Genomic DNA, 144179 nt, shown 5'->3' with positions numbered 1-144179 from the left:
GTCGTCCTTCGGACTGGCCCTGTTCAAATCTCTGAAGTCTACACAGACCCGAATTCTACCGTCCTTCTTTGGCACCGGAACTATGTTGGCCAACCAAGTTGGATATTCAGATACCAGCAGGAACCCTGCGTCAATTTGCTTGGTGACCTCTTCCTTAATTTTGAGGGCCCAGTCCGGGCGAATCCTTCTGAGTTTCTGTTTGACAGGGCGGGCCTCGGGATCAAGAGGGATCCGGTGCTGTACAATCTCAGGATCGATTCCAGGCATGTCTTCATAGGACCACGCGAAAACATCTTTGAAATCTTTTAATAAAGCGACTAAGCGCTCGCGTTCCTCTGAAGACAACGTGGACCCGATCTGGACCAGCCGCGGGTCCTTTTCAGTACCAACATTCACAGTAGTGATTTCATCCATTAAAGGTTTAACAAATCTTTCCTGCTCTTGATCAATTAATCGTTGCAAAACTGGGGGAATTTCTTCCTCGCTGTTTTCATCAAAATTTTGAAAATCCTGATTTAAGCAATAAATCGAAGGCACAGAAAAATACTCAGAAACCACATCCACATCATTCTCATTAAATACTTCCAAGCCGTCAGATTCCTCTGTTACAACAGACTCAAAAGAAAATGAAAAAGATGACCTAGACAGGACTGTGGCATCCGGGTTATCACCCCCAGGAATACCGGACTCAGACTCAGTCGAGCTGGAATCTGATTCTGACGCACAAGATTCGGTAGAATCAGATTCCGGCTCACTACCTGACCCGGAACTGCTAGATAAAAAGCCTTCTTCATATTGCCAGATGAGAGAAGGTGCGATAGATGCATCCAAGATCGGCGCTGGAAAGCCCACAGCTATTTCATCTCCAATCACAGAAACCGAAGAGTTATCCCCCAAGCACTCTTGGCCGATCGGAGGATCTGATAGTAGACTCGCCAGTGCTACCCCCATTTCAAGCTCTGTGCTCTCAGGATCCACTGCTTCACATTGCTCAACCTCAGTTGGTGGGTCTGTCTGCGCTTCGGCAACGTCATCCCCAGATAATTGTAAGTCGAAGAAGATTTCAAATCCAGGCACGCGCGTCCCCTCCGCGTTTAGCCATGGCTCCGGGAAGCCGCAGAATGGAAAATCTTCCCCCTCCCGGACGAAACGTCCGTTTAGGGTACCCCAGATGGGCCTGTGCATTAAATCAAATGGCTTCCCGGCCTTCTTTGCTCTGGCCCTTCCAGCCATTTCTTTTCCTTTCCTCACCCAATCTTCCTTGGTGGGCAGATAACCCAGTCCAAAAGCGTGAGGGTTGTGTGGCACTTCGGCCAACACTGAGACGCCTTTCCGGCCGCTTCTCCCTAATCCCATCCCAGGGGTATGCTTTAGCTTGTTCATGAGGTATATGGATTGTGCACTAACATACATGCCCTCATTCGCAGCCATGACATTCTGCACCACTTGAGCCTCGGCCAAAGTGAACCCCGACAAAAACACATCCTCCGTGCCGTGCTCAATCTCCAAGACAGGTGTAGACACCTCCGGCGGCGGATGGATTGATGAATTTCCGAAAACTATCGCTACCCCTTTCCCGTGGGGGTACTTTAGCATCTGATGTAGAGTGGAAGAGACTGCTTTGACCTGGTGCAACCACGATCGCCCCAAAAGTAGGTTAAAGGTTGCGGGAACGTCCAAGATATGAAATTCAATGCTGTGTTGTCCTGGACCAACCTTGGTTTGAATTTTAACAGTCCCCATCACCTCTCTGCTGGTATTATCGTATGCTCTGATCACTTGGGTGGTTGGGACGAAATCCACGGGCTTCAACCCGATCGCATATGCCGTTCTGGTTGGGCAGACATTAATTGCAGACCCGGTATCAACAAGTACCACCGGTATCCACTTATCTCTACATTCCACAGAAATATAGAGAGGTTTGTTATGGTTTGTGCCCTCAGGCGGTAGCTCCTTGTCCGAAAAGGTTAATGCCGGGGAACCTCCTCCCGGAAAAACCAACCCAACCAGCTGTTCAGGCGTGGTGTCTATGGAGAGTTTGGACTTGTCCATAGCAGATAGAACAGCTTCTCTGTGTACTCGTGATGCCATTAGCAGTCCCCAGATGGAGATGTCTGCTTGTATTTTCTTTAACTGTTTCAGCACAGCTTCATCTTCAATCTGCTTCTCCTTCTGTCTCTCCACTTCTCTATCCTTCCCGGATGCCTCGGGTTGGTCCAGGTGTGGGGGCTTGAAGTACCGCCCACTTCTTGTCATATGATCCACTTCATCAAGGTACCAAGTATCATCCGGCTGGTTATTCCCCCAGTCTTCATCCGTGTGGGCAAGACACAAGTCGTCATCTTCCCACCACATTCCACTGGCAGCCAACAGACACCTGTCTGGCTCCGGTCCACTCACACTCTCAGTGCTCTCTGTCCATATACTCGCAGCATTGTCTGTCCTCGTGCACACGGCACTTACAGTTCCCTCAGGGCCTTTCGCCTTGCTGGCTCTCTCAGTAGCCTCAAACTTTTCTTGTTCCAGCTGTGTCAGTACACCTGTTTGTTCAACAGTTCCTACATCCATAATGCCCATACCACGAGCGGAATTCTTTACACCGGCGCTCTCCGGCGGTACAACTTGATTTTCGGCCGTTCCGACCACAACTGATATTTCTGCCCCTGCCGGGCTCTGTTCTGATTGGGCTTCCCCCACTGCATCCGGTTGATCTTCGAGCCATCCAGTGGCCTCCTCTAATCCTTCGTAATCATACCAATTAATCGACGCATCCCCCAGTTCCTGGTCCTCGAGAAATTGCAAGTTAGCAAAGTCCTCCTCTACGGCTGTCAACTCATCTGCCCATAGCCCAGATCCATCCCCCCGGATCATGCATAGTTCTCCTGTCTCTGGCAATTCTACACTTAGCCCAATTCGGCTCGTTGATAGGATGTACTTGCTTGGATCATAGGTTCCCTCAGCGAAATTCTGCCCAGTCCCAGATTCAGCAATCTCAGTCTCTCCCAAAATCTGCCCTGCTCCGTCTTCGACGGTCACCACCATCGGTTCTGGTTGGGTTTTGGAGATGTCCACCATGCACAAGAAATCAGTGCAATCGGGGAGGAACACCTCCGGCTTGGGTAGGTGGGTGGGGGTAATATAGATGCTAGGATCGTAAGATGCGACCCCAGTCTGGATAAAGTTAATTCTTTTGGGAGGAGGAGCTTGGTTATGTGGTGGGAGAGGGTTGGTTGTGACATTGGGTTGATCTGGAGGTGCGATTACCTGTTTGTCACTAAGATCTTGGATCTCATGACGCAATCTGTAACAACGGTCGGTGTCATGACCGTGTTGTTGGTGGTACGCACAGTACTTTGACGGGTCATATGAGGGGGGGAGTGGATTCGGCAATGGCTTTGGTTCTAGGGGTTTTAAATGATTTTTTCTGATCAGTATTCCCAGAACTTTGGTCAGAGGCATATATAGTGGGGTAAAGGTTCTTTGGCCTCGTGGTTGGAATCGGCTGTTGGCTTGTGTGTTGCTTCCGGACGCGCCGGAAAAGGGTGTGGCGGTCATGGGCCTTGGAGGGGGAGGGGGAGTGGTGGTGACCATACCAACTTCCGAGGCTCTCGTATTTGCAGCGCCACTCGGGCCCGCATTGTTGTTACGGTTAAACGTCCTCCTCGGTTGTTCTCTATCATGGTCAAACAGACCTTGTTTCATTGCGTCTTCGATTTGCACCCCCATATCATGTAAATCTGCGAAAGTAGGAAAGGGGACTACAATCATTCTCAACATCAGTTTTGGGTGGAGATTGCGCACAATCATCCAGATTTGATCTTTGTCCGTGGGCCTTAAAGTCATTGTTGACGCCTTTGCCCTCCATCGGATCACAAAGTCCGAGAAAGATTCCTTGGGCTCTTGCCTCGTCGTTTCAAGATCACGGGTTGTGATCTCGATCTGAGTGTTGTATGAATACTGCGTGACAAAGGCCTCAGCCATTTCATCCCAATTCTTCTTCACTTCATCTTGTAATCTTGCATACCAATGGGAGGCCACACCCGACAGGGTTCGGCCGAATAGTGAGAGCTTCTGTGGTCGCGTAAGGCCCATTGGCCGCAAGACATCCGCAAACAGTCGGATATGGACCATGGGGTCGCCGGTCCCGTCAAAACGGTTGATTTGTGGCATTTTGAACCTATCGGGGAGTGTTACGGCCTCCTCGGTATATCCATCTCCGATATCCGGCATAGCCTTGACCCCTTGGGATTACTTGAAGTGCTTCTCCAATTTGCTCAATTTCAGAGCTATATGATCAACCTCGACCTCGAATGGAGAGTCCGGGTGATTGGATGTATGGACCTTGGACAGTTGTGGTGGAAGCGGGGGCGGAGCCGGCCCCGTTGGAAGACTCGTGTCCTCTTGTAAAATTTGGACAGTTGGTACAGTATTCTGGGTATTCGGAGGAATATTCTGAACAACAGGTGCCTGCTCAGGTATTGGGGCTCCTGCCGGAGGAGGGATTTGTTGTGAAGCAGACGCTGTATTCTGTTGTTGCAGTCTGGCAATCAGCTCAGCCTGCTGGGCCATGACTGTGGCCTGCTGTTTGGAGAATTCCGCTTGACGGGCGGCATCATCGTGCATTTGCTTCATACTCTCCTGCATCTGGCGCATCAAAGCCTCCATCCCTGATGTATTCGGTTGATCCATCTGTCTAACCGGTATGTCTATTTCTACAGCAGTAATTGAGACCTCAGTCCTGTAGTCCTCTGATAAAGTAACCCACTGTTCTGACAACCTCTGTTCTGACGTACTGCGCCTTTTTGGCTTCCTTCTGGTAACAGGGGGTAGAGAACGGAACACTGGCTGTCCGTCGATTAGATCCTCAGATCGGTGGAGTCGACTACCTCGTGTCCAAGGTGCTTGGGGAATGCCTGTTGGGTTGGAAGCAATCGTGCTAAACTGACCTAGCAAAAGATAAATAAAGCGAAAAGGAAATAAATAAACAGATAAACGGACAGCATAACAGCTTAAAATAAAATGCAAGACACACAGTCGGGCATAATCAACACACAGTCAATAAGCTGAATACATACTGTCCTCAAACACTGATTATTATCCCTGTATGACTGTTCCCTGAAACAGAATCCGATATCCGCAGATAACTAATCCTCAAATACTGGCTGATGCCCGCAGGCTTGATACCCGTAATACCAAACTGATGCCCGCAGGCCTGATGTCGACAATACTAAACTGATGCCCGCAGGCCTGATACTGACAATTCTGAACTGAAGCCCGCAGGCTTGATGCCCAAACTCATATACTGATACATGCATTCCTGTAGAGACGCACTCTAAAGCACATAATAGATAAGTGAGAGCCAAAACACCCCTATGCTGGGGTAGGGTTTCCCTGTCCTATTGTGTCAAGAGCTAGGGTTTCACTACGCACGCAGCGGTTTCAAACAACCTATAAACGGGTAAGCAACCTGCCCTAATTTGGAATGGCCACTATGGATCCGAATATGCACTAGGTCGAATGGTCAAAGAGGGTGCCCCGGTAAAACCGGGGTTTGTGTTCCCATACTGGCAGAGCCCACAACCGGTCAGCCTTATGGTCATGCCTTGACAAGACAAGCCTCCGGCAAACCGTTCAGGAATAGCAGATGGCAAACACGGTGTCCTAGGCGCACCAATGCAAATGCAATGCAAAGAAACACACAAGTGTAGTCAAAAACAGATATCATGAGTTCGAGTCAAGTTCTCTAAATCCCCAGCAGAGTCGCCAGAAACTGTAACAAGCCCGCGGGGGACCTCGCTACAGCTCGGACTCGTCTTTTCGTCAGTCACGTTTCTAAGTCTGAACCAAAGAGTCCAAATCCGGCAAATCGTTTTGAGAAAAACAGATTTTTTTGAAAGAAGTGCCAAACATGGACTGCTTTGCCAGATACAGAGTCGCCACCTAAATATTTTATTTTGGGAAATTTAGGAAACCCTGACTCGGTGCCAAAAGGCCACGTGTCCGTCATCACCAAAGTTGCCTCGGCTCGGGAACTTGGGTACGATTGGGGAAGGTCACTTCGTGAGCACCCCCGCTCGCCCGGTCATAGACCGGCCTCTACTAACCATGATATCAATTTTTGAAGACATTGTGAGTTCTTATTCCGGTTTATTAGCCTAGGTTACTATGTGATGCGCACAGCATACAAGTATAGACTGGATCGCTTGAATTGGAACAAAACATTTTGTGTTTTTGAAAGAGGTTTTTGCTACCCACAGGTAGGCTTGAAACATTTGATGATTTACTCCAATTCAGATAATCCAACCTTCACCCACAGGCATTTAAGCAGTTATATCGTATAAGTACATAGCCTCATGGCAAGCATGCTATTCATGGCAATACTCACACGCATGCAAGGATGCTAAAGCATAAAGCTCACCGGGTACTCCAAGCCAAAAATAGAAACTTATTAGAAATCATGCATGAATCCTAAGTATACAGAAATGCCTAATGCAACACATGCAAAATGCAACTATAGCAGGCTCGGCTATTCTAAGATGATATATGAAATGTTACAACTACCATATATTCAACTTGGAATTGAAAGTACGATGCAGTTAGTATGATGCGTCGAGCCCAGTGCATGCAATACAGATGAATGATGCAAACATGCTGTCATACTGTATGCTGATTTAAACATGCCCTAATCTAACCATTGTAAGCGGATAAATAAAAGGGAGAAAGATGTGGGGTTGGAAGACATACATCACACTCACCCACACTTATTACAGTTGTGCCCTCACTCGGAGGGTCCAAATAAATATACAGTCCAAATATTACAGTCCCCAAATAAAAGAATATTACAGTCCAAAAATATTACAAAATTCTAATTAATTAAAGAATTAACTAAGAAAACAAGTAAAACTGGCATGCAAGCCAGGGACTGCCTTGCTTCTGATGGATGATGCATGTCCGGGTCGTCTTGCGCGGAAATCCACCGGAATGCCCCAATTAGCCTCTGTTTACACCTGTCTTGAAATGCGTGCCAAGCCCCAAAAGGTTGCTGATTCTTCGTTTTGCTACAACAGAGAGCAGGAAAGGGGCATAGCAATGTATTTGCACAGATATATGCATGTCTCGATCCTCGTGCCACCAATCACGCATACCGAGGCATGATGGCCGAGGAGTCGAAATGCACAATTCAATATAGGATGAATGCACATGAAACTACAGCTAAAACCTAACTCCATCATGGATAATCCGGAGTGTCGGCGACTGGGGAATTGAGACACATTCCGTCACTCGGAGTACGAAATGTACCTCGTTTCCCGTGCCCGGGCTAACTCCTATTCCGGACATGATGCAATATGCATGATATGCGTGAAATGCAACTAAGATACAATCCTAACATGTACAATGCTATGGAAATGAAATGCCTCGAAATGCGTGCACATGGGCACGCAAATCGAGAAAATGCACGAATGCAATGAAAATGATATGCCTCGAAATGCATGCACACAGGCACGCAAACCGAGAAAATGACAGAATGCTATGAAAATGAAATGCCTCGAAGTGCGTGCACACGAGCACGCAAATCGAGAAAATGATATGTGTCTCGAAATGCGTGCACGCGGGCACGCAAACTGAGGCGATGATATGTGTCTCGAAATACGTGCACGCGGGCACGCAAACCGAGGCGATGATATGTGTCTCGAAATGCGTGCACGAGGCGATGATATGTGTCTCGAAATACGTGCACGCGGGCACGCAAACTGAGGCGATGATATGTGTCTCGAAATGCGTGCACGCGGGCACGCAAACCGAGGCGATGATATGTTGTTATCAAAATGAGGTGCCTCGAAATGCGTGCACACGGGCACGCAAATCGAGGCAATGGTAAAATGTGATGAAATGACATGGAAATGACAAATGGGCTTATAATAACATGAGAGAGCCTCAGCCGCACTCACATGAGATGCCGATGGCAGAAAATGAAGTGCCTCGAAATGCGTGCACACGGGCACACAAACCGAGGCGATGCTAAAATGTGATGAAATATGGAAAAAATGATATGCAAGCATACTAATGGAATTTCAGCACTAAAATATGGGGGAAAACAGTCCCGAAATGAAGCGAAATGACATGAAATGCATGGAAATGTCCCGAAATGCAACATTAGGCACCCGAAATGGCCTATAGCTATGCTAAACATGCACAATATGGACATGCAATGCAAAGACAGAAGCTAGACAGTCCCAAAAGATGCACTTTCACAGTTATAAACATGGCCAAACAGCAAGTATAGGTAAGGGAAAAATAGCATGCAAGGATAGGGGCCAAAAGAGGGGTAATGAAGCAAGTGGTATAAGAAAAACTCAAACTGAAAAATTTCCTTCTACAACACTGAAGATGAACCAAAAATATGAACATTTACAGTATATGGAAGACCTCAAATCAGTATACAAATATGCCAAAAATGTGATGTAAGACAAGGCTCAAAAGGTGCTATAACATGAAGTATATAAAATAATCACCAAACAGGAAAAAAGTGTGAATGAAACATGAAGTATAGGCCAAAATAAGGCCACTTTTAGTTCGGACCAAGGGCCAAAAACAGAATCAAAGGGGGCTGCCAATTTATGCAAAAATGGGGCCAAATAGTGGATATAACTACAAGTGACACATGGAAGCACCAAACAATGTTGAGCCCTTCTCCAATGTTGAAGAGGGGCTCAAAATAAGCCTTATATCAGTTTATAAAATGCTCAAAAACAGATTGCTCATGGGCCAAAAATAGCATGCAAAATCATGACATACAAGATGATCAATGAAGCAAGTATATTATGGAGGGCTCAAACAGGGTTGAGCCCTTAATGAGAAGTGAAGATGAGCTCAAAAGATGGCCCTTTTCAGTTAGGGCCGGAGCTTGAAACCAAAAAGAAGTGGGGCTTAGAAATAGATCAAGAAAAAGGGTCAAAAGGGTAAAAGTGTTACTTACCCTTGAAGAATCAAACTTTTGTTGCTTCTTGGATGGATTTGCAGCTTCTTTAGCCTTCAAGAATCCTTCCTTGTTGCTGGAAATGGGATGGTGGTGGTAGAGCTTGGTGGTGTAGAAGGAATGATGGTTAGGGACTTAGGGTTTTTTCAAGAGTTGAGAAGGAAGAAGATGGAGTTGGCTATGGAAGCTTGAAGGAGAGTTTTTCTAACCCTTGTAAGTGAGGCCACCAGTTGGTTAAAAGGGTTCAAAAGGGGGTGTAAAGGTGGGGGAGAAGGAGAGCAAAACTCCCCCACAAAATATCCCCCGGATACAGAAAATATCTGGGGGACATTGCCCCACAGCTGTAAAGTGCACAATGCGAGGAACACGGCCGCCCTCTTACTTTTGCTGGAGGTGGCCGGCCGGCCACACCCCCTAGCCGGCCGGCTAGGGGTCAAAAGGGTCAATGTGATTTTCTGGCCGGGCAGCTACTGGGGAGGTACTCCTATGTGTGTACAACACAACCAAGTGGTTAAAATTCCAAGAAAGTGGGTCCAAGGGGTTCAACATTGGCTCGGAAAGAGGGGGTCAAAAGGGTCAAGTTGAATTACTGGCCAGCCACCAACTTTTAGTGGCCTCCCAAGTGTGTAGATCACAGATATGTGGTTGAAAATTGGCAACACTAGCTCTAAGGTATTCAACATTAGCCCGGAAGTTGGAAAAACGGGCGTCGGGAGGCTCCGGAGGAGAGATAACTGGCTGCTGCAACAATTGCTAGCCTCCCACCCTTCAGTGGCCTTCCCTGTGATAAAACAGAGGTACCTGCCAAAAATGAACGAAAACCGTTGCAAAACGAATGTTCGGGAGCCAAAACACGCAGTTCGGGATCCCGAAAATGGGCTGTTAAACACCGAAAGTGGCGTTTCGGCCACGAAGTGGGTTTCTCAGCCCCCAGTGTCCCTCAAAAGGGATGAAATAAGATGTATGCCAAAAATCAGAGCAATAGGAGATGATTAAGCGGTCCCGAACCGAGGCACACAGCCTGACGGCTCCGAAAACCGGGAACCGGACTCCGAAATGGGCAAAATGGCCTACGGCCACCAAATGTAGCCTACGGACATTGAGAGATGGTCTACGGGACCTCTCCCTCCCCTCAGGAAAAGAAACAGAGAAAACCGAGTCTGGTTCGCAAACCGAGACAAGGTACAGAAGAGGGTTCGGAAGTCCGGAGGCGGGGCTCGCAGCCGCGACTCTGAGGCCTCTGAACAAGCACATTATGCAACATCACCGAGTGCTCCATCGGTGACGTCTGAGTCTTAAGGTCGGTCAAAAATGGGGTGTCTACAACTACGCCCGAGACTATTGAGGCCATAGAGCAGTATGCCTGGGAATTTTTGATGTTCCTTCTTGGGACCACACTGTTCTCCGACAGGGGGAACACGGTCGGGCTTTATCTTCTCAGTGCACTAGTAGACCTATCACAGGTCCGGCACTTCGACTGGGGCGGCCCTGGCTTCGCTACCCTTTACTGCTACATGAGCACGACCTCCCGCGGGCGGGGGACCATAGTAGGTGGCTACTGGAGAGCCTGGGAGGTACATCCTGCCCTCTTGATTTACATTTCTTCTTTTCATTATCTGTACACTGCTGTAGACGCGCCCGTGGGCCCCACACTACAGTTCGAACTCCATTTTAGTCATGGTTCTTAATCTGAACCAAAGAGTTCAAATCCGGCAAATCGTTTTGAGAAAACAGATTTTTAGAAAAGAAGTGCCAAACATGCACTGCTTTGCCAGATACAGAGTCGCCACCTAAATATTTTATTTTGAGGGAATTTAAGAAACCCTGACTCGTTTGCCTAAGGCCATGTGTCCGTCATCACCAAAGTTGCCTCGGCTCGGGAACTTGGGTACGATTGGGGAAGGTCAGCTATGAGCACCCCCTCTCGCCCGATCCGAAGATCGGCCTCTACTAACCATGATATCTAGTTTTGAAAATATTATGCGTTCTTATTCTGGTTATTAGCCTAGATTTACTACATGATGCGCACAACACACTAGTATAGACCGGATCGCCTGAATTGGAACGAAACATGTCATGTTTGTGTATTTGAAAATGGTTTGATGGTGCTACCCGCAAGTAGGCTTAGGACATGAATTTTGCCATCCTCAAGTGGGCTTAAAACTTGCATTCAATGCATTGTTCCAATTTAAGTAACCCAACCTTCACCCATAGGCATTTAGGTAGTTATTACACGTAAGCATATAGCCTCATGGTAAGCATGCTATCATGGCAACACTCACACTCATGCAAGGATGCTAAAACATAAATGCTTAGCGAGTACTCCAGGCCAAAACAGAAACTAGTTAGTAATCATATGCATGATCCTAGTTCATGTTTAAAATGGCTAATGCAACGCATGCAAAGATACAATCTAGACAGGCTCGGCTATCCTAAACATGGCATGTGAAATGCAACCGATAACACGTATTCAATTTGGGATTGAAATACAATGCAATTAGCATGATGCGCCGAGCCCGGTGCATGCAAGACAAATGTATGAATGCACTCATGCATAACATAAGGCATGCTAATTTAAATATGTCCTAATACTAACCATCGAAAGCTAGTAAATAAAAGGGAAGAAAGAAGTGGGGGTTGGAAAACATACACACACTCACACACACTTATTACACAATTGTCCTAGCTCGGAGGGTCCGAATAAATATTACAAAACAAATAAATAATGAACTCTTCTAACTAATTAAATATTACATATCTTCTATTTAATTAACAATTTAAATGCAGAAGAGGATGGCCGCAGCCCCGTCTCGGAATGCTAGGATGATGCATGCTCAACTCGCCCTGCCCGGAAACCCGTGCCATGCCACTATTGCCTCTGTTTACACTGCCTTGCTCCTCTGAAAATTTTGAAAGTCCCCAGACCCATTTTGAATCACCCTCTGAGTGCTCTGGGGTGTCACCGGCCACAATTCAAGTTCACCGGACATGGGGATGGACTTATCGGCCAAAAGTTACACCACCGGCTGGACATTGATGGTCGGTCGGCACTATATGTGGCTGACCGGCCATTTCTTCCTGCAGAAAACCTATTTTTGACAGCAGCAGAGGGCAGACAGTGCATGGCAAGGAAATTCAAAGCAATGTATGCATGGCCACTCTCCCAATCATGCTATGGACTCATGGGAGTGTGACCCTAGGTACTCGGGCCACCAATCACGCATTCCGATGCATGATGGCCTAAGGCACCAAGTTTGCAACTTAATGTAAATGCATGCATAAAAGAGATGAATGCCTTATGCCCTATCATGTTGGGGTCAAGCGCATTGGCGACCGAGGGTTGAGGCGTGTTTCGTCACTTTGAGTACGAACACACCTCACCCCTCATGCTTGGTTTGACACCCCAAACCAAACCATGCAATGCATGTATACAAACATGGCTCAAAAATGCAACGTGGCTCAAATATGCAACATGAGGCTAAGTTACAAGGCATGCCAAATGCAAGGTAACCTATCACGCAAGAATGTAAAGTGCCAAGTATGCAATGCTACAATGCGATACAACCTAACATATGATGCAAGCATGGTATAATGTAAGCACGTAATTAGAGGCAATATGTCAAACATGCAACTATACACAAGGAGGGACTTAAACTGAAATGGGAGGCCTCAGCCACACCCCAAAACAATGGCCAAAAGATGATGCAAAAGGGGACAAATTATGCATGCAAGTATGCACACACCAAGGCCCATCACCCAAGCATGGAGGGCGACTCTCAAGAACACTCAAAGGTGATATAGATGGACATTAAAAACTCATGTTAAACTCTGAAAAGCATGCCAAGAATGATGCCAAAACTTGCTAGGGAGTAGATGCAAAAATAGATGGGATTCAAGGCCACAAAAGAGAGCATTGCTCAACACCTACCCCAAGCATTCATGGCGTGAACTAAGCAACGAAAAAAAAGAGTTTCTATGCATCAAAATACACCCCAAAACCCACTAATATGGTAGCCTCAAATGCCTAAACATGGTATCATACACAATGACTCATTTCTAGGCATAAAAGAACAATCCTTCAAGGCATGAAAGGGATGATGAATGCAAGCATACAAGCATGGATTAGGGACTGAAATAGCATGAGAAGTGATTCCAAATCGCTGAAATAACCCGACTAAAGCATGCTCATGACTCACACCCTCAAGGCTCACAAGCCAAAATACAAAGGGGCTACCCTAAACACGGCAAATATGACCAAAACAGTTCCCAACAGACCTCAAGCATGGTAAGACATGACTAAGAACTTCACAAAGTTAGGCCAAAACATGAGAGCATGGTAGACTAAATACATGATGCACTTCTAGGCAAAAGAGAGGAATACAAAGCAAGTATATTAAGCATGGAAGGGGTCACTAATCCGACCAAAAACAGAGGCATAATATGACCCAATAACACCCAAAAACCTCTGAAATGAAGCCAAGAACAACTAATCATACATGCTACCCTTATGGGCCAAAAATGCAAACAAAAGAGAGACCAAGGGAGAGGGGTGTCCCTCCCCTATGCAAGACTTCAAAACCCCTTCTTCACCACTGAAAATCCACTAGATTTCAGTGGTGAGAAGGCCAATACACAAAAGTCCCCAAAGCTTATCAAAGAGAGCACAAAAAGGGCCAAACAAGGCCTAAGAGGGGGAGGTCGACCCCCAACACTGAAATGACCTTAATGAAAGATCTTAAGCATGAAAATACAAGACTTTTTTCAGTTATACACAAAGGTTAAATCAGTATGCAAGATAGGTTAAAGACTACTGCAGGATTGGGGAATATAAAGTAAATAGTGTTACCCTTGAAGAACACTTCAAGAACAACAAGCTCAGCCCTCTTCTTCTGATCAAAACCGACCCACAGCTCCAAGAACAAACCCTCAAGACCTCCAAAGTCGAAGTATGGTGTAATAGTAGGTGACTTAGTACAAACTAAGAACTAAATACACTTTTAGGCCCTCAAACACACACAAATGAAGAGAGAGTGGGAGATACAGAGAGAGAAGATATATATATCAGAATATTGTAGACGCGCCCGCGCAGGGGGCCCTCGCTACAGTTCGGACTCGATTTGTGTCACGGTTCTTAATCTGAACCAAAGAGTCCAAATCCGGCAAATCGTTTTGAGAAACAGATTTTTGAAAAGAAGTGCCAAACATGGACTGCTTTGCCAGATACAGAGTCGCCGCCTAAATATTTTAAAATGGGAGAATTTAGGAAACCCTGACTCGGTGCCAAAGGCCACGTGTCCGTCATCACCAAAGTTGCCTCGGCTCGGGAACTTGGGTACGATCGGGGAAGGTCAGCTATGAGCACCCCCTCTCGCCCGATCCGAAGATCGGCCTCTACTAACCATGATATCCGTTTTTGAAAACGTTATGTGTTCTTATTCCATTTATTAGCCTAGCATTACTATGTTATGCGCATAGCACACAAGTATAGACTAGATTGCCTAATTTGCAAATAAGCATTGCATATCCGTTTGTCTTGAAAAACACTTTGGAATTTGCTACTCGTAAGTAGGCTAAAATACGGATTTCAACGAGTTTTTCCAACTCGAACAATCCAACCTTCACCCACAGGCATCCAAACAGTTTATCACATAAGCATCTAGCCACATAGTAAGCATGCCGTCATGATAGCATTCACACGCATGCGATATGCTAAAGCATGAAAATACTTACATCGTACTCCGTGCCAAAACAATAAACTAGTTAGTCAACATGCATGGTTCTAGTTCATGTCAAATTGACTAGTGCAACACATGCAGGATGCAATTAGAGTAGGCTCGGCTAACCTAAGCATGGCATGTGAAATGCAATCAATTGATGCACGTATTCAATTTGGAATTGAAGTACAAATGCAGTTAGCATGATGTATCGAGCCCGGTGCATGCGAGACAAATGCATGGATGCTCGCATGCATAGCATAAGGTATGCTGATTTAAACATGACCTATTACTAACCATCAAAGCAGGTAAGTAAAAGGGAGAAAGAAGTGGGGGTTGGAATACATGCACACACTCACCCACACTTATTACAAATTCGCCCTCGCTCGGAGGGACCAAAAGAATAATACAATTCGAAAAATGAATTAACTATCCTAGCTAATTAATTATTACAAATTACCTAATTAGTTAACAAACTAACTAAGCTAGGAAAAACAGTAAACCGCCTCGGGAAAAGAGCTCAATGCAATGCATGCTCGATCTTGCTCGGGAATTCACTGCCATGCGCAATCTGCCTCTGTTTTCCCTGCTCTGCTCCTCTGAAGACTATCAAAGTCTCAAAATTGCTTCTCTGGACATTGGGAGACACCACCGGCTGAGTAGAATGGTCACCGGCAGTGTTCTGGTGGTCATCGGCCAAGAATGCATCCATCGGTCATCGACGGATTGCTGGTCGGTACTCTATGCAGTCGATCGGCCGAAAATGCCTGCAGAACCTGTTTGACAGCAGCAGAGAACAGGACTTTGCATGGCAATGCAATTCAAGCTATTTATGCACCAATCATATTCCTTATCATGTGAGTGAGTCAAAGGGACATGCTCCTTGGTTCTCGGACCATCAATCGCGCATTTCCATACGTGATGGGCCAAGGGACCAAGTGTGCACATTTTGATGTCAAATGCAATGCAAACCAATAAACCAAAGCCTAATTCCTATCACTAGATCAAGGAACAAGACATGCATGCTAGATGCAATGCAACCTAGGCATGCAAGCTAAGGATGCAACATGGGAATGCAGGATGTACAGGCAAGCATGCAAACAAACATGCAAGGTAAGCATGCAAGCAAGCAAAGGATGGACTGACGCATGATTTAGGCAGCTCTAATTAGGCCCAAAACAGTGGCCATGAGTGCTATGAAATGAGGACTAAACACACATACACACATGCACATGTTAAAGGGCTAACACTCAAGCACAAAAGGGCAACTCTCAAGCACACTTGAAAGAGGCATAACATGGACTAATGGCATGCAAGGTAAGCATTGAAAATCATGCAAGAACATGGTGTCAAACCAAGCAAACAAGATAGGCCAAACATGCAACAAATGGCCCAAGCATTCAAGGCAAGCTAATGAAGTATTGAACTACACTTAGCAAGACCAAACATGGCATGAATTTAATTACCAAAAACAGAGTTTTAGCACATAAAACAAAGCCTAAAAGACCACTTAGATGGCATCTAAATGGCTTGAATTCAAAAGTATGCACAAATGCACTTTCAAGGAGCATACCACACAAGCTCATAAGTCATTAAAGAGGCATCCAAGGCAAGCATACAAGCATGCTAAGGGGACTGAAATGATGCTATAAATGGTGCCAAATTATTAAAACAAAGCAAGTAATGCATTCTACACACTCGCATGCTTAAGGCCAACAAGCCGGAATGCAAAGGGGCTATGCCAAACACATCATGGCCGACCGAAATGACTAAGGACAGACCTTTAGCATGGCAAAATAAGCACAAAAGCTTCACAAAGCTCGACCTAAAACATGCTTGAACAATGGTTTACAACCTAAGGCATGTTAAGGCCTAAACATGGCATTACAAGGTAGGTATGCTAAGCATGCATGGTGTACCAAAACCAACTAAAAACAGAGGCACATTATAACATAATAAGCACAAAAATCAGCTAAGGCATGGTCAACATGAAGCTTAGCTAGGTGCTCCCTCAAGAGGCCAAAAATGGTCCTTTTCAAGGACAACAAGGAGAGGGGGTGGCCCTCTCCTCCCTAGGACCTCAAGGCACCATCCTCACCTCTGAAATCCCTCAAGATTTTAGTGGTGAGGAGGCCCGAACACCAAGGTCCCGGAGCTCACTCAAAATAGCACAAAATGGGGCCTCTCAAGGCCTAAGAGGGGTCAAACACCTCCAAACCACAAAACACTCTAAACAAACTATTTAGAGGGCCCAAAAACAGAACTTTTTTATATTATACACTAAGCTCAAAAACAGTTCTAAGATAGGCAAAAATAGTAAGCAAAAATGGGGAATAAAGGAGTAAGATTGTTACCCTTGAAGACCCTCTTCACAAATGAAGCTCCAGCAGCTTCTTTGAGCTCAAAACAGCCCCCAAGCTTCAAGAACAAGCCTCTGGCCCATCAAGAATCAAGCAAAGGTGTAACACTATGTGTTTGTGTGCAATAGTAAGACACAAACACACTTATACACACACAAGAGAGAGATATAGAGATAGGATATGTATGAAACCCTAACCCTAGAACTCAAACCCTAATATGGCTGTCTAAAATGTCTAACCCTTTTTTTTCTAATCCCAAAGCCAAGAGAGGAGGGCTCCTCTTATAGAAAAGCCAATCTTGTAAAGCTTACAAGGTAAGCTAACAAGAAGGCCATCCCTCCATACACGTGTATGGAGGGGAACAAAATGCCATACAGCTGTTTTAAAATATCTGCAAAAGCAGATGAATAGTAGTCGGCTGCTCAAAAATGCCATTTTGACAAAATGGACTGCCAACTGGCAACAAAGAATGCCGACCGGCAATATACATTGCCGATGGCAACAAAACACCAACCGGTGGCCTCTGGCCATGGCCGATGATGTGTAGGGATGCCTCACAAGGCATTCCCTGCCCCTCCAAGGCAAAACACAAGTGTTTGGTGCAAAACCAGACACTAAACAGTTGAGTTCGGAGATCCTGAGGCAAAGCGCGTAGCCGAGACCTCCGGGAACTCCAAACGAACACAAACATAGATGATCACCGGGTGTTCAAACGGTGACGTCCAAGTCTTGAGGACGGTCAAAAATGGGGTGTCTACAAATATATATGTTTTAGGTCTGATTTTACTGAATCTCTCAAATGGAGAAGAGAGGTCTCCTTATATAGACAAGGCAAAGGCTTGAAGCTTCTTAGAGAAGCTAAATGAAAGGGTCAAAAGGACCAAGCTTCTAAGAGAAGCTATCCCAAAGGTCCAAGCTTCTTGAGGAAGCTAAAACAAAGGGCCAAGCTTCCTCAAGAAGCTTGAGCAAAGGGTGCAATCTTCTAGAAGAAGTTTGGATCAAAAAAAGGGGGCAAAGGGGGCAAAGGGGCCAAAATAGCCACACATGTGTGTGGGGGGAGGGTCTGTGCATCCCAGCTGGCACAGCTGGCATTCACCATGCCTGCAAGAGGCAACAATGTGATACCGGCCAGAAAAGGAGGCCATCAGCCAACTAAATGGTCAGTCAACCACACAAAGTGCCGACCGGCCATCACCAATGGCCGGTGGCAAGAAGACACGGCCGGTGGCCTCAAGCCATGGCCGGTGAGGAGTGGGGATGGCCAACAAGCCATTCCCTACCCTCCAGACAAAAAAACAAGTGTTTGTTGCAAAACCAAACACAACACAGTCGAGTCGAGAGGTCCTAAGGCAAGGCGCGTAGCCGAGACCTTCGGGAACTCAAGACGAACACAGACGTGGATGATCACCGAGTGTTCAAACGGTGGCGTCCAAGTCTTGAGGACGGTCAAAAATAGGGTGTCTACAACTGCACACTGCACACATTACACACATTACATTCTGTACTCTGCATTCTGCACTCAGCATTCTGCATTTTCTGTATATCCTGTATTCTCATTACCACTGTCTTACCTTTCACAGATGTGGGTTTACGCCTACTTTCCGACACTTGCTCCCGAGCCAGAGGTGGACGCACCTCTAGATATACCATACTTGCGCAGATTCGAGGGCCGGTGCCAGCCTAGGCCTCGGGAGACTCTACCATACCTCAGGCAGTATTTTGACACTGTGCAGGCGACCGAGGTAATCCAGAACTCTCAGTTCTTGATGCTTTCAGCTTCAGTTCATCTTGCATATTTATGACATCTAATCAATTCATGCACTTGCTATCCACAGATCACTTGGCAGCCTTGGATGGCGATGCTTGGGTATTCTCGGTTCGAGTTCGCTGGGGCATAGGGCATCTCCCGGTATAGGATTTTGTTTGGGGGACCAGTCGGTAGAGCTTGGTTTCTCGGGGAGCGCTTCATGCGCCAGATGATGGGTAATCCCGCTCAGGAGATCCCTTCGCCGCCTCCACTAGACATGCGGTCCACAGAGAGTCTCACTCCCCAGGAGGTTGACGACCTTATGCTGGGTGTCGATGTAGTTCTTTTCCTGGAGGAGGGGGAGTACGCGACGTACCTCCATACATACTTGATGCCTCCACTGACAGGTGTCCGTACCCCTACGAGGAGAGCTGTTGATATGCCGTCGTCGAGCTGTGCCCGAGTTGCAGACATTCCTTCGACTAGCAGGGCCAGCACTTTGGGAGGTAGGAGTAGGGAGATACGCGCCATTAGGCAGTGTGTTGGATGGCTAGACCTTCCGACCAAGTTGACAGACTGGCGGTATGGGATGCCTTACCAGATTCCACTGGAGCCTCCATTGCCCGATCATCGATATGTCAGTGACCCTGACTCACCACCGATATGCTCCACAGTTTCATTTATCATTTAGATATTTAGACATTCATTCATTCACTGATGACATGAACTTGCATTTGCAGCCTCCCAGAGGATATACTGAGGAGTTGCTCGAGATGGTGGCTTCACTCGAGAGTATGGTCTTGCGAAGGGAGATGCTACTGTATGCCTCCGGCATTTCGGTACTTTTCAGTTTCCTTGCATTTATCATACTTCTAATGACATATGGAAACTGAGCATTTCACTTTATTGATTCACTGCATGTATAGAGCACATCTGACACATCATATTCACATACTATATCTGCATGCACACACTCTATGTACCATTCTTGCATCTGATATCTGATATACATACTCTGGCTGATGTATTCAAAACTGCCTTTTAAGGTCGCAACTCTGCAGGCTGGGCCATCCAGGCCTTCTCAAGCAGCTGGGAGAGGGATCTCGACTTGCGACCGAGGGAGACGTAGAGCACCTGCCAGATGCGATGACGAGTCCCGCGAGGAGGAGGAGTCAGCGCACCCTCAGTCAGAGACATCTGCAGGGAGAGAAGACAACTCTGGTTTCGGTTCTGAGGACGGAGGAGATGCCGAGGAGGATTCCAAGGATGGCGGCTCCGATTCAGATGGTGGTACCGGTAGCGGTGGTGTAGAGGCTGCTCAGCCGAAGAGGGTGAAGAGAGCCTCTCGATCTTGAGCCCAATAGCACCGATGCAGATGTTTTTGCTTTTGTTTTCTTTTTACTGGTAGCTGTAACACATTGTATAGCGTTAGGCAGTTTTAGTTTCCTTAAAACTTGTACCCTGTTGTAAAAAGAAAACATGATGGAATGAAAGCAGCTTTTTGTTCAAAAAGTGTTGTATTTGTATTCTAAGCATCGCATCGCATCATTTTGCACAAAAATGAGATTAATGAACAATGAACATTCATGTATTGCCAAGTCAGGTAGTGAACCAACGTAACAAACTAAACAACTTAACTCAATAAGCAACAACAAGACCTTAACAAGTTTACAACTCGATAAGCAATGAGCAACAACTCGATAAGCAAAGAACAACAACTCGATAAACAAAGAGCAACAGCTCGATAACCAAAGAGTAACAACTCAATAAGCAAAACTTAACAACTCGATAAGGAAATGAATATTGGATAAACAAAGCGATAGAACGCATCCGAAACAGAGGTAAACTCAGACCTTCAGTACTCTCAGCACATAGGAAGGCCAGGGCCTCTCTTTTGGAGACAAGAAACAGCTGCAGGCCACCTTTTTGCTCATGGCCGACCAGTAAAAGAGCCTGCCGACCACTTTTTTGGTCTGCAGACCAGAAAATGTAGCAGGCCGACCGAAAAAAGTGGCTGGCCGATCAGAAAAAGGGGTCGGCCGACCAGTTGTGCTGGGGACCTCCAGATTCTTGCCACATGTCCTCTAAACAGTGCATTATCCTCCATAAAGGTTCTAGCTTTGTGGTTCCCTCATTTTAACTCAGTTTTGCACCAAAATTGAGGCGTTTCTTGTCCAAAATCTCACAAGTTGGATTGCTAACTTGGATGGCTTGGAAAAGCTGAATTTTCAGGGCTTTGGCATAAATGCACTATTCACGCTGAGCCGCACCCCGCTACATTTTCTGTTCCTCTATGCTACGACAAGGTGTTGGAATCCAGTAGCTCACGTTTTTAGCTTTGGCGGACAAGAGATGTGTCCCACTTTCGAAGACTTCCAAGCTTTGATGGAATCTCAACGTGATGAAGAAATCTTGCCCCTGTTCCGCTTCGGCCACGTCCAAGCCTTAGGACGGATGTGCGGGCTCACTTTGCATGACACTCGGTCATTGATTCATGACGGAGAGCTGGACATTCCGAGCTTGATTTGCCGATTTTCTAATGCCGGTGACCGCAGCGATCATGACTGGCAAGGTTTTTGGCGACATGCGCTTTGTTTGTGCATGTTATCTCATTTCTTGCTTGCCCCAGGCTCCGATGGGTTTAGCACCCGTTTGATTGAGGTTGCCCAAGGCTTAAAAGAGGGCGAGAGCTGCATCGCCATGACACTAGCTGAGACATTGATGGGTTTGGACGCTTTCCATCGCCGAGAGACGACTAGATTCGCAGGGAGTCCATTACTGCTGCAGGTAGTGTTTCCTACCCCAGCTCACATATATTTCTCACATCACTCGGCCCTCAGACTCGATTTTTTCTCTCAAAACCCTTTTCTTACTTTTCTCTCCACGTATACCTCTCTATTTTTTAATCTCTCATTTTTCATCCCTCCCCATATATGGTTGATGGATAAGTTGAAGGTTGTGGACTCATGCCCAGCATATTCAGCTCGCGGCTATTTCTTCAAGCGACATCTAGTCGATGCCCCTGATGAGGGATGGTGGTGCGAGTGGATGCGCAGTTTGTCTACTCTCGATATTGCCTGGTGCTGCCCTTGGCTCAATTTACTGGCAATGAGCTACAACATGACTCGCCCGCCCAGGATTCAGTTGATCAGCCAGACACACTGCGTCCTTTACTTTCCATTTCGAATCTGACGCCAGTTCAGACATGATCAGACTTGCCTGGAGGAAGGGATAGAGTACCATGCTGCATTTTCAGTCCGAGGCGCACAGCTAGCTCGGTATGCCACAGCATGGAGAACGGGAGAGCTTCTGGCCCCCGCTCCCACTTTAGTTGCACCCTCTCTAATGAGTGCACAACTTGGCTTGATGAAGAGGCGCAGGTTGGGCCTACTTTGGCATCAGAGGCTTCCACAAGCTCTGGGAGGGTGCGCAGGAACACCTGACTATGCCCCGAGTTTATTTGCTTTAATCTGTACTTTCAAGTTTTCTTTATGAATGTGATAAAAAGCAACTTCAATTTGTATTCAAGAGTAGGAGAACTCTGTACTGAAATCAATGTAATTGAAGGTTGTGGGTACTGAAAATTTTCCGTTTGGTCCCAAAAATGTCTAAGTTGTAAAAAGATTAATTTGAGCAAAATCAACTTTTATTAAAACTTTTCAAAATCATTTTCGATATGGATCACAATTGGACACGCCCGAGATCTATCACTGAGATGTACAACCCTGGATCCCAGCAACTGGAAAGTTGCCCCTAGTCTGAATAGCACTGCACTGGAGATCACAACCGAGCTCTTGAATGTAGAATAGACAAAGATGACCAACATGATCACATGGACAAAGTTGATTTGGAAGTGTTTGTGGCTGGACTTTAGAATGAAGTTGCCTACGTATCCTGAAGATGGGAATCAAGCCTTACGTAGTTCGGTTCAGGTTCACTCGTGTATTAACACTCTCCTTTTGCGCTCTAACTTTTGCCAAGGCCACCCTTTCTGGGTTTTCAACCTTGCGATCTCATTTTTTATTATTTCAAATTTTTCTTGCTCTAACTTTTGCCTAGGTCGCCTTTTCAGGTTTTCGGCCTAGCGAGCCACTCAGGGATAATATTTTTTTAACATGTCCATGTTGATTAGCTGGGAGAACTCTAGGCCATCTAGGTCCATTAGAACGACAGCTCCACCGAACTAGATAGACTTGATGATGTAAAGGCCAGTCCAATTGGGTCTGAACTTGCCCCTAGGGTCGTGGATGGGAGCTCGGTTGTCTTTGAGCACAAGATCTCCCTCTTTCAAATTCCTGGACTTAACCTTCTTGTTGAAAGCCCTGGAAATTCTTCGTTGATAACCCTGGACATGATACAGTACTTTCAGCCTTCTTTCATCAAAGAGCATGAGTTCTACGAACCTGCTTTCCTGCCAATCTGCCTCAGTTATCTGACACTCAGCCAGTCCCGTAATGACGGAACCTCAACTTTGATAGGCAGAACAGCCTCCATCCCATAAACTAAGGAATACGGAGTTGCCGCAGTAGAAGTTCGAATTGAAGTCCGGTAGCCCCAAAGAGCAAATGGCAACTTATCTGGCCAGTCCCTGTAGTTTTCCACCATCTTCTGTAGAATGTGCTTGATGTTCTTGTTGCCGGCCTCAACCACTCCGTTGGTTTGCGGCCAATATATAGATGACTTATGAAAAGCAACGTTGTACTTCTCTAACAAGTCGATCACCTCCTTCTTGAAATGGGAACCATTATTCGAAATAATCTCATTTGGGACCCCGTAGCGATAGATGATGATGTTTCTAATGAACTTAGCAACATGCGATGCCTTCAACACCGCGTAAGATTGGGCCTCAACCCACTTCGTGAAGTAGTCTATCGCTACCAGAATGTACTCATGCCCGTTGGACCCCTTCGGAGTGACAACCCCAATTGCATCAATCCCCCAAACTGAAAACGGCCATGGCGAAGTCATGTTGTACAGCTTCGACGGTGGAATGTTCATACGATTTGCATGGATCTGACATTTGTGGCATCGCTGGACAAAGCTAATACAATCCTCCTCCATGGTGGACCAGTAATAACCCTGTCTAAGGATCTTCCGGGCTAGCATCACCCCATTCATGTGCACTCTGCACTCTCCTCTATGGATGGCCTCCATCAGGCGCTTGGATTCTTCAGCATCAACACACAATTTATGCATCCTGAGATGACCCCTCCTATACAGTTTACCCCTGCAGACGATGAACTGAGCAGCCATTCTTCGAATTGCCCTCTTATCTTTGGCATTTGCCTCTGGTGGATGTGCCTCTTTTTTCAAGAAGTCCCAGACATCGTAATACTAGGGATTCTCATCTTGTACCTCATCTATGGCAGCAATCAACTCATAGGCCGGCATGAATTTCTATTCAATTATGATCGGACGCATCCGGACCCTCTATCATAGAAGATAGAGTTGCTAATGAATCAACGAACCTGTTGTTCTCTCTTAACAGATGGGCGAAATTCAGTTTCTCAAACCAAGGAATTAGCACGTCCAAGGTCTGGTGATAAATTCTCATCTTTTCTTCTTTTACTTTCCAATCTTCTTTAGCTTGAGATATAACAAGGTTCGAGTCCCCGATGACATCCAACCATTTTGCCCCTAGTTCCAGGGCAGCTTCTAGTCCAGCAATGCATGCCTCATACTCTGCCTCATTGTTCGACACTTTGAACCGAAGTTTGAATGCCAGAGGTATAAGGGAATTGTCAGGTGCTATCAGCAACACCGCTATCCCATACTCGTATTGGTTTGACACTCCGTCAAAGTACATCGTTCAAGTCTCTTTTTCGACATACAGAATGGCCTCGTCTGGGAACAGATACTCAACTGCTTCATCCTCTTCAACTGGGTGATTGGCTAGGAACTCCACTATCCTTCTCCCTTTCACTGACTTGCGCGTCATGTACTTCAGATCAAATTCAAAAAAGTAGAAGCAACCAACGGGCTAGCCTACCCGTAAGTGCTGGTTTCTCGAAGAAATATTTGATGGGATCTAATCTCGAAACCAGTATTACAGAGTGAGCTAACAGGTAGTGCCTCAGCTTCCTGGTAGCCCATACCAAGGCTAGACAAGCCTTCTCCAGCGGAGTGTAGCGGGTCTCGTAATCCAGCATTTTCTTGCTCAGGTAGTAGATAGCCTTCTCCACTTTGTCTTCAGACTCCTGTGCAAGCATGCAGCCCATCGTAGTTTCAGTCATTGAAAGGTATAGAATCAACGATTTTCCCGGCTCAAGCGGTGACAACACAGGTGGGTTCTGTAAATATTGTTTAATCTGCTCGAAAGCAACTTGGCATCGGTTGTCCCGTTGGAACTTCTTTCCTTTCTTCAGCAGACCAAACAGTGGTTCACAAGTCAAGGTTAATTTTGCAATAAACCGTCTTATGAATTGCACTTTACTCAGAAAGCCTCGCACCTCCTTTTCAGTCCTCGGTGGTGGCATTTCTAAGATGGTCTTGATTTTAGAAGGATCGACCTCGATACCCCTTTGTGTGATCAAGAACCCCAGCATTTTTCCTGCTGTAACACCAAATGTACATTTCTGAGCATTCATCCGCAACCGATACTCTCTAATCCTTTGGAAAAATTTCTGCAAGGCGGTGTAGTGACCCTCTCTTTCTTTGGACTTGACAATCATGTCGTCCATGTACACCTCAACCTCTTTATGGATCATGTCATGCAAAATTGAGGTCGCAGCCCGTTGATACGTAGCCCCAGCATTCTTCAGCCCAAACCGCATCACCCTATAACAATGGGTTCCCCACGGGGTGGTGAAAGCAGTCTTCTCCCGGTCTTCGGGTGCCATCAAAATCTGATTGTAGCCTGAAAACCTATCCATGAATGAGAGCAGCGCATGCCCAGCAGTGAAGTCCACTAATTCGTCGATATGCGGCAGAGGAAAGTCATCCTTCGGACTGGCTTTGTTCAAATCCCTGAAGTCCACATATACTCGAATTCTGCCGTCATTCTTCGACACCGGAACTATATTAGCCAACCAAGTTGGATATTCAGATACCAGCAGGAACCCTGCATCAATTTGCATGGTGACCTCTTCTTTGATCTTCAGAGCCCAGTCCGAGCGAATCCGTCGGAACTTCTGCTTAACAAGTTGGGCCTCTGGGTCAAGAGGGATATGGTGCTGTACAATCTTAGAATCGATTCCAGGCATGTCTACATAGGACCACGCGAAAACGTCTTTGAAATCTTTTAATAAAGCGACTAAGCACTCGCGCTCCTCCGAAGACAACGTAGACCTGATCTGGACCAGCCGCGGGTTCTTCTCAGTACCAACATTAATTGTGGTGATTTCATCAACCAAGGGTTTAACAAACCTCTCCTGCTCTTGATTAAGCAAATATTGCAAAATCGGAGGAATTTCTTCCTCGTCATTTTCATCAAAATTTTGAAAATCCTGATTAATGCAATAAATTAAAGGCACAGAAAAGTACTCAAAAGCCACAGCCGTACCATTCTCATTAATAACAACCAGTCCGTCTAATTCCTCTATTATAACAGACTCAAAGGAAAAAGAAAAAGACGACCTGGACAAGACAGTGGCATCCGGGTTGTCACCCCCAAGAATACCAAACTCAGACTCAGATGAGCTAGAACCTGATTCTGACTCCACAGACTCAGTGGAATCAGATTCCGGCTCACTACTTGACCCGGTGCTGCTTGATAAAAAGCCCTCCTCGTATTGCCAGACGAGAGAGGGTGCGATGGATGCATCCAGAATGTTTGTTGATGGGCTCGCAGCTGCTTCATTCCCGATCATGGAGGCTGAGAAGTTATCCCCCAAGCACTCCTGTACGATCTGGGGATCTGAGAGTAAACAAGCTAATGTGTAGACACCCCATTTTTGAGCGTCCTCAAGACTTGGACGTCACCACTTGGAACATTCGGTGATTATCCATGGTTGTGTTCGTTTGGAGTTCCCGGAAGTCTCGGCTCGCGCGCCCTGCCTCAGGATCTCCGAACTTGACCATTTGGTGTCTGGTTTCACACCGAACACTTATGTTTTGCCTTGGAGGGGCAGGGAAGGCCTTGTAAGGCATCCCCACACACCACCGGCAGTGGCTAGAGGCCACCGGCTGGTCTTTTTCTGCCACCGGCACTATTTGTTGCCGGTCGGCACATTTTATTGCCGGTCGGCATAGTTTGTTGCCGGTCGGCACTCTTTTTTGTCGAAATGACATTTTTGGGCAGCCGACCACTGTTCATCTACTTTATGGAGATATTTTGTGCCAGCTGTGATAGCTGGCACCAACTCTGCCTCCCTCCATACACGTGTATGGAGGGATCTCCCTCTAAGCAAGCTTGTTGTATAAGCTTTGCAAGAGGGAGTCTTATAAGAGGAAGGCTCTCCTCTTGGCTCTAGGTTAGAAACTTAGAAGCAAAAACCAGAGCTTAGAGATATAGATACATTCTATCTCTATATCTCCCTCTCTCTCCTCCTTTGTGTGTGTTTCCTTGGCCTAAAGGTGGATTTTACCTTACTTTTGCACCATTACACACACTATTACACCTTACTCCGAGATTGAGAGACTTGGGGGGTTGATTCTTGAGTTTTTGGACTGATTTTGATCAAAAGAAGAGGGCTAGACCATTTGTTCTTCAAGGGTTCTTCAAGGGTTCTTCAAGGGTGAGCATCTTGCTTTATATTCCCCAAACTTGAAATAGTCTTTTACCTATCTTGCTTGTTGATTTTGCTTTTGTGTATAACATAAAAAAGGCTTATATTTTCATGCTTTAGAACTTTCATTAAGGTTGTTTTGTGTTTTGAGTGCAAACTCACCCTATTAGGCCTTGTTTGGCCCCTTTTGTAGCCTTTTTGGTAGGGTTTTGTTTACTTCAGTGTTTTGATCTCTTTACCACTGAAAACCAGTGTATTTTTAGTAGTAAAGAAGGTGGTTTGAAGTCTTGCATAGGGGAGGGACACCCCTCTCCCTTCATTGTCTTGTTTCCTTACATTTTGGCCTAAAAGGGTAGCATGTATGCTTGATCATCTTGAGCCTTATTTCAGACGATTTTTGGATGTTTTAGGTCATATGTAACCTCTGTTTTTGGCCAGATTTGTGCCTCCTTGTATGCTTGTAGTACTTGCTTTGCATTGCTCCATTTAGCTTAGAAATACATCTCATGATTAGGCCATGATTCTTGCATGTGTTGGCTTAGTTCCATGAAGATTTTGGCATTGTTTTACCATGTTTAAGGTCTGTTGGACATCCATTTCAGTCATGCTTGTCTTGTTTGATGTCATCTCTTTGTGTTTTGGCTTGTAGGCTTTGAGCATTTTGACCTCTAGCATGTGTAGTTTGACCATCCTTATGATTTGGCATCATTTAGGATCCTATTTCAGCCCAAGAATCATGTTTGCATGCTTGCATTTATGATCTCTTTTGTGCCTTGAGGGTGTGCCCTTTTATGCCTACATTTGAGCCTTGGTGCATACACTCCTTTGGAGTCATTTTAGCTGCCATGTTAGGAGGGTTTGGGGTCCTATTTTGTCTGCAAAAACTCTGTTTTTACTTGTCTAAACCATGCCATGATTTGGTCTTGTTGTTGGAAATGAAGTGACCCTTTTGGTGCCTTAGCCTTGGGTCTATTGGCTTGCATGTTGACATGAGAGCTTGCCCATCATTTTGAGCACTTTTTGGTGCTGTTTTGAGATGAATTAAGGCCTGCACCTTTATCACTTTAAGGCCCTCTTGCATGCTTGTCTCATGTTTGCTACATAATTGTTTCATAAATGTGTAGTCCCATGCTAACTTTATGGTAAATTGGTCTATGTTTGCATCACATTTGCACCTTGCATGCTTAGCATTGCATATTTGTCATGATAGTTCCATAACATTTGCCATGACTTGAATATTTGGCACCATGTTGCATTTGAATCATGTTTACATAACATGCATTGCATTGCTTGGTTTGGGGTGTCAAACCAAGTGTGAGAATCAAAGAACATTCATACTACAAGTGATGTAATGTGCTTTGATTCTCGGTCACCGAGGCCTTTGACTCCGACTTGATAAGGCTTTGGTTCTCATTTTGTTTGTTGCATGCATCCTTACATCAAGTGGCAAATTTGATCCCTTGGGCTATCATGCACCATTGATGGTTCGAGGATCGAAGGTCATACTTCCTTGAGTTCAAAGCACGATAGGATGTATGACCATGCTCACATGTGCCTGAAAACCCCATGCCATGCACTATCTGTTCTCTGTTTGCTGTCAAAACTGTCTTCTGCAGGAAGTTTCTGCCGACCGGCAGAATTTAGTGCCGACCGGCAATCACTGAAGTGCCGATGAGTCCAAGAACAGCCGGTGGAAATTGTAGAGTGCCGGTTGGAATTCTGCCTGGCCGGTGGTGCTCTGCAACATGCAAGGAACCTGTTCTGGAGTTTTGGCGATTTTCAGAGAGACAGGGCAGTACAAACAGAGGTGACAGGGGTACGGTACGGGTTTTTCGGGCGAGCCGAGTTCTGAGCATGCATCATTTGCGCATCCCGAGGCAGAGGCTGCGGCCACCCTCTTCTTTCTTTTGCATCCTTTCTTTTTAATTAATTAGAAATTCTGTAACAATTTTATTTGCTTATTATTTGGGACTGTAATATTTATTTGTACCCTCCGAGTGAGGGCAATTATGTAATAAGTGTGCGTGGGTGTGTGTATGTCTTCCAACCTCACGTCTTTCTTCCCTTTTATTTACCTGCTTATGATGGTAGATTAGGGCATGTTTAATTTAGCATACCTTATGCTATGCATGCGTGCATTCATGCATTTGTACTGCATGCATTAGGCTCGGTACATCACGCTAACTGCATTTGTACTTCAATTTACAAATCGAATATGTGATAATTGATCGCATTACATATGCCATGCTTAGGTTAACCGAGCCTATCTAAATTGCATCCTGTATGTGTTGCATTAGGCAATTTAACATGAACTAGGACACGCACATTTTGCTAACTAGTTTACTGTTTTGGCACGGAGTACGATGTAAGTATTTATGCTTTAGCATCTCGCATGTGTGTGAATGTTAACATGACAGTATGCTTGCCATGCGGCTAAATGCTTATGTGTTAAACTGTTTGAATGCTTGTGGGTGGAGGTTGGATTGTTTGAGTTGGAAAAACTCATTGAAATCCGTGTTTTAGCCTACTTGCGAGTAGCAAAATCTAAAGTATTTCCAAAGCAAACGGATATGCAATGTTTATTCCCAAATTAGGCAATCTAGTCTATACTTGTTTGCTGTGCGCACAACATAGTAATTCTAGGCTAATAACCGGAGTAAGAACACATAAACATTTTCAAAACAGAATATCACGGTTAGTAGAGGCCGGTCTTTGGACCGGGCGAGAGGGGGTGCTCATAGCTGACCTTCCCCGATCGTACCCAAGTTCCCGAGCCGAGGCAACTTTGGTGATGACGGACACGTGGCCTTTGGCACCGAGTCAGGGTTTCCTAAATTTCCCCATTTTAAAAATATTTAGGTGGCGACTCTATATCTGGCAAAGCAGTCCATGTTTGGCACTACTCTTTCAAAATCTATTTCTCAAAACGATTTGTCGGATTTGGACTCTTTGGTTCAGATTTAGAACCGATACACTAATTGAGTCCGACCTGTAGTGAGGCCCCTTCGCGGACTTGTTACACAATGCTACCCCTATTTCAATCTCTGTGCTCTCGGAATCCTCCTCCTTGCACTGCTTAGCCTCAGCTGGTGGGTCTGTCTGTCTTCGGCAATGTCATCCCTAGACAATTGTAAGTCAAAGAAAATCTCAAGTCCCAGCAAGCGCCGTCTCTCTGCATTTAGCCATGGCTCTGGGAAGCCGCAGAACGGGAAGTCTTCCCCCTCCCGGACAAAGCGTCTGTTCAGGGTGCCCTGGATAGGTTGGTGCATCAACTCATAATGCTTCCTGGCCTGCTTGGCTCTGGCTCTTCCAGCCATCTCTTTTCCTTTCCTCGCCCAATCCTCTTTGGTAGGAAGATAACCTAGGCCAAAGGTATATGGGTTATACGGCACTTCGGCCGATGCTTCAATGCCTTTCCGGCCACTTCGCCCTAATCCGATCTAGGGGATGTGCTGGAGCTTGTTCATAAGGTAGACTGACTGTGCGCTGACGTATAGCCCCTCGTCAACAGCTAGGATATTCTGTACAACCCGGGCCTCGGCTAGGGTAAATCCTGACAAAAACACATCCTCCGCACCATGCTCAATCTCCAGAACTGGTGTAGAAACCTCTGGCAGCGGATGGATTGAAGAATTCCCAAAAATGATAGCCACCCCCTTCCCCTGGGGGTATTTCAGCATTTGGTGCAAGGTGGAAGAGACTGCCTTCACCTGGTGCAGCCACGGCCACCCTAGGAGTAGATTGAAGGTTGCGGGAACGTCCAAGACGTGAAAATCAATATCCTGTTGTCCTGGTGTAGACGCGCCCGCGGAGGGGCCTTCGCTACTACAGTTCGGACTCGCGATTTTTGTTTGTCGCGGTTCTTAATCTGAACCAAAGAGTCCAAATCTGGCAAATCGTTTTGAGAAACAGATTTTTGAAAAAGTAGTGCCAAACATGGACTGCTTTGCCAGATACAAAGTCGCCACCTAAATAATTTTAAAATGGGGAAATTTAGGAAACCCTGACTCAGTGCCGAAGGCCACATGTCCGTCATCACCGGAGTTGTCTCGGCTCGGGAGCTTGGGTACGATCGGGGAAGGTCAGCTATGAGCACCCCCTTTCGCCCGGTCCGAAGACCGGCCTCTACTAACCATGATATCCGATTTTGAAAACGTTATGTGTTCTTATTCCATTTATTAGCCTAGAATTACTATGTTATGCGCGCAGCAAACAAGTATAGACTAGATTGCCTAATTTGGAAATAAGCATTGCATATCCGTTTGTTTTGAAAAATGTTTTGGATTTGCTACTCGTAAGTAGGCTAAAATGCGGATTTCAACGAGTTTTTCCAACTCAAACAATCCAACCTTCACCCACAGACATTTCAAACAGTTTAACACATAAGCACTTAGCCGCATGGCAAGCATACTGTCATGTTAACATTCACACACATGCGAGATGCTAAAGCATAAATACTTACATCGTACTCCGTGCCAAAACAGTAAACTAGTTAGCAAACATGCGTGTCCTAGTTCATGTTAAATTGCATAATGCAACACATACAGGATGCAATTTAGTTAGGCTCGGCTAACCCTAAACATGGCATATGAAATGCGATCAACTATCACATATTCAATTTTTGAAATGAAGTACAAATGCGGTTAGCGTGATGTACTGAGCCTAATGTATGTAATACAAATGTATGGATGCACGCATGCATAGCATAAGGTATGCTAATTTTAAAGATGCCCTAATCTACCATCATAAGTAGGTAAATAAAAGGGAAGAAAGAAGTAGGGATTGGAAGACATACACACCACCCACACACACTTATTACAGATTTGCTCTCACTCGGAGGGACCAAATAAATATTACAAATTAATTAACTACGCAAGCTAATTAAATATTACAAATTGCCTAATCAACTAAGCAAATTTAATTAAACTAAGAAAGCAGTAAATCGCCTCGGGAAATGCGCCGCCATGCGTGAGCTACCTCTGTTTTTCTTCCTTCACTCCTCTGGAGGTTGCCAAAACCTCAGGACTGCTTCCTTGGGAAATGGAGATCACCATCGGCTGAATGGAATTGCCATCGGCAGTGTGGTATTGTCACCGGCACAAAACAAAGCTATCGGCTGGTGATTTAATGCCGGTCGGCAACATATACTGCCGGTCGGCAAAGAAAGTCTGCAGAACCTGCAACTCACAGCAACAGAGGGCAAGACAAAGCATGGCAGCATAATTCAAGGCATAGATGCACCAACCATGTCCCTTATCATGATAATGACTCAATGGGGCATGTGCCTCGATTCTCGAACCACCAATCACGCATTTCCATGCATGATGGCCCAAGGAACCAAGTATGCAACTTTGATTTCAAATGCATGCAAACCAAATCAAACCAAACAAGGCCCAATTCCTATCACTAAGTCAAGGAACAAAGCATGCATGCAAAATGCAATGCAACCAAGGCATGCAAGCTAAGGATGCAACATGGCATGGCGATACACTTATGCAAGCATGCAAGCAAACATGAGGCAATGCTAGCCAATGAAAAGGTGGTCTTAAACATGATTTGGGCAGCTCTAATAGGGCCCAAAACAGTAGCCAAAATGCTATAATATGGGGGGACCAAATACATACACACATGCACATAATTGAGGGCCAACACTTAAGAAAAAATTGAACAACCCTCAAACACATTTGAAAGGGGGTAATCATGGACACATAGCATGCAACATAAGCATTAAAAATCATGTCATAAAATGATGCCAAATCATGTTAAACAAGACAAGCAAATGCATGCAAGCATGGTCCAAGTACTTGAGGCAAGTCATGAAGCTTTGAAGCACGTTTATCACAACAAACATGGCATGCATTAAGCAACTAAAAACAGGTTTTTAGCATGTTAAAACAAGGCTAAAGGACTACTTAGATGGCATCTAAGTGGCTCAAATTTAGAGGCATGCACAAGTGCCAAAACAAGGAGCATTGCTACACAAGCTTATGAGGCATTAAAGATGCATTCAAGGCAAACACATAGGCATGAAAATGGGACTGAAATAACATATAAGGTGACCCCAAATCTCCACATCAATGCAAAGATGTCATGCTATACATTCATATGCTCAAGGCCAACAAGCCCAAATACAAAGGAGCTATACCAAGCATGCCAAAATCAACCCAAACACTTATGGATAGACCTAAAACATGTCAAGATAAGCACAAAATCTTCACAAATGTAAGCCTAAAACATGCTAGAAACAAAGGCACACAACCTAAGACATGTTAAGGCATAACAAGGCATTACATGGCAACTATGCTAAGCATGCATGGAGTACCAAAACCAAGTAAAAACAGAGGCATAACATGACATATTAAGCATAAAAAGCAGCCAAGTCATGGTCAATACACCCTCTAACATGGTGCTCCCTCAAGAGGCCAAAACATGCCCTTTTTAAGGACAATAAGGAGAGGGGGTGGCCCTCTCCTTCTTGGGACTTCAAGGCATCACCTTCACCACTGAAATCCCTCAAGATTTCAGTGGTGAAGAGACCCCAACACCAAAATCCCGGAGTTCACACAAAAGGGCACAAAGTGAGGCCTTTCAAGGCCTAAGGGTATTCAAACTTACCCAAACCACAAAACACTCTTAACAAACAACCAAGAGGGCTTAAAAACAGAACTTTTTTGTATTATACACTAAGCTCAAAAACGAATTTAAGATAGATAGAAATACAATGCAAAAAAGGGGTAAAAAGGGGTAAGATTCTTACCCTTGAAGACTTCTTCAACAAAGATGCTCCAATGGCCCTCCTTGGCTTGAAATCAGCTTCAAAACCTCAAAATCAGTCCCTTAGAACCTCAGTTCCAAGAGGAAGGTGAAACACTAGGTGCTTGTGTGCAATAGTGTGGACTAAAACACACACAAGAGCACAAAAGAGAGGGAAAGAGAGATAGGATGTGTATCTAACCCTAACCCTAGAACTCAAACCCTAACAATGGCTGTCTAAACTCTCAAAATATCTCGAGTGTCCAACCTCTTAAGCCAAGAGACCAACCCCTCCCTTTATGGAACTTCTTGTCTTGTAAAGCTTACAAGACAAGCTTCATAAGAGGGAGATCCCTCCATACACGTGTATGGAGGGGAGCAAAAAGCAAGACAGCTGTCTTAAAATATCTGCAAAAGCAGATGCACAGTAGTCGGCCGGCCAAAAATGCCATTTTGGCAAAAAAGAGTGCCGACCGGCACTAAAAAGTGCCGACCAGCAAAAAACTATGCCGACCGGCAAACAACAGTGCCGGTGGAGGCAAAAACCAGCCGGTGGCCTCTAGCCACTGCCGGTGGTGGGTGGGAATGGTCTACAAGACCTACCCTGCCTCTCCAAGGCAAAACACAAGTGTTCGGTGTGAAACCAGACACTAAACGGTGGAGTTCGGAGATCCTGAGGCAAGGCACGCGAGCCGAGGCCTCCGGGAACTCCAAACGAACACAAACGTGGATAATCACCGAGTGTTCAAACGGTGACGTCCAAGTCTTAAGGACGGTTAAAAATGGGGTGTCTACACCTGGGCCAACCTGAGTTCGAATCTGTACAGTCCCCATCACCTCTTTGCTGGTATTATCGTAGGCCTGTATCACCTGGGCAGTAGACACAAAATTCGCGGGCTTCAACCCGATTGTATATGTTGTTCTTGACGGACACACATTGATAGCAGATCCTGTGTCAACAAGGACTACCGGTATCCATTTCTCTCTACACTCGACAGAGATGTAGGGTGCTTTGTTATGATCTGAGCCCTCAGGCGGCAGTTCCTTGTCAATGAAGGTCAATGTCGGGGAAGCTCCTCCCGGAAAAACCAGTCCTACCAACTGTTCGAGCATGGTATCAATTGAAAGTTTCACCTTGTCCATGGCAGAAAGGACAGCTTCCCTGTGAACTCTTGAGGCCATAAGCAGTCCCCAGATAGAGATGTCTGCTTGGATTTTCTTAAGCTGTTTCAGTATAACTTGCTCCTCGAGCAGTTTTTCCTTCTGTCTCTCTGGTTCTTTGTCCTTTCCGGACGCCTCTGGTTGATCTAAATGTGGGGGCTTGAAATACCGCCCACTTCTAGTCATGTGGTCAACCTTCTCAATATACCAAGTATCATCCGGTTGGTTTTGCCCCCAATCCTCATCAGTGTGGGCAAGACGTAAGTCATCGTCTTCCCACCACATACCGTCGGCCACCGGCAGGCAGCTATCCGGTTCTATTGCAACTGTTTCTGTGCGCACAGCACGTTCTGTCCCCTCAGGGGCTTTGGCGTTTCTAGCCCTCTCCAGATCTTCGATCTTTTCCTGCTCGAACTGCTTCGGTGCAGTCTGCTGTTCAGTACCTTCTGTATTCAAACTGCCCGGATCCTGAGCAAAATTCTCAATACCGGTGCTCTCTGGTGATTTCTCCTGATCCCTGACCATTCCGGCCACTGCTGATGTTTTGGCTTCTGATTGCCCCTGTTCTGGCTGAAGTTCTTCAACAACATCCGGCTTGTCGTCAAGCCACCTAGTATTCTCTCCTGGCCCATCCAAGTCGAACCAGTTGACAGTCACGTCCCCTAAGTCCTGCTCTTCAAAAAACTACAGATTTACGATGTCTTCTTCCAACTCTGCCAGGTCATCTAACCCCTGACTTGGTCCATCCTCCCGAATTACACTGATTTCTACCCCAACCGACAACTCCACCCTTGGCTTAACCTGTTCTGTTGATATGATATAACCACCCGGGTTATATGCAAAACTCGCAGACCTCTCAGGTTCTGAATCATCATTCCCATCTGCCCCCAAAGTCATCCCGATTCTATCTTCGATAGTCACCACCACCGGTTCAGGTTGGGTTTGGGAGGTGCTCAACATGCACAAGTCCGTGCTGTCTGGGATGAACACCTCCGGCTTGGGTAGGTGGGAGGGCGTGATATATATGCAAGGGTCGTATGACACAAACCCAGTTTGGATTAGGTTGATGCGTTTAGGTGGTACAGCTTGGTTATGTGGTGGGAGAGGGTTGGTTGTGACATTTGGTTTTTCTGGAGGTACGATCACCCTATTGTCAACGAGATCCTGGATCTCGTGACGCAGTCTAAAGCACTGGTCGGTGTCGTGACCATGCTGTTGGTGAAAGGCACAGTATTTGGCTGGGTAATGGGAGTAAGAAGTTTATCTAGTAATGGTCGCGGCTCTAGGGGCTTCAAGTGCCCTTTCCTGATCAAAACCATGATTAGTAAACGCCGATCTTTGATCGGTCGAGTGGGGGTGCTCAATTCATGACCTTCCCCTCTCGTACCTAATTTCCCGACTCGAGATAATCTTGGTGATGACGGACACGTGGCCTTTGGCACGAGTCATAGGTTTCCTAAATTTCTCCAAAAAAATATTTGGGTGGCGACTCTCTATCTGGCAAAGCAGTCTATTTTTGGCAATTTGATTCAAAATCGATTTTCCAAAAGATTTGTCGGATTGGGACTCTTTGGTGTTTATTAATTTCACATTACACTTGTGAGCTCAGATTCAAAACCGCAGGAGTTCGATACTGTAGGGCTTATTCGTTTTCTGAAAGGGGGTGCGAAAAAGTCGAGCTACACCCAAATAAAGAAAATGAGTTATATTGCTTAGATTCGGCCAGATGTTATGTTGAGTCTATTGTGTCAAGGGTTGTCTTACATCAATTCATGATGTTTCGATGAGCCTTGAAGCGTTCCTACCTCTATCTTTGAGCTTACTCCATGATCGGAGGAACGGGTGCTTATTGATTCATTGCATTCATTAATTTTTGTCCAAAATCATGCCCTAACTCATCAAGCAATCAATTTGCTCATTGATGGTTTTGGAAATGACTTTGTTCTTCTCTTGAGGCTTACCATGAGAGAGAAAAGTAGACGGGACAAGTAGAGTTCAGAATAACTCTGTATGCACTATTTTCACTTCAGAGCACAAAAACAAGGTTTTGCATAAAATTAAGGCACGGCCGGCCCTATTTGGGCCCAGCCGGGCTTCATTGGGGGCCGGTCGGCCATCAATGTTTGGTAACGCAGTGTGTTTTGTAGAAGCAAAGGGCAGTGACTGAAGGTGAAACAGGACAGATTCCAAGGAAGGCAGACAGAGTTACTTCTGAAACTGCTACGAGCATGCCATCCTTGTGCTTCCATTGTAAATTGTAAATTAATGATTTCAATATTGCTGTAATTGTCATTATTGTAATTAATATTGTTGTAGCAATGATTCGTTAGATAGTTAGCTTATTTTGTTGTAATAAATTAGCTAGTTAGTTAATTATAGCTTAGCTAGTTAGTTAGTTATTTATTCATTCACTTGGCTTTGCAATAATTAGTTTAAAGCCTGACATTCGGACACTCATTCGGACCCTCTTGTGCGAGGGCCAACATGTAATAAGTTGTATGTCTTCCAACCCCACATCTTTCTCCCTTTTACTTATTTGCTTACAATGGTTTGTATAGAACATCATTTTTCAATTTAGCATCTTTATGCTTTGCATATATTGTCTTGCATGCATCTAAGGTTCGGCTCATCATACTAACCAAATGTTTACATTCATTGCTTGAATATGTGATTCATCACATGTTTTGAATCGGATCATATACCATCCTCATAGCCACGCCTATAAAATTGCATAAATGTGTGCATTTCATTAGTCACATTGCATTGTTTAGGAACATGCATATTTTCTAATCATTTTTCTTTATTTGTCTTGCCTTGGAGTACTAGGTGAGCGTTTATTGATTTGGCATCTTGCATTGCGTGTGATTATTGTCATGTCAAGCATATTTCCATGAGGCTAATTGCTTAAATGATATACCTATTTGAATGCCAGTGGATGAAGGTCAATTGCTAAAATTGGGATAAGTTGATTAATGTACATACAAACTCACCTTTTCAAGTGACGAGTATCAAAAACAATTTTCAAACAAACATGAAATCAAAGTGTTCCAATCTTTTGAAAATTAGTCTATACTTATGCGCGTCACATAGTAATGTTACTCCAAGAAAACCAAAACAAGAGCAAATAATGTAAATAAAAAACACATCATGATTAGTAAAGGCCGATCTTTGATCGGGCGAGTGGGGTGCTCAATTCATGTCCTTCCCCTCTCATACCTAAGTGTAGACACCCCATTTTTTATGGCCCTTACAGCTTGGATGTCATTGCATGCACACCCAATGATGAATTTATATGCTTGGCAACTCCTCGGAGTCCTCAGCGGAATGCCACAGCTTTGAGCCTTTCAAACCCTGCACCCTTGTTGCTTCATTCTTGGACCAAGCCTTGGTTCTTCAAGCCTGCAACCCTTGGTGGCCCGCCAGCCACCTTTTTGGGCTGTCGGCCATCACTTTTTGGTTGTCAGCCACTAATGTGGCTTGTCGGCCACCAGTGATGACCGGCCGACCACCAGTTTCTTTTGTAGATATTTTGTGACAGTTGTGCCAACTGTTTGCACAAATGCATGTATCTTCACCCACGTGTAGGGCTGGATATTCTTTACGAGAATTCATGTTTTCTATATATAGGAGGCCTCCCTCTCATGTTTGAAGGTTAGAAAAATTTTAGAGCAAAATTTTTCCTCTCTCTACAGTTCTCTCTCTCTCTAGCAAATTCTTACACTTTTGCTTACAAATCTTCAACCTTTGCCCATACACTCTTAACCAAACCTCTTCGTCTTTGAGCTGAGGTGTTCTTAAGCCTTGTTGGAGCTCTATAGGGTGTGTTTGCTTGATTTTATTACTTGGAATTGGTTTTTCTCTTCAAATGTATAAGGCTTTGCCTATGTGCTTGCTTTGTCTACTCTTTTTCTTGCCATTGTAAAACTGTTTTTGGACTATAAAACTTCTGTATCTTTGGGCTGAAACTTAGGTCCTAAGGCCATTAAAGGTGGAGGGGTGATTCACCCTTCTTTGTACCTTGTTTTGGAGGCCTTTGCCCTTGTGTTTACCACCATTTCACTATCTGTTTTTGAGCTTTTAAACACTAATTTTTAAAGCTTCTTCAGTAGCCAAAATCATGTTTTGAAGTCCAAATTTGGAGGGGTTAGCCTCCCCTCCTTGTGTCTTGCTTACTAGCCTAGCTTGTGCTATGTTTTAGCATATTAATCTAGTTTTTTTTTTGTCTTAATTCTAGCATGTTTTAGGACTGTTTTAGCACTATTTTTTATTGATAGTTGCATTTGAGCTTTGTTTTGCATGCTTATAGTGTAATAGTCCTCATGAGTTTGGTGTTCTAGGCCATAGACACCTTCTCCTTCAAGTTGATTGCATTTATTTATGACTTTCCATACTTGTGATCACTCTCAATCATCTCTACAACCTCCTTCCTTTCTTGGCTTTTGTTTTGTTTTGAAAGTGGTTCAAACAACTTGTTTGTTTAAAGTATGAGATTGAGATGTCATGCTTAATGGTTTAATCCCTTTAGGATTCATTACCAACGATATGATGTCTCTTTCATGCCTAAAAGAAATTTTGGTTTGAGCTTTCTTTTCATTTAGAGGACTTAAACTCAACATTGAACTCAATGAACTAAAGAATGGTTGGTAATTTAAAATGAAGTAATTAAAACTTGGGACTAAAATGGTGCAAGATAATAGAAGTGCTGTGTTCAATCGGATGTGTAGACCACCCGGAACTCTGCTCCACGCGCGAGGGCACGAATCGTTGTTCTTATCTACTACAATTCAAAGTTGCCACCTAAATATTTTATTTTGGAGAAATTTAGGAAACCCTGACTCGTGCCTAAGGCCACGTGTCCGTCATCACTAAAGTTGTCTCGGCTCGGGAACTTGGGTACAAGAGGGGAAGGTCATGCAATGAGCACCTCCGCTCGCCCGATTAAAGATCGGCCTTTACTTACATGATATGTTGTTTTTGAAAACACATGCGTTCTTATTCTAGTTTATTAGCTAATCTTACTACGCGATGCGCACAACATACAAGTATAGACTAGATCGCCTAAATTGGAACAAAACATCTCAAGCTTGTTTGTTTGAAAATGGTTTGAAGTTGCTACTTGCAAGTAGGCTAAGACGTGGATTTGCCACCCTCGAGTGGGCTTAGAAAACATGATTTGCCACTCTCAAGTGGGCTTAAAACTCATATTTCGATGAATTGTTCCAATTCAAGCAATCCAACCTTCATCCACAGGCATTCATGCAGTTAAACACATAAGCAGTACCCTCATGGCAAGCATGCTATCATGGCAACACTTACACATCTGCAAGGATGCTAAAGCATAAAAACTAACAGTGTACTCTGAGCGAAAAAAGAAGCTAGTCAGTAATCAATGCATGATCCTAGCTATGTCAACAATGCCTAATGCAACACATGCAATAATGTAACTAAATAGGCTCGGCTATCTAAGATGCCATCTGAATGCAACTTGATAACATGTATTCAAATTTGGAATTGAAATACAATGCAGTTTGTATGATGCGCCGAGGCCGATGCATGCAAAACAAATGAATGATGCAAACATGCGAAGCATAAGTATGCTAATTGAAACATGCCCTAAAACTAACCATCAAAAGCTGGTAAATAAAAGGGAGAAAGACATGGGGTTGGAAGACATTCACACACGCACGCACACTTATTACAACAGTTGTGCCCTCTCGACGGAGGGTCCGAATAATAAGCTAGCTAGCTAATCTAAGCTAATTAAACTAATTATTACAAACAAAACTAATTAACTAATCCTAGTTAGCTAATCAGTTATTACAATACAAATTGCATAGTCAAGCGCATTAACTAATTAAGTACAAAACCAAAGAAATAGCTAGCTAAGTAAAGAAGCTAAGTAAGGCAGTAAAAGAAGAGGTCCTCAGGGCGAGAAGTGCATGCATGCTCGGTCGCCACGTTCAAAAATCCATCGCGATGCCCCAACTTGCCTCTGTTTTCATTTGTTCTCAGGACACTGCACAAAGCTCCAGGTAGCTTCTACTCCAACATGGAGACCTCCAAGAGCATGGCCGACCACTTATTGGCGTTGCCAACCACCTGCCGACCACTTACCTTTGCTGCAATCTAGAAAAAGTGGTCGGCCAGCCACTTTTACTAGTCTGCCGACCAGAAAATGTTGCACTTCTCCAGTTTGCTGCAACAGAGAACAAGAAGGGGCACGACAATGTATTTGCAAGGTATGTATGCATAACCACCCTCCCTATCATTTCTTAGGCTCAAGGGAGTGTAGTTCTTGACTATCGGGCCACTAACCGAGCATCGCAATGCACGATGGCCGAGAAGCCAAGATTGCACAATTCAATGTAAATGAATGCACAAATAACACATAAGGGCCTTAACCTCTATCATGCATGATCAAGAGGGTCGGCATCCGAGAAATGAGGCACGTTTCATCACTTCAAGTATGAAACGTCCCTCGTTTCTCATGTTTGGATTAACACTCTATCCAAACACAATGCAATGCGTGCACAAGATTCCAAACACAATGCAAACAGTAAGCATGCATACACAATGCAATGCAACAATAATAAGCATGCATACACAATGCAATGCAACAACAATAAGCAGCATACAAAATGCAATGCAACAAGATGCTCAATGGACTTACACCGAATATGGACAGACCTCAATCATGCCCAAAACAGTGGCTAAAATGCTGAAATGATGGCATGAAATGCAAGATGATGCATGCTTATGCCTTGGTTCACCAATTAAGCATAAGAACACAACTCTCAAACATGAGCAAGGAGTGACAAATATGGAAGTGTGACAACACTACAAGCTCTGAAATCATGTAAAATGATGCCAAATCACCCAAACAACACGAGTATGGCATGCAAGAGTCCTTAAGCATGAAAGCAAGTGAAGGGGACTACACAAGAGGCATGCAACACATGGCATAAATGAAGGAACCAATCATGGACAGAGCTCAAATAGGTCAAGACAAGGACCAAAACATGCTGAGATGGGAGCTCAAAGGTCTAGGCATGCATGCATACAAGCTAGGCCACAAACAAGGTAATAATGCACAACCCTTAACGGAACTCAAAGAGTGAAAGAAGTGGGAGCATGGCAATACAATATTCTCTGAAATAACATGGTAAATGATGCCAGATCACGTACATGTCACAAATGAAACATGCTAGGAGGCTCAAAGCTTGAAACTAGCATAGGCACTTGCACTATAGCTATGCAATACATGAAGCATATTACCAATGCAACCCAAAATAGTCCTAGAGCATGCCAAAATGATGCTAAAACATGTATGGATTAGAGCTAACACATGCTAGCATGAAGGTCATGAAGCATGGAATACGCAAGGCTAATAAGGAGGATTACACTACACCTACCGAAACCAAGCATGAGATGACTTTACCAATAAAAATCAGAGTTATGGCATGTCAAATTAACACCAAAAATGGGCTAACACCAAGTCAACACATGCTAGAATAACAAGCTCATTCATTAGGCATGCAAGGCTAGTAAAGAGGACTTACACTACAAGTGTAAGAAGCAAATGAGGGATGCTCTAACCAACCAAAAACAAAGTTGTATCGTGGAAAAACAACACCAAAAACACACTGAAATGGTGGCCCAAAAGGCTAGGCAAGATGGCATGCACAATGGCTCATACTTAAGGCATAAAGCACCAACCCTCCAAAGCATTGAAAGAGTGAAAGATGTGAGTGTATGGAAATGAAACATGCTCTGAAATCACATAACAAATGAGGCCAAATCATGCAAATAGCCAGAGCAATGCATGCTAGTGGCTTGGAAACTCAAAGCTAGTGAGCTAGAATGCACTATGGCTATACAAAGCATGGCATGCATGACCAAAACAATATAAATCAGAGCTTAAGCATGGTAAAACATGAACAGAAGCTTCTTGGAGTTGAGCCAAAACATGCTAGAATGATGGTCCAAAAGCATGATGCATGTTAGGTTAGCATGTAAGATTACACTACATGTGTAGAATGCATGCAAGTGGTGACTCAACCAAGTTAAAATAGAGGTATTCCATGTCAAAATAACACCAAAAACAAGTTATGAACAAGCCAACACATGCTAGAAAACCATGCTCAAACATGAGGCTAATAAGGCAAGCATTCAAGATACAAGGAGAGGGGATGACCCCCTCCTATTTGGGACCTCAAAACACACTTTCCACCACTTAAATTCCTCTAAGTTTCAGTGGTGAGAAGGTCAAAAAGAGGTGGTCCCAATAGCTTAAAAGGATAGCCCAAAAACAAGGCCAAACAAGGCACAAGAGAGGGTAGACCACCCCCAACACCAACAAGGCCTTAAACAAACATTTAGAAAACTTGAAATTAGAACTTTTTGTAGTTAAGAGTTAGGCCTAAATCTACATGCAAATAGGGCCAAAAGCTTAAACTAAAACCAAGGTTTAAGGGGTTAGAAACTCACCCTTGTAGAACAACTTCAAAGCTACAACTCCTGCAACCTTTTTTGATCAAAATCAATCCAAAAACTCCAAAAACAACTTCAAGGTGCCTCAGCTCCAAGAGTATGGTGTTTCACTATGTGTTTGTGATTAAAAGTGTGAAGAATAGGCACTTTCAAGCACAAAAAAGAGGAGAAGGAGCAAGATAGAGATAGATGTGTATGTATATCTCTCAAGCAAGTTTTTCTGAACCTGGAGAAGGGAGAGAGGGCCTTCCTTTTATAAAAAATCAAGCCTCAAGCTTGTTGAACAAGCTTGAAGCTAGATGCAATCCCTCCATACACGTGTATGGAGGATGGTTTCTATGCTCACTAGCTGTCACAGTTGGCAAAAAAATATCTTTAAGAAACTGCAGGAAAGCAGCCAACCAGTGAAAGTTGTCTCCCAGAAAGAAAAGTGGTCAATCAGGGGGAGGGGTGGTCTGCACACAAAAAGCAAGGTGGTGGCATAGCTGCCGACCACTTTTGGTGGTCCACAGGCCAGTAAGACCAGTTGGCCGACCAAAAAACTGGCTAGCGAGGAGGAAAAGTGGTTTTCAAGGGAAGAAACTAGTCTACCACCCTTATTCCACCCTCCAAGCAAGGCAACAAGGTTTGTGCCAAAAACAAACCAAAAAGGATGAAAGACGAGAGTCCACAAGTCAAGGCGCACAGCCGAAAATCTCGAAAACTATACTACGGGCACCAAAAGTGGTCTACGACCGCAAAAAGTGGTCTCCAAGACCTTTGTGTCCCTCTAGACCAAGGTAACATGGCATGGTTCGAGAACCAGGACAAAAGGAGAACGTTAAGTGGTCCCGAGACAAGGCACACGGCTGAAAACTCCGAAAATCGGAAACTAGCCTACAGGAGGGAAAACTAGTCTACGACCACAAAAAGTGGTCTCCAAGATCTCAGTGTCCCTCTAGGGAAGGTCAACAAGGCATGGTCCATAAACCAAGCTAAGACACAAAGAGTTCAGGGGCCCGGAGGCAAGGCACTCAGCCGAAAACTCCGAAAACTCGAAACGAGCACAAACATACGCAGTCATCGAGCGCTCAATCGATGACGTCTGAGTCTTAAGGTCGGTCAAAAATGGGGTGTCTACAGGACATTAATTGAACACATGAAAACTTGAGGCATTTCATACTCATTAGTGATGAAATGATTCAAGTTTCCAAGGTCACCACTTCTCTTGATCAATTCATGAAAGGGAAGAGGTTAAAGTCTTATTTTGTTGCATTTATTGAAATTGCACACTTTGGTTCATAAGCCATCATGTAATGAAATTGCTTGAGTTGGTGGTTTGTGAACCAAGTTCATTACTCCTTTGATTTTCTCATGAAAAAGAGGGGTGAGTTGTTCAAACAAACCCTTGAAAATACCCTGCACATGCTCTGTTTGTCCTCTATTGCAGCAAGGTGAACTGGACAGCAGTGGCCAGCAGGCCACTTTCCATGGCTGACAGGTGGCTGGCAGGCCACCTTTGATGGCCGGTCAGCTATCACTGGTGGCCGGCAACCCTCATCACTGGCCGGCCGACCACTGATGCAAAATTTAGCAGTGTGTTTGTGAGGCAAAGTAGAGTTATTCTGGAAATAGGCAACAGTGTATGTCCTCCCTGTGCAATAGAGGCTCTCCGGAAGCAAAACAGTAGCCTTTTCGGATGGAAACCGAGCATGTGCATGAGCATCCCTCGCTTCCCGAGGTGAAGTAGTAAGCCTAGTGCTCAATTTTTTAGCTTACTTACTTCTTTTAATTGCACCTGTGTCCTAATTATTTAATTAGTTAAAGTAGTTAGCTAGTTGTGATGTAATCATTAATTCACTAGAATGGTTAGTTTAGGGACATCACGTTTTGTTTAGCATACTCCATGTTTGCATTCACTTGTATTGCATGCACTAAGGCTCGGTTCATCATTCTAACTGCATTCTTAGTTTTAATACTTCTTTCAATACATGCCTAGACCGCATGCTACCAAATTGCTTCATATGCCATATTAATAGCCGAGCCTATTAGTTGCATATCGCATGTGTTGCATTAGTCATATTACATAAGTTAGGATCATGTGTTTTTCTAACTCATTTCTTTTTTGGCTTGGAGTACTAGGTGAGCCTTTGCTCGCTTTAGCATAATCGCATGCATGTGATTGCTGCCATGTCAAAGCATGCTTACTATGAGGCTAATTGCTTAATGCTATAAACTACTTGAATGCCTGTGGATGAAGGCTTGTTGCTTGAATTGGAAGAATTTGAGCAATGTTAATATGCGATCACTTTTTCAAGTGGTATATATTTCGAAATGATTTTCAAAACAAACATGAATCAAAATGTTCCAATTCTTACGAGTTAGTCTATACTTGTGTGTATGCGCATCACATAGTAATGCTAGCCTAATAAATTGGAACAAGAGCATATAACATACATAAGATTCATATCATGATTAGTAGAGACCGATCTTTGATTGGGTGAGCGGGGGTGCTCAAATTCATTCATGACTTTCCTCTCTCGTACTTAAGTTCCCAAGCCGATACAATGTTGGTGATGATAGACATGTGGCCTTTGGCACGAGTAATGGGTTTCTTAAATTTCTCCAAAAATAAAATATTTAAGTGGCGACTTTGTATCTAGCAAAGCAATCCTTTTTTGGCATTTTTTTGATTCAAAATCAATTTTTCAAAAGATTTGCCAGATTGGGACTCTTTGATGTTTATCTATTTCACATTGTACTTGTGAGATCAGATTTAGAACCATGGCTTATTTCGATTTCCGGAAGGGGGTGCAAAAAAGTCAAACTACACTAAGTTCTCGAGTCGAGACACTTTTGGTGATGACAGACTAATGGCCTTTGGCACGTGTCACACCCCAAACCCGCCCCTAAAAGTTTGGGCATGACCTAATTGGAAACAGACATTAAATCTGATATACACACATATGGAGCCTGAACGAAAGCATTAAATATCATAAAATAAAAAGAAACTACATCCATTGAACGACCACTATCATGCCAGGATCACAAACAGTGCATCAGATGATAAATATTTACATACACATATACAACCCCGCCCCTTGTTTGGGGCATATAACAAAAACATTGGAAACTTCAACATATAATAGGTAGACAAAGAATAAGCCAAAACTTGGCAACTTCACAAAAACAGGTAGACTTCACCCAAAAGCTTGGACACACAGAGGTTGTCAAAGGAAGATGAGCATCGAGGGTTATGACTGACCTCCAGATTTACTACCTACAGAATCAGACAAAATACAGAGTGAGACAATCTCAGTGAATAATAGTACTTAGATAACCCAATGTTCAACTAGAACTACAATGCAAAGCAATGTATATATAATATAAAAGACAGGTAGTTAATCTGATTCTGTACTAATATTCAGAACGGCCTCGTTGGTTCACAACATCACAGATTAGCCCTTGGCCTGGTGGATTCACACATTTACACATTGGTCCTTAAACAGAACGGCATTAAGCCCTTATCAGAATGGCATTACGCCCTATAATACACAGAACGGCCATCGGCCCAGAAATGACAGAACAGCCTATCGGCCCTGAAATAACAGAACGGCTTATTGGCCCAGAAATAACAGAACGGCCTATCGGCCCTAAAATAACAGAACGGCCTTGTAACACGTCCGCGAGGGACCCCGCTACAGTTCGGACTCGATTTGTGTCACGGTTCTTAATCTGAACCAAAGAGTCCAAATCCGGCAAATCGTTTTGAAAAACAGATTTTTGAAAAGAAGTGCCAAACATGGACTGCTTTGCCAGATGCAGAGTCGCCACCTAAATATTTTTTATGGGGGAATTTAGGAAACCCTGACTCGGTGCCAAAGGCCACGTGTCCGTCATCACCAAAGTTGCCTCGGCTCGAGAGCTAAGGTACGATTGCGGAAGGTCAGCTATGAGCACCCCCTCTCGCTCGATCCGATAATCGGCCTCTACTAACCGTGATATCCGTTTTTGAAAACGTTATGTGTTCTTATCCCGATTATTAGCCTAGAATTACTATGTTATGCACACAGCACAAAAGTATAGACTAGATTGCCTAATTTGGGAATGAGCATTGCATATCCGTTTGTTTTGGAAAAATATTTTGGAATTTGCTACTCGCAAGTAGGCTAAAACACGGATTTCAATGAGCTATTCCAACTCAGACAATCCAACCTTCACCCACAGGCATTCAAGCAGTTATATCACATAAGCAGCTAGCCTCATGGTAATCATGCTATCATGGCTACACTCACACGCATGCAAGGATGCTAAAGCATAAATACTTACATCGTACTCCGTGCCAAAACAAAGAACTCGTTAGCAATCAATGCATGATCCAAGTCCATGTTTAAATGTCTAATGCAACGCATACGGAATGTCACTAGAGTAGGCTCGGCTATTCTATGAATGACATGTGAAAATGCACAAGTAGCATGTATTCAAGTTAGATTTGAAATGCTAATGCAGTTAGCATGATGCGCCGAGCCCGGTGCATGCAATACTGATGAATGATGCACGCATGCATAGCACAAGGTATGCTAAATTAAACATGACCTATTACTAACCATCAAAGCAGGTAAGTAAAAGGGAGAAACAAGTAGGGGTTGGAATACATGCACACACTCACCCACACTTATTACAAATTCACCCTCGCTCGGAGGGACTAAAAGAATAATACAATTCGAATAATGAATTAACTATTCTAGCTAATTAATTATTACAGACCAACTAAATTAATTAAACAAATTAATTAATTTAAAAAAGTAGGAAAAAGGGCCTTGGGAGGAGGGCTCAATGCACGCCTTGCTCGGAAGTCCACTGCCATGCGTAGGCTGCCTCTGTTTTCCCTGCTCTGCCCCTCTGAAGATTGTCAAAGTCTCAGAATTGCTTCCCTGGACGTTGGGAGACACCACTGGCTGAGGAGAATGGCCACCGGTAGTAAGATGTGATCATCGTCCATTGATGAAGCTATCGGCCACGGATGGATTGCCGGTCGGCACTCTATGCAGTCAATCGGCAAAAAGTTCCTGCAGAATCTGTTTGACAGCAGCAGAGGACAGAGCTTTGCATGGCAATGTAATCCAAGCAATGTATGCACCAACCATATCCCTTATCATGTTTATGACTCAAAGGAGGATGGTGCTTGACCCTCGGACCACCAATCGCGCATTTCAATGCATGATGGCCCAAGAAACCAAGTTGTGCATTTTGATTTCAAATGACATGCAAACCAATTAAACACATAAAGCCCAACCTCTATCATACTCAATTCAAGAGGCAAAGCATGCATGCTCTATGCAATGCAACCTAGGCATGGAGGCTAAGTATGCAACATGAACATGAGGACAAGTATGCAGGTTAGCAAACATGCAAAGTGTAATCTTAACCATGCACACATGCAAGGCGTGTAACATGTTAGGAAACTTAGCAAGAAATGCATGCCAAATGCAACACCATTTAAACATGCAACAAAATGTCATGAGCCAAGTACCTAAGCATACAAACATGCATGCAAACATGGTTGAATACCTAAGCATATAGAAGCAACTTTCAAGCACACTTAAAAGGGGCAAACATTGGCACATAGCATACATGATAAGCTTTGAAAGACATGTAGAAGATGATGCCAAATCAACCTACCAATGCGAGCAAAGCATGCATCCAAGCCCAAGGACTTAACCTATGATCATATGACACACGACGCAAATGATCAAAGTGAATCAAAACAGTCCCAAATCATGCCAAATTAAGGTCAAAGACACACCTAGATGGCATCTAAATGGCCTATACATGGAAGCATACAAAAGGGGCCAAACATGGAACATAAGATGCCAACCTCTTAAAGCATTAAAGGGGCATCAAATGCAAGCATACAAGCATGCTATAAGGACTGAAATGACATGGAAAATGGTCCCAAACCACTAAATCAAAGCAAGTAATGCATTCTATACACTCACACCCTTAAGGCCAACAAGCCAAAATGCAAAGGGGCTATACAATGCATGCCAAAGTCGACCCAAACAACCAAGGACAGACCTTAATCATGGCAAAATAAACATGAAAGCTTCACAAAACCCAAGCCTAAAACATGCTAGAATAATGGTTTACAACCTAAGGCATGTTAAGGCAACAAAATGGCATTACAAGGCATGTATGCTAAGCAAGCATGGTGTACCAAAACCAACTAAAAACAGAGGCATATTATGATATAATAAGCACAAAAATCAGCTAAGGCATGGTCAACATGAACCTAAACATGATGCTCTCTCAAGAGGCCAAAAATGGTCCTTTTCAAGGACAACAAGGAGAGGGGGTGGCCCTGTCCTTCTTGGGACCTCAAGGCACCATCCTCACCTTTGAAATCCCTCAAGATTTCAGTGGTGAGGAGGCCCAAACATCAACGTCTCGGAGCTTACCCAAAATGGCACAAAATGGAGCCTTACAAGGCTTAAGAGGGGTCAAACAACCCCAAATCACAAAACACTCTAAACAAACTATTTAGAGGGCCTAAAAACAGAACTTTTTTATGTTATATACTAAACACAAACAAAGTTGTAAAGTAGGAAAAAATACAATGCACGAAAGGGGTAAAAAAGGAGCAAGCTTCTTACCCTTGAAGACCCTCTTCAACAATGGAGCTCCAGCAGCTTCTTTAGGTTGAAACCAGCTTCAAAACCTCCAAAACAACCCTCAAGAGGCCTTAGTTCCAAGGAAAGGTGTGGTAGTGTGTGTTTGTGTACAATACTATGAACAAACACACCTAGAACACTCAAGAGAGAGAGGTATAGAGATAGAATATATATATAAGCCCTAACCTAAAACCAGAGCTCTCTAACTATTTTTTCTAACCCTAATGCCAAGAGAGGAGCCCTCTTCTTATAGCCAACTCCCTCTTGTAAGGCTTCCAAAACAAGCCATCCAAGAGGGAAATCCCTCCATACACGTGTATGGAGGGGAACAGAGTGGGTGCCAGCTATCACAGCTGGCACAAAATATCTACTAAAAGTAGATGAACAGTGATCGGCCATTCAAAATTGCCGTTTTGGCAAAATAAATGGCCGACCGGCAACAAAGAGTGCCGACCGGAAATATACATTGCCGATGACATAAAATCACTGGCCGGTGGCCTCAAGCCATGGCCGGTGATGTGTGGGGATGCCTCACAAGGCATTCCATGCCCCTCCAAGGCAAAACACAAGTGTTTGGTGCAAAACCAGACACAACACGGTCAAGTCGAGAGATCCTAAGGCAAGGCGCGCAACCGAGACCTCCGGGAACTCAAGACGAACACAAACAAGGGTCATCACCAAGTGTTCCAATGGTGACGTCCAAGTCTTGAGGACGGTCAAAAATGGGGTGTCTACAGGCCTATTGGCCCAGAAATAACAGAACGGCCTATCGGCCGAGAAATAACAGAACGGCCTATCGGCCCAGAATAACAAAACAGCCTATCGGCCCAGAACGAATATGTATGGACTCAAGAGGTGGCTCGTATAGATTCTAGAGGTGGCTCCCACCAAAGTGTAGCACTTAGTTCCGTAGAGCACTTTGTTCCATACTAGAAATCATTAGGTCATAAAGACCGAACAATGTATGTTATGTCATAACGTATCATAACCGAAACGAATAAACAAAAATAGAATAACCTTAGTTCCTTAAGAATTCCATTATGGAATAGTGCACATAAACTTCTCATGACTTAGTTATCGATTAACACAGTTATCTTGTGTATAGCAGAATAAGACTCATACTATTACAGAGAGCATATAATAACGTTAAACATTTGCATTCATATCGTAGGTTCTGAATGACCGTGGGTCCATATGTAACACAACAGAACTATTTCAGACTCATACGGATGCACATAGCTTATCCAATTATTTTGATCCCTCAGAAATATCCATACTCCGATGATTTATAACTGATCGGCCTCAGGCCCATTAGTAACAAAATGGTATGCTTTCACAGTTACACTAAAATCATTATTCCAGAATAAACATAATTATTAATAAGTACAACGTATTTCACAGCTTGGCCCTCGGCCTAATAGGTTCACAAATTCACACATTGGCCCTCGGCCCAATAGATTCATAACTTCTCGAATTGGCCCTCGGCCTAACAGAGTTACAGATTCACAAATTCACACATCGGCCCTCGGCCTCATAAATTCACAAATCGGCCCTCGGCCTCATAAATTCACAAGTCGGCCCTTGGCCTCATAAATTCACAGTTCACAAGACTTTCGATGTTTCCATAGGTTCATAGTTCACAAGACTTTCGATGTTTCCATAGGTTCATAGTTCACAAGACTTTCGATGTTTCCATAGGTTCATAGTTTACATTGTTTCCCGAATAGCACATATATTAACATAGTTTCTTGCGATGAACATAACGTTCGTAACAATCATTAGTAATAATAATAAAGGTACTTCGTTACTACTATTACTCACAGTGTTGTTGCGGAGCGATGGTTCCTCCCGTAGTGTGTCCTACACACATAGATAACACACATTAGTTCATTTTTCCCGATTAAACCATTTCTTGAGTCATTACACTTCAATTGCATTTACAACCATCTTAAGATCATCAGAAAAATATTCTAAAAATACCAGAGAGGCAAGCACGCAAAACTGAGCGATAAAGTTTTTGGACCTGGGCCGCACGTGCGGCCGGACCCTCCGCACGAGCGGACATGCACCGCACGTGCGGTCCTCCCCCTCCGCTCGAGCGGCCGTAGACAGTATGCATTCCAATTTTTTTCTTCTTTGTCCACACGTGCGGCCATGGCCTCCGCACATGCGGTGGTGACCCCTGTTTTGGGCAGCTCGACTTCTACTCAAAATTTAGCTACACCACTTCAATTTACATGCAAACCAAGATGAAATTCATGCAATATATTGACCCTACTTCACTATAACATGAATTATCATTTAAACACCACAAAATAAACATGATTAGAAGCTTACTCAAGTCACAAACCTTCTCAATTCCATCTTATAATTCAAGTTCCTCATGTTTCTTAAAACATCCTACATTACATAAATATACTTTCATGGGTTTGACATGGAAAACAAAGATTGAGATATAAATCTTACACAACACTTGAGTTAGCTCCCAAAACAACCAATTAATGAGCATAACTTGGTAATCACACCAAAAATTACACACAACTCTCCATTACAACCCTAGTAATATACATATGAAATTAACAAACCCTTCTTCACAATTAAAAGGAGAATTCTCATGTACAATAAATTTAACATACCTTGAGCTTTAAAAATTTCAAAGATCCTCCTAATTTAATCCCAATTCCCTTCCTTGTTGAACCTTGCCTTTGTTCCTTTTTCTCTTCTTTCGTTTTTCCTCTCTAGGAGATATGTCAAGTTCTTGATCAAGCTTCAAAGTACTTAGACTTTTCTATATTCTTATATAAAGGCATATAGGACAAAATTCCATCGTTTAATCATTCCGAAAGTGAAATTTCGTAAACATGCTTAATATTACCTAAAAATTATGCTGATCACAGATATATAATCAATTTCAAATAATTAAGCCGTTAAGGCTTCCAATTTTTAATTCAAACGTGTTAATAGTTTTCTTGTGAAACAGATAGGCATCCATAAACATGAATTTCACTTACTTAACCGTAATTTTTCATGGGATTTTACAGTAACATTTTAAAAGCACAAAACAAGGACTGAAAATATATCAGAAAACATGTACGAGGGTCGGGTTATTACAGCACGAGTCTCGGGTTTCCTAAATTTTTCAAAAATATTTAGGTGGCGACTCTGTAATCTGGCAAAGCAGTCCATTTTTGGCATTCAGTTCAAATATCAATTTTTCAAAAGAATTGCCAGGTTTGGACTCTTTTTGTGTTTTCACTATTTCACATTACACTTGTGAAATCAGATTCAGAACCACGGAAGTCCGAACTGTAGAGCTAGTCGTACCCGAAAGGAGCACAAAAAGAAGCTACAACACTCCTATGAGAAAATCCATACTTTAAAGCATTTAAAGCCAGGCATCAAAGTAAGTTGGTTTCTTCAAAGCTGTTATTCACATATTACACAGATATAATAAGGCATAAAGCCATATTCAACGTGTAATCGATCATATAATTGGAATATAAAACCAGATCATGACCAAGGATATGTGAAGAGCTCAGTTTTATTGATATGCAATATTTACATTAGGAACACCTACTTGGTTACATTCTCAATTTCATAAAAGTAAGGAATGGACAAAGTTACAAGATCATGGAACTTTGTCCAAAAAAATTCAATAAATACATATTCTTTTCCTAACCTATCTTCTATCCTATCTAAATTTGGTTTGTCTAACTGATGAGCCCTTAGTTGGAAGAAGAGATGTTGAGCCTTCAATTCAAATTCTGTTTGTTTAAGAGCCTTGTCTATTTCATCCATTTCTCCTTTCCCATGTGCTTCATCCATAGTGGCATACTCTCCAAACTCTAAGTGTTGATTCTTGAAGTTCTCATATTCTTCAAGAAGATTCTCTGCCTCATACTAAATTTGAATACGAGCAGTAGAGGTTTCGTCCAGTAACCCACTGGTAATGGAAGCATTTGTGTGCCAGTTGAGTAGAAGAGGAAGTTGATCCAAGAAAGAAAAAAGCTCTGCTTGGGCTATATGGTTAAGGATGTGGCTTCGAGAGATCATATCACAAGAACACAATAAGTTCTTGTGAAGAATATCATCTCAATGGACCTCAAAGGATAGATGGGAGAAAGCAGCAAGCAAAGTCTAGGCTCTATACTGTTGGTAAGAAGTAAAAAGAACTAGGGCTTAGCAGGGAGCAAAATGTTGGCTCTCGAAGAGGGTGAGTTTCAATTCTTCAAACCAATTAGGATTGGAAGGCAGGGAAGGAGCAATTCGGTCCTCTCCAAATGAAGGTGGGAACTCAAGCTTGTTCACACAATCTAGCCAGTCAGAGGAGCAAAGTTTTTCTTTTTTGGCTAAGAATAAGGGACTGATTCCCAAGGACTCAACAGGGTGTGGAGTATTTCCCACTATTCTGGACGGCAAGGTGGACATATACCATGCCGAAAGCAAGTTGTCCTCAAGGCTGCGAAGATGGTGGAGGAGGATGTATGGATATACCATGGAGCTGTGCATGGCAGGATGGATTGCAATGGGGTCATCAAATTCAGGGAATCGATGATGGATTCGCTCCCTTATTTGAGGTTGAGTGGGTGTATGCCAAGTTCCCCAGCCAGTGCTGTTAGAAGTGTTGTTAGAGGAAAAGAAGGCAGCTTCATTCCATGCAAAAAGTTTGGAGGTAGAGGAGGGGCTTCTAAGATCCATTTTTGCAAATTCTTGGTCCAAAGGTTTGTAGTTGGCAGATTTTTGGTCTAAAGATTGATAGTTTGCAAAAGCATCCATAACTTGAATAAATGGATGCGGATAAGCGTGGTTAATAAATGCATGAAGGTTCTTTCGAGGACGAACACCATTGTCTAATACCTCTTCGTATGTACGATCGATGAAAAAAAGGTTTGTTTGGCCATGGGAACTATATTAGCCCTTTCGAATACCCAGATAGTGGAAAACGTTCAAGCACAGGAAAGAATTTAATGCAGATCAAGTGCTTCATTTATGGAAGACGGTTGCATTTCTAAGAAGATGCAAAGTCCATGCACGTCCTAGGACGTGGACAAAATGCATTGAGTCCACTAATATCACTAAGTATTGGGTGTATTAGTGCGGGGGGTAATGTTGGCTATATATTTTGTAAAAGCTAATCGCAGTTTGACACGTGATACATGAGGGGCAATTCGAGGAGTTAATACAAGTCTCCAGTCAAAGACAGACACGTAGCAGGTCATATTGGTTATAATGGATCTACGCAGCACTGGAATAGCTAGAAGGCGAAAGATGACCTGGCACAACGATTACTCACGAATTCAAATTCAAATCCAAGAGGGACGCCTAACTACAAGAATCACGTAGTGGGACTCACTGTGAGAGAGCATGATCAATAATCATGGAAGGACATTTCGACGGTTGGAAGCTCACTTCGACGGTTACCCTTGAAGAGTATAAATAGCATGGAAGGTCCCAAATTGAAGGACCTAGACTCAGATCCAGAAACCAGTCATTTACTTCATATTTTCTTTCCAGTTTTATATTTCCAGTTCTTTACATTTTCAGCATTTCAATTCCTGTACTGCACTTCAATTCTGTAAATCTTTTCAAGACTGGGTCATTTCATTGTAAGTTCCAAATTACTTAATGAAATTTAGTTTCTAAATTGTTCTATACTTGTTATTTCCTATAAATTTCTCCTAAAACAAGCCACCAATAAAAGTCCCCTTCATTGAGGCTGAAAGAATTTCAACACAATTGTCTAATAATTAGTTGACAACAAAAATTCTGTAATAACTGATTGATCCTTACTGGCACGCTTAAATCTACACGATTAACCCTCGAAAGTCAAAAAAGTCAACAGTTCCATAGAATTTCATAAGCATGAAAATCCTTTGTGGGATCAAACCAGAGATCAATCCTTTGCTCTCTACTCCCCAAATCAACAAAAAAACACATTTGTTTGTAATGTATAAGGCAGTGTTTGGCTGCCCAAAAATTCAAAGTCAAGTTCGTCATGATTCACAAAAGGCTGATTATCTGGTTGCGATCCACCGCAAATCAACACCTTAATTATATGAAAGTTCAATTTTGCTAGTGAAATTAAAATGAGAAGAACAAGAAAGAATGAGGAATAAATAGAAGGAAAAAACAAAACAGAATAAATGAATATTTTACACACTTGAGTTTGAAATGTTACACATAAATATATTTTTAAAAAACTGCATCCATAGTCTCTCTTTTTTTGTTTCTAATGTCAATTTTGTTCTTCTTGTTCTAATTGTATCAACTACCCTTGAAAACTAGACTGAAATAAAAAAAAAACAAAATAATTCATTCATTTTTTAAATATATCTTTTAGATCTTTATTTTTGTCCAATTTCTTATTTAATGTTATATCTTCTTTGTTCTTTGTGTTTTTTATTTTTAGTGAATATTTTTAAAATTTTAAGCAATTTTTTTAATTTTTAGATGCACTTTACCTAGATGTATCTAAAAAGTAAAATATTTGTAAAAAAAATATTTTAAAAAATTAATAAATATACAAAAATACAAAAATATACTGAATTTTCATTTTTTGTTATTGTATTTTTGGTATTTAGTGAATTTTGTAAAGGTTTTTTTTTTCACAAACATTATACTTTCTAAGTGTATTTCTGTTAGATGAATCTAAAAATTTTATTAAAAAAAAAAACAAAAAAAAAGCTTAAAATATTAAAAAAATTTAATGAAAACAAAAAAATAAGGAAAATAAAATACTCCAATTTCTTGAAAAGTGAATCCAGAAATTTGAAACAAAACAAGATGTAGGCATCATAAGTATAATTTGCTTATATAGTTTTTATCAGATTTTTTTATTGGACACCAAAACAATAGGATGTCATTATCTTTGAGTAACATGATTAAAAGAATGATGAGAAATCCATTTATGTAAATATTAGAGTAATCTAAGACCATAGATCTAAATATCGGCCGGTACGGTACGTAGCGGCCGATTCGTACCGGAAAATCGAAGCATCGATTCGGATAAGGACCGATATAGCGGTGAGAATAAAATTCGCAGCCGTAACGTTCGTGTCTCCGTACGTGGCGGCCTGAATCCGATACACATGGCGATACAGTCCGATACACATTGGTTGTCGCTGGTATGAATGAAAATCAGCATAGAAAACCTGCAAGATCTAAGTTTCTTTGGGTCATGGAGTTCACTTCGATCTTCAAGCTTCTTCAAAGAAGGTTTGTCCGTGAGTTGCAAGTTATAATTTGTGCTTATGCTCTATTTTTGGTGAGTTGTTGTGCTATGCTTTGTTTTAAGTGAACCTGCTGCTGCTATGCTCTGTTTTAGTTGTTGTGCTAAATGTTTAGTGTTTTTTTTCCTTCTATTTATTTGTTTATACACCTGCACTACACCAATGTTTATATATATATATATATATATATTTCTGTTGAGCAGAGCAAGGGGAAAAAAACAAGAAAAATAAATATTCAAATCAAATCTGTCAAAAGCTTGGATTAGTAGAAAGGTTTGTTATTGGTTTTTTTTTTTTTTTTTGGTGCTATGTTTTTGTACTATGTTATATATATATATATATATATATATATATTTGTGTCTTGCTTTGGTGTAAATGTTTAAGATTTAGATTTTTTTTTTTTAAAGAGGTTTGATCTAATGAGATTTTTATTTTTATTTTAAATGTATTATTGTTACTAACTAAATTAGAATTACAATATTTGTCAATTGAAAACTGTTATTGTAGATAAGTGAGGTTATAATTGTAACTAAAATAAATATATATCATTTAGTTGAAAATGAGTCAAAAGTGCTCCTACATATCAAAGTTTTGATCAAAATGTGACAAATTAAGGCTAAAAGAGTCCCAAAAAAATGCATAAAATTGAGTTTTAGAGGGATTGCTAATGATTTTTAAAATTTCACGACCGCGACACATGATTCCTGATACGTACCGGCCGATACTACTGATACCGATACTCCGCGATCAATACCATTACATTACCCGATACTGCGATTTAGAACTATGTCTAAGACTCAATATCTGTTCATGTTTAGTTGTTAAGAAATGTGAGTTTGTGCAGCATTTTCAAAAAAGAAAAAAGAAAAAATATTCCAGCCAACAAATTGAATAAGTACGTAAAAAGTTGTAATGACTCCAAGCGATGTTTCATTAGGTAACTTTATTCGTATTCCAAATAATCCTGATCTGTAATCCAACTTTGATATAAAACCCGCTCTTGCATTATTGCTAAGATACATACCCAGTTGCCACAATCACAGTTAGAGGAAGAAGCCAAAGCTGCAGTCTCAACTAGAGAAGAAGTCAGCATTAGTATCCCATCTGTCACAGCCATGTTGTCACAGCCTGTTTCACTAAATGTTCTCCAGATAATATCTGTAACAGATATAGATACAGTGGTAATATTTGTTAGGTAGTTAGAACTGTTTGTTAACTGAGTTAGTTAGAGTATTTTGCACTATATAATATCTTGAGCTGTGTACATGTGAATCATTGAATCAAATAGAAGGGTTATTGTAAACGTCCCCGAACGCCCCGGGAGGGTGAGGTCCCGTTCCATTCGTTTTGCGGGTCTACTACAGTTCGGACTCAAATTGTCACGGTTCTTAATCTGAACTAAAGAGTCCAAATCTGCCAAATCGTTTTGAGAAAATAGATTTTTAGAAAAAGAAGTGCCAAACATGGACTGCTTTGCTAGATACAGAGTCGCCACCTAAATATTTTATTTTGGGGAATTTAGGAAACCCTGACTCGGTGCCAAAGGCCACGTGTCCGTCATCACCAAAGTTGCCTCGGCTCGGGAACTTGGGTACGATTGGGGAAGGTCAGCTATGAGCACCCCCTCTCGCCCGATCAAAGATCGGCCTCTACTAACCGTGACATCTTGTTTTTGAAAGCATTATGTGTTCTTATTCTAGTTATTAGCCTAGAATTACTATGTTATGCGCACAGCAAGCAAGTATAGACCAAATCGCCTAAATTGGAACAAAACATTTCATGTTTGTTTTGAAAATGGTTTGCTACTCGCAAGTAGGCTAAAATGCAAATTTTGCCACCTTCGAGCAGGCTTTTAGAAAAACACGATTTTTCCACTATCTGGTGGGCTTAAAATTCACAGTTTTAATGCGTTATCCCAATTTAAGCAATTTGACATCCATCCACAGGCATTCAAGCAGTTATATCACATAAGCAGCTAGCCTCATGGTAATCATGCTGTTATGGAAACACTCACACGCATGCGGTATGCTAAAGCATAAATGCTTACCGAGTACTCCGAGCCAAAACAAAGAACTAGTTAATAATCATATGCATGATCCTAGTTCATGTTAAGATGGCTAATGCAACACATGCAAGATGCAACTAAGATAGGCTCGGCTAATCCACAATGACATGTGAAATGCTACAACTAACACATATTCAATTTGGAATTGAAATACAAATGTAGTTAGAATGATGTGCCGAGCCCGGTGCATGCAAGACAAATGTGTGAATGCACGCATGCATAGCATAAGGTATGCTAATTTAAATATGCCCTAGTCTACCATCGTAAGCGGGTAAATAAAAGGGAAGAAAGACGTGGGGTTGGAAGACATACACACACTCACGCACACTTATTACACAATTGCCCTCACTCGACGAGTCCCAAATAAATATTCCAGTCCGAATAAATAATACTAAATTAATTATTACAAAATTTCTAATCTAATTAACAAGTTAAATGCAAAGAGAGGATGGCCGCAGCCTCTGCCTCAAGATACGCGAATGATGCATGCTCGGTCCATTTTGCTCGGAAACCCGTACCATGCCACTGCTGCCTCTGTTAATGCTGCCCTGCTCCTCTGAAAATTGCCAAAGTCTCAAGGTATCTTCAATGAGCACTGCATAACACCACCGGCTAAGTGAAATGACCACCGACCATGGGAAACTTCCATCGGCTTCTTTCAAGTCTATCGGCTACCAATCCACGGCCGGTCGGCATTCGAAAGTACCGGTCGGCAAAAACTTCCTGCAGAAGCTGGTTTTTCACAGCAGCAGAGGACAAGTAGTGCATGGCATAGAATTTCAAGCACATGTAAGCATGGTCATGTTCCCTATCATGTATTGAACTCAGGGGAGCATGGTCGTTGATCCTTGGGCCATCAATTGCGCATGATGGCCTAAGGGACCAAACTTGCCATTCAATGTGAAATGCATGCAACACACAAATGAGGACCAAGACCCTATCATGTCAAAGTCAAGGGCCTCGGTGACCGAGGGTCGAGGTGTGTTTCATCACTTGTAGTATGAACACCTCTCACCCTCACACTAGGTTTGACACCCCAAACCAAGCAATGCAATGCATGTTGTGCATACATGGCTCAAAAATGCAACAAGAAGCTAAGATGCAAAACATGTCAAATGTGATTCAATGCAAACTATCATGCAAACAACATGGTAATGCCACTAGCATGCAACACTACAAGCAATACTACAATGCACACTAGATAGGCAAGTATGTAAAGAGGTGGGCATGCAACAATGCACAAACCATAAGGATACCACAACATGCAATGTCATGAGCATACTACAAGATGCAAATATATGATCCATGGACTTACACTAAGATGGAGGACCCTCAGCCACACCCCAAAACTGTGGCCAAAAGTGATAGAATGATGGGAAAATACTCGTGCAAACTTGCATACCAAAGAGCATAAGGCTAAGGCATAAAAGAAGCCTTCTACCACGACTATCATAACCACACATGGTATGAATGAAACAACCAAAAAAAAACAGAGTTTTAGTGCATTAAAACACGCCCCAAAACCCTCATGAATGGCAACCCAAATGACTTAAACATACAAGCATGCACAATGCCCATTTCAAGGCACAAAACTACAACACCTCAAGGTATAAAAGGATGATAAATGTTGTCATACAAACATGATATAGGGACTGAAATAGCATGAGAGGTGACTCCAAATCATTTAAACAACCTAACCAAAGCATGCTAATGACTCATTTGCTCAAGGCCAAAGTTCTAGAATGCAAAGGAGCTATGCAAAACACGACGAACATGACAAAAACAGTGGCCAATAGACCTAAAGCATGACAAATAAAGACCAAAAGCTTCAATAAGCTAAGCCAAATCATGAAGATATACTAGGCTAAACACATGGCACATTTCTAGGCAAGATAAGGAATTACAAAGCAAGTACAAGATGCATGCTAAGGGCTACAAATCCGACCAAAGACAGAGATATAACATGACTAATAGGCACCCAAAAACCTCTGAGATGGGACCAAAAACAACCAAGCATGCATGTTTCCCTTTTAAGCCAAAACAAAGGTAAAAGAAGGACAAAGGGGAGAGGGGTGTCCCTTCCCTACACAAGACTTCAAAATCACTCCATCACCACTGAAAATCCACTGGATTTCAGTGGTGAGAAGACCAACACAACAAAGTAAACAAAACTTAAAGAAAAGGGCACCAAAATAGGCCAAAAGAGGCCTAAAGGGAGGAGTTCGACCCCCAATGCCAAAACACCCTTAATGAAAGATGTTAAGGACAAAAATACAAGACTTTTTTATGTTATACACAAAGCCTAAATCAGCATGCAAGATAGGTAGAAAACTAGTGCAAGATTGGGGAAACTAAAGCAAATGTCTCACCCTTGAAGAAACCTTGAAGAACAGATGATCCAGCCACTCTCTACTGATCAAAATCAGTCCAAAACCTCAACAAACAACCCTCAATGCCTCTCAATCTCGGAGCAAGGTGTAATGGTGTGTGTGTTAGTGCAAAAGTAAGGTCAAAATGCACTTTTAGGCTTCCAAACACACCCTAAGGATGAGAGAGAGAGAGAGATATAGAGAGAGAGGATGATATATCAGATATATAGATATAGAAACTCTAGTTTTTGATTCAAAAGCTCTCCAAAAAAAAAACAAAGGGAGAGGATGAGTGCTTATATAGGCAAAGGCCAAGGTTCTAGGCTTCTCCAAGAAGCTAGATGAAAGGGGCAAAGGGTGCAAAGGAGTCTTGGCTTCTTGGAGAAGCTAATACAGCTGGCCAAGCTTCCCCAAGAAGCTTGGCCAAAGGGTTCAAGCTTCTAGAAGGAAAGGGGGTTCAAAGGTTCACACCAGCCAAAAACTGCACGGGGAGGAGTGATGGTGCATTCCAGCTGGCACAGCTGGCATGCACCATGCCTCAAGGGTGCAAAGGAGTCACACCGGCCAGCAAAAGAGGTCGTCGGCAGAATAAAGTGCCAGCCGGCCAAATATAGTGCCGACCGGCCATTGATTTTAAGAAACCATGGTCGGTGGCACCCATAAACAGCCGGTGATGCTAGGGGAAGGCCGGTGGAATGTGGGGATAGCCAACAAGCCATTCCCCGCCCTTCAAGGCAAAAACACAAGTGTTTGGTGCCAAAACCAAACACGGAACAGTCGAGTCAAGAGATCCTGAGGCAAGGCGCGCAGCCAAGACTTTCGGGAACTCAAGACGAAACACAAACAAAGAGGATCACCAAGTGTTCCAATGGTGACGTCCAAGTCTTGAGGACGGTCAAAAATGGGGTGTCTACAGTTATATATTTTCATCATGGTATCAGAGTTTTAAGCTTTTACGAGCATCCTTCAAGATCCATTCATGGCAGATCATGTTTCTTTACCTTCAAGCCTTCAATCTCTTCTGTCCAATTTTGGTTCTCTCATTACTGTTAAACTTGATTCCAATAACTTTTTGATCTGGAGAAATCAACTCCATAATATTCTTCGAGCTACTGGTCTTCTTGGATATATAGCCGGTGCAATACCTTGTCCTCCATCCGAAATTACTGATGCGTCTGGAAAATCTGTTTCCAATCCTGCTGTGGAGAAGTGGTTTTGAAAATACTCTTTTGATCCATTGGGGCGCTCGAGATCCTCAACTAGTCAACCTGAAAATGAATAAACACTTTGATCGGGGGTGCCGGAATTAGCACGCCGACAGGCAAGTCAGTCTTTACTCTCTAGATTACTTGTATTTTAAGTTAGCGTATTGATTCTCACATACCTCTTTCTGGTTGATGTTCTTCTATTTATATCTTTTCTTTCTTGGGCCACGGGACTGGGCCCACTTTCTATTCATCGTATATCCATTTACTCGGCTCCTTTTGTTGCAAACCCCTTTTCACCTGACCCCTTACTCAACTGGCTATTTGGCCGAATAGGGCAGGATTTAAATTTGCAAGACAAGGCCGAATGTGATGTATATATTTTGACTCTCTAGGTTCAATTATTCGGCCTCTTTATGACTCCCAATATTCGGCCCCCACAATTGCCCCCCAAGCACTCCACTAACGATAGTTAGCTGGAGTGTTTGGTTTCAAACTCGAAAAGTCAAAGTCAAAATTCGGCGACTAACCTCATTCCAACGCGGATGTTAGAGCACACGCCTCCCGGTTATCATTTCAACTTCCTGCCTCTTCGTACACTTCCATTTATTGTGATTTAAAATCTTGTCGTCTTTTCGAACACACATTTTTGGATGCTTAAGAGTTTTTGCACTACCTTCCGACTCACCTCTGTAACTTCCATTCATCCTTCATTGTCCTCTCCGTCTTTTGTAGGTTCTCTTCCTCTCTGCTTTGAATCCATTTTCCTGGTTTGCCTTTAGTTTAGTACACCCCTATAGGCTGACCGAAATGGCAAAACATCTGAAAGACCTCCTCTTCGCGGATCGAATCTCTGGCTTTCGACGCCATTTTTCTATCCTTGATGGCGTCTGTCTGTCGCTTGTGACAGATGGCACCCTCGATGGAGAGGGATGATAAAAGCACAATCGTCTTCCCTCTCTTATCAATTGCAAAGGGCGGAATCCCTTTCCTGCTTCATCCATTTCTTAGGGCTGTCCTTCGCCATTGGGGTCTAATCGCCTCCCAACCCAATGTCAACTTTTTTAGAATCGTAATGGGGATTATAGAGCTAAACCGTCTCCTTAGGATTAACCTTGGCATACCTGCTATTCGGCATTGTTACGCCTTGGCAAAGTCTTCTGGTTGGCATGGACGCTATTTCCTTAGGGCTAAGGATACCGACCATCAACTAGTGACTATGCTTTCCAGCTCTGGCAAGCGAGTCAATGATGTTATGGTCGTTGTCCGAGGTAACTAGGAATTCGGCTAAGGCGAGGACCGCTTAGATCCTATCCCTAGACGGAGGGGCGAACCAGGTGGCCATGTAGCCCTTTCCACTTATTTTTGTTGTATATACAAGAATTTATCTTTTTGGTCTCATGGTTTGGTTTGTGCAGGAAACGATTTGAAGAAAGTCTCGACTTCGACCGACGACGCCGTTCTTACGAAGATCAAAGTTGCGCTGAAATACTTCAGCCGTCCAAGCCTTCAGAAACAAGGGAGGGCGGCCCACATTCTTCTTCGATACGAGCCAACGTACATGACGTTCTCGGCAACAGAAAACATCCTGATTCCGAGGGTGAAGAGTTTCTTACGGCTCTTATTTTAACCAACTTCAGAAACTTGCGCCAAATTGGTTTCGACGGATCCGACTCGGAGCGTGCGAAAGTCACAGAGGTCTCTGAAGAATCAAGCCAGTCGAAGGCCGAAGTAGATGAGGCTTTAAGGGTAGCCTTTGAGGAAGTCTGCCTCAATTCAGCCAACCCTCCATCCACCTCGGGCCGAGGGGACGTTTACGACGACGTTTTTATTGGCTTAGAAGACCTTCCCGGCGTGTACCCTGTAGACATGACCGGGTTGTCACTCACACAACTCACCAAAAAGAAAAATACTGAACGAATGGCCGCGGGGCGGAGAGCAGAGGCCATTCGATCCGAAGTGCCACCCGTCGCCGATGTTGAGCCCCCTGTAGACACCCCATTTTTGACCGTCTTCAAGACTCAGACGTCACCGTTTGAACACTCGGTGATCATCCATGTTCGTGTTCGTTTTGAGATCCCGAAGGACTCGGCTGCACGCCTTGCCTTAGAACCTCTCGACTTGACTGTTTTGTGCTTGGTTGTGGACCAAGAACTTGTTTGTTTTTGCACCTGAGGGTAGGAGGTGGCTTGTTAGCCATCCCCTAAAACCCATCGGCCGTGGCATGAAGCCACCGGCCTTGCTTTTTCTGTTACCGACCAAATATTTGGTTGGTTGACACTTCTGTTAGGTGTATCGGCTCTTTGAGTGATCGGCCGGCCATTTATTTGGCCGATAGTCTCTCTCTCTGGCCGATACCTCCTTTTTGCCTTTTTCAAGCATTGTGCATGCCAGCTGTGCCAGCTGGAGTGCACGGACCTGTCCTCCATACACGTGTATGGAGGAATTTGCACCCTTTGCACCGTTTTGGTCTAGCTTCTTGAGGAAGCTTGGACCTTTGTCTTAGCTTCCTCAAGAAGCTTGGACCCCTGTCTCAGCTTCCTCAGGAAGCCTTGGCCCCTTTGCCTTAGCTTCTTTAAGAAGCCTTGACCCTTTTTGTTTAGCTTCTCTTGGAAGCTTAGGCCTTTGCCTTGTCTATTTAAGAGGGCCCTCCCTCTCCTTTGAAGAATTTGAGCAAAATCAGACTTATAAATCTGATATATAATATATATCACTCTCTCTATATATATATCTCCCTCTCTCTCTCTACATTTGTGTGTGTTAGAGGGCCTAAAAGTGTGTTTTGGTCTTAATTTTGCACTAAGACACCTAGTGTTACACCTTGCCTTGGTTATTGAGGTGTTGAGAGGTTGTTCTTGGAGCTTTTGAGTTGGTTTTGATCAAAAAAGAGGGCTGGAGTTTTGGTTCTTCAAGTGTTCTTCAAGGGTGAGCACTATTGCTTTATATTCCCCATTCTTGCACTAGCTTTTAACCCACTTTGCATGCTATTTTGAGCTTTGTGTATAACATATAAAAGTTCTGTTTTTTTTTTTTTGTGTTTAAGATACTTCATTAAGGTCACTTTGGTGTTGGGGGTCGTCCACCCCCTCTTAGGCCTTGCTTGGCCCTTTTTGTGCTTTCTTTGTTGAGCTTCGGGAACCTTCGTGTATTGGCCTTCTCACCATTGAAATCCAGAGGATTTTCAGTGGTGAAGAAGAGGTTTTGAGGTCTTGCATAGGGGAGGGACACCCCTCTCCCTTTGTCTCTCTTTTGCTTATGTTTTTGGCTCATAAGAGTAGCATGCATGCTTAGTTGTTTTTAGCATCATTTCAGTAGGTATTTGGTGATATTTGGTCATATTATACCTCTGTTTTTAGTTGGTTTTATGGCCCATTTCATGCATTATATGCTTGCCGTGTAATCTCATGTTTTGGCCTAACATGTATCATGTTGTGAGATGACATTTTAGCATGATTTTGGTTTGACTCCATGAAGCTTTTAGTCCTATTTCATCATGTTTAAGGTCTGTCTTGGGTCTTTAGAGTCATGTTTGCCATGTTTTGTATAGCCCCTTTGCATTCTAGCTTGTAGGCCTTGAGTGTGTGAGCCATAAGCATGCTATGGTTGGGTTGTTTCAGTGATTTTGAGTCATTTCCCATGCTATTTCAGTCCATAATCCATGCTTGTAGGCTTACATTCATCATCCCTTTCATGCTTTGAAGAGTCATCCTTTTGTGCCTTGAAATGGGTCATGGTGCATGCCTTTTGTTTAAGTCATTTGGGATGCCATTCATGTGGATTTTGGGGTGTATTTTGACGCACTAAAACTCTGTTTTTGGTTGCATAATCCATGCCATGTGTGGTCATGATAGTTGTAATGGAATGCTCCCTTTTATGCCCGAGTTTTAGGCCCATTGGTGTGCGCATTTGCATGAGCATTTGTCCATCATTTTTAGTATGTTTGGCCACTGTTTTGGGGCATGGCTGAGGCCTCCCATTTCAGTTTAAGTCCATCCTTGTATATAAATTGCATGATTGACATGTTGCATTACATTGGTTGCATGCTTACATTGTATCATGTTTGCATGTTTGCATGTCTAGTTGAATTACATAGTCTCGTTGTATGCTTGACATGTTCATATTGCATTAGTTTGGCTTGCATGGTTAGGTAGTGTCATGGTGCATTAGCTTAGCATGCTCATATTGCATTGCATTAGTTGCATTACTTCGCATTGCATATAGCATACATACATAACATTGTGTTTGGTTTGGGGTGTCAAACCAAACACGAGGAGTGAGGTGTGTTCGTACTCAAAGTGACGAAACACATCACAATCCTCGATCGCCGATGCCCTTGATCTCAACATGATAGGGCGTGAGGCATTCATTTGTTTTGTTGCATGCATTTACATTGATTTGCAAGCTTGGTGCCTTTGGCCATCATGGATCGAAATGCGTGACTGGTGGCCCGAGTACCAAGGGCCACACTCCCTTGAGTCCATAACATGATGGGGAGTGTGGCCATGTAGACATTGCTTTGAAATTTCCTTGCCATGCACTGTCTGTCCACTGCTGCAGCAAAAACAGGATTTTGCAAGCATACATGGTCAGCCGACCATCTCTATTGCCAACCGACCAAACATTTGAGGCCGAGAGCCATATCAATGGTCAATGACCAATTCCCTATAGCCGGTGGTGTTCCCCCTTGGCCGGTGACATCTCACAACCTTCAGGGAGCGATGCTGAAGCATCCTTGGGATTTGTGCAAGTCTCAGAGATGCAGAGCAGTGTAAACAGAGGCAGCTTGTGCATGGCGACGGATTTCCGAGCGAACCCGAGCAACATGCATTGGACCCTCTTCCCGAGGCTGTTTTATTGCTTTCTTAGCTTAGTTAATTTGCTTAACTAGTTAAGTAGTCTGCAATATTCAATTAGCTAGAATAGTTGATTATTTATTCGGGTTTGTATTATTTATTCGGTCTCTCCGATAGAGAGCGTAATTGTGTAATAAGTGTGGGTGCGTGTGTGCATGTCTTCTAACCCCCACTTCTTTCTCTCTTTTATTTACCTGCTTTTGATGGTTAGTACTAGGGCACGTTTCATTTAGCATACCTTATGCTATGCATGTGTGCATCATTCATTGGTATTGCATGCACCGGGCTCGACGCATCATACTAACTGCATAAGTATTTCAAACCTAAACTTGAATACATGCTATTAGTTGCATTTCACATGCCATCCCTAGATTAGCCGAGCCTATTCTAGTTGCATTTTGTATGTGATCCATTAGTCATTTAATATGGACTTGGATCATACATTTGATTGCTAACAAGTTCCTTGTTTTGGCTTGGAGTACGATGTAAGTATTTATGCTTTAGCATCTCGCATGAGTGTGAATGATGACATGACAGCATGCTTACCATGTGGCTATGTGCTTATGTGATATATCTGCCGGAATGCCTGTGGGTGAAGGTTGGATTGTTTGAGTTGGAACAACTCCTTCAAATCTGTGTTTTAGCCTACTTGCGAGTAGCAAATTTCAAACCGATTTCCAAACAAACGGATATGCGATGCTTTGTTCCAAATTAGGTGATCTAGTCTATACTTTTGTGTTGTGTGCATCACATAGTAAGATTAGCTAATTAATCGGAATAAGAACACATAACGTTTTCAAAACTAGATATCATGGTTAGTAGAGGCCGATCTTCGGATCGGACGAGCGGGGGTGCTCATAGCTGACCTTCCCCAATCGTACCCAAGTTCCCGAGCCGAGGCAACTTTGGTGATGACGGACATGTGGCCTTAGGCAAACAAGTCAGGGTTTCCTAAATTCCCCCATAAAAAATATTTAGGTGGCGACTCTGTATCTGGCAAAGTAGTCCATGTTTGGCACTTCTTTCTCAAAAATCTATTTTTCAAAACGATTTGCCGGATTTGGACTCTTTGGTGATTTATCAGTCTCACATTGCACATTGTGAGATCAGATTAAGAACCGACAACAAAACGAGTCCAAACTATGGCATCGGGGGCCCGAGGGTGCGTCCACAGTTTCTGGCGACTCTGCTGGGGAGTTTAGAGAGCTTGACTCGAACTCATGATATCTTGTTTTGATTACACTTACGTGTTTCTTTGCATTGCATGTGCATTGGTGCGCCTAAGTCACAGTGTTTGCCATCTGCTATTCCTGAACGGTTTGCCAGAGGCTTGCTTTGTTAAGCGCGCCATAAGGCTGACCGGTTACGGGCTCTGCCACGATGGGAACACAAACCTCGGTTGTTACCGGGGCACCCTTTTGACCATTTGACCTAGTGCATATTCGGAATCCATAGTGACCATTCCAAACTAGGACAGGTTGCTTAGCCGATTATAGGTTGTTTGAAACCGCTGCGTGCGTAGTGAAACCCTAGCTCCTAACAAAATAGGACAGGGGAACCCTACCCCAACATGGGGGTGTTTTGGCTCTCATTTACTTGATATGTGCTTTTAGAGTGTATCTCTACAGGGAATGCGCATGTCAGTTTGCAAGTTCGAATACCAGGCTCCTGACTTTGGCACTTCTTTCTCAAAAATCTATTTTTCAAAACGATTTGTCGGATTTGGACTCTTTGGTGATTTATCAGTCTCACATTGCACATTGTGAGATCAGATTAACAACCAACAACAAAATGAGTCCAAACTGTGGCATCGGGGGCCCGAGGGCGCGTCCACACCCCCTACCTGTTATTGAGGTGGAGACGGCTCAAACCCAAAATGATGAGTCGGAGCCGGTCGTGCCGGCGAATCAGGAGGCTGAACGAAGGGCGGAGAAACGTCCTGCCGAGGTTGAGGCCGGTTCTGAAGAAAACCCTGCCGACAAACAGCCGCGTTTAGAGGAGTCGGATACGGTTGTGCCTTTGTGGTTCAACCAAAGATAAAAAATATGTCGATCTCCTCTGATGCGTCGGCTATGAAAGATCCAGCCATGGCGCTGAGCATGGCTTCGTCGGTCTCATTGCCGTTTGACAGGGCAGCTTTCCGCTTGGATCCGAATCTTTTGGCAATAGCGTTAGCCGCTCAATCGGCCCTTCTGGTAAATATCTTGATCTTGCCTTTTCCTTTTATTCATATATTTTGGTTTTAATCTCTTGTTGGGCAGACGGTCAAAAGGATAGCCGAGATAGGCCATCGCCAGCACGACGCAATCGAACGAATTGGCCGTTTACAAGCTAAAGTTGAGGGCCAAAGGAGCCGGGCCGAGTTCGAAGCGGTGAGGGCGAAGATGGAAAGTACAAGGGCCAAAGCCGAGATGGAAAGGGCAAGAAATGCAGACCAGCTCAAGTTGGCCGCCAAGGAGAGGGCAAACGCGAGCGAAGCTGCACTCAAGTTAGCCCAGGAGGCGATCGCCAAACTTGAGGCGGACTTGAAAGATTCGAAGGCGGCGAAGGAAGTAGTTGACTCTGAGGCTTCCAAGGCATATGAGGCTGGGCAAAGCACTACCCTCGCAAATTATGTGGAAGAAGTCTCCAAATTCGAGAATCGGGTATTCAAACACGGCTGGCTTAAAGCCCTTGCTACTGTTGATGTGACATTGGCTATGCCGATTCCATACGAGCAAGTGGATGTCGAGCCACTGGAGTCTGACTTCGAGGATTGATTAGGGCGACAGTAGTTATTTTTGTTTAAGGATTTTGAATGTATTGCTACAGCTTTTCGTTTAGTAGTTTTTATGTATGGCTACAATTTTTAAGTTTTTTTCTAGGCATTTCCATGCAAACTTATAGCTTTTTGTTTAGTAGTTTTCACTTGTAAAATGGCTACAGTCTTTGCTATTACTTGTGCTTAGTTTTGCTATTGATGCATAGTATTGCTTTTCGCTATCTTGGATAAAACATTCGTGTACACTTGCCGATTAGATAACTAGGCAACTTAGTAATTTATTCTCGTCGAATAGCCGATCAGATTAATAAATCTGACCTTGCCGAATATTATTAGTTCATGGAGTGGCTGTGGCATAAATCGATCGGCATCGGGCTTAGATATTTGGCCGATCAGATTAGTAAATCTGCCATTGCCCCAGCGAGTGCATGAGCTCTAAAAGCCAAATATTATTAGTTCATGGAGTGGCTGCGGTATAAATCGATCGGCATCGGGCTTAGATATTTGGCCAATCAGATTAATGAATTTGCCCTTGCCCCAGCCAGTGCATAAGCTCCAAAAGCTTAATATTATTAGTTCATGTAGTGGCTGCGGCATAAATCGATCGGCATCGGTCTTAGATATTTGGCCGATCAGATTAGTAAATCTGCCATTGCCCCAGCTAGTGCATGAGCTTCAAAAGCCGAATATTATTAGTTCGTGGAGTGGCTGCGGCATAAATCGATCGGCATCGGGCTTAGATATTTGGCCGATCAGATTAATAAATTTGCCCTTGCCCCAGCCAGTGTATGAGCTCCAAAAGCTTAATATTATTAGTTTACAGAGTGGCTGTGGCATAAATCGATCGGCATCGGGCTTAGATATTTGGCCGATCAGATTAATAAATCTGCCCTTGCCCCAGCTAGTGCATGAGCTCCAAAAGCCAAATATTATTAGTTCATGGAGTGGCTGTGGCATAAATCGATCAGCATCGGGCTTAGATATTTGGCCGATCAGATTAATAAATATACCCTTGCCCCAGCCAGTGCATGAGCTCCAAAAGCCAAATATTATTAGTTCATGTAGTGGCTGCGGCATAATTCGATCGACATCGGGCTTAGATATTTGGCCGATCAGATTAATAAATTTGCCCTTGCCCCAGGTAGTGCATGAGCTCCAAAAGCCGAATATTATTAGTTCATGTAGTGGCTGCAGCATAAATCGATCGGCATCGGGCTTTTGGAGTTTAGCATTAATGAAGTCGCCTCAGGGGCGCTACATGCATTAGGAATAAATGGGGTGGGTTCTTCACGCCAGTGATTCCACTTATCATGTTCAGACTCAATTTAAACCAGCTTGTTATGGAAGGTTAGTGTAGACACCCCATTTTTGACCGTCCTCAAGACTTGGACGTCACCGTTTGAACACTCGGTGATCATCCATGATTGTGTTCGTTTGGAGTTCCCGGAGGTCTCGGCTCGCGCGCCTTGCCTCAGGATCCCCGAACTCGGCTGTTTAGTGTCTGGTTTTGTACCAAACACTTTTGTTTTGCCTTAGAGGGGCAGGGAATGCCTTGTGAGACATCCCCATACACCACCGGCAGTGGCTGGAGGCCACCGGCTGGTCTTTTTCTTCCATCGGCAATTTTGTTTGCCGGTCGGCACACTGTATTGCCGGTCGGCATAATATGTTGCCGGTCGGCACTGTTTTTTGCCGGAATAGCTTTTTTGGGCAGCCGACCACTGTTCCTCCACTTTTTGGAGATATTTTGTACCAGCTGTGATAGCTGGCACCAACTCCTTTCCCCTCCATACACGTGTATGGAGGGATTTCCCTCTAGCCAAGCTTGTTGAATAAGCTTTGCAAGAGGGATCCTTATAAGAGGGAGGCTTTCCTCTTGGTTCTAGGTTAGAAAAAGAGAAGCAAAAACCAGCCTTTGAAGATATAGATACATATTATATCTATACCTCTCTCCCTCTCCCTTCTTGTGTGTGTTTCTTGGCCCAAAAGGTGTGTTTTACCTTACTTTTGCACCATTACACACACTATTACACCTTAGTCCGAGATTGAGGGACTTGGGGGAGTTGTTTCTTGAGTTTTGGACTGGTTTTGATCCAAAGAAGGAGGTTAGGCCATTTGTTCTTCAAGGGTTCTTCAAGGGTGAGCATCTTCCCTTTTATTCCCCAAACTTGCTTTGTTTTTCTACCTATTTTGTTTATTGTTTTGGCTCTTGTGTATAACATAAAAAATACTCATATTTTCCTGCTCTAACACTTTCCTTAAGGTCACTTTGTGGTTAGATTGCAAACTCACCCTCTTAGGCCTTGTTTAGCCTATTTTGGTGCCATTTTGATAAGGTTTTGTTCACTTCAGCATTTTGATCTTTTGATCACCAAAAATCAGTGTATTTTAGTGTCAAAAAAGTTGGTTTGAAGTCTTGCATAGGGGAGGGACACCCCTCTCCCCTTATGGTTTTGTTTCTTTGCTTTTTGGGCTCAAGAGGGTAGCATGTGTGCTTGATGTTTCTTGGCTTCATTCCAGCACTTTTTTAGGCATCTTAGGTCATATTTAATCTCTGTTTTTGGTCAAACTTGTGCCTCCTTGCATGCTTGTAATACTTGCTTTGTATTGCTCTATTTTGCTTGGAATTGTATTTCATGATTAGGCCATGATTCTCGTGTGTGTTGGCTTGGTTCTATGAAGCATTTAGCATTTTTTTTCCATGCTTAACATCTGTTGGTTATCAACTTGGTCATGTTTGGCATGCTTGTTAGAGTTGCTTTGTATTTTGGCTTGGAAGCTTTGAGCATTTTGGCCTCTAGCATGCATGGTTGTGATTACTCTCTTGATTTGGCATCATCTAGGGTCATATTTTAGTCCAAGAATCATGCTTGTATGTGTGCATGCATGGCCTCTTTCATGCCTTGAAGATGTGTCCTCTTATGCCTAAGAATGAGCCTTAGTATATTTGCTTCATGGGGGATATCTTAGTTGCCATATTAGGAGCTTCTTGGGGTCCTATCTTGCATGCATAAATTCTGTTTTTTTGCTTGTTTTGATCATGCCATGAGTGGTCATGATAATGGGGGTGAGTTGTCTCCTTTTGTGTCTTAACTTTGGGACCATGAATTTGCTTGTTAACATGAGTTGATTGCCTATCATTTTAAGCACTTTTGGTCACTGTTTTGAGAAGGGTAAGGGCCTGCCCCTTCGCCACTTCAAGCCCTCTTGCATGCTTGATCCATGTTTGTTGCATGTTTGTTCCATTAAGCTTTGTGTAGCACATCAATTCCATGGTCAATTTGCTTCATGTTTGCATCATGTTTGTATCTTGTGTGCTTGGTATCATACATTTTGTCATGATAGTTGCATATTGCTTGTTGTGTTTTACATCTTGGTGGTATGACACATTTGAGGCTTGTGAGCATTGCATGCATTGCATTTACTTGGTTTGGGGTGTCAAACCAAGTGCGGGAGTCAAGGACCATTCATACTTCAAGTGACGTAATGTGCCTTGATCCCCGGTCATCGGGACCTTTGACTCCAATTTGATAAGGCCCCGGTTTTCACGTTATTTGTTGCATGCATTTTCATATCAAATAGCAAATTTGATCCATTGAGTCATCATGCACCTTGGATGGCTCAAAGGTCGAAGGTCATGCTTCTTTGAGTTCGAAATATGATAAGAAGTAGGACCATGCTTACATGTGTCCAAGAACCCCATGCCATGCACTGTCTGTTCTCTGTTTTGCTGTCAAATTGTCTGCTGCAGGAAGTTTCTGCCGACCGACAGAATTTAGTGCCGACCGGCACTATCTGGAGTGCCGATGAATCTGGTAAAGTGTCGACGGGAATTGTGAAGTGCCGGCGGAAACTCTGTCTGGCCGGTGGTGCTCTGCAGAATGCAAGGAACTTGCTCCAGCACTTTGGTAATTTTCAGAAAGACAAGACAGTACAAACAGAGGCGACAAGAGTGTAGCACGGGTTTTCCGGGCAGGACGGATTCGAGCATGCATCATCTGCGCGCCCCGAGGCAGAGGCTGTGGCCACCCTCTTTATTCTTTTGCTTCCTTTTTTTTTTTAATTAATTAGGAAATTTTGTAATAATTTTATTTGTTCATTATTTTGGGACTGTAATATTAATTCGAGCCCTCTGAGCGAGGGTAAACATGTAATAAGTGTGGGTGAGTGTGTGTATGTCTTCCAATCCCCATTTCTTTCTTCCCTTTTATTTACCAGCTTATGATGGTAGATTAGGGCATCTTGAAATTAGCATACCTTATGATATGCATGCGTGCATTCATGCATCCGTTAACATGCACCGGGCTCGGTACATCATGCTAAACGCATTCGTATTTTCAAATTCCAAAATTGAATACATGAATTAGTTGGTTGCATATCGTATGCCATATCTAGGTTAACCGAGCCTAACTAAAATTGCACCTTGTATGTGTTGCATTAGGCAAAATAACATGAACTAGGACATGCATGTTTGCTAACTAGTTTACTGTTTTTTGCACGGAGTACAATGTAAGTATTTTTACTTTAGCATCCAGCATGCGTGTGAATGTTGCCATAATAGTATGCCTACCATGCGGCTAAGTGCTTACATGAGATAAACTGCTTGAATGCCTGTGGGTGGAGGTCAAATTGCTTAAATTGGGATAATGCGTTAAAACTGTGAATTTTAAGCCCACTAGATAGTGGCAAAACCATCTTTTCCAAAAGCCCACTTGAGGGTGGCAAAATCTGCATTTTAGCCTACTTGCGAGTAGCAAACCATTTTTAAACAAACATGAAATGTTTTGTTCCAATTTGGGCGATTTGGTCTATACTTGTTTGTCGCGCGCATAACATAGTAATTCCAGGCTAATAATTGGTATAAGAACACGTAAAGTTTTCAAAAACGGATATCACGGTTAGTAGAGGCCGATCTTCGGACCGGGCGAAAGGGGGTGCTCATAGCTGACCTTCCCCGATCGTACCCAAGCTCCCGAGCCGAGACAACTCCGGTGATGACGGACATGTGGCCTTCGGCACCGAGTCAGGGTTTCCTAAATTCTCCCATAAAAAATATTTAGGTGGCGACTCTGTATCTGGCAAAGCAGTCCATGTTTGGCACTACTTTTTCAAAAATCTGTTTCTCAAAACGATTTGCCAGATTTGGACTCTTTGGTTCAGATTAAGAACTGTGACACAAATCGAGTCCGAACTGTAGCACGAGGTCCCACGCGGGCGCGTCTACAGTTAGATTAGTGCGAATGTCAAATAGACTGTTCTTCAATAGCAGAGGAGAAGGGCGAACATTGGCTGAGCTAGACACTGAAATGAATCGCAACAGCGAGCCCACACGCACGGGAGGTAGGACGTCCAGGGAACGGGAAAAATGTCACCCCCAAGTCGTCGAAGCAGATCACCCCAAAAAGAAAAACAGCAACGGGGTAGCTCCCTGCGACCGTGACCAAGAAATGAACCCAACGTGACGCTGTGACCATTGAGTTTTTCTATTTTTGTGGGGAATAAACCGATGACGAAGGTGGATTCTATTGTTAACGACCTAGGTGTAGCAGTCGAGTTCGCACGCCAGATTTTTCCACCGGAAGTCCAACAATCGATGGTTGGTCGATAGGATTTCGAAGTATTTCGAGAGGGCATCCACGGAGCAGTGAGAGGGCTGTATACCGCTTATGAAGTCCGCATGCATCTTCGCGCCGCGCGGCGGGAGATAGAGAAGAAGGACGAACGAATTCGAAACTTTGAGGCTAGTGAGGAGAAGGCCGAGCGCGAGCTAAGGAAGGCCCAAACTGCCAAGCCGCGCGGCCGGACAATCCAACCCGATCGTGGATGAAAGAATGACCCAACGGCTGTTAAGCCATACGATTGCCGATCGAGATATGGCAAGTATGTTCACAGTAGAGAATGCGAAAGTCGCGGCCTATGAACGAGGCTTCCACGAAGGCCGGAAAGTCGAGCTAGAGAAGACCAAAAAGAAACTCGCAGATGAGGTATGCCGATGCGAGAATTGGGGCTTTAGGCATGGGTGGATTAAGGCTGTCCAAGCCGCAGAGATAGTCCAAGGAGCAGGAGTTGAATCGGCATTGCCATTATATTAACGTCATCACATTCCTTTTGGCGCTTTCGAAATTGAGAAGAGCGATGACGAGGGTGATGCCGAATAGAATTGAATATATTGTAAACGCTCCAACATAGATTGGGCATCAGCTTTGTATCTATTGGATAACTTAATAAAATACTTTGTTTTTTAAATTTGCGTTTCATTTTGAATGTTTTAATGCTTAATTAAGCATCTTATTTTGAATGTTTGCATGTTTTCATTTGTCTATGCGGTTTGCGTCGGCTCAACTTAATTAAGCATTTCATTTTGAATGTTTTCATGCTTAATTAAGCATCTCATTTTGAATGTTTGCATGTTTTAATTTGTTTATGAGGTTTGCGCCGGCTCAATTTAATTAAGCATTTCATTTTGAATGTTTGTATGCTTTAACCTGAAGGGCGCTAGAAATCCAGAGGCTTTATTCGGCCCAAAAGTGTCTTGCACTGATGGGACTCCGAATTCGGAGACTCAGCTTGGCCAATCGTGATATCCACGAAGGGCGCTCCGAATCTAGAAGCTTTATTCGGCCCAAAAGTGTTGCACTGATGGGGCTCCAAATTCGGAGACTTGGCCAATCGTGATATCCACGAAGGGCGCTCCAAATCCGGAAGCTTTATTCGGCCCAAAAGTGTTGCGCTGATGGGGCTCCGAATTCAGAGACTTGGCCAATCGTGATATCCACGAAGGGTGCTCCGAATCCAGAAGCTTTATTCGGCCCAAAAGTGTTGCACTGATGGGGCTCCGAATTCGAAGACTTGGCCAATCGTGATATCCACGAAGGTCACTCTGAATCTGGAGTCTTTATTCGGCCCAAACAGGACCTGCACGGATGGGGCTCCGAATTCGGAGACTTAAATATTGGCCAATCGTGATATCCACGAAGGGTGCTCCGAATCTAGAGGCTTAATCAGCCCAAAGGTGTCATGCACCAATAGGGCTCCAAATCTGGAGACTTAAATATTGGCCAATCATGATATCCACGAAGGGCGCTCCGAATCCGGAGTCTTTATCGACCCAAAGGTGTCATGCACCGCTGGGGCTTCGAATCCGGAGACTTAAATCTTGGCCAATCGTGATATCCACGAAGGGCGCTCCGAATCCGGAGTCTTTATCGGTCCAAAGGTGTCATGCACCAATGGGGCTCCGAATTCGGAGACTTGCCTTGGCCAATCGTGATATCCATGAAGGGCACTCCAAATCCGGAGGCTTAATCGGCCCAAAGGTGTCATGCACCGATGGGGCTCCGAATCCGGAGACTTGGCTTGGCCAATCGTGATATCCACGAAGGACGCTCCGAATCCGGAGGCTTAATCGGCCCAAAGATGTCATGCACCGACGAGGCTCCGAATCCGGAGACTTGGCTTGGCCAATCGTGATATCCATGAAGGGCGCTCCGAATTCGGAGGCTTAATCAGCCCAAAGGTGTCATGCACAGATGGGGCTCCGAATCCGGAGACTTGGTTTGGCCAATCGTGATATCCACGAAGGGCGCTCCGAATCCAAAGGCTTAATCAGCCTAAAAGTGTCATGCACCGCTGGGGCTCCGAATCCGGAGACTTAAATCTTGGCCAATCGTGATATCCATGAAAGGCGCTCCAAATCTGGAGTCTTTATCAGCCCAAAGGTGTCATGCACCAATGGGGCTCCGAATCCGAAGACTTGCCTTGGCCAATCGTGATATCCACGAAGGGCGCTCCAAATCTGAAGGCTTAATCGGTCCAAAGGTATCATGCACCGATGGGGCTCCGAATCTAGAGACTTGGCTTGGCCAATCGTGATATCCACGAAGGGCGCTCCGAATCCGAAGGCTTAATCAACCCAAAGGTGTCATGCACCGATGGGGCTCCGAATCCGGAGACTTGGCTTGGCCAATCGTGATATCCACGAAGGGCGCTCTGAATCCAAAGGCTTAATCAGCCCAAAGGTGTCATGCACCGATGGGGCACCGAATCCAGAGATTTTTGAACTGACTTGCACGATGAGGAAACAGGAAACTTTGCATTGCAAAAGTGAAATATGTACATGGTGAACCATTCAAAACTAGTATCATTCCTCGCAGGTCAGGTTTAATGATAAAATTTACGCAAGTGCATTGAATTCCAAGGCCGTGGCAGACTCTTTCCAGACATGTCTTTGAGCTGATATGCCTCTACTCCCGCGATCGAATCGACCTGATAGGGGCCGTCCCAGTTAGGACCCAATTTTTCGTCAGCCGGTTTCCTGGCAGCTGTGAGTACTTTCTTCAGGACCAACTCTCCTAGTGTGTAGTGGCCCAGCTGAACACGTTGATTATACAACTTAGCAAGCTGCTGCTGATACCGTGCCATGGATGCAAGGGCACGGTCTCTTCGTTCTTCAATCAGAATCAAATCCAAGGCCAGCATCATGTCGTTTTGGCCCATATCAAAAACTTTCGATTTCAAGGTTGGGAGGCCGATCTCCAGGGGTATGATTGCCTGGGTTCCAAAGCATAAAGCAAACGGCGTTTCCCCAGTGGATCGCCTCGGCGTAGTTCAATGAGCCCACAACACACTCGGTAATTCTTCGACCCATTTGCCTTTAGCTTTCTCCAGCATCTTCTTGATGTCATCCAAGATGGATTTGTTAGAGGCTTCAGCTTGACCATTGCTTTGTGGGTAAGCCGGCATGGAAAAGTAAGGTCAGATACCATACTTGTTGCACAGCTCTCAGTAGATGCCACAATCAAACTGGGTGCCGTTGTCTGAGATAAGTGCTCTTGGAATACCAAATCGTGTTATGATATTTCTCCATACAAAGCGCTTAACATCAACATCTCGAATGTGCGTTAATGCCTCCGCTTCGACCCATTTTGTGAAGTAATCTGTCGCGACAATCAAGTATCGCTTGTTCCCTGGGGCCCTCAGTAATGGTTCGACGATATCAATTCCCTTCTAGGCAAACGGCTAGGGACTGGTGATAGAGCTTAACTCTTCAGCAGGCATATGGGTTAGGGGGGAGAACTTCTGGCATTGCTCACATTTTTCACATAATATTTGGCATCTTCTCTCATTGTCGGCCAATAATACCCCTGTGTTACAGCTCGATGAGCCAAAGAGCACCCGCCAGAATGTGCGCCACAACTACCTTCATGTATTTTAGTCAGAAGCTCTTCGACTTTGTTCGGATGCACGCATTCCAGGTATAGACCAGAAAGGGATTTTTTATAATGTTTTCCTTGTGAATCTAAGTAGTATCGCAGGGCTTTGTTTCACAGCTTGTGCGCTTCTTTCTTGTCCGCTGGGAGCTGTTCGGAAGACAGGAATGCAGCAATGGGGTCCATCCAACTCGGTCCTGACTCTATGACATTGAACTGGACTTCCTCCGAAGGGCCAATGCTCAGCTCCGTGATGAAACCAACTTCGATGGTTCGTTTAATCTCTGAGTTAATGGTGGAGTCTAGGCAAGCTAGGGCATCTGCATGTGCGTTCTGATCTCGTGTTATTTGATTCAATTCATGATGGTCAAATTTTGCCAGTAAGGAGTTAGTCATTTTCATGTAAGCCGCCATATGGTCTTTTTTTGCTGCGTACTCACCCTTTAGCTGATTGATCACCAGTTTTGAATCACAGAATACAAGCAAACACCGAGCACCCAGAAGATGTGCATTTCGCAAGCCAGTTAGAAGGGCTTTGTATTTGGCCTCGTTATTTGATGCATCGAAGCCGAGTTGAACGGCTTGCTCAATTATTGTGCCATCGGGAGCCATGATTACTACTCCGGCTCCGTTGCCCCGTTGATTGGATGATCCATCACAGTACAACTGCCAAATGTCCCCAACATAAATTCTCCAATTCGGCTTAGGTCGAATTTCATCAGACTTGAAGTCGGCACGACTCCCAGTGAAGTTGGCCACAAAGTCGGCCAACACCTGTCCCTTTATTGACGTTCTAGGCAGAAACTGAATATCGTACTGGCCGAGTTCAAGAGCCCACTTTGAAACGCGTCCTAATGCTTCTGCACTACGGAGTACCGGCCGGAGGGGGTGGTCCGTTAGTACCCCGATGGTATGCCCCTGAAAGTAATGCATCAGCTTTCTCACTGCCATAACGAGGGCCTGAATGAGTTTTTCCAACGGAAGGTAGCGTGTCTCAGCGTCAACCATTGCCTTGCTCACATAATACACTGGCCGCTGCTCCCCCAGCTCTTCCTTTATCAGTACGGCACTGACGGCCCGGTCGAAAACTGCCAGATACAAAATGAGCGGGTCACCTGCCGAAGGTGTTGTCAAGAGTGGAACTGATCGGAGGTAGCTCTTGAGGCTATTAAAGGCGGCTTCGCACTCTTCGGTCCATTCAAAAGCCTTGCCCTACCATAGTGTATGAAAGAATTATCGACAGTGATCTGTGGACCAACTGATGGCGTGCCGTCGCATCTACAAGTTGGTCTATTCTAGGGAGGGGAAAACAATCCTTGGGCCAGGCTTTGTTTAGGTCCGTGAAATCAACGCAAACTCGCCAAGTCCCATTTTTCTTCTTCACAACCACAGTATTCCAGAACCATGTAGGGTAGGTCACTTCCCTGATTGCCCCGGTGTCAAGCAACCGGTCAACCTCTTCAACAACGGCGGCAGTGTGCTCTGTGGCTGACCGTCGGCTTTTCTGAATAATCGGCTTGCGTTTAGGGTCAACATTTAAATGGTGCTGCGAAACAGACGGATCTACACCCGGCATCTCATATGGAGTCCATGCAAATACATCAAGGTTGCTGAGCAGAAAGGAAATTAGCTGCTGTCTGTCGACTTGATTCAGGGAGGCGCCGACCATGAAGATCCTGTCTGGGTTTCCGTCGATTTCAACTCGATCTAGGGCTTTCGTGGCGTTTTCACTTGGGAGCCGCCCAACATCGTCGAGGCTCTCCCAATCCAACACCTTAATAGAATTCACTTGCAACTCCTTTGGCGTCTTTCCAGCAAGGAGATAACATGCTTGTGCCGATATCTGGGAGCCACGGATTTGCTCAATGCCGCGTTCTGTCGGGAAGCGTAGCAACTGATGATAGGTGCTTGGCACGGCCTGCATAGTATGCAACCAAGTTCGCCCCATGATGAGATTATACGGCGATGGAAGCTTGATGACCAAGAATTTCACATCCACTGTTCGGGAGCCCGCTTGAACGGGTAGTGTGATTTTCCCCAACAGGTATTCTGGATTGGCATTGAAGCCGAATAGTGGATAAGGAGCCGGAGAAAGATCTGATTTGGAGAAGCCGAGTTTGGTGAATGTCTTGTAATACATAACTTCCGATGTGCTCCCCGGGTCAATGAGTACGCGCTCAACGGTGAATCGATTTACGCGTAACTCAATTACCAAGGGATCGATGTGGGGAAGTGTCACTCCGGCCAAATCTGAATCATCAAAAGCAATGCTCGCAGCTTCATGGGGCCGTTTAGCCGGAGTGAGTTGATTTTGAGGGTCGGGATTTGACTGAATCGTATGCACCGCGGATGACATTGAGAGGCTGTATATCATATGGATCACGCCGAGTGGAGGTGAATCCTGTCTTAAGGCTATTGCTTTGGTTGAGTTACCTTTTCGGACGTACTGTTGTGGCCGACCATCTTGTACCAATTCCTCCAGGTGATCCTTCAATGCATAACAACTCTCAGTATCATGGCCATGATCCTTGTGATACTCGCACTGCCTATCCCGTCTTCTCGTGTCGAGAGGTCCCACCATTTTGGACGGCCATTTGAAGAACGGAAGGTGTTGGATTTTGGACAAAACCACGCTGATCGGCTCTAACAACTCTGTATATTTCTTGTTGGCGCGCCTTGTGCGCCTACTATCGACTTGCAGTTGTTCATTTGCTTGGTGGGAGCATTGGTCGCTTGATCGGGGAGAATCCTGTCTCTTGTCTCGTTTAGCCCGATGCCGTGGTTCAGGACTCTGAGGTGGTACAGAATTTAACGGCTAAGCAATTTCAGAAGGGGCCGTCTTGTTGGCCATGTTTCCGGCTTTAGCCTGCATGGCATCATCTTTCACTTTGTAGTATTCCTCAACTTTCTTTATCAACAACCAGACTGCTTTGGGGGGTCTTCTAGTCAAGGAACTGCGAAGAGCACTATCAGGATGCAAACCCATTTTAAAGGCGATAATGGCCATGGAGTCGTTGCAAGCATCATCGACAAGATTAAAGCATTCCCAATAGCGAGCCGAATACGCTTGTAAAGTTTCTCCCGGCTGGATCTGCATTGCCCAGAGAGAGTCGGCTTGCTTCGGCTGGACCTCGTTGGTGATAAATCTTGCCCTGAAAGATTTCTATAGTTGATGGAAACTCTTAATTGACGCCGGCTCCATTTTATAATACCATATGGCGGCCAATGGCCCCAAACTGCTCGGAAATATTCTGCACATGAGAGCCTCGTTGTCTGCATGCAACGTCATGGCTTGCTTATAATGACGGATATGATCAGTGGGGTCCGATTTCCCGTCGTACAAGGTGAACGACGGGACTTTGAACTTCTTGGGTAATACTGCCTTTACGATCCATCGCACAAAGGGATCGTGCTGGTCCTCTTCGTCTGAACCATTTCGTCTTCGCTTATGCCTTATACGTGGACTCTCTTTAGAGGAACTGGTAGTTTCGGGTCGTCCCTTCTTCTTAGGCTCCAGGGATAATGAGTCGAGTCGCTATCAGTGTCTTGTTGTCGGGCTCGAGGTCGTCGACCACCTGCCCTCAGAGGTCGTTCTGGATCTTGGCGTATAGCTTGTTTAGACTTCGCCACTTCAAAGGCCAAATCCTGACGGAGACGTTCATTCTTAGCAATCATGTTCTCCAACCTCTGCTCGTTTTGCTTTGCTTGTTCCATGATCGCTTGCATTGTCTCATGTGCTGAAGTCGACGATGAGTTGAAGTTCAAGGCGCGTCTTGCAGCGATAGTCTCTGGTCCAAGCATGTTTGTTGGAGTGAGGTCGTCTCTCTATGTGGTCTCGTCAGTGACTATCAGAGGGTCTTCCGTTACACCCGCCATGGATGTATTTGAGTATTCCCACAGACGGCGCCAGTTGTGGAGAAGTGGTTTTGGAAATACTCTTTTGATCCATTGGGGCGCTCGAGATCCTCAGTTAGTCAACCTGAAAAGGAATAAACACTCTAGTCGGGGGTGCCGGAATTAGCACTCCAACGGGCAAGTCAGTCTCTACTCTCTAGATTACTTGTATTTTAAGTTAAGCGTATTGATTCTCACATACCTCTTTCTGGCTGATGTTCTTCTATTTATATCTTTTCTTTCTTGGGCCTCGGGACTGGGCCCACTTTCTATTCTCCGTATATCTATTTACTCGGCTCCATTTGTTGCAAACCGCTTTTCACCCGGCCCCTTACTCAACCAGCTATTTGGCTGAATAGGGCAGGATTTAAATGTGCAAGACAGGGCCGAATGCAATGTATATATTTTGACCCTCTAGGTCCAATTATTCGGCCTCTTTACGACTCCCAATATTCGGCCCCCACACCTGCATATCTTCAATGGGAAGCAATTGATGCCAATCTTCTCACTTGTTTAACTGCAACACTATCTGTTTCAGTATATTCATTTGTTCTTCATCTTCAAAATAGCTCGCAAGTCTGGCAAACACTTGAGAAGAAATTTACTTCTGTCTCTAGATCTCACATTCATCAATTGAAGAACAAACTCCATACAATTCGAAAGCAATCTTCTTCAATTGATTGTTATCTTTCGCAGATCAAAGAAGTCTCAGATTAGTTAGCTTTGTCTGGTGCAAAGGTTAATGATGAAGATCTTATTCTTCTTACCTTAAATGGCTTACCAAATAAATATGATGCATTCAAAACATCAATTTGTACTAGATCTAATGCTGTCTCTATGGAAGAGTTGTGTTCCTTACTTGGCTCAGAAGAGATTCATATCGAAAGCAAGATCAAGCATTCTTTTAAAACTGATTTGCATGTTGCTTATTCAACAACCAAAGGTTCCACTTCTGGTTCTGGTTTTGATTTAGGTTCTGCTTCTGCTTCTGGTTTTGAAGCACAACACTCCATTCTTGGATCACATCCTCGCAGTACTTTTAGTGGTAGATCTCAGTATAGAGGAGGCAGAGGTGGTAGATATTTTTGTGGTAACAGATCTAATAATCGATTTTCTAACAATCGATCTAGATCATTAGCTTATTCTGGTTCTTCTCCATCTGTCTATCAGATCTGTGGCAAATCAGGTCATCTTACTTTGGACTGTTGGTATCGACTTGATCCACATTATCAGCCTTCTTCAACTGCTTTTTCCAAGGCCTATGCTGCTATTATAACTTTTTTATCTTCAGATTCTCCTGTTCCTCCTTATTACATTGATTCAGGAGCCACAACTCATCTTACACCTAATTTAACCAATCTTCAGCAATATCAAGCTTATCAGGGCTCAGATTAGGTTATAGTGGGAAATGGCTCAGGTTTGCCTATTCAACATATTGGGAATGGTATCCTTCCAACACCTCAATTTTCTTTTCATCTTTCCAATCTTTTGCATGTTCCTTCTATATCATCCAATCTCTTATATGTTCATCAATTAACCAAGGATCATAACTGTCTTGTTATTTTTTATTATGATTCTTTTGTCATTCAGGACAAACACACAAAACAGGTCCTGCATAACGGATCAAATATCAATGGTCTTTATCAGTTGTCTCCAACACCTTCTATCTATCCCAAGCAACCACAGGCTTTTCAGTCTTCCACTAGTTCAGTCTCTCTAATCTCTGGTTTGCTGTGGCATCAAAGATTGGGTCATCCTTCTGTTCTCAAGCTATAACACTTTGCATCACATCTGCCAAATCAAAAGAGTTTTAATAAAACCATAGTTTGCACTGACTGCTATGTGTCTAAGAGTCATAGACTTCCTTTCAAATTGTCTTGTTCTTCTAGTAATAGTCCTTTTTCTCTTGTTCATGCTGATGTATGAGGGCATTTTACTGTTGATAATGCTCCTTTTCAATTTTATGTTTTGTTTGTTGATGATTGTAGTAGATTCACTTGGATCTATCCCTTACATTTTAAAAGTGTAGTTTATGAAAAATTGCTTGAGTTTAAAGTCTATGTTGAAAATCAGTTTCATACTTCTCTTAAAATTTTAAGAACTGATGGAGGTACTGAATTTGTGAACAAAAAGGTTGCTTCTCTTTTCTCTTCTCATAGTATTGTTCATCAAACCAGTTGTCCTTATACACAAACACAGAATGGTGTTGCTGAGAGAAAGCATCGCCATATCACTGAAACTGCTATCACTCTTCTTCATCAATCTTCTCTTCCTTTGAAATATTGGTTTGATGTTGTTGCTACAGCAGTTTTCCTCATTAATAGAATGCCTAGTTCTATTCTTTCCAATCAATCTCCATTTTAGATTCTTTTTAAAACACTTCTAGATTTTTGTTTCTTCAAGGTCTTTGGTTGCCAGTGTTTTCCTTGGTTAAAACCTTACACCACTCACAAGCTCCAACCTAAGTCCTTATCTTATGTCTTTTTAGGTTATCATCCTACTGTTAAAGGCTATAGATGTTTAAATCCTATCAGTGGCAAGTTATTTGTTTCTAGACATTTCATCTTCAATAAATCCTGTTTTCCTTTTGCTTCCTCTGCTCTTTCCTCTTCATCTCCTCCTATCTCCTTGCCTCATATTCATAATTTTTTCTGGCCTTCTTCTCTTTCCTCTGAGGTTCCCATTGTTTCTTCTTCATCTACTTCTTCTTCCCCATCGTCTTCTCCTTCTCCTTCCTCTAATCCTCCAGCTTCATCATTATCTCCTCTGAATTTTTCTCCTCCTTCTCATGCTATTCCTATTACTTCTATTTTTATTGACCCTCCTCCACCTTCTGGTTCTAGTTTGTATTCTAATCCTGTTCCTCCCTTGTCTTCTTCTAATGTTCATCCCATGCTCACTCGCTCTAAAACCAAACCTCCTCTGTGTCTTACAGCCACATCCTCTTTCTCCTCTTCTTATCTTCAATCTGAACCTCCTACTATTCAGGCTGCCTTAGCTTCTCCTGTGTGGCTTACTACTATGCAGGAAGAATTTCAAGCCTTACAGCAACAAGGCACTTGGGATCTTGTGTCTCTTCCCCTTCATAAAATAGCAATTGGTTGTAAATGGGTATATAGAATCAAGCGGAATTCTGATGGTTCTGTGGCTAGGTATAAAGCTAGATTTGTGGCGAAGGGATATCTTCAACAAGAAGGTGTTGACTTTCATGAAACTTTTAGCATTGTGGCTAAACAGCCTACAATTCGTATTTTCGTTGTTTGGCTCTACATTTTCATTGGCCTATCCATCAGTTAGACATTTCTAATGCATTTCTTCATGGCACATTAGATGAGGAAGTGTATATGTTGCAACCTCCAGGTTTTATTCAGTCTTCCCATCAGGTGTGCAATCTCAGGAAAGCCTTATATGGACTTAAACAATCTCCTCGAGCTTGGTATTCTACTTTCTCTAAGTTTCTTCTTTCTCAAGGTTTTGCTAATAGTCATTCAGATTCCTCTCTCTTTGTTCAGCATACTTCCACCAGTCTTCTTATTCTTGTAGTCTATGTTGATGATGTTCTAGTCACTGGTAGTGATTCTTCTTTTCTTACATAATTTGTTCAACATATGCATACTGTGTTCTCCATGAAGGAATTGGGTACTGTGTCCTATTTCTTGGGCATCTCAGTTCAAGCTTTATCTCATGGTTACTTCTTATCTCAAGCTAAGTATGCAATTGAGCTTCTTCACAAAGCTGGTTTAACTAATTGTAAACCCTGTTCTATTCCTTTAGCTGTCAAAGCTTCTTATAGACACCCCATTTTTGACCGTCCTCAATACTCGGACGTCATCGTTTGAACACTCGATGATTATCCATGTTTGTGTTTGTTTTGAGTTCTCGGAGGTCTCGGTCGCGCGCCTTGCCTCAAGACCTCTCAACTTGTTTGTTTTGTGCTTGGTCGTGGACCAAACATTTGTGTTTTGCTTCTGAGGGAAGAGGGTGGCTTGTTTTCCATCCCCTCAACCCACCGGCCATGGCTTGAAGCCACCGGTCTTGATTCCTTGCCATCGGCCAACAGTGTTGGCCGGTCGGCATTGTATTTAGTCGGCTGGCCATGGTTTTGGTCGATCGGCCATTTTTTGCTAGCCGACCCCTGTTCATCTGCTTTATGCAGATATGGTACGCACAATTCCCCCCCTCCACGTGTTTGGAGGGATTGGCTCATTTGCTTAGCTTCTCTTGGAAGCCTTAGAATTGAGCCTCTATAAAGAGGGAGCTCCTCCTCCCTCCTCTAGGGGTCAGAAAAATGGTGCTTGAGAGGATAGAGATAGCCTTGTATCTATACTTCCTTGTTTAGCCTTGTTTGGTGTCCAAAAGTGTAGTATTGTCTTACTATTGCACACAAACACACACTAGAACACCATCCTTGGTTGCTGAGGTGCTAGGAGGTTGATTTTAGTGTTTTTGGCTTGGTTTGAACTCAAAAAACCTACTGAAGCCTTGTTCTTGAAGAGGGTCTACAAGGGTGAGTTCCTTGCTTTAGATCCCCCGTTCTTGCTTAAACTTTTAGCCATTCTTGCTTATTGTTTTAAGCTTTGACTATAACTGATAAAAGTTTTGATTTTTCATGCTTTTAATCTTTGTTTTAGATCACTTTTGTGTTTGGGGTTGTTTACCCCCTCTTAGGCCTTAGTTGGCCTCATTTTTGTGCTTTTTTTGTGAGCTTCGGGACCTCCTTGTATTGGCCTTCTCACCACTGAAATCTAGAGGGATTTCAGTGGTGGGAATGGTGTTTTGTGGTCCTAAGAAGGAGAGGGCCATCCCTCTCCTTGTTGTCTTCAATACTTGTCATATTAGCCTCACATGTGAGCACCTTTGTTAAGTTCATGTTGGCCATGTCTTAGTTGGTATTTGTGGTTATTTTTCTGTCATATGCCACTACTTTTGCCTATCTTGGTCATTCCATGCTTGGTCTATACACTTGTAGTGTAAATTTTGCAAACTAGTCTTGTATGCTTCATGTTTGAGCATGCCCTTCTAGCTCATGTTGACCTCATTTCAGTGGGTTTTTGGGATTGTTTTAGCATGCCATGACTCTGTTTTGGGTGGGTTTAGTTGGCTCTTACATACTTCATGTACTTGCTTTGCAAATCCTCTCATTTGTCTTAACATTCACCTTGTGTTTAGACCACCATGCTTACATGTTTTGGCTTAGTTTCATGAAGATTTTAGACTTGTTTTACCATGCTCAAGGTCTGTTTAGTGTTGTTTTGGTCGTGCTTGCATTGTCTTGTATTGCTACCATGTATTCTAGCTTGTTGGCTTCGGGTGTCCAAGCTTTTAGCATGCATTACTTGGACCATTTCAACGATTTGGCATCATCTGTTGTACTATTTCGGTCCATGTTTCATGCTTGAATATTTGCTTTCATCACTCCTTTAATGCCTTAAAGAGTTTTTGTCTTATGCTTCTTGAATGGATCATTGCGTACGCTTCCATGCTTAGGCCATTTGGATGCCATCTAAGTGTGTTTTTGGCCTTGTCTTGACTTGCATTGGGACTGTTTTGAGTCCCTTTGACCCTTTGGGACTTGCCTTGTATGGCCATGGTTTGAGCCCTTTGGTTAGCCTTAGGCCTCGGACCTTCTTGCATGCTTTGCTTGCTTTATTTGGTTGATTTGGCATCATTCCTCACATATTTTCAAAGCTTAATGCATTGTCATATTCTCATATTTATCACATCTTGCTCATGCTTGAGGATTGTGCATGGTTGCCTAAGTGTTGGACCACTCACATGTGCATGATTGTTTTGCATTTTCATGCCTCCAATTCTTGACTTTGGCCACTGATTTGGGCTTATTTGAGAGCTGCCCATTTTGGTTTAAGACCATTCATGCATGTTGTTGCATGCTTGCCCTGCATGTTGTTGCATACTTGGCCTACTAACATGTTCTTGCATGTTTAAGTGGTATTGCATTTGGTATGTATCTCTTGTCAAGTTGCCTAACATGTTGTTACATGTTTGCCTCACATGTTGCTACATGCTTGCCTATCCTCACATGTTGTCACATGTTCGCCTTGCATGCTTAAACATCCATGTTGCATCTTGCATGCTTGTCTAGCTTGCATTGCATTTGGCATGCTTGTTACCTTGACATGATCATGTTGCATTAGTTCTGCTTGCATATTTGCATCCCTTGCCTCTTGATCAATCATGATAGAGGTTAGGATCTATTGTGTGTTTGTGTGCATTTCATTTGATATCAAATTGCACACTCGACGCCTTTGGCCATCATGCATCGAAATGCGTAATTGATGGCCCGAGGGTCGAGAGCCATATTCCCTTGAGTTCTTAGCATGATAGGAAGGGTGGTCGTGCATACATCTGGCTTGTAAATTCCTTGCCATGCACTGTCTGTCCTCTGCTGTAGCAAAACTCGTGTTTTGCAGGAAGAAATGGCCGGTCGGCCACTTTCAGTGCCGGCCGACTAGCAAAATCCAGCCGATGGTCCCACTTTTGGTCGATGACCATATTTCCATGACCGGTGGTATTTTCTCTTGGCCAGTGACATCCCAAAATGCTCAGGGAGTAGTTCAGAAGCATATTTGGGACTTGTACAGTCTTCTGAGTCATAAAACAGTGCAAATAGAGGCAACTGAGGCATGGCAACAGGTTTCCGAGCGAGGCGAATCGAGCATGCATCATCCAATCATTCCGAGGCGGAGCTACGGCGGCCTCTTTAGTTTAATGTTTAGACTGTTTTGTAATTAATTTGTTAATTAATTAAGGGTTCTGTAATATTTAATTAGCTAGGGTAGTTGATTAATTATTCGGTTTGTATTATTTATTCGGTCCCTCCCTCGAGAGGGCTCAATTGTGTAATAAGCGTGCGTGTGTGTGATGCATGTCTTCCAACCCCCACTTCTTTCTCCCTTTTATTTAACCGCTCATGATGGTTAGTTTTAGGGCATATTTGATTTAGCATACCTTATGCTATGCATGTTTGCATTCATTCATTTGTATTGCATGCACCGGGCTCGGCACATCATACTAACTGCATAGTATTTCAATTCCAACTTGAATACGTGTATCAAATTGCCGCATATCATATGCCATCTTAGATTAGCCGAGCCTATTCTAGTTGCATTTCGTATGTGTTGCATTAGCCATCTTAACATGGACTTGGATCATACATTGATTACTAACATGCTTCTTGTTTTGGCTTGGAGTACACTGTGAGTGTTTATGCTTTAGCATCTTGCATGTATGTGAGTGTTAACATGACAGCATGCTTGCCATGAGGCTATTTGCTTACGTGATATAACTGCCTGAATGCCTGTGCGTGAAGGTTGGATTGCTTGAATTGGGACAATTCATTGAAATCCGTGTTTTAGCCTACTTGCGAGTAGCAAACCTCAAACCATTTTCCAAAACAAACGGGTATGCAATGCTTTGTTCCAAATTAGGCGATCTAGTCTATACTTGTTTGATGTGCGCATCACATAGTAAAGATTAGCTAATTAATCGGAACAAGAACGCATGTGTTTTCAAAAACTCGATATCATGTTTAGTAGTGGCCGATATTTGATCGAGCGAGCGGGGGTGCTCATAGCTGACCTTCCCCAATCGTACCCAAGTTCTCGAGCCGAGGCAACTTTGGTGATGACGGACACGTGGCTTTAGGCAACGAGTCAGGGTTTCCTAAATTTCCCCAAAAATAAAATATTTAGGTGGCGACTCTGTATCTGGCAAAGCAGTCCATGTTTGGCACTTCTTTCTAAAAATCTATTTTTCAAAACAATTTGCTGGTGTAGACACCCCATTTTTGACCGACCTTAAGACCCAGACGTCATCGATTGAGCGCTCGGTGATGGTGCATGTTGTGCTCGTTCTGAGGTTTTAGAGTTTCGCTGAGAGCCTTACCCCCGAACCTCGGGACCCTTTTGTGCCTTGCCTCGGTTTGCGAATCAGGTCTTGTTTTCTCTTCCTGAAGGAAGAGAGAGGTCTCGTAGACCATCTCTCAGTGACCGTAGGCTACTTTTCATGGTCGTAGACCACTGTTCCCGTTTGGAGGCCAGTTTTCGATTTTAGAGCCGTCGGCCATGCGCCTCGGTTCGGGACCGCTTAACTTTCTCCGTTTGCTCCGGTTTTTGGAACACACCTTGTTTCCTCTCTCTAGAGGGACACTGTGGCCCGGGAGACCACCTTCATGGTCGCACGCCACTTTCGATGCTTAACAGCCTGTTTTCGGGGCGCCCGGCTGCGCGTTTTGACCCCCGAACCCTCGTTTTGCATCCGTCTTCGTTCATTTTTGGCGTGGACCTTGTTTTCATTGTTTGGAAGGTGGTACTAGGGTGGGAGACCACCTTTTATCCTTGGAGACCACTTTTCCCCGCTCGGCCGATTTTCTTGTCAGGTAGCTGGTCTCACTCACTTTTGGGCCATAATTGCTGGTCTCCCACCACACCACTAGCTTGCACTCACTTGGGAGACCACCAATCAAGGCTTCCGACCACATTTTTCTCACTTAAACCTTTTGAACTGGTCGGCCGACCAGGGGGAGTGGTCGGCCGACCACCTGAACTGGTCGGCCAGCTTCCCCCTTTTTAGTCTCTGTGAGTGTGTGCCAGCTGTGCCAGCTGGAAGGCACAGACTGCATCCTCCATAGGCAACCTTGTTTTGGCTTCTTAAAAAAGCTTGGCCCTTTTCTCTAAGCTTCTAAGAGAAGCTTGAACCTTTTTAGCTTCTTGAAGAAGCTTGGCCATTTGGCTCTAGCTTCCTCAAGAAGCTTGACCCCTTTTGCTCTAGCTTCCTCAAGAAGCTTGGACCTTTGCACAAGCTTCTTGAAGAAGCTTGGACCTTTGTTCCTCTATAAGAGAGACCCTCTCCCTCATTTGCAAAGGTTCAAAAAATTTGGTTAAGGCGTATACATACACCCCTCTTTATCTCTCTATTTCAAGCTCTAAAGTCCCTTGTTCTTGCACCTTTACACTACACCTCTTAGTCTAACACCTCCAACACCAACCTAAGCTTCTTGGAAGGTCTTGAGAGGTCCTAAGGTTTGAGTTTTTGGCCTCAAAGCTGCTGGAGTTGCTGAGTTTCAAATGTAACACTTCTTTCCCTCTTTTGGCCTTTATTTTGCTTCATCTTTTAGCTATACTTGAAAGCATATTTGGGCTTTGTCATAAACTGAAAAAAGTCTTATTTTGAGGTCCTTTACATGTTTGTTTAAGGTCATTTTTCTTTTGGAGGTCATCTACCCCCTTGCATGCTTGTTTTCACCTTGTTTTGAGCCATGCACTTAGACCTTTGCATTGAGCTTTGTTTGGCCCTCTAGCCACTGAAATCCAGTGGATTTTCAGTGTCTAGCATACTATTTTGAGAGCCAAAATCAGAGAGGGGTGACCCTCTCACCCCTTGTTTTGTTTTCTAGCATATTTGGCCTAACAAGGGAGCCCATGTGTGCATGCTTCCAAGCCATGTTTCAGGCCATTTTTTGTGAGTTTTAGGACCTGCATGAGCTCTTTCTAGAGTTTTTTTTTCCATATTAGGTGTCCCTCTTTCATGTGTAGAATAACCCTCTTCAGAGCATATCAATGGAGCCTATACTTGCATGCTTCCTAACCTCATTTCAGGCCCTTTTCAGTGAGTTTTAGGGCCTGAATAACCTCTGTCCAGAGTTGGTTTTGTCATATTGGGTGTCCATCTTGCATGTGTAGAACAACCCTCTTCATGGCCTATCAAAGGAGCATCTCACTCTTGCATGCATAGACCATGTTTCAGTGAGTTTTTGGGCTTTATTTGGCATGTCATACCTCTAAATTTTTCTGGTTTAGTGGCCTCTTGAATGGTTAATATACTTGTAGTGTAAACCCTCTTCACTAGCTTGTATTGCATGTTGTTTTGGCCCTTGATTCTAGCACTTTTTGGCCATACTCCAAACTGATTTTGTGCATGTTTTGGACTGCCTTAGCTCTATTTTTAGGCCTCTTGGTCGAATGATGCTTGCTATGCAAGCTTGTAGTGTAATGCCCATGCCTAGCTTTGAGTTTTGAAGCTTCTTGCATGCTTGAATGGTGGTGTTTTCATGTTTTGGGGTCATTGAGCATGCAATTTCAGAGCCTATACTTGTTCCATATTCCCATATTTTCCACTCTTTAAATGTGTTTGAGAATCGTGCTTAAATACCTCATTTTTGGACTATTGCATGAGCTTCATTTCTATGCATTTTAAGCCATCATTTTAGACTATTTTCCCACTGTCTTGGACCTGCATAGGGACTATTTGGGGCTGGTTGGGTCATTTGAGCATTACTTTGTGTACTTCTAGTGTAATGCACTTCACTAGATTCGGTATCCGGGCCATCTAGCATGCATTGTGTGAGGTGTTTACATGATTCGAGACCATCTCGCATGTCATTTCAGAGCTGGAAAATGTGTGATTGTATGCCATATTTCATCCCTTTCCATGCTTTGGTAGAGTTGCATTTGGTGCCTTAGGTTTGGTCCCTTGCATTTGTGCATGTTTGCATGTGTTTTTGTTGCCTAATTTCATCATGTTTGGCCACTGATTTGAGTGTGGCTAAGACCCATTCATTTTAGTTTAAGTCCATCTTGCATTGTGTATGCCATGTCCATGTTGTCGCATGCTTGATCGTCACATTGTGTATGCCTTGATTATGCCTTTGTGTATGTCCATCGTCATATGTGCGTTGTGTATGACATATAGCGTCATGTGCATTGAGTATGCCATTCGTAGTTCATAGCATTTCGTATGCTAGTTGCACCTTTGCATGTCATTCCTTGCATGTTTGCATATCTTAGTTGTATTTCGTCTGGGATTGCATGCTAGTTGTTGCATTGTGTTTGCATGCCATGCCATTCTAGTTGTTGCATAGTGTTTGGAGTAGGGTTTAGTCCAAACACGGGAAACGAGGGACATTTCGTACTCAAAGTGACGAAACGTGCTTCGATTCCCGGTCGCCGACACTCTTGATTACCCATGATGGAGTTTAGGCCTTGTTGTGTTCATTTGTGCATCCATTTGACATCGAGTTGTGCAATTCGACCCCTCGGCCATCATGCATCAAGATGCGTGATTTGTGGCACGAGGATCGAGGACTACACTCCTTGGAGCTTGTGCAATGATGGGGAGAGTGGTCATGCACACATATGTTGAAAATACTTTGCCATGCCCCTTTCTCGCTCTCTGTTGCAGCAAACCGGAAACCAACAGCAAAAACTAGTCAGCAGCCTTCTGGAGCTTAGTACAGTGTTCTGGGACCAGTTGCAAATAGAGGCAAATCGGGGCATCGCGATGGATTTCCCGACAAGGCGACTTGAGCATGCATGCATCCCTATCATTCGGAACAGAGCTGAGGCAGTCTATTTTGTTTGATTTGCATGCCAGTTTCCTTACTTACTTAGTTAATTCATTAATTAATTAATGTTGTGTAATAATTAGTTTAATTAGCTTAGATTAGCTAGTTTATTCTGTACTATTCATTCGGACCCTCCGCGAGAGGGCGAACTTTGTAATAAGTGTGCGTGTGTGTGATGCATGTCTTCCAACCCCATGTCTTTCTCCCTTTTATTTACCAGCTTATGATGGTTAGTTTTAGGGCATGTTTCAATTAGCATCTATATGTTCGCATGTTTGCATTCATTCATCTGTATTGCATGCACCGGGCTCGGCGCATCATGCTAACTGCATTGTATTTCAATTCCAAGTTGAATGCATGTATTGATTGTTGCATCTCATATGCCATCTTAGAATAGCTGAGCCTATCTTAGTTGCATTCTTCCATGTGTTGCATTAGGCATCTCAGCGTAGTTAGGATTCATGCATGTTTTCTAATTAGCTTCTTTCTTTAGCTCGGAGTACTCGGTAAGTGTTTATGCTTTAGCATCCTTGCATGCGTGTGAGTGAATGCCATGATAGCATGCTTACCATGAGGCTATGTGCTTATATGATATAACTGCCTGAATGCCTGTGGGTGGAGGTTGGGTTGCTTGAGTTGGAATAATTCGTCGAAACCCGCGTCTTAGCCTACTTGCGAGTAGCATCTTCAAACCATTTTTCAAAACGAACATGAGATGTTTTGTTCCAATTCAGGAAACCCAGTCTATACTTGTATGTTGTGTGCATCACATAGTAATTCTAGGCTAATAACCGAAATAAGAGCACATAATGTTTTCAAAACTCAATATCATGGCTAGTAGAGGCCGATCTTTGATCGGGCTAGCGGGGGTGCTCACGAAGTGACCTTCCCCAATCGTACCAAAGTTCCCGAGCCGAGGCTTTGCCTATGTGCTTGCTTTGTCTACTCTTTTTCTTGCCATTGTAAAACTGTTTTTGGACTATAAAACTTCTGTATTTTTGGGCTGAAACTTAGGTCCTAAGGCCATTAAAGGTGGAGGGGTGATTCACCCTTCTTTGTACCTTGTTTTGGAGGCCTTTGCCCTTGTGTTTCCCACCATTTCACTATTTGTTTTTGAGCTTTTAAACACTAATTTTTAGAGCTTCTTCAGTAGCCAAAATCATGTTTTGAAGTCCAAATTTGGAGGGGTTAGCCTCCCCTCCTTGTGTCTTGCTTACTAGCCTAGCTTGTGCTATGTTTTAGCATATTAATCTAGTTTTTTTTGTCTTAATTCTAGCATGTTTTAGGACTGTTTTAGCACTATTTTTTATTGATAGTTGCATTTGAGCTTTGTTTTGCATGCTTATAGTGTAATAGTCCTCATGAGTTTGGTGTTCTAGGCCTTAGACACCTTCTCCTTCAAGTTGATTGCATTTATTTATGACTTTCTATACTTGTGATCACTCTCAATCATCTCTACAACCTCCTTCCTTTCTTGGCTTTTGTTTTGTTTTGAAAGTGGTTCAAACAACTTGTTTGTTTAAAGTATGAGATTGAGATGTCATGCTTAATGGTTTAATCCCTTTGGGGTTCATTACCAACGATATGATGTCTCTTTCATGCCTAAAAGAAATTTTGGTTTGAGCTTTCTTTTCATTTAGAGGACTTAAACTCAACATTGAACTCAATGAACTAAACAATGGTTGGTAATTTAAAATGGAGTAATTAAAACTTGGGACTAAAATCGTGCAAGATAATAAAAGTGTTGTGTTCAATCGGATGTGTAGACCGCCCGGAACTCTGCTCCACGCGCGAGGGCGCGAATCGTTGTTCTTAGCTACTACAATTCAGAGTCGCCACCTAAATATTTTATTTTGGAGAAATTTAGGAAACTCTGACTCGTGCCTAAGGCCACGTGTCCGTCATCACCAAAGTTGCCTCGGCTCGAGAACTTAGGTACAAGAGGGGAAGGTCATGCAATGAGCACCTCCGCTCGCCCGATTAAAGATCGGCCTTTACTAACATGATATGTTGTTTTAGAAAACACATGCGTTCTTATTCTAGTTTATTAGCTAATCTTACTACGCGATGCGCACAGCATACAAGTATAGACTAGATCGCCTAAATTGGAACAAAACATCTCAAGCTTGTTTGTTTGAAAATGGTTTGAAGTTGCTACTCGCAAATAGGCTAAGACGTGGATTTGCCACCCTCGAGTGGGCTTAGAAAACATGATTTGCCACTCTCAAGTGGGCTTAAAACTCATATTTCGATGAATTGTTCCAATTCAAGCAATCCAACCTTCATCCACAGGCATTCATGCAGTTAAACACATAAGTAGTACCCTCATGGTAAGCATGCTATCATGGCAACACTTACACGTCTGCAAGGATGCTAAAGCATAAACACTCACAGTGTACTCTAAGCGAAAAAAGAAGCTAGTCAGTAATCAATGCATGATCCTAGCTATGTCAACAACGCCTAATGCAACACATGCAATAATGTAACTAAATAGGCTCGGCTATCTAAGATGGCATATGAATGCAACTTGATAACATGTATTCAAATTTGGAATTGAAATACAATGCAGTTTGTATGATGCGCCGAGCCCGGTGCATGCAAAACAAATGAATGATGCAAACATGCGAAGCATAAGTATGCTAATTGAAACATGCCCTAAAACTAACCATCAAAAGCTGGTAAATAAAAGGGAGAAAGACGTGGGGTTGGAAGACATTCACACACACACGCACACTTATTACAGCAGTTGTGCCCTCTCGACGGAGGGTCCGAATAATAAGCTAGCTAGCTAATCTAAGCTAATTAAACTAATTATTACAAACAAACTAATTAACTAATCCTAGTTAGCTAATCAATTATTACAATACAAATTGCATAGTCAAGCGCATTAACTAATTAAGTACAAAACCAAAGCAATAGCTAGCTAAGTAAAGAAGCTAAGTAAGGCAGTAAAAGAAGAGGTCCTCAGGGCGAGAAGTGCATGCATGCTCAGTCGCCATGTTCAAAAATCCATCGCGATGCCCCAACTTGCCTCTGTTTTCATTTGTTCTCAGGACACTGCACAAAGCTCCAGGTAGCTTCTACTCCAACATGGAGACCTCCAGGAGCATGGCCGACAACTTATTGGTGTTGCCAACCACCTGCCGACCACTTACCTTTGCTGCAATCCAGAAAAAGTGGTCGGCCAGCCACTTTTACTGGTCTGCCGACCAGAAAATGCTGCACTTCAACAGTTTGCTGCAACAGAGAACAAGAAGGGGCACGACAATGTATTTGCAAGGTATGTATGCATAACCACTCTCCCTATCATTTCTTAGGCTCAAGGGAGTGTAGTTCTTGACTATCGGGCCACTAACCGAGCATCGCAATGCACGATGGCTGAGAAGCCAAGATTGCACAATTCAATGTAAATGAATGCACAAATAACACATAAGGGCCTTAACCTCTATCATGCATGATCAAGAGGGTCGGTATCCGAGAAATGAGGCACGTTTCATCACTTCAAGTATGAAACGTCCCTCGTTTCTCATGTTTGGATTAACACTCTATCCAAACACAATGCAATGCATGCACAAGATTCCAAACACAATGCAAACAGTAAGCATGCATACACAATGCAATGCAATAATAATAAGCATGCATACACAATGCAATGCAACAACAATAAGAAGCATACACAATGCAATGCAACAAGATGCTCAATGGACTTAAACCGAATATGGACAGACCTCAATCATGCCCAAAACAGTGGCCAAAATACTGAAATGATGGCATGAAATGCAAGATGATGCATGCTCATGCCTTGGCTCACCAATTAAGCATAAGAACACAACTCTCAAACATGAGCAAGGAGTGACAAATATGGAAGTGTGACAACACTACAAGCTCTGAAATCATGTAAAATGATGCCAAATCACCCAAACAACACGAGTATGGCATGCAAGAGTCCTTAAGCATGAAAGCAAGTGAAAGGGACTACACAAGAGGCATGCAACAGATGGCATAAATGAAGGAACCAATCATGGACAGAGCTCAAATAGGTCAAGACAAGGACCAAAACATGCTGAGATGGGAGCTCAAAGGTCTAGGCATGCATGCATACAAGCTAGGCCACAAACAAGGTAATAATGCACAACCCTTAACGGCACTCAAAGAGTGAAAGAAGTGGGAGCATGGCAATACTATATGCTCTGAAATAACATGGTAAATGATGCCAGATCATGTACATGTCACAAATGAAGCATGCTAGGAGGCTCAAAGCTTGAAACTAGCATAGGCACTTGCACTATAGCTATGCAATACATGAAGCATATTACCAATGCAACCCAAAATAGTCCTAGAGCATGTCAAATTGATGCTAAAACATGTATGGATTAGAGCTAACACATGCTAGCATGAAGGTCATGAAGCATGGAATACGCAAGGCTAATGAGGAGGATTACACTACACCTACCGAAACCAAGCATGAGATGACTTTACCAATAAAAATCAGAGTTATGGCATGTCAAATTAACACCAAAAATGGGCTAACACCAAGTCAATACATGCTAGAATAACAAGCTCATTCATTAGGCATGCAAGGCTAGTAAAGAGGACTTACACTACAAGTGTAAGAAGCAAATGAGGGATGCTCTAACCAACCAAAAACAAAGTTGTATCATGGCAAAACAACACCAAAAACACACTGAAATGGTGGCCCAAAAGGCTAGGCAAGATGGCATGCACAATGGCTCATACTTAAGGCATAAAGCACCAACCCTCCAAAGCATTGAAAGAGTGAAAGATGTGAGTGTATGGCAATGAAACATACTCTGAAATCACATAACAAATGAGGCCAAATCATGCAAAAAGCCAGAGCAATGCATGCTAGTGGCTTGGAAACTCAAAGCTAGTGAGCTAGAATGCACTATGGCTATACAAAGCATGGCATGCATGACCAAAACAATATAAATCAGAGCTTAAGCATGGTAAAACATGAACAGAAGCTTCTTGGAGTTGAGCCAAAACATGCTAGAATGACGGTCCAAAAGCATGATGCATGTTAGGTTAGCATGTAAGATTACACTACATGTGTAGAATGCATGCAAGTGGTGACCCAACCAAGTTAAAATAGAGGTATTCCATGTCAAAATAACACCAAAAACAAGTTATGAACAAGCCAACACATGCTAGAAAACCATGCTCAAACATGAGGCTAATAAGGCAAGCATTCAAGATACAAGGAGAGGGGATGACCCCCTCCTATTTGGGACCTCAAAACACACTTTCCACTACTTAAATTCCTCTAAGTTTCAGTGGTGAGAAGGTCAAAAAGAGGTGGTCCCAATAGCTTAAAAGGATAGCACAAAAACAAGGCCAAACAAGGCACAAGAGAGGGTAGACCACCCCCAACACCAACAAGGCCTTAAACAAACATTTAGAAAACTTGAAATTAGAACTTTTTGTAGTTAAGAGTTAGGCCTAAATCCACATGCAAATAGGGTCAAAAGCTTAAACTAAAACCAAGGTTTAAGGGGTTAGAAACTCACCCTTGTAGAACAACTTCAGAGCTACAACTCCCGCAACCTTTTTTGATCAAAATCAATCAAAAAATTCCAAAAACAACTTCAAGGTGCCTCAGCTCCAAGAGTATGGTGTTTCACTATGTGTTTGTGATTAAAAGTGTGAAGAATAGGCACTTTCAAGCACAAAAAAGAGGAGAAGGAGCAAGATAGAGATAGATGTGTATGTATATCTCTCAAACAAGTTTTTCTGAACCTAGAGAAGGGAGAGAGGGCCTCCCTTTTATAGAAAATCAAGCCTCAAGCTTGTTAAACAAGCTTGAAGCTAGATGCAATCCCTCCATACACGTGTATGGAGGATGGTTTCTATGCTCACTAGCTGTCACAGTTGGCAAAAAAATATCTTTAAGAAACTGTAGGAAAGCAGCCAACCAGTGAAAGTTGTCTCCCAGAAAGAAAAGTGGTCAGTCAGGGGGAGGGGTGGTCTGCACACAAAAAGCAAGGTGGTGGCATGGCTGCCGACCACTTTTGGTGGTCCACAGGCCAGCAAGACCAGTTGGCCGACCAAAAAACTGGCTGGCGAGGAGGAAAAGTGGTTTTCAAGGGAAGAAACTAGTCTACCACCCTTATTCCACCCTCCAAGCAAGGCAACAAGGTTTGTGCCAAAAACAAACCAAAAAGGATGAAAGACGAGAGTCCACGAGTCAAGGCGCGCAGCCGAAAATCTCGAAAACTATACTACGGGCACCAAAAGTGGTCTACGACCGCAAAAAGTGGTCTCCAAGACCTTTGTGTCCCTCTAGACCAAGGTAACAAGGCATGGTTCGAAAACCAGGCCAAAAGGAGAACGTTAAGTGGTCCCGAGACAAGGCGCATGGCTGAAGACTCCGAAAATCAAAAACTAGCCTACAAGAGGGAAAACTAGTCTACGACCACAAAAAGTGGTCTCCAAGATCTCAATGTCCCTCTAGGGAAGGTCAACAAGGCATGGTCCACAAACCAAGCCAAGACACAAAGAGTTTAGGGGCCCGGAGGCAAGGCACTCAGTCGAAAACTCCGGAAACTCGAAACGAGCACAAACATACGTAATCATCGAGCGCTCAATCGATGACGTCTGAGTCTTAAGGTCGGTCAAAAATGGGGTGTCTACAGGACATTAATTGAACACATGAAAACTTGAGGCATTTCATACTCATTAGTGATGAAATGATTCAAGTTTCCATGGTCACCACTTCCCTTCATCAATTCATGAAAGGGAAGAGGTTAAAGTCTTATTTTGTTGCATTTATTGAAATTTCACACTTTGGTTCATAAGCCATCATGTAATGAAATTGCTTGAGTTGGTGGTTTGTGAACCAAGTTCATTACTCCTTTGATTTTCTCATGAAAAAGAGGGGTGAGTTGTTCAAACAAACCCTTGAAAATACCCTGCACATGCTCTGTTTGTCCTCTGTTGCAGCAAGGTGAATTGGACAGCAGTGGCCAGCAGGCCACTTTCCATGGCTGATAGGTGGCTGGCAGGCCACCTTTGATGGCCGGTCAGCTATCACTGGTGGCCGGCAACCCTCATCACTGCCCGGCCGGCCACTGATGCAAAATTTAGCAGTGTGTTTGTGAGGCAAAGTAGAGTTATTCTGGAAATGGGCAACAGTGTATGTGTTCCCTGTGCAATAGAGGCTCTCCGGAAGCAAAAACAGTAGCCTTTTCGGATGGAAACCGAGCATGTGCATGAGCATCCCTCGCTTCCCGAGGTGAAGTAGTAAGCCTAGTGCTCAATTTTTTAGCTTACTTACTTCTTTTAATTGCACCTGTGTTGTAATTATTTAATTAGTTAAAGTAGTTAGCTAGTTGTGATGTAATCATTAATTCACTAGAATGGTTAGTTTAGGGACATCACGTTTTGTTTAGCATACTCCATGTTTGCATTCACTTGTATTGCATGCACCAAGGCTCGGTTCATCATTCTAACTGATTCTTAGTTTTAATACTTCTTTCAATACGTGCCTAGACCGCATGCTACCAAATTGCTTCATATGCCATATTAATAGCCGAGCCTATTAGTTGCATATCGCATGTGTTGCATTAGTCATATTACATAAGTTAGGATCATGCTTTTTTCTAACTCATTTCTTTTTTGGCTTGGAGTACTAGGGGAGCCTTTGCTCACTTTAGCATAATCGCATGCGTGTGATTGTTGCCATGTCAAAGTATGCTTACTATGAGGCTAATTGCTTAATGCTATAAACTACTTGAATGCCTGTGGATGAAGGCTTGTTGCTTGAAATGGAAGAATTTGGGCAATGTTAATATGCGATCACTTTTTCAAGTGGTACATATTTCAAAATGATTTTCAAAACAAACATGATTCAAAATGTTCCAATTCTTACGAGTTAGTCTATACTTGTGTGTACGCGCATCACATAGAAATGCTAGCCTAATAAACTGGAACAAGAGCATATAACATACATAAGATTCATATCATGATTAGTAGAGACCGATCTTTGATTGGGTGAGCGGGGGTGCTCAAATTCATTCATGACTTTCCTCTCTCGTACTTAAGTTCCCAAGCCGATACAATGTTGGTGATGACAGACACGTGGCCTTTGGCACGAGTAATGGGTTTCTTAAATTTCTCCAAAAATAAAATATTTAAGTGGCGACTTTGTATCTAGCAAAGCAATCCTTTTTTGGCATTTTTTTGATTCAAAATCAATTTTTCAAAAGATTTGCCAGATTGAGACTCTTTGATGTTTATCTATTTCATATTGTACTTGTGAGATCAGATTTAGAACCGTGGCTTATTTCGATTTCCGAAAGGGGGTGCGAAAAAGTCGAACTACACTAAGTTCTCGAGTCGAGACACTTTGGTGATGACAGACTAATGGCCTTTGGCACGTGTCACACCCCAAACCTGCCCCTAAAAGTTTGGGCATGACCTAATTGGAAACGGACATTAAATCTGATATACACACATATGGGGCCTGAACGAAAGCATTAAATATCATAAAATAACATAAAATAAAAAGAAACTACATCCATTGAGCGACCACTATCATGCCAGGATCACAAACAGTGAATCAGATGATAAATATTTACATACACAAATACAACCCCGCCCCTTGTTTGGGGCATATAACAAAAACATTGGAAACTTCAACATATAATAGGCAGACAAAGAATAAGCCAAAACTTGGCAACTTCACAAAAATAGGTAGACTTCACCCAAAAGCTTGGACACACAGACGTTGTCAAAGGAAGATGAGCATCGAGGGTTATGACTGACCTCCAGATTTACTGCCTGCAGAATCAGACAAAATACAGAGTGAGACAATCTCAGTAAATAATAGTACTTAGATAACCCAATGTTCAACTAGAACTACAATGCAAAGCAATGTATATATATAATGTAAAAGACAGGTAGTTAATCTGATTCTGTACTAATATTCAGAACGGCCTCGTTGGTTCACAACATCATAGATTAGCCCTTGGCCTGGTGGATTCACACATTTACACATTGGTCCTTAAACAGAACGGCATTAAGCCCTTATCAGAATGGCATTAAGCCCTATAATACACAGAACGGCCATCGGCCCAGAAATGACAGAACAGCCTATCGGCCCTGAAATAACAGAACGGCCTATTGGCCCAGAAATAACAGAACGGCCTATCGGCCCTGAAATAACAGAACGGCCTATTGGCCCAGAATAACAAAACACCCTATCGGCCCAGAACGAATATGTATGGACTCAAGAGGTGGCTCGTATAGATTCTAGAGGTGGCTCCCACCAAAGTGTAGCACTTAGTTCCGTAGAGCACTTTGTTCCATACCAGAAATCATTAGGTCATAAAGACCGAACAATGCATGTTATGTCATAACGTATCATAACCGAAACGGATAAACAAAAACAGAATAACCTTAGTTCCTTAAGAATTCCATTATGGAATAGTGCACATAAACTTCTCATGACTTAGTTACCGATTAACACAGTTATCTTGTGTATAGCAGAATAAGACTCATACTATTACAGAGAGCATATAATAACGTTAAACCTTTACATTCATATCGTAGGTTCTAAATGACCTCGGGTCCATATGTAACACAACAGAGCTATTTCAGACTCATACGGATGCACATAGATTATCCAATTATTTTGATCCCTCAGAAATATCCATACTCCGATGATTTATAACTGATCGGCCTCAGGCCCATTAGTAACAAAACGGTATGCTTTCACAATTACACTAAAATCATTATTCCAGAATAAACATAATTATTAATAAGTACAACGTATTTCACAGCTTGGCCCTCGGCCTAATAGGTTCACAAATTCACATATTGACCCTCGGCCCAATAGATTCATAACTTCTCGAATTGGCCCTCGGCCTAACAGAGTTACAGATTCACAAATTCACACATTGGCCCTCGGCCTCATAAATTCACAAATCGGCCCTCGGCCTCATAAATTCACAAGTCGGCCTTCGGCCTCATAAATTCACAGTTCACAAGACTTTCGATGTTTCCATAGGTTCATAGTTCACAAGACTTTCGATGTTTCCATAGGTTCATAGTTTACATTGTTTCCCGAATAGCACATCTATTAACATAGTTTCTTGCGATGAACATAACAATCATAACAATAATTATTAACGATAATAAAGGTACTTCGTTACTACTATTACTCACAGTGTTGTTGCGGAGCGATGGTTCCTCCCGTAGTGTGTCCTACACACATAGATAACACACATTAGTTCATTTTTCCCGATTAAACCATTTTTTGAGTCATTACACTTCAATTGCATTTACAACCATCTTAAGATCATCAGAAAAATATTCTAAAAATACCAGAGAGGCAAGCACGCAAAACTGAGCGATAAAGTTTTTGGACCTAGGCCGCACGTGCGGTCCTCCCCCTCCGCTCGAGCGGCCGTAGACAGTATGCATTCCAATTTTTTTCTTCTTTGTCCACACGTGCGGCCATGACCTCTGCACGTGCAGTGGTGACCCCTGTTTTGGGCAGCTCGACTTTTACTCAAAATTTAGCTACACCATTTCAATTTACATGCAAACCAAGATGAAATTCATGCAATATATTGACCCTACTTCACTATAACATGAATTATCATTTAAACACCACAAAACAAACATGATTAGAAGCTTACTCAAGTCACAAACCTTCTCAATTCCATCTTATAATTCAAGTTCCTCGTGTTTCTTAAAACATCCTACATTACATAAATATACTTTCATGGGTTTGACATGGAAAACAAAGATTGAGATATAAATCCTACACAACACTTGAGTTAGCTCCCAAAACAACCAATTAATGAGCATAACTTGGTAATCTCACCAAAAATTACACACAACTCTCCATCACAACCCTAGTGATATACATATGAAATTAACAAACCCTTCTTCACAATTAAAAGGAGAATTCTCATGTACAATAAATTCAACATACCTTGAGCTTTAAAAATTTCAAAGATCCTCCTAATTTAATCCCAATTCCCTTCCTTGTTGAACCTTGCCTTTGTTCCTTTTTCTCTTCTTTCGTTTTTCCTCTCCAGGAGATATTTCAAGTTCTTGATCAAGCTTCAAAGGACTTAGACTTTTCTATATTCTTATATAAAGGCATATAGGACAAAATTCCATCGTTTAATCATTCCGGAAGTGAAATTTCGTAAACATGCTTAATATTACCTAAAAATTATGCTGATCACAGATATATAATCAATTTCAGATAATTAAGCCGTTAAGGCTTCCAATTTTTAATTCAAACGTGTTAATGGTGACAGATAGTTTTCTTATGAAACAGATAGGCATCCATAAACATGAATTTCACTTACTTAACCGTAATTTTTCATGGGATTTTACAGTAACATTTTAAAAGCACAAAACAAGGACTGAAAATATATCAGAAAACATGTACGAGGGTCGGGTTATTACAACACGAGTCTCGGGTTTCCTAAATTTTTCAAAAATATTTAGGTGGCGACTCTGTAATCTGGCAAAGTAGTCCATTTTTGGCATTCAGTTCAAACATCAATTTTTCAAAAGAATTGCCAGGTTTGGACTCTTTTTGTGTTTTCACTATTTCACATTACACTTGTGAAATCAGATTTAGAACCACGGAAGTCCGAACTATAGAGCTAGTCGTACCCGAATGGAGCATGAAAAAAAGCTACAACACTCCTATGAGAAAATCCATACTTCAAAGCATTTAAGGCCAGGCATCAAAGTAAGTTGGTTGCTTCAAAGCTGTTATTCACAGATTACACAGATATAATAAGGCATAAAGCCATATTCAACATGTAATTGATCATATAATTGGAATATAAAACCAGATCATGACAAAGGATATGTGAAGAGCTCAGTTTTATTGATATGCAATATTTACATTAGGAACACCTACTTGGTTACATTCTCAATTTCATAAAAGTAAGGAATGGACAAAGTTACAAGATCATGGAACTTTGTCCAAAAAATTTCAATAAATACATATTCTTTTCCTAACCTATCTTCTATCCTATCTAAATTTGGTTTGTCTAACTGATGAGCCCTTAGTTGGAAGAAGAGATGTTGAGCCTTCAATTCAAATTCTGTTTGTTTAAGAGCCTTGTCTATTTCATCCATTTCTCCTTTCCCATGTGCTTCATCCATAGTGGCATATTCTCCAAACTCTAAGTGTTGGTTCTTGAAGTTCTCATATTCTTCAAGAAGATTCTCTGCCTCATACTGAATTTGAATATGAGCAGTAGAGGTTTCGTCCAGTAACCCACTGGTAATGGAAGCATTTGTGTGCCAGTTGAGTAGAAAAGGAAGTTGATCCGAGAAAGAAAAAAGCTCTGCTTGGGCTATATGGTTAAGGATGTTTCGAGAGATCATATCACAAGACCACAATAAGTTCTTGTGAAGAATATCATCTCAATGGACCTCAAAGGATAGATAGGAGAAAGCAGCAAGCAAAGTCTGGGCTCTATACTGTTGGTAAGAAGTAAAAAGAACTAGGGCTTAGCAGGGGGCAAAATGTTGGCTCTCGAAGAGGGTGAGTTTCAATTCTTCAAACCAATTAGGATTGGAAGGCAGGGAAGGAGCAGTTCGATCCTCTCCAAATGAAGGTGGGAACTCAAGCTTGTTCACACAATCTAGCCAGTCAGAGGAACAAAGTTTTTCTTTTTTGGCTAAGAATAAGGGACTGATTCCCAAGGACTCAACAGGGTGTGGAGTATTTCCCACTATTCTGGACGGCAAAGTGGACATATACCATGCCGAAAGCAAGTTGTCCTCAAGGCTGCGAAGATGGTGGAGGAGGATGTATGGATATACCATAGAGCTGTGCATGGCAGGATGGATTGCAATGGGGTCATCAAATTTAGGGAATCGATGATGGATTCGCTCCCTTATTTGAGGTTGAGTGGGTGTATGCCAAGTTCCCCAGCCAGTGCTATTAGAAGTGTTGTTAGAGGAAAAGAAGGCAGCTTCATTCCATGCAGAAAGTTTGGAGGTAGAGGAGGGGCTTCTAAGATTCATTTTTGCAAATTCTTGGTCCAAAGGTTTGTAGTTGGCAGATTTTTGGTCTAAAGATTGATAGTTTGCAAAAGCATCCATAACTTGAATAAATGGATGCGGATAAGCGTGGTTAATAAATGCATGAAGGTTCTTTCGAGGACGAACACCATTGTCTAATACCTCTTCATATGTACAATTGATGAAAAAAAAGGTTTGTTTGGCCATGGGAATTATATTAGCCCTTTCGAATACCCAGATAGTGGAAAATGTTCAAGCACAGGAAAGAATTTAATGCAGATCAAGTGCTTCATTTATGGAAGACGGTTGCATTTCTAAGAAGATACAAAGTCCATGCACGTCCTAGGACGTGGACAAAATGCATTGAGTCTACTAATATCACTAAGTATTAGGTGTATTAGTGCGGGGGGTAATGTTGGCTATATATTTTGTAAAAGCTAATCGCAGCTTGACACGTGGTACATGAGGGGCAATTCGAGGAGTTAATACAAGTCTCCAGTCAAAGACAGACACGTGGCAGGTCATATTGGTTATAATGGATCTACGCAGCACTGGAATAGCTAGAAGGCGAAAGATGACCTGGCACAACGATTACTCACGAATTCAAATTCAAATCCAAGAGGGACGCCTAACTACAAGAATCACGTAGTGGGACTGACTGTGAGAGAGCATGATCAATAATCATGGAAGGACATTTCGACGGTTGGAAGCTCACTTCGACGGTTACCCTTGAAGAGTACAAATAGCATGAAAGGTCCCAAATTGAAGGACCTAGACTCAGATCCAGAAACCAGTCATTTACTTTATATTTTCTTTCCAGTTTTATATTTCCAGTTCTTTACATTTTCAGCATTTCAATTCATGTACTGCACTTCATTTCTGTAAATCTTTTCAAGACTGGGTCATTTCATTGTAAGTTCCAAATTACTTAATGAAATTTAGTTTCTGAATTGTTCTGTACTTGTTATTTCCTATAAATTTCTCCTAAAACAAGCCACCAATAAAAGTCCCCTTCATTGAGGCTGAAAGAATTTCAACACAATTGTCTAATAATTAGTTGGCAACAAAAATTCTGTAATAACTGATTGATCCTTACTGGCACGCTTAAATCTACACGATTAACCCTCGAAAGTCAAAAAAGTCAACAGTTCCATAGAATTTCATAAGCATGAAAATCCTTTGTGGGGTCAAACCAGAGATCAATCCTTTGCTCTCTACTCCCCAAATCAACAAAAAAACACATTTGTTTGTAATGTATAAGGCAGTGTTTGGCTGCCCAAAAATTCAAAGTCAAGTTCGTCATGATTCACAAAAGGCTGATTATTTGGTTGCGATCCACCGCAAATCAACACCTTAATTATATGAAAGTTCATTTTTGCTAGTGAAATTAAAATGAGAAGAACAAGAAAGAATAAGGAATAAATAGAAGGAAAAAACAAAACAGAATAAATGAATATTTTACACACTTGAGTTTGAAATGTTACACATAAATATATTTTTAATAAACTACATCCATAGTCTCTCTTTTTTTGTTTCTAATGTCAATTTTGTTCTTCTTGTTCTAATTGTATCAACTACCCTTGAAAACTAGACTGAAATAAAAAAACAAAATAATTCATTTATTTTTTAAATATATCTTTTAGATCTTTATTTTTGTCCAATTTCTTTTTTAATGTTATATCTTCTTTGTTCTTTGTGTTTTTTATTTTTAGTGAATATTTTTAAAATTTTAAGCAATTTTTTTACTTTTTAGATGCACTTTACCTAGATGTATTTAAAAAGTAAAATATTTGTAAAAAAAATATTTTAAAAAAATTAATAAATATACAAAAATACAAAAATATACTGAATTTTCATTTTTTGTTATTGTATTTTTGGTATTTAGTGAATTTTGTAAAAAAAAAAATTTCACAAACATTATACTTTCTAAGTGTATTTATGTTAGATGAATCTAAAAATTTTATAAAAAAAAACAAAAAAAAAGCTTAAAATATTAAAAAAATTTAATGAAAACAAAAAAATAAGGAAAATAAAATACTCCAATTTCTTGAAAAGTGAATCCAGAAATTTGAAACAAAACAAGATGTAGGCATCATAAGTATAATTTGCTTATATAGTTTTTATCAGATTTTTTTATTAGACACCAAAACAATAGGATGTCATTATCTTTGAGTAACATGATTAAAAGAATGATGAGAAATCCATTTATGTAAATATTAGAGTAATCTAAGACCATAGATCTAAATATCGGCCGGTACGGTACGTAGTGGCCGATTCATACCGAAAAATCGAAGCATCGATTCGGATAAGGACCGATATAGCGGTGAGAATAAAATTCGCAGCCGTAACGTTCGAGTCTCTATACGTGGCGGCCTGAATCCGATACACACGGCGATACAGTCCGATACACATTGGTTGTCGCTGGTATGGATGAAAATCAGCATAGAAAACCTGCAAGATCTAAGTTTCTTTGGGTTATGGAGTTCACGTCGATCTTCAAGCTTCTTCAAAGAAGGTTTGTCCGTGAGTTGCAAGTTATAATTTGTGCTTATGCTCTATTTTTGGTGAGTTGTTGTGCTATGCTTTGTTTTAAGTGAACCTGCTACTGCTATGCTCTGTTTTAGTTGTTGTGCTAAATGTTTAGCATTTTTTTTTCCTTCTATTTATTTGTTTATACACCTACACTACACCAATGTTTATATATATATATATATTTCTATTGAGCAGAGCAAGGGGAAAAAAAACAAGAAAAATAAATATTCAAATCAAATTTGTCAAGAGCTTGGATTAGTAGAAAGGTTTGTTATTGGTTTTTTTTTTTTTTTTTGGTGCTATGTTTTTGTACTATGTTATATATACATACATATATATATATATATATATTTGTGTCTTGCTTTGGTGTAAATGTTTAAGATTTAGATTTTTTTTTTTAAAGAGGTTTGTTCTAATGAGATTTTTATTTTTATTTTAAATGTATTATTGTTACTAACTAAATTAGAATTACAATATTTGTCAATTGAAAATTGTTATTGTAGATAAGTGAAGTTATAATTGTAACTAAAATAAATATATATCATTTAGTTGAAAATGAGTCAAAAGTGCTCCTACATATCAAAGTTTTGATTAAAATGTGACAAATTAAGGCTAAAAGAGTCCCAAAAAAATGCATAAAATTGAGTTTTAGAGGGATTGCTAATGATTTTTAAAATTTCACAACCGCGACACATGATTCCTGATACGTACCAGCCGATACTACCGATACCGATACTCCGCGATCAATACCGTTACATTACCCGATACTGCGATTTAGAACTATGTCTAAGACTCAATATCTGTTCATGTTTAGTTGTTAAGAAATATGAGTTTGTGCAGCATTTTCAAAAAAGAAAAAGAAAAAATATTCCAGCCAACGAAATTGAATAAGTACGTAAAAGTTGTAATGACTCCAAGCGATGTTTCATTAGGTAACTTTATCCTTATTCCAAATAATCCTGATCTGTAATCCAACTTTGATATAAAACCAGCTCTTGCATTATTGCTAAGATACATACCCAGTTGCCACAATCACAGTTAGAGGAAGAAGCCAAAGCTGCAGTCTCAACTAGAGAAGAAGTCAGCATTAGTATCCCATCTGTCACAGCCATGTTGTCACAGCCTGTTTCACTAAATGTTCTCCAGATAATATCTGTAACAGATATAGATACAGTGGTAATATTTGTTAGGTAGTTAGAAATGTTTGTTAACTGAGTTAGTTAGAGTATTTTGCACTATATAATATCTTGAGCTGTGTACATGTGAATCATTGAATCAAATAGAAGGGTTATATATTTTCATCATGGTATCAGAGCTTTAAGCTTTTACGAGCATCCTTCAAGATCCATTCATGGCAGATCATGTTTCTTTGCCTTCAAGCCTTCAATCTCTTCTGTCCAATTTTGGTTCTCTCATTACTGTTAAACTTGATTCCAATAACTTTTTGATCTGGAGAAATCAACTCCATAATATTCTTCGAGCTACTGGTCATCTTGGATATATAGCCGGTGCAATACCTTGTCCTCCATCCGAAATTACTGATGCGTCTGGAAAATCTGTTTCCAATCCTGCTGTGGAGAAGTGGTTTTGAAAATACTCTTTTGATCCACTGGGGCGCTCGAGATCCTCAGCTAGTCAACCTGAAAATGAATAAACACTTCGATCGGGGGTGCCGGAATTAGCACTCCGACAAGCAAGTCAGTCTCTACTCTCTAGATTACTTGTATTTTAAGTTAAGCGTATTGATTCTCACATACCTCTTTCTGGTTGATGTTCTTCTATTTATATCTTTCCTTTCTTGGGCCTCGGGACTGGGCCCACTTTCTATTCGTCGTATATCCATTTACTCGGCTCCTTTTGTTGCAAACCCCTTTTCACCCGACCCCTTACTCAACTGGCTATTTGGCCGAATAGGGCAGGATTTAAATTTGCAAGACAAGGCCGAATGCGATGTATATATTTTGACTCTCTAGGTCCAATTATTCGACCTCTTTACGACTCCCAATATTCGGCCCCCACAATTGCCCCCCAAGCACTCCACTAACGATAGTTACCTGGAGTGTTTGGTTTCGAACTCGAAAAGTCAAAGTCAAAATTCGGCGGCTAACCTCATTCCAACGCGGATGTTAGAGCACACGCCTCCCGGTTATCATTTCAACTTCCTGCCCCTTCATACGCTTCCATTTATTGTGATTTAAAATCTTGTCGTCTTTTCGAACACACATTTTTGGATGCTTAAGAGTTTTTGCACTACCTTCCGACTCACCTCTGTAACTTCCATTCATCCTTCATTGTCCTCTCCGTCTCTTGTAGGTTCTCTTCCTCTCTGCTTTGAATCCATTTTCCTGGTTTGCCTTTAGTTTAGTACACCCCTATAGGCTGACCGAAATGGCAAAACATCTGAAAGACCTCCTCTTCGCGGATCGAATCTCTAGCTTTCGACGCCATTTTTCTATCCCTGATGGCGTCTGTCTGTCGCTTGTGACAGATGGCACCCTCGATATGGAGAGGGATGATAAAAGTACAATCGTCTTCCCTCTCTTATCAATTGAAAAGGGCGGAATCCCTTTCCTGCTTCATCCATTTCTTAGGGCTGTCCTTCGCCATTGGGGTCTAATCGCCTCCCAACCCAATGTCAACTTTTTTAGAATCGTAATGGGGATTATAGAGCTAAACCGTCGCCTTAGGATTAACCTTGGCATACCTGCTATTCGGCATTGTTACGCCTTGGCAAAGTCTTCTGGTTGGCATGGACGCTATTTCCTTAGGGCTAAGGATACCGACCATCAACTAGTGACTATGCTTTCCAGCTCTGGCAAGCGAGTCGATGATGTTATGGTCGTTGTCCGAGGTAACTAGGAATTTGGCTAAGGCGAGGACCGCTTAGATCCTATCCCTAGACGGAGGGGCGAACCAGGTGGCCATGTAGCCCTTTGCACTTATTTTTGTTGTATATACAAGAATTTATCTTTTTGGTCTCATGGTTTGGTTTGTGCAGGAAACGATTTGAAGAAAGTCTCGACTTCGACCGACGACGCCGTTCTTACGAAGATCAAAGTCGCGCTGAAATACTTCGGCCGTCTAAGCCTTCAGAAACAAGGGAGGGCGGCCCACATTCTTCTTCGATACGAGCTAACGTACACGACATTCTCGGCAGCAGAAAACATCCTGATTCCGAGGGTGAAGAGTTTCTTACGGCTCTTATTTTAACCAACTTCAGAAACTTGCGCCAAATTGGTTTCAACGGATCCGACTCGGAGCGTGCAAAAGTCACTGAGGTCGCTGAAGAATCAAGCCAGTCGAAGGCCGAAGTAGATGAGGCTTTAAGGGTAGCCTTTGAGGAAGTCGGCCTTAATTTAGCCAACCCTCCGTCCACCTCGGGCCGAGGGGACGTTTACGACGACGTTTTTATTGGCTTAGAAGACCTTCCCGGCGTGTACCCTGTAGACATGGCCGGGTTGTCACTCACACAACTCACCAAAAAGAAAAACGCCGAACGAATGGTCGCGCGGTGGAGAGCAGAGGCCATTCGATCCGAAGTGCCACCCGTCGCCGTTGTTGAGCCCCCTGTAGACACCCCATTTTTGACCGTCCTCAAGACTCGGACATCACCGTTTGAACACTCGGTGATCATCCATGTTCGTGTTCGTTTTGAGATCCCGAAGGACTCGGCTGCACGCCTTGCCTTAGGACCTCTCGACTTGACTATTTTGTGCTTGGTTGTGGACCAAGAACTTGTTTGTTTTTGCACCTGAGGGTAGGAGGTGGCTTGTTAGCTATCCCCTAAAACCCATCGGCCGTGGCATGAAGCCACCGGCCTTGCTTTTTCTGTTACCGACCAAATATTTGGTTGGTCGGCACTTCTGTTAGGTGTATCGGCTCTTTGAGTGGTCGGCCGGCCATTTATTTGGCCGATAGTCTCTCTCTCTGGCCGACACCTCCTTTTTGCCTTTTTCAGGCATTGTGCATGCCAGATGTGCCAGCTGGAGTGCACGGACCTGTCCTCCATACACGTGTATGGAGGAATTTGCACCCTTTGCACCCTTTTGGTCTAGCTTCTTGAGGAAGCTTGGACCTTTGTCTTAGCTTCCTCAAGAAGCTTGGACCCCTGTCTCAGCTTCCTCAGGTAGCCTTAGACCCTTTGCCTTAGCTTCTTTAAGAAGCCTTGACCCTTTTTGTTTAGCTTCTCTTGGAAGCTTAGGCCTTTGCCTTGTCTATTTAAGAGGGCCCTCCCTCTCCTTTGAAGAATTTGAGCAAAATCAGACTTATACATCTAATATATAATATATATCACTCTCTCTCTATATATATATATATATATCTCCCTCTCTCTCTCTACATTTGTGTGTGTTAGAGGGCCTAAAAGTGTGTTTTGGTCTTAATTTTGCACTAAGACACCTAGTGTTACACCTTGCCTTGGTTATTGAGGTGTTGAGAGGTTGTTCTTGGAGCTTTTGAGTTGGTTTTGATCAGAAAAGAGGGCTGGAGTTTTGGTTCTTCAAGTGTTCTTCAAGGGTGAGCACTATTGCTTTATATTCCCCATTCTTGCACTAGCTTTTAACCCACTTTGCATGCTATTTTGAGCTTTGTGTATAACATATAAAAGTTCTATTTTTTTTGTGTTTAAGATACTTCATTAAGGTCACTTTGGTGTTGGGGGGTCGTCCACCCCCTCTTAGGCCTTGTTTGGCCCTTTTGGTGCTTTCTTTGTTGAGCTTCGGGAACCTTCGTGTATTGGCCTTCTCACCACTGAAATCCAGAGGATTTTCAGTGGTGAAGAAGAGGTTTTGAGGTCTTGCATAGGGAAGGGACACCCCTCTCCCTTTGTCTCTCTTTTGCTTATGTTTTTGGCTCATAAGAGTAGCATGCATGCTTAGTTGTTTTTAGCATCATTTCAGTAGGTATTTGGTGATATTTGGTCATATTATACCTCTGTTTTTAGTTGGTTTGATGGCCCATTTCATGCATTATATGCTTGCCGTGTAATCTCATGTTTTGGCCTAACATGTATCATGTTATGAGATGACATTTTAGCATGATTTTGGTTTGACTCCATGAAGCTTTTAGTCCTATTTCATCATGTTTAAGGTTTGTCTTGGGTCTTTACAGTCATGTTTGCCATGTTTTGTATAGCCTATTTGCATTCTAGCTTGTAGGCCTTGAGTGTGTGAGCCATAAGCATGCTATGGTTGGGTTGTTTCAGTGATTTGGAGTCATTTCCCATGCTATTTCAGTCCATAATCCATGCTTGTAGGCTTGCATTCATCATCCCTTTCATGCTTTGAAGAGTCGTCCTTTTGTGCCTTGAAATGGGTCATGGTGCATGCCTTTTATTTAAGTCATTTGGGATGCCATTCATGTGGATTTTGGGGTGTATTTTGACGCACTAAAACTCTGTTTTTGGTTGCATAATCCATGCCATGTGTGGTCATGATAGTTGTAATGGAATGCTCCCTTTTATGCCTTAGTTTTAGGCCCATTGGTGTGCGTGTTTGCATGAGCATTTGTCCATCATTTTTAGTATGTTTGGCCACTGTTTTGGGGCATGGCTGAGGCCTCCCATTTCAGTTTAAGTCCATCCTTGTATATAAATTGCATGATTGACATGTTGCATTACATTGGTTGCATGCTTACATTGTATCATGTTTGCATGTTTGCATGTCTAGTTGAATTACATAGTCTCGTTGTATGCTTGACATGTTCATATTGCATTAGTTTGGCTTGCATGGTTAGGTAGTGTCATGGTGCATTAGCTTAGCATGCTCATATTGCATTGCATTAGTTGCATTACTTCGCATTGCATATAGCATACATACATAACATTGTGTTTGGTTTGGGGTGTCAAACCAAACACGAGGAGTGAGGTGTGTTCGTACTCAAAGTGATGAAACACATCACAATCCTCAGTCGCTGATGCCCTTGATCTCAACATGATAGGGCGTGAGGCATTCATTTGTTTTGTTGCATGCATTTACATTGATTTGCAAGCTTGGTGCCTTTGGCCATCATGCATCGAAATGCGTGACTGGTGGCCCGAGTACCAAGGGCCGCACTCCCTTGAGTCCATAACATGATGGGGAGTGTGGCCATGCAGACATTGCTTTGAAATTTCCTTGCCATGCACTGTCTGTCCACTGCTGCAGCAAAAACAGGATTCTGCAAGCATACATGGTCAGCCGACCATCTCTATTGCCGACCGACCAAACATTTGAGGCCGAGAACCATATCAATAGTCAATGACCAATTCCGTATAGCCGGTGGTGTTCCCCCTTGGCCGGTGACATCCCACAACCTTCAGGGAGCGATGCTGAAGCATCCTTGGGATTTGTGCAAGTCTCAAAGATGCAGAGCAGTGTAAACAGAGGCAGCTTGTGCATGGCGACGGATTTTCGAGCGAACCCGAGCACACATGCATTGGACCCTCTTCCCGAGGCTATTTTATTGCTTTCTTAGCTTAGTTAATTTGCTTAACTAGTTAAGTGGTCTGTAATATTCAATTAGCTAGAATAGTTGATTATTTATTCGGGTTTGTATTATTTATTCGGTCTCTCCGAGAGAGAGCATAATTGTGTAATAAGTGTGGGTGCGTGTGTGCATGTCTTCCAACCCCCACTTCTTTCTCCCTTTTATTTACCTGCTTTTGATGGTTAGTACTATGGCACGTTTCATTTAGCATACCTTATGCTATGCATGTGTGCATCATTCATTGGTATTGCATGCACTGGGCTCGACGCATCATACTAACTGCATAAGTATTTCAAACCTAAACTTGAATACATGCTATTAGTTGCATTTCACATGCCATCCCTAGATTAGCCGAGCCTATTCTAGTTGCATTTTGTATGTGATGCATTAGTCATTTAACATGGACTTGGATCATACATTTGATTGCTAACAAGTTCCTTGTTTTGGCTTGGAGTACGATGTAAGTATTTATGCTTTAGCATCTCACATGAGTGTGAATGATGACATAACAGCATGCTTACCATGTGGCTATGTGCTTATGTGATATATCTGCCGGAATGCCTATGGGTGAAGGTTGGATTGTTTGAGTTGGAACAACTCTTTCAAATCTGTGTTTTAGCCTACTTGCGAGTAGCAAATTTCAAACCGATTTCCAAACAAACGGATATGCGATGCTTTGTTCCAAATTAGGTGATCTAGTCTATACTTTTGTGTTGTGTGCATCACATAGTAAGATTAGCTAATTAATCGGAATAAGAACACATAACGTTTTCAAAACTAGCTATCATGGTTAGTAGAGGCCGATCTTCGGATCGGGCGAGCGGGGGTGCTCATAGCTAACCTTCCCCAATTGTACCTAAGTTCCCGAGCCGAGGCAACTTTGGTGATGACGGACATATGGCCTTAGGCAAACGAGTCAGGGTTTCCTAAATTCCCCCATAAAAAATATTTAGGTGGCGACTCTGTATCTGGCAAAGCAGTCCATGTTTGGCACTTCTTTCTCAAAAATCTATTTTTCAAAACGATTTGCCGGATTTGGACTCTTTGGTGATTTATCAGTCTCACATTGTACATTATGAGATCAAATTAAGAACCGACAACAAAACGAGTCCGAACTGTGGCATCGGGGGCCCGAGGGCGCGTCCACAGTTTCTGGCGACTCTGCTGGGGAGTTTAGAGAGCTTGACTCGAACTCATGTTTACAGAGCTTGACTCGAACTCGTGATATCTTGTTTTGATTACACTTACGTGTTTCTTTGCATTGCATGTGCATTGGTGCGCCTAAGTCACAGTGTTTGCCATCTGCTATTCCTAAACGGTTTGCCAAAGGCTTGCTTTGTTAAGCGCGCCATAAGGCTGACCGGTTACGGGCTCTGCCACGATGGGAACACAAACCTCGGTTGTTACCGGGGCACCCTTTTGACCATTTGACCTAGTGCATATTCGGAATCCATAGTGACCATTCCAAACTAGGACAGGTTGCTTAGCCGATTATAGGTTGTTTGAAACCGCTGCGTGCGTAGTGAAACCCTAGCTCCTGAGAAAATAAGACAGGGGAACCCTACCCCAACATGGGGGTGCTTTGGCTCTCATTTACTTGATATGTGCTTTTAGAGTGTATCTCTACAGGGAATACGCATGTCAGTTTGCAAGTTCGAATACCAGGCTCCTGACTTTGGCACTTCTTTCTGAAAAATCTATTTTTCAAAACGATTTGCCGGATTTGGACTCTTTGGTGATTTATCAGTCTCACATTGCACATTGTGAGATCAGATTAACAACCGACAACAAAACGAGTCCGAACTGTGGCATCGAGGGCCCGAGGGCGCGTCCACACCCCCCCTGCCTGTTATTGAGGTGGAGACGGCTCAAACCCAAAATGATGAGTTGGAGCCGGTCGTGCCGGCGAATCAGGAGGCTGAACGAAGGGCGGAGAAACGTCCTACTGAGGTTGAGGCCGATTCTGAAGAAAACCCTGCCGACAAACAGCCGCGTTTAGGGGAGTCGGATACGGTTGTGCCTTTTGTGGTTCAACCAAAGATAAAAAATATGTCGATCTCCTCTGATGCGTCGACTATGAAAGATCCAGCCATGGCACTGAGCATGGCTTCATCGGTCTCATTGCCGTTTGACAGGGCGACTTTCCGCTTGGATCCGAATCTTTTGGCAATAGCGTTAGCCGCTCAATCAGCCCTTCTGGTAAATATCTTGATCTTGCCTTTTCCTTTTATGCATATATTTTGGTTTTATTCTCTTGTTTGGCAGACGATCGAAAGGATAGCCTAGATAGGCCATCGCCAACACGACGCCATCGAACGAATTGGCCGTTTACAAGCTGAAGTTGAGGGCCAAAGGAGCCGGGCCGAGTTCGAAGCGGTGAGGGCGAAGATGGAAGGTACAAGGGCCAAAGCCGAGATGGAAAGGGCAAGAAATGCAGACCAGCTCAAGTTGGTCGCCAAGGAGAAGGCGAACGCAAGCGAAGCTGCACTCAAGTTAGCCCAGGAGGCGATCGCCAAACTTGAGGCGGACTTGAAAGATTCGAAGGCGGCGAAGGAAGCAGTTGACTCTGAGGCTTCCAAGGCGTACGAGGCTGGGCAAAGCGCTACCCTCGCTAATTATGTGGAAGAAGTCTCCAAATTTGAGAATCGGGTATTCAAACACGGCTGGCTTAAAGCCCTTGCTACTGTTGATGTGACATTGGCTATGCCGATTCCATACGAGCAAGTGGATGTCGAGCCACTGGAGTCTGACTCCGAGGATTGATTAGGGCGACAGTAGTTATTTTTGTTTAAGGATTTTGAATGTATTGCTACAGCTTTTCGTTTAGTACTTTTTATGTATGGCTACAGTTTTTAAGTTTTTTGCTAGGCATTTCCATGCGAACTTGTAGCTTTTTGTTTAGTAGTTTTCACGTGTAAAATGGCTACAGTCTTTGCTATTACTTGTGCTTAGTTTTTCTATTGATGCATAGGATTGCTTTTTGCTATCTTGGATAAAACATTCGTGTACATTTGCCGATTAGATAACTAGGCAACTTAGTAATTTATTCTTGTCGAATAGCCGATCAGATTAATAAATCTGACCTTGCCGAATATTATTAGTTCATGGAGTGGCTGTGGCATAAATCGATCGGCATCGGGCTTAGATATTTGGCCGATCAGATTAGTAAATCTGCCATTGCCTCAGCCAGTGCATGAGCTCTAAAAGCCGAATATTATTAGTTCATGGAGTGGCTGCGGTATAAATCGATCGGCATTGGGCTTAGATATTTGGCCAATCAGATTAATGAATTTGCCCTTGCCCCAGCCAGTGCATGAGCTCCAAAAGCTGAATATTATTAGTTCATGTAGTGGCTGCGGCATAAATCGATTGGCATCGGGCTTAGATATTTGGCCGATCAGATTAGTAAATCTGTCATTGCCCCAGCTAGTGCATGAGCTCCAAAAGCCGAATATTATTAGTTCATGGAGTGGCTGCGGCATAAATCGATCGACATCGGGCTTAGATATTTGGCCGATCAGATTAATAAATTTGGCCTTGCCCCAGCCAGTGTATGAGCTCCAAAAGCTTAATATTATTAGTTCACAGTGTGGCTGCGGCATATATCGATCGGCATCGGGCTTAGATATTTGGCCGATCAGATTAATAAATCTGCCCTTGCCCCAGCTAGTGCATGAGCTCCAAAAGCCAAATATTATTAGTTCATGGAGTGGCTGCGGCATAAATCGATCAGCATCGGGCTTAGATATTTGGCCGATCAGATTAATAAATATGCCCTTGCCCCAGCCAATGCATGAGCTCCAAAAGCCAAATATTATTAGTTCATGTAGCAGCTGCGGCATAAATCGATCGGCATCGGGCTTAGATATTTGGCCGATCAGATTAATAAATTTGCCCTTGCCCCAGGTAGTGCATGAGCTCCAAAAGCCGAATATTATTAGTTCATGTAGTGGCTGCAGCATAAATCGATCGGCATCGCGCTTTTGGAGTTTAGCATTAATGAAGTCGCCTCAGGGGCGCTGCATGCATTAGGAATAAATGGGGTGGGTTCTTCACGCCAGTGATTCCACTTATCATGTTCAGACTCAATTTAAACCAGCTTGTTGTGGAAGGTTAGATTAGTGCAAATGTCAAATAGACTGTTCTTCAACAGCAGAGGAGAAGGGCGAACATTGGCTGAGCTAGACACTGAAATGAATCGCAGCAGCGAGCCCACACGCACGAGAGGTAGGACGTCCAAGGAACGGGAAAAATGTCACCCCCAAGTCGTCGAAGCAGATCACCCCAAAAAGAAAAACAGCAACGGGGTAGCTCCCCACGACCGCGACCGAGAAATGAACCCAACGCGACGCTGCGACCGTTGAGTTTTGCTATTTTTGTGGGGAATAAACCGATGACGGAGGTGGATTCTATTGTTAACGACCTAGGTGTAGCAGTCAAGTTCGCACGCCAGATTTTTCCACCGGAAGTCCAGCAGTCGATGGTTGGTCGACAGGATTTTGAAGTATTTCGAGAGGGCATCCACGGAGCAGTGAGAGGGTTGTATACCGCTTATGAAGTCCGCATGCATCTTCGCGCCGCACGGCGGGAGATAGAGAAGAAGGACGAACGAATTCGAAACTTGGAGGCTCGTGCGAAGAAGGCCGAGCACGAGCTAAGGAAGGCCCAAACTGCCGAGCCACGTGCGGCCGGACAATCCAACCCGATCGTGGATGAAAGAGTGACCCAACGGCTGTTAAGCCATACGATTGCCGATCGAGATATGGCAAGTATGTTCGCAGTAGAGAATGCGAAGGTCGCGGCCTATGAACGAGGCTTCCACGAAGGCCGAAAAGTCGTGCTAGAGAAGACCAAAAAGAAACTCGCAAATGAGGTATGCCGATGCGAGAATTGGGGCTTTTGGCATGGGTGGATTAAGGCTGTCCAAGCCGCAGAGACACTCCAAGGAGCAGGAGTTGAATCAGCGTTGCCATTATATTAACGTCATCACATTCCTTTTGGCGCTTTCGAAATTGAGAAGAGCGATGACGAGGGTGATGCCGAATAGAATTGAATATATTGTAAACGCTCCAACATAGATTGGGCATCAGCTTTGTATCTATTGGATAACTTAATAAAATACTTTGTTTTATAAATTGGCGTTTCATTTTAAATGTTTTAATGCTTAATTAAGCATCTCATTTTGAATGTTTGCATATTTTCATTTGTCTATGCGGTTTGCGTCGGCTCAACTTAATTAAGCATTTCATTTTGAATGTTTTCATGCTTAATTAAGCATTTCATTTTGAATGTTTGTATGCTTTAACCTGAAGGGCGCTCCAAATCCGGAGGCTTTATTCGGCCCAAAAGTGTCTTGCGCTGATGGGGCTCCGAATTCGGAGACTCAGCTTGGCCAATCGTGATATCTACGAAGGGCGCTCCGAATCTGGAAGCTTTATTCGGCCCAAAAGTGTTGCACTGATGGGGCTCCGAATTCAGAGACTTGGCCAATCGTGATATCCACGAAGGGCGCTCCAATCCGGAAGCTTTATTCGGCCCAAAAGTGTTGCACTGATGGGGCTCCGAATTCAGAGACTTGGCCAATCGTGATATCCACGAAGGGTGCTCCGAATCCAGAAGCTTTATTCGGCCCAAAAGTGTTGCACTGATGGGGCTCCGAATTCGAAGACTTGGCCAATCGTGATATCCACGAAGGGCGCTCCGAATCTGGAGTCTTTATTCGGCCCAAACAGGACCTGCACGGATGGGGCTCCGAATTCGGAGACTTAAATATTGACCAATCGTGATATCCATGAAGGGTGCTCCGAATCTAGAGGCTTAATCAGCCCAAAGGTGTCATGCACCAATAGGGCTCCAAATCTTGAGACTTAAATATTGGCCAATCATGATATCCACGAAGGGCGCTCCGAATCCGGAGTCTTTATCGACCCAAAGGTGTCATGCACTACTGGGGCTTTGAATCCGGAGACTTAAATCTTGGCCAATCGTGATATCCACGAAGGGCGCTCCGAATCCGGAGTCTTTATCGGCCCAAAGGTGTCATGCACCAATGGGGCTCTGAATTCGGAGACTTGCCTTGGCCAATCGTGATATCCACGAAGGGCGCTCCAAATCCGGAGGCTTAATCGGCCCAAAGGTGTCATGCACCGATGGGGCTCCGAATCTGGAGACTTGGCTTGGCCAATCGTGATATCCATGAAGGGCGCTCCGAATCCGGAGGCTTAATCGGCCCAAAGGTGTCATGCACCGACGAGGCTCCGAATCCGGAGACTGGGCTTAGCCAATCGTGATATCCACGAAGGGCGCTCCGAATTCGGAGGCTTAATCGGCCCAAAGGTGTCATGCACCGATGGGGCTCCGAATCCGGAGACTTGGCTTGGCCAATCGTGATATCCACGAAGGGCGCTCCGAATCCAAAGGCTTAATCGGCCTAAAGGTGTCATGCACCGCTGGGGCTCCGAATCCGGAGACTTAAATCTTGGCCAATCGTGATATCCACGAAAGGCGCTCCGAATCTGGAGTCTTTATCAGCCCAAAGGTGTCATGCACCAATGGGGCTCTGAATCCGAAGACTTGCCTTGGCCAATCGTGATATCCACGAAGGGCGCTCCAAATCTGAAGGCTTAATCGGCCCAAAGGTATCATGCACCGATGGGGCTCCGAATTCGAAGACTTGGCTTGGCCAATCGTGATATCCACGAAGGGCGCTCCGAATCCGGAGGCTTAATCAGCCCAAAGGTGTCATGCACCGATGGGGCTCCGAATCCGGAGACTTGGCTTGGCCAATCGTGATATCCACAAAGGGCGCTCTGAATCCAAAGGCTTAATCGGCCCAAAGGTGTCATGCACCGATGGGGCACCGAATCCAGAGATTTTTGAACTGACTTCCACGATGAGGAAACAGGAAACTTTGCATTGCAAAAGTGAAATATGTACATGGTGAACCATTCAAAACTAGTATCATTCCTCACAGGTCAGGTTTAATGATAAAATTTACGCAAGTGCGTTGAATTCCAAGGCCGTGGCAGACTCTTTCCAGACATGTCTTTGAGCTGATATGCCTCTACTCCCGCGATCGAATCGACCTGATAGGGGCCGTCCCAGTTAGGACCCAATTTTTCGTCAGCCGGTTTCCTGGCAGCTGTGAGTACTTTCTTCAGGACCAACTCTCCTAGTGTGTAGCGGCCCAACTGAACACGTTGATTATACAACTTAGCAAGCTGCTGCTGATACCGTGCCATGGATGCAAGGGCACAGTCTCTTCGTTCTTCAATCAGAATCAAATCCAAGGCCAGCATCATGTCGTTTTGGCCCATATCAAAAACTTTCGATTTCAAGGTTGGGAGGCCGATCTCCAGGGGTATGATTGCCTGGGTTCCAAAGCATAAAGCAAACGGCGTTTCCCCAGTGGATCGCCTCGGCGTAGTTCGATGAGCCCACAACACACTCGGTAATTCTTCGACCCATTTGCCTTTAGCTTTCTCCAGCCTCTTCTTGATGTCATCCAAGATGGATTTGTTAGAGGCTTCAGCTTGACCATTGCTTTGTGGGTAAGCCGGCGTGGAAAAGTAAGGTCGGATACCGTACTTGTTGCACAGCTCTCAGTAGACGCCACAATCAAACTGGGTGCCGTTGTCTGAGATAAGTGCTCTTGGAATGCCGAATCGTGTTATGATATTTCTCCATACAAAGCGCTTAACATCAACATCTCGAATGTGCGTTAATGCCTCCGCTTCGACCCATTTTGTGAAGTAATCTGTCGCGACAATCAAGTATCGCTTGTTCCCTGGGGCCCTCAGTAATGGTTCGACGATATCAATTCCCTTCTGGGCAAACGGCTAGGGACTGGTGATAGAGCTTAACTCTTCAGCAGGCATATGGGTTAGGGGGGAGAACTTCTGGCATTGCTCACATTTTTCACATAATATTCGGCATCTTCTCTCATTGTCGGCCAATAATACCCCTGTGTTACAGCTCGATGAGCCAAAGAGCACCCGCCAGAATGTGCGCCACAACTACCTTCATGTATTTTAGTCAGAAGCTCTTCGACTTTGTTCGGATGCACGCATTCCAGGTATAGACCAGAAAGGGATTTTTTATAATGTTTTCCTTGCGGATCTAAGTAGTATCGTAGGGCTTTGTTTCGCAGCTTGTGCGCTTCTTTCTTGTCCGCTGGGAGCTGTTCGGAAGACAGGAATGCAGCAATGGGGTCCATCCAACTCAGTCCTGACTCTATGACATTGACCTGGACTTCCTCCGAAGGGCCAATGCTCAGCTCCGGGATGAAACCTACTTCGATGGTCCGTTTAATCTCTGAGTTAATGGTGGAGTCTAGGCAAGCCAGGGCATCTGCATGTGCGTTCTGATCTCGTGTTATTTGATTCAATTCATGATGGTCAAATTTTGCCAGCAAGGAGTTAGCCATTTTCATGTAAGCCGCCATATGGTCTTTTTTTGCCGCGTACTCCCCCTTTAGCTGATTGATCACCAGTTTTGAATCACAGAATACAAGCAAACACCGAGCACCCAGAAGATGTGCATTTTGCAAGCCGGTTAGAAGGGCATTGTATTCAGCCTCGTTATTTGATGCATCGAAGCCGAGTTGAATGGCCTGCTCAATTATTGCACCATCGGGAGCCATGATTACTACTCTGGCTCCGCTGCCCCGTCGATTGGATGATCCATCACAGTACAACTGCCAAATGTCCCCAACATAAATTCTCCAATTCGGCTTAGGTCGAATTTCATCAGACTTGAAGTCGGCAAGACTCCCAGTGAAGTTGGCCACAAAGTCGGCCAACACCTGCCCCTTTATTGACGTTCTAGGCAGAAACTGAATATCGTACTGGCCGAGTTCAAGAGCCCACTTTGAAACGCGTCCTGATGCTTCTGCACTACGGAGTACCGGCCGGAGGGGGTGGTCCGTTAGTACCCCGATGGTATGCCCTTGAAAGTAATGCATCAGCTTTCTCGCTGCCATAACGAGGGCCAGAATGAGTTTTTCCAACGGAAGGTAGCGTGTCTCAGCGTCAACCATTGCCATGCTCACATAATACACTGGCTGCTGCTCCCCCAGCTCTTCCTTTATCAGTACAGCGCTGACGGCCCGGTCGAAAACTGCCAGATACAAAATGAGCGGGTCACCTGCCGAAGGTGTTGTCAAGAGTGGAACTGATCGGAGGTAGGTCTTGAGGCTATTAAAGGTGGCTTCGCACTCTTCGGTCCATTCAAAAGCCTTGCCCTACCATAGTGTATGAAAGAATTGTCGACAGCGATCTGTGGACCAACTGATGAACCTGTTGAGTGAGGCGGCCATCCTCATCAACTTTTGAACCTCTTTCACTAAATGAGGGGAGCCGAGCTCTAAGATTGTTGTGATTTGCCTCAGGTTGGCTTCGATTCCTCGGTGGTTGACAATGTAACCCAAGAATTTTCCAGAGCCAATCCCAAACGCACATTTGGAAGCGTTCAGCTTCATTTTGTATTTGCGTAAAATGCCGAATGTCTCTTCCAGATCGGCTAGATGAGTTTGCTCTTCTTTGGACTTGACCACCATATCGTCAATGTACACTTCCATAGTGTGGTCGAGTTACTCCTTGAACATGGCAGTGACCAGTCTTTGGTAAGCTGCCCCTACATTCTTCAGCCCAAAAGGCATAACCTTATAACAATAGGTTCCTCTTGGGGTGAGGAATGCAGTTTTGTCTTGGTCCTCCGGATGAATGGCAACTTGATGGTAGCCTCTGTAAGCATCGAGGAAGCTCATACACTGATGGCGTGCCGTCGCATCTACAAGTTGGTCTATTCTAGGGAGGGGAAAACAATCCTTGGTGCGGGCTTTGTTTAGGTCCGTGAAATCAACGCAGACTCGCCAAGTCCCATTTTTCTTCTTCACAACCACAGTATTCCAGAGCCATGTAGGGTAGGTCACTTCCCTGATTGCCCCGGTGTCAAGCAACCGGTCAACCTCTTCAACAACGGCGGCAGTGTGCTCTATGGCTGACCGCCGGCTTTTCTGAATAATCGGCTTGCGTTTAGGGTCAACATTTAAACGGTGCTGCGAAACAGACGGATCTACACCCGGCATCTCATATGGAGTCCATGCAAATACATCAAGGTTGTCGAGCAGAAAGGAAATTAGCTGCTGTCTGTCGACTGGATTCAGGGAGGCGCCGACCATGAAGATCCTGTCTGGGTTTCCGTCGATTTCAACTCGATCTAGGGCTTCCGTGGCGTTTTCACTTGGGAGCCACCCAACATCGTCAAGGCTCTCCCAATCCAACACCTTAATAGAATTCACTTGCAACTCCTTTGGCGTCTTTCCAGCAAGGAGATAACATGCTTGTGCCGATATTTGGGAGCCACGAATTTGCTCAATGTCGCGTTCTATCGGGAAGCGTAGCAACTGATGATAGGTGCTTGGCACGGCCTGCATAGTATGCAACCAAGTTCGCCCCATGATGAGATTATACGGCGATGGAAGCTTGATGACCAAGAATTTCACATCCACTGTTCGGGAGCCCGCTTGAACGGGTAGTGTGATTTTCCCTAACAGGTATTCTGGATTGGCATTGAAGCCGAATAGTGGATAAGGAGCTGGAGAAAGATCCGATTTGGAGAAGCCGAGTTTGGTGAATGTCTTGTAATACATAACTTCCGATGTGCTCCCCGGGTCAATGAGTACGCGCTCAATGGTGAATCGATTTATGCGTAACTCAATTACCAATGGATCGATGTGGGGAAGTGTCACTCCGGCCAAATCTGAATCATCAAAAGCAATGTTCGCAGCTTCATGGGGCCGTTTAGCTGGAGTGAGTTGATTTTGAGGGTCGGGATTCGACTGAATCGTATGCACCGCGGATGACATTGGCAGGCTGTATATCATATGGATCACACCGAGTGGAGGTGAATCCTGTCTTAAGGCTATTGCTTTGGTTGAGTTGCCTTTTCGGACGTACTGTTGTAGCCGACCATCTTGTACAAATTCCTCCAGGTGATCCTTCAATGCATAACAACTCTCAGTATCATGGCCATGATCCTTGTGATACTCGCACCGCCTATCCCGTCTTCTCGTGTCGAGAGGTCCCACCATTTTGGATGGCCATTTGAAGAACGGAAGGTGTTGGATTTTGGACAAAACCGCGCTGATCGGCTCTAACAACTCTGTATATTTCTTGTTGGCGCGCCTTGTGCGCCTGCTATCGACTTGCAGTTGTTCATTTGCTCGGTGGGAGCATTGGTCGCTTGATCGGGGAGAATCATGTCTCTTGTCTCGTTTAGCCCGATGCCGTGGTTCAGGGCTCTGAGGTGGTACAGAATTTAACGGCTAAGCAATTTCAGAAGGGCCGTCTTGTTGGCCATGTTTTCGGCTTTAGCCTGCAAGGCATCATCTTTCACTTTGTAGTATTCCTCAACTTTCTTCATCAACGACCAGACTGCTTTGGGGGGTCTTCTAATCAAGGAACTGCAAAGAGCACTGTCAGGATGCAAACTCATTTTAAAGGCGATAATGGCCATGGAGTCGTTGCAAGCATCATCGACAAGATTAAAGCATTCCCAATAGCGAGCTGAATACGCTTGTAAAGTTTCTCTCGGCTGGATCTGCATTGCCCAGAGAGAGTCAGCTTGCTTCGGCTGGACCTCGTTGGTGATAAATCTTGCCCTGAAAGATTTCTATAGTTGATGGAAACTCTTAATCGACGCCGGCTCCATTTTATAATACCATCTGGCGGCCAATGGCCCCAAACTGCTCGGAAATATTCTGCACATGAGAGCCTCGTTGCCTGCATGCAACGTCATGGCTTGCTTATAATGATGGATATGATCAGTGGGGTCTGATTTCCCGTCGTACAAGGTGAACGACGGGACTTTGAACTTCTTGGGTAATACTGCCTTTACGATCCATCGCACAAAGGGATCGTGCTGGTCCTCTTCGTCAGAACCATTTCGTCTTCGCTTATGCCTTATACGTGGACTCTCTTTAGAGGAACTGGTAGTTTCGGGTCGTCCCTTCTTCTTAGGCTCCAGGGATAATGAGTTGGAGTCGCTATCAGTGTCTTTTTGTCAGGCTCGAGGTCGTCGACCACCTGCCCTTAGAGGTCGTTCTGGATCTTGGCGTATAGCTTGTTTAGACTTCGCCACTTCCAAGGCCAAATCCTGACGGAGACGTTCGTTCTCAGCAATCATGTTCTCCAACCTCTGCTCGTTTTGCTTTGCTTGTTCCATGATCGGTTGCATTGTCTCATGTGCTGAAGTCGACGATGAGTTGAAGTTCAAGGCGCGTCTTGCAGCGATAGTCTCCGGTCCAAGCATGTTTGTTGGAGTGAGGTCGTCTCTCTATGTGGTCTCGTCAGTGACTATCGGAGGGTCTTCCGTTACGCCCACCATGGATGTATTTGAGTATTCCCACAGACGGCGCCAGTTGTGGAGAAGTGGTTTTGGAAATACTCTTTTGATCCATTGGGGAGCTCGAGATCCTCAGCTAGTCAACCTGAAAAGGAATAAACACTCCAGTCGGGGGTGCCGGAATTAGCACTCCAACGGACAAGTCAGTCTCTACTCTCTAGATTACTTGTATTTTAAGTTAAGCGTATTGATTCTCACATACCTCTTTCTGGCTGATGTTCTTCTATTTATATCTTTTCTTTCTTGGGCCTCGGGACTGGGCCCACTTTCTATTCTCCGTATATCTATTTACTCGGCTCCTTTTGTTGCAAACCGCTTTTCATCCGGCCCCTTACTCAACCAGCTATTTGGCTGAATAGGGCAGGATTGAAATGTGCAAGACAGGGCCGAATGCAATGTATATATTTTGACCCTCTAGGTCCAATTATTCGGCCTCTTTACGACTCCCAATATTCGGCCCCCACACCTGCATATCTTCAATGGGAAGCAATTGATGCCAATCTTCTCACTTGTTTAACTGCAACACTATCTGTTTCAGTATATTCATTTGTTCTTCATCTTCAAAATAGCTCGCAAGTCTGGCAAACACTTGAGAAGAAATTTACTTCTGTCTCTAGATCTCATATTCATCAATTAAAGAACAAACTCCATACAATTCGAAAGCAATCTTCTTCAATTGATTGTTATCTTTCGCAGATCAAAGAAGTCTCAGATTAGTTAGCTTTGTCTGGTGCAAAGGTTAATGATGAAGATCTTATTCTTCTTACCTTAAATGGCTTACCAAATAAATATGATGCATTCAAAACATCAATTCGTACTAGATCTAATGCTGTCTCTATGGAAGAGTTGTGTTCCTTACTTGGCTCAGAAGAGATTCATATCGAAAGCAAGATCAAGCATTCTTTTAAAACTGATTTGCATGTTGCTTATTCAACAACCAAAGGTTCCACTTCTGGTTCTGGTTTTGATTTAGGTTCTGCTTCTGCTTCTGGTTTTGAAGCACAACACTCCATTCTTGGATCACATCCTCCCAGTACTTTTAGTGGTAGATCTCAGTACAGAGGAGGCAGAGGTGGTAGATATTTTTGTGGTAACAGATCTAATAATCGATTTTCTAACAATCGATCTAGATCATTAGCTTATTCTGGTTCTTCTCCATCTGTCTATCAGATCTGTGGCAAATCAGGTCATCTTACTTTGGACTGTTGGTATCGACTTGATCCACATTTTCAGCCTTCTTCAACTGCTTTTTCCAAGGCCTATGCTGCTATTATAACTTTTTTATCTTCAGATTCTCCTGTTCCTCCTTATTACATTGATTCAGGAGCCACAACTCATCTTACACCTAATTTAACCAATCTTCAGCAATATCAAGCTTATCAGGGCTCAGATTAGGTTACAGTGGGAAATGGCTCAGGTTTGCCTATTCAACATATTGGGAATGGTATCCTTCCAACACCTCAATTTTCTTTTCATCTTTCCAATCTTTTGCATGTTCCTTCTATATCATCCAATCTCTTATATGTTCATCAATTAACCAAGGATCATAACTGTCTTGTTATTTTTTATTATGATTCTTTTGTCATTCAGGACAAACACACAAAACAGGTCCTGCATAACGGATCAAATATCAATGGTCTTTATCAGTTGTCTCCAACACCTTCTATCTATCCCAAGCAACCACAGGCTTTTCAGTCTTCCACTAGTTCAGTCTCTCTAATCTCTGGTTTGCTGTGGCATCAAAGATTGGGTCATCCTTCTGTTCTCAAGCTATAACACTTTGCATCACATCTTCCAAATCAAAAGAGTTTTAATAAAACCATAGTTTGCACTGACTGCTATGTGTCTAAGAGTCATAGACTTCCTTTCAAATTGTCTTGTTCTTCTAGTAATAGTCCTTTTTCTCTTGTTCATGCTGATGTATGAGGGCATTTTACTGTTGATAATGCTCCTTTTCAATTTTATGTTTTGTTTGTTGATGATTGTAGTAGATTCACTTGGATCTATCCCTTACATTTTAAAAGTGAAGTCTATGAAAAATTGCTTGAGTTTAAAGTATGTTGAAAATCAGTTTCATACTTCTCTTAAAATTTTAAGAACTGATGGAGGTACTGAATTTGTGAACAAAAAGGTTGCTTCTCTTTTCTCTTCTCATAGTATTGTTCATCAAACCAGTTGTCCTTATACACAAGCACAGAATGGTGTTGCTGAGAGAAAGCATCGCCATATCACTGAAACTGCTATCACTCTTCTTCATCAATCTTCTCTTCCTTTGAAATATTGGTTTGATGTTGTTGCTACAGCAGTTTTCCTCATTAATAGAATGCCTAGTTCTGTTCTTTCCAATCAATCTCCATTTTAGATTCTTTTTAAAACACTTCTAGATTTTTGTTTCTTCAAGGTCTTTGGTTGCCAGTGTTTTCCTTGGTTAAAACCTTACACCACTCACAAGCTCCAACCTAAGTCCTTATCTTATGTCTTTTTAGGTTATCATCCTACTGTTAAAGGCTATAGATGTTTAGATCCTATCAGTGGCAAGTTATTTGTTTCTAGACATGTCATCTTCAATGAGTCCTGTTTTCCTTTTGATTCCTCTGCTCTTTCCTCTTCATCTCCTCCTATCTCCTTGCCTCATATTCATAATTTTTTCTAGCCTTCTTCTCTTTCCTCTGAGGTTCCCATTGTTTCTTCTTCATCTACTTCTTCTTCCCCATTGTCTTCTCCTTCTCCTTCCTCTAATCCTCCAGCTTCATCATTATCTCCTCTGAATTTTTCTCCTCCTTCTCATGCTATTCCTATTACTTCTATTTTTATTGACCCTCCTCCACCTTCTGGTTCTAGTTTGTATTCTAATCCTGTTCCTCCCTTGTCTTCTTCTAATGTTCATCCCATGCTCACTCGCTCTAAAACCAAACCTCCTCTGTGTCTTACAGCCACATCCTCTTTCTCCTCTTCTTATCTTCAATCTGAACCTCCTACTGTTCAGGCTGCCTTAGCTTATCCTGTGTGGCTTACTGCTATGCAGGAAGAATTTCAAGCCTTACAGCAACAAGGCACTTGGGATCTTGTGTCTTTTCCCCTTCATAAAATAGCAATTGGTTGTAAATGGGTATATAGAATCAAACGGAATTCTGATGGTTCTGTGGCTAGGTATAAAGCTAGATTTGTGGCGAAGGGATATCTTCAACAAGAAGGTGTTGACTTTCATGAAACTTTTAGCCTTGTGGCTAAGCAGCCTACAATTCGTATTTTTCGTTGTTTGGCTCTACATTTTCATTGGCCTATCCATCAGTTAGACATTTCTAATGCATTTCTTCATGGCACATTAGATGAGGAAGTGTATATGTTGCAACCTCCAGGTTTTATTCAGTCTTCCCATCAGGTGTGCAATCTCAGGAAAGCCTTATATGGACTTAAACAAGCTCCTCGAGCTTGGTATTCTACTTTCTCTAAGTTTCTTCTTTCTCAAGGTTTTGCTACTAGTCATTCAGATTCCTCTCTCTTTGTTCAGCATACTTCCACCAGTCTTCTTATTCTTGTAGTCTATGTTGATGATGTTCTAGTTACTGGTAGTGATTCTTCTTTTCTTACATAATTTATTCAACATATGCATACTGTGTTCTCCATGAAGGAATTGGGTACTGTGTCCTATTTCTTGGGCATCTCAGTTCAAGCTTTATCTCATGGTTACTTCTTATCTCAAGCAAAGTATGCAATTGAGCTTCTTCACAAAGCTGGTTTAACTAATTGTAAACCCTGTTCTACTCCTTTAGCTGTCAAAGCTTCTTATAGACACCCCATTTTTTACCGTCCTCAATACTCGAACGTCATCGTTTGAACACTCGATGATTATCCATGTTTGTGTTTGTTTTGAGCTCTCGGAGGTCTCGGTCGCGCGCCTTGCCTCAAGACCTCTCAACTTGTTTGTTTTGTGCTTGGTTGTGGACCAAACATTTGTGTTTTGCTTCTGAGGGAAGAGGGCGGCTTGTTTGCCATCCCCTCAACCCACCGGCCATGGCTTGAAGCCACCGGCCTTGATTCCTTGCCATCGGCCAACAGTGTTGGCCGGTCGGCCAACAGTGTTCGCCGGTCGGCATTGTATTTAGTCGGCTGGCCATGGTTTTGGTCAATCGGCCATTTTTTGCTAGCCGACCCCTGTTCATCTGCTTTATGTAGATATTTAGTGCCAGCTGGCACAGCTGACACGCACAATTCCCCCCCTCCATACACGTGTATGGAGGGATTGGCTCATTTGCTTAGCTTCTCTTGGAAGCCTTAGAATTGAGCCTCTATAAAGAGGGAGCTCCTCCTCCCTCCTCTAGGGGTCAGAAAAATGGTGCTTGAGAGGATAGAGATAGCCTTGTATCTATACTTCCTTGTTTAGCCTTGTTTTGTGTCCAAAAGTGTAGTATTGTCTTACTATTGCACACAAACACACACTAGAACACCATCCTTGGTTGCTGAGGTGCTAGGAGGTTGATTTCAGTGTTTTTGGCTTGGTTTGAACTCAAAAAACCTACTGGAGCCTTGTTCTTGAAGAGGGTCTACAAGGGTGAGTTCCTTGCTTTAGATCCCCCGTTCTTACTTAAGCTTTTAGCCATTCTTGCTTATTGTTTTAAGCTTTGACTATAACTGATAAAAGTTCTAATTTTTCATGCTTTTAATCTTTGTTTTAGATCACTTTTGTGTTTGGAGTTGTTTAACCCCTCTTAGGCCTTAGTTGGCCTCATTTTTGTGCTTTTTTTGTGAGCTTCGGGACCACCTTGTATTGGCCTTCTCACCACTGAAATCTAGAGGGATTTCAGTGGTGGGAATGGTGTTTTGAGGTCCTAAGAAGGAGAGGGCCATCCCCTCTCCTTGTTGTCTTCAATACTTGTCATATTAGCCTCACATGTGAGCACCTTTGTTAAGTTCATGTTGGCCATGTCTTAGTTGGTATTTGTGGTTATTTTTCTGTCATATGCCACTATTTTTGCCTATCTTGGTCATTCCATGCTTGGTCTATACACTTGTAGTGTAAATTTTGCAAACTAGTCTTGTATGCTTCATGTTTGAGCATGCCCTTCTAGCTCATGTTGACCTCATTTCAGTGGGTTTTTGGGATTGTTTTAGCATGCCATGACTCTGTTTTGGGTGGGTTTAGTTGGCTCTTACATACTTCATGTACTTGCTTTGCAAATCTTCTCATTTGTCTTAACATTCACCTTGTGTTTAGACCACCACGCTTACATGTTTTGGCTTAGTTTCATGAAGATTTTAGACTTGTTTTACCACGCTCAAGGTCTGTTTAGTGTTTTTTTGGTCGTGCTTGCATTGTCTTGTATGGCTACCATGTATTCTAGCTTGTTGGCTTCGAGTGTCCAAGCTTTTAGCATGCATTACTTGGACCATTTCAACGACTTGGCATCATTTGTTGTACTATTTCGGTCCATGTTTCATGCTTGAATATTTGCTTTCATCACTCCTTTAATGCCTTAAAGAGTTGTTGTCTTATGCTTCTTGAATGGATCATTGCGTACGCTTCCATGCTTAGGCCACTTGGATGCCATCTAAGTGTGTTTTTGGCCTTGTCTTGACTTGCATTGGGACTGTTTTGAGTCCCTTTGACCCTTTGGGACTTGCCTTGTATGGCCATGGTTTGAGCCCTTTGGTTAGCCTTAGGCCTTGGACCTTCTTGCATGCTTTGCTTGCTTTATTTGGTTGATTTGGCATCATTCCTCACATATTTTCAGAGCTTAATGCATTGTCATATTCTCATATTTATCACATCTTGCTCATGCTTGAGGATTGTGCATGGTTGCCTAAGTGTTGGACCACTCACATGTGCATGATTGTTTTGCATTTTCATGCCTCCAATTCTTGACTTTGGCCACTGATTTGGGCTTATTTGAGAGCTGCCCATTTTGGTTTAAGACCATTCATGCATGTTGTTGCATGCTTGCCCTGTATGTTGTTGCATACTTGGCCTATTAACATGTTCTTGCATGTTTAAGTGGTATTGCATTTGGTATGCATCTCTTGTCAAGTTGCCTAACATGTTGTTACATGTTTGCCTCACATGTTGCTACATGCTTGCCTATCCTCACATGTTGTCACATGTTCGCCTTGCATGCTTAAACGTCCATGTTGCATCTTGCATGCTTGTCTAGCTTGCATTGCATTTGGCATTCTTGTTACCTTAACATGATCATGTTGCATTAGTTCTGCTTGCATATTTGCATCCCTTGCCTCTTGATCAATCATGATAGAGGTTAGGATCTATTGTGTGTTTGTGTGCATTTCATTTGATATCAAATTGCACACTCGACGCCTTTGGCCATCATGCATCGAAATGCGTAATTGATGGCCCGAGGGTCGAGAGCCATATTCCCTTGAGTTCTTAGCATGATAGGGAGGGTGGTCGTGCATACATCTGGCTTGTAAATTCCTTGCCATGCACTGTCTATCCTCTGCTGCAGTAAAACCAGTGTTCTGCAGGAAAAAATGGCCGGTCGGCCACTTTCAGTGCCGGCCGACTAGCAAAATCCAGCCGATGGTCCCACTTTTGGTCGATGACCATATTTCCATGACCGGTGGTATTTTCTCTTGGCCGGTGACATCCCAAAATGCTCAGGGAGTAGTTCAGAAGCATATTTGGGACTTGTACAGTCTTCAGAGTCATAAAACAGTGCAAATAGAGGCAACAGAGGCATGGCAACAGGTTTCCGAGCGAGGCGAATCGAGCATGCATCATCCAATCATTCCGAGGCGGAGCTACGGCGGCCTCTTTAGTTTAATGTTTAGACTATTTTGTAATTAATTTGTTAATTAATTAAGGGTTCTGTAATATTTAATTAGCTAGGGTAGTTGATTAATTATTCGGTTTGTATTATTTATTCGGTCCCTCCCTCGAGAGGGCTCAATTGTGTAATAAGCGTGCGTGTGTGTGATGCATGTCTTCCAACCCCCACTTCTTTCTCCCTTTTATTTAACCGCTTATGGTGGTTAGTTTTAGGGCATATTTGATTTAGCATACCTTATGCTATGCATGTTTGCATTCATTCATTTGTGTTGCATGCACCGGGCTCGGCACATCATACTAACTGCATAGTATTTCAATTCCAACTTGAATACGTGTATCAAATTGCCGCATATCATATGCCATCTTAGATTAGCTGAGCCTATTCTAGTTGCATTTCGTATGTGTTGCATTAGCCATCTTAACATGGACTCAGATCATACATTGATTACTAACATGCTCCTTGTTTTGGCTTGGAGTACACTGTGAGTGTTTATGCTTTAGCATCTTGCATGTATGTGAGTGTTAACATGACAGCATGCTTGCCATGAGGCTATTTGCTTACGTGATATAACTGCCTGAATGCCTGTGCGTGAAGGTTGGATTGCTTGAATTAGGACAATTCATTGAAATCCGTGTTTTAGCCTACTTGCGAGTAGCAAACCTCAAACCATTTTCCAAAACAAACGGGTATGTAATGCTTTGTTCCAAATTAGGCGATCTAGTCTATACTTGTTTGATGTGCGCATCACATAGTAAAGATTAGCTAATTAATCGGAATAAGAACGCATGTGTTTTCAAAAACTCGATATCATGTTTAGTAGTGGCCGATATTTGATCGAGCGAGCGGGGGTGCTCATAGCTGACCTTCCCCAATCGTACCCAAGTTCCCAAGCCGAGGCAACTTTGGTGATGACGGACACGTGGCTTTAGGCAATGAGTCAGGGTTTCCTAAATTTTTCCAAAATAAAATATTTAGGTGGCGACTCTGTATCTGGCAAAGCAGTCCATGTTTGGCATTTCTTTCTAAAAATCTGTTTTTCAAAACGATTTGCTGGTGTAGACACCCCATTTTTTACCGACCTTAAGACCCAGACGTCATCAATTGAGCGCTTGGTGATGGTGCATGTTGTGCTCGTTCTGAGGTTTCGGAGTTTCGCTGAGAGCCTTACCCCCGAACCTTGGTCTTGTTTTCTCTTCCTGAAGGGAGAGAGAGGTCTCGTAGACCATCTCTCAATGGCTGTAGGCTACTTTTCGTGGTCGTAGACCACTGTTCCCGTTTGGAGGCCAGTTTTCGATTTTTAAAGTCGTCGGCCGTGCGCCTCGGTTCGGGACTGCTTAACTTTCTCCGTTTGCTCCGGTTTTTTGAACACACCTTATTTCCTCTCTCTAGAGGGACACTGTGGCCCGGGAGACCACCTTCATGGTCGCACGCCACTTTCGATGCTTAACAGCCTGTTTTCAGGGCGCCCGGCTGCACGTTTTGACCCCCGAACCCTCGTTTTGCATCCGTCTTCGTTCATTTTTTGTGTGGACCTTGTTTTCATTGTTTGGAAGGTGGTACTGGGGTGGGAGACCACCTTTTATCCTTGGAGACCACTTTTCCCTGCTCGACCGATTTTCTTGTCAGGTAGCTGGTCTCCCTCACTTTTGGGCCATAATTGCTGGTCTCCCACCACACCACTAGCTTGCACTCACTTGGGAGACCACCAATCAAGGCTGCCGACCACATTTTGCTCACTTAAACCTTTTGAACTGGTCGACCGACCAGGGGGAGTGGTCGGCCGACCATCTGAACTGGTCGGCCAGCTTCCCCCTTTTTAGTCTCTGTGAGTGTGTGCCAGCTGTGCCAGCTGAAAGGCACAGACTGCATCCTCCATACACGTGTATGGAGGATTGGCAACCTTGTTTTGGCTTCTTAAAGAAGCTTGGCCCTTTTCTCTAAGCTTCTAAGAGAAGCTTGAACCTTTTTAGCTTCTTGAAGAAGCTTGAACCTTTTTAGCTTCTTGAAGAAGCTTATCCCTTTGGCTCTAGCTTCCTCAAGAAGCTTGACCCCTTTTGCTCTAGCTTCCTCAAGAAGCTTGGACCTTTGCACAAGCTTCTTGAAGAAGCTTGGACCTTTGTTCCTCTATAAGAGAGACCCTCTCCCTCATTTGCAAAGGTTCAGAAAATTTGGTTAAGGCATATACATACACCCCTCTCTATCTCTCTATTTCAAGCTCTAAAGTCCCTTGTTCTTGAACCTTTACACTACACCTCTTAGTCTAACACCTCCAACACCAACCTAAGTTTCTTGGAAGGTCTTGAGAGGTCCTAAGGTTTGAGTTTTTGGCCTCAAAGTTGCTGGAGTTGCTGAGCTTCAAGGGTAACACTTCTTTCCATCTTTTGGCCTTTATTTTGCTTCATCTTTTAGCTATACTTGAAAGCATATTTGGGCTTTGTCATAAACTGAAAAAAGTCTTATTTTGAGGTCCTTTACATGTTTGTTTAAGGTCATTTTTCTTTTGGGGGTCATCTACCCCCTTGCATGCTTGTTTTCACCTTGTTTTGAGCCATGCACTTAGACCTTTGCATTGAGCTTTGTTTGGCCCTCTAGCCTCTGAAATAGCATACTATTTTGAGAGCCAAAATCAGAGAGGGGTGACCCTCTCACCCCTTGTTTTGTTTTCTAGCATATTTGGCCTAACAAGGGAGCCCATGTGTGCATGCTTCCAAGTCATGTTTTAGGCCATTTTTTGTGAGTTTTAGGACTTGCATGAGCTCTTTCTAGAGCTGTTTTTTCCATATTAGGTGTCCCTCTTTCATGTGTAGAATAACCCTCTTCAGAGCATATCAAAGGAGCCTATACTTGCATGCTTCCTAACCTCATTCCAGGCCCTTTTCAGTGAGTTTTAGGGCCTGAATAACCTCTGTCCAGAGTTGGTTTTGTCATATTGGGTGTCCATCTTGCATGTGTAGAACAACCCTCTTCATGGCCTATCAAAGGAGCATCTCATTCTTGCATGCATAGACCATGTTTCAGTGAGTTTTTGGGCTTTATTTGGCATGTCATACCTCTAAATTTTTCTGGTTTAGTGGCCTCTTGAATGGTTAATATACTTGTAGTGTAAACCCTCTTCACTAGCTTGTATTGCATGTTGTTTTGGCCCTTGATTCTAGCACTTTTTGGCCATACTCCAAACTAATTTTGTGCATGTTTTGGACTGCCTTAGCTCTATTTTTAGGCCTCTTGGTCGAATGATGCTTGCTATGCATGCTTGTAGTGTAATGCCCATGCCTAGCTTTGAGTTTTGAAGCTTCTTGCATGCTTGAATGGTGGTGTTTTCATGTTTTGGGGTCATTGAGCATGCAATTTCAGAGCCTATACTTGTGCCATATTCCCATGTTCTCCACTCTTTAAATGTGTTTGAGAATCGTGCTTAAATACCTCATTTTTGGACCATTGCATGAGCTTCATTTCTATGCATTTTGAGCCATCATTTTAGACCATTTTCCCACTGTCTTGGACCTGCATAGGGACTGTTTGGGGCTGGTTGGGTCATTTGAGCATTACTTTGTGTACCTCTAGTGTAATGCACTTCACTAGATTCGGTATCCGGGCCATTTAGCATGCATTGTGTGAGGTGTTTACATGATTCGGGACCATCTCGCATGTCATTTCAGAGCTGGACAATGTGTGATTGTATGCCATATTTCATCCCTTGCCATGCTTTGGTAGAGTTGCATTTGGTGCCTTAGGTTTGGTCCCTTGCATTTGTGCATGTTTGCATGTGTTTTTGTTGCCTAATTTCATCATGTTTGGCCACTGATTTGAGTGTGGCTGAGACCCATTCATTTTAGTTTAAGTCCATCTTGCATTGTGTATGCCATGTCCACGTTGTCGCATGCTTGATCGTCGCATTGTGTATGCCTTGATTATGCCTTTGTGTATGTCCATCGTCATATGTGCGTTGTGTATGCCATATAGCGTCATGTGCATTGAGTATGCCATTCGTAGTTCATAGCATTGCGTATGCTAGTTGCACCTTTGCATGTCATTCCTTGCATGTTTGCATATCTTAGTTGTATTTCGTCTGGGATTGCATGCTAGTTGTTGCATTGTGTTTGCATGCCATGCCATTCTAGTTGTTGCATAGTGTTTGGAGTAGGGTTTAGTCCAAACACGGGAAACGAGGGACATTTCCTACTCAAAGTGACGAAACGTGCTTCGATTCCCGGTCACCGACACTCTTGATTACCCATGATGGAGTTTAGGCCTTATTGTGGTCATTTGTGCATCCATTTGACATCGAGTTGTGCAATTCGACCCCTCGGCCATCATGCATCAAGATGCGTGATTGGTGGCACGAGGATCGAGGACTACACTCCTTGGAGCTTGTGCAATGATGGGGAGAGTGGTCATGCACACATATGTTGAAAATACTTTGCCATGCCCCTTTCTCACTCTCTGTTGCAGCAAACCGGAAACCAGCAGCAAAAACTAGTCAGCAGCCTTCTGGAGCTTAGTACAGTGTTTTGGGACCAGTTGCAAACAGAGGCAAATCGGGGCATCGCAATGGATTTCCCGACAAGGCGACTTGAGCATGCATGCATCCCTATCATTCGGAACAGAGCTGAGGCAGTCTATTTTGTTTAATTTGCATGCTAGTTTCCTTACTTAGTTAATTCGTTAATTAATTAATGTTGTGTAATAATTAGTTTAATTAGCTTAGATTAGTTAGTTTATTCTGTACTATTCATTCGGACCCTCCGCGAAAGGGCGAACTTTGTAATAAGTGTGCGTGTGTGTGATGCATGTCTTCCAACCCCACGTCTTTCTCCCTTTTATTTACCAGCTTATGATGGTTAGTTTTAGGGCATGTTTCAATTAGCATCTATATGTTCGCATGTTTGCATTCATTCATCTGTATTGCATGCACTGGGCTCGGCGCATCATGCTAACTGCATTGTATTTCAATTCCAAGTTGAATGCGTGTATTGATTGTTGCATCTCATATGCCATCTTAGAATAGCTGAGCCTATCTTAGTTGCATTCTTCCATGTGTTGCATTAGGCATCTCAGCGTAGTTAGGATTCACGCATGTTTTCTAATTAGCTTCTTTCTTTGGCTCGGAGTACTCGGTAAGTGTTTATGCTTTAGCATCCTTGCATGCGTGTGAGTGACTGCCATGATAGCATGCTTACCACGAGGCTATGTGCTTATATGATATAACTGCCTGAATGCCTGTGGGTGGAGGTTGGGTTGCTTGAGTTGGAATAATTCGTCGAAACCCGCGTCTTAGCCTACTTGCAAGTAGCACCTTCAAACCATTTTTCAAAACGAACATGAGATGTTTTGTTCCAATTCAGGTGACCCAGTCTATACTTGTATGTTGTGTGCATCACATAGTAATTCTAGGCTAATAACCGAAATAAGAGCACATAATGTTTTCAAAACTCGATATCATGGTTAGTAGAGGCCGATCTTTGATCGGGCTAGTGGGGGTGCTCACGAAGTGACCTTCCCCAATCGTACCCAAGTTCCCGAGCCGAGGCAACTTTGGTGATGACGGACACGTGGCCTTAGGCACGAGTCAGGGTTTCCTAAATTCCCCAAAATAAAATATTTAGGTGGCGACTCTGTATCTGGCAAAGTAGTTCATGTTTGGCACTTCTTTCTAAAAATCAGTTTTTCAAAACGATTTGCAAGATTTGGACTCTTTGATGATTCATCGGTCTTCCATTGCAGTCTGTGAGATTAGATAAAGGACCGTGACATCGAGTCTGAACTGTAGTAAGTCCCAATGCACAAAACAGGATTCCCTCCCGGGACATTCGGGGACGTCTACAGTCGAATTTGGACTCTTTGGTGATTTATCAATCTCACGTTGCACATTGTGAGATTAGATTAAGAACCGTGACAATTTGAGTTCGAACTGTAGCATGAAGCCCTCAAAGGCACGTCTACACTTCTTCTTCTCCTTCTTCTTCAGATGGTCTTCCATTTTCTAATCCTTCTCTGTATAGGAGTATTGTTGGTAGCTTGCAGTATCTCACCATTACCAGACCTAATTTAGCCTTAGCTATTAACCAGGCATGCCAGCATATGCATCTCCCTACTAATGCTGATTTTCAAGCTGTCAAATCCTTGTTGAGATATATAAATGGTACTCTTCACCATGGTCTGCAATTTACTTCTGGTCCCTTATCTCTTTATGCTTTTTCTTATTCAAACTGGACTGGAGATAGTGTTGATTGAAAATCCACTTCGGGTTACTATGTATATTTGGGTCCAAATTTGATTTCTTGGAGTTCTAAGAAACAGTCCATTGTTTCTCGATCATCTACGGAGGATGAGTATAGGGCCTTGGCTAATGCCACTGCTGAATTAACTTGGTTGCAGCAGTTACCAACCGATATGCATATTCCCTCATCTTCTATTCCTGAGCTCTGGTGTGATAACATCTCTGCTATGGCATTGGCTTCTAATCCAGTTTTCCACTGTCGTTCTAAACATATAGAAATCGATTGTCATTTTATTTGGGACAAAGTTGTTGCCAAACTGATTGATTTGAAATATGTTCCTACCACAGACTAGGTGGCTGACATCTTTACCAAACCTCTTTCTACCTCTCATTTTCTTTATTTGAAAGGCAAGCTTCATGTGCAGCCTTGCCCCATTAGCTTGTAGGGGACTGCTAAGATACATACCCAGTTCCCACAATCACAGTTAGAGGAAGAAGCCAAAGCTGCAGTCTTAGCTAGAGAAGAAGTTAGCATTAGTATCCCATCTGTCATGGCCATGTTGTCACAGCCATGTTTCAGATAATATCTGTAATTGATATAGATACAGTTGTAATATTTGTTAGGTAGTTAGAATTGTTTGTTAACTAAGTTAGTTAGAGTATTTGCACAATATAATATCTTGAGCTGTGTATATGTGAATCATTGAATCAAATAGAAGAGTTTTATATTTTCATCAATTAGAAGTTAACTTATATCTACTCTATATGCGCACACATAATTTTTTTTGCATAAATTGCTACACATAACATGTTCTTGTACCATTTGATATTACTTGAATATATATGGTAAAACATTATTCATGAGCTTTAATTTTTTTTAACGATTGTTTTGAAATAAAAACTTATTATTAATATGCACATACACAATGGGAAAAACTCAAATCACATATATCATATTTCATAAAGTAATTATAAACCTGAAGATTGGTCGAGCATAAGTTCGACTTGTCTTCCTTGGTTGAGAGAAATGAGATGATAGGCTCCACATAAAGCATTGTAGTTCTATTCAAAGGGAGGGTCTACATTTGATCCATGTGTGCTCCTACAGCAACAATGACAATGGCAAAAACACATGGTTGAAAATTTTCCATCGAAAAGATTACATATATATATATATATATGTTGTTAATATTAATCAAATTAAACTAAGAGAGTTTTTATTGTATTGTTTCTTTGAGAATGTGATTATGCATATATGCATGAAGTAATGATGACCCATGAGGT

The sequence above is a fragment of the Camellia sinensis genome, chromosome 14 (genome assembly GCF_055761805.1).
Source record: "Camellia sinensis isolate YWXY chromosome 14, ASM5576180v1, whole genome shotgun sequence".
In the NCBI taxonomy this organism is placed as follows: domain Eukaryota; kingdom Viridiplantae; phylum Streptophyta; class Magnoliopsida; order Ericales; family Theaceae; genus Camellia; species Camellia sinensis.
This window is presented reverse-complemented; position numbering follows the sequence as displayed.